This window comes from Hippocampus bargibanti, linkage group LG04 (assembly GCF_051943395.1).
Source record: "Hippocampus bargibanti isolate YZ-2025 linkage group LG04, ASM5194339v1, whole genome shotgun sequence".
In the NCBI taxonomy this organism is placed as follows: Eukaryota; Metazoa; Chordata; class Actinopteri; order Syngnathiformes; family Syngnathidae; genus Hippocampus; species Hippocampus bargibanti.
In genome coordinates, this window is record NC_142737.1 from 32,048,543 (window position 1) to 32,188,108 (window position 139,566).

A 139,566-nucleotide genomic window follows, 5' to 3' on the forward strand; every position below is an offset into this window, starting at 1 on the left:
TGATTCACCGGTGTGTTTGAACATGTTCTCGGTGGGCTCAACCGGGCTACATCACACCACCAGAAATGTTCTTTGAAGATTTGTTAAAAAAAAAAAACATATTTAGCTATTGAAATAACCCTGAAAACGAATATTTAGCTATTGAAATAACCATAAAAACGAATATTAAGCTATTGAAATAAGCCTAAAAAACTAATATTAGCGATTTAAATAACCCTAAAAAGAGAATATTTAGCTATTGAAATAACCATAAAAACGAATATTAAGCTATTGAAATAAGCCTAAAAAAACTAATATTTAGCGATTTAAATAACCCTAAAAAGTGAATATTTAGCTATTGAAATAACTACTCATTTAGGCCATGCAGTATTCCGTGTAGAAATTTTGGTTGCACCCCAGAATGAAAAATTTCCCCTGTATATTTTGCCATATTTTTTAAAAATCACAACAACATACATGTTTGAGCTGATAAAGAGGGTAATGGTCCATAAAAACATATTTAAATATTATTAAGCGTCCCAAATATGCAAAAAGGCTTCACACTTGTCACTTTTTTTATTGAAAGTGCTTGATCAATAAATAGCAAATAACATTAATAATAATGATAAATAAATAACTAAATAAGACAGGACAACAGTCAGTTATCAAGTGCAATCAATGACAAATTCAAGTTTCCGGTAATCAAAGTTCACAGTTTCTGTTCTTTCTTGGACTTCCGAGGCCAAGCGGGGCTCAGACAGGCACCAGGCCGAGCCACGTAGCTCCTTCGCCGGCCGCAGTTGGGCGGGCTGTTCGCCGCTCCGCTCGGCTCGCTTCTCCTTCCGCTTCAGCATGGAAGCACGGGCGAGTCCCGGCTCGGTTTAGTTGTCAGCCCCCAGGCGGTGGTACACGAGCAGGGCCACCACGTAGCTGTTGCCCGCCGGGCCGCCGGAGGTCGAGTCGTCGACCGCGAGCGGAGCTTCGGCTTCGCAGACGGCGTCGGCGTCGGCGGCGGCTGACGGGGAGACGGCGTCGCCGCCGTCGGGGAAGGGCCGGTCGTCGTCCGGGCTTCCGGGCTCCTCGGTGTAGATCTGCCACAGGAGGACCAGGACGAAGAGGAGCAGCCAGCGTTTGACCGCGCTCTTCTCCGGGGGCGGCAGGTGCATGCGGACCTTGGCGGGGTACATGACCCGCGTGCAGCGCTTCTTGGGCCGGGCGGCCGCCTTGCTGGGAGTCGCGGCCGCCGGGATGTGCTCGAACGTGAACACTTCCGGCTGCGTGTTGCGCCGGGCGAGACTTTCGCGTCGGCACAGCAGCGTCGTGGAGGTCGTCGAGTACATTTGGTCGCTTCTTCTTTCTGTGTTTCTCGTTTTCTTTTTAGTTAAAATTGCTTTTGTGTCTTTAAGCGCTTGAAGGCGAGAGACTCCGAGAGGCTTTTATACTTTTGATGGAACGTGACGTCACTGGAGGAGCGAAAGGTCACGCCCCCCTGGCCTACACATTCTTACTCAACTCAAGGAAGGAAAAAAACTCACACATTTGATCAGTTTTCAGGTTAAGGTTCAACTTATGGAAAAAGAAATCAATTATTATTATTGTTTGTATGACTTATTAATTTAAAAAATATAATAATAATACATTTTATTTATCAGCGCCTTTTAAAGTTCTCAAGGACAACTTTACAATCACAAAACAAGCACAATAAAACCACAGATAAAATTATTATTATTATTATTATTATTATTATTATTATGAGTTAAAACTACACATAGAATGCGATTTTGAATAGTTGTGTTTTAAGATGGGATTTAAAGGTGGGAAGAGAATCAATATTACGGATGTTGGGCTGAAGTGAGTTACCCCCAAGCTCGAAGGGTCGATAGCTGGATAGATAGCTAGCTGGCTAGCGAGCTAGATATATACATTTCCCTTTATGAAGGACAGCTAGCTAGCTAGCCAGCCAGATGAATGGATAGTTGGCTAGCTAGCTAGATAGACACATTTCACTTTATGAAGGATGGCTAGCTAGCTAATGAGCTGAATGGATAGCTGGCTAGCTAGCTAGATAGCTAGATACATTTCACTTTATGAAGGATAGCTAGCTAGCTAGCTAGCGAGATGAATTGGATAGCTGGCTGGCCAGCTAGATAGATAAATTTCACTTTATCACAGGTGACTAGCTAGCTAGCTAGTGAGATGAATGGATAGCTGACGAGCTAGCTACCTAGCTACCCCCTAAGGCCTGCTACAAAACCGATACACTGGTTTTTGAATTAATTAATTCGTCAATTATTTAGATGATTAGTCAAACAAACAATGAATTGATCTAATTCATAATTACATATCATATTACAACCAATCACATATTTCCTTATTAATTAATGCTTTGACTATCTAGTAATCACTTAATTATCTAACAGTTTTATGATTTGTTTAATTCTTTATTTTTAATTAATTATTGAATTAATTAACACATTGATGAATGACTGTTCATTCAGAGTTTTGACAGGCCCTTATAAATCCAATTTATTTTGATTATTATTCATTTATTTATGGTTTAAAGTTATGAACTACGACCCACGTTTGCGCGTAACAAGCTAACGAACGACAGCAGTCGAACGGAGGAGGACGCTAACAGGTGTTAGCTAACCGAGGTCACCTATGACACCTCAAGTTTGCCGAAACGTTTTGACAGTTTTAAAGTCATTTTAATATACAGTGATACCTCGGCTTACGAACGCTTTAGCTAACAAACTTTTCGCCTTACAAACATTAAATTCGCGAGAATGTAATCTTGGCATACAGACTCGTTTTCTGGCGGACTAGTATTCCACACCCACTTTCTTTCAGTGCACTCAGTGCAGATGTGGTTTGTTATCAAGTGGATACGTTTGCTTTTTTTGGACCGAAAAATACCCCACCACAGGCTAGTGTTCAGCCAAAGAGAACACAAAAGAAACAGAAGAAGGAGATCATCGAAAAACACGAAACAGGTGTGCGTTTGTATGACTTCGCGTCCTAGTACCAGTATGCTAAGTCCACCATTGTTATGTGTGGCTAAGGGTGTTTCTGTGTTGTCTAAGCAACGGTCTCAGGCATTAGAAAAGTTTGAAAAAAAACTTCTCTTGATTTGGATGAACCAAAAGCAACTAGCAGAGGACAGTGTGAGTGAGGGTATTACAATACAATACAATAGCACATTTATTATACATCAAATAAGGTATATTATGTGTAGTTTTAAGGCTTATTTAATAGAAAATGGTGTTTTATGGGGACCTGGGAACAGATTATTCTCATTTTTTCTTTGAAAGGCGCTTAAAATGTAATGTATTATTATTAATTATTATTATTATTATTATTTTAATGGTTTCTTTTGGGAAATTAATGTTTGGAAGACACACTTTTGGCCTGACACACACTTTCTGGGAACCAATTGAGTTTGTAAGCTGAGGTATCGCTGTATTCCTATTCGCATTGGGTTGAACGTAAAATCTGGATAATTGCGTTTAGTGGAAAGGAGCGAGGCTGGCGTTGACCGTGGAACGGCCGTTTGCTTGTGGCTTTTTCTTTCCGCGCTGACTGGAAGCGAGCGGCTTTGGCGTAGCGGGAAAAAGGGAGCATGCTGTTTTAGTGTTTCACCGTGTCTGCATCCCTCGGGTGACACACGGGCGGCCTTCTACTCATTACGTAACCGGTTCAACCTCCCCCTTAAAATAAGCTGACTATTTGTTTTTGCCTCGCCACGTGGCTGCCCGGTTGCCATGACGATGGCGGCGGCGCATTTGGGTCAGAAGGCGCTCAAAGGCTCTTTTGATAGGCTGAGGCTTGGCCGGTTGCCAATGAAACGGGCCTACGTGCCGAACCGGGCGGCGTCCAGGTGAGGACATGCCAAGATGGCCGTCACGTGTTGCACGCCCACGGTCACGCGTGTTCCGTGAAGTCTCGCCATTACAGGTCGTCCGAAACGGCCAAAAGATTTCCTTTGGAGTTGAAAATAGCGGCCATGTTTATTTTTTGGTTTCTTGCGCAAAGCTGTGGGTCGTCTCTCCGGTCCAAGTTTGTCAACTCGCCGTCGCATTCCGGCGGGGTCAAAGGTCAGAAGCAAAATGATGATGAAGGCGTTGACCCCCTCCCTACCCCCCCAATTTGGATACCAAATTTGTCCCTTCAACAACGTCCAAAGAGTTACCATTTTGAAAGGCGCTTATAAATAAAATGTATTGTTTATTATTGTTATGTATTTGCTATCTATCTAGCTAGCTGGCTATTTAGCTCGCTATATATTAGTTGTCTAGCTAGCTAAATAGATCGCTGGCTATTAGCCGTCTATTAGCTAGCTAGCTAGCTAATTATCTATTTTGGGCTACTTCCGGGTTGAGTGAACGCTGGCGCGCATGGCTGCCGCTGCTCACCCACAGAAAAACTGATCCTGTGACTGTAAGGTGACCTTGAGAACTTTGAAAGGCGCTGAGAAAGGAAATGTACAGTCAAACCTCGGTTTTCGAACGTCTCGGTTCTCATCCCATTCGGTTTTCAACCTAAAATGTCATATTTTTTATGCCCCGGTATACAACCAAAATTTGGTTCTCAACCAAACTGAGTGCATCTGAATGCATCACTCAACTACCTTCCGCTTCCTTATACGTCACGTCTTCCTCATTGTGACCGACGCATTAATATTGTTGTTTTATTTTTGCAAAAATGCAGACATATTTGGTTAAGATCTCCTGAATAGTATGATTTTAAAGCAAGCAGAGGATGGTTTGAAAAGTTAGTGTGCCCTGTGTTTGCCCAAAGAAAGCAGGGATAGGTGCCAACATGCCCCGTGGCAGAAAGAAAATTGGTGAAAATAAGTTTGTTTTTATAGAATTTTACACATGACCTGCTCTATTATTAAGTTTTTATCCGGTTTATGCGATGAAATAGTTAAAAAGTTGTTTTCTAGACTTTGAACGGATTAAGATTTTTTACATTAATTTTAATGGAAAGTGCCGTTTCGGTTTTTGAACAAATCGGTTTTCGAAGAGGTTTCTGAAACGGATTATGGTCGAAAACCGAGGTATCACTCTATTATTATTATTATTATTAAAAGTGGCCTCATTCCTGCTTCAGTACCGCTTTCGTTGATTCTTTGCCGTGATTGGTCCAGTAGGGCCCACGGGGGCAGTCCCAAATTCCGAGCAGTGGTCCTCCCCCGTTTCCAAACCGGCTGCGGGCAGAGTGTCTGACGCTCTGACGCTTTCAGACGATAACTCACAAGCGCACGCAAACGCACTGAGCGAGAGTCATGCGTGAGCTCACTTCCTTTCCCGGAAACTCAGATGGACTCACTCTGACCTGCCGAAAGATCCCGTCCAGATCCCAACCCCCCCCCCGAAACAAAAGGGTTTCCCCAAAACGCCAAAAGACTTCTGCGGGTGTCTGATAAAAGTAGATCTGGCCTCAAAAGTTCTAGTTCCTACATTCGAGGATTCTCCTGTTGTTCCGTAGCCAGATTTCAGCCCCTATCGGCCTTCCAGTCAAAGGTTCCCGGTTCCCATCAGAAGTCCAAAGTTCCATCTTGGTTTTCTGCCCCGGATCTGGACTCTCTCTGTGCGGAGTCTGTCTGGATTTAGGATTCTGACTCATCGTCTGAGTCACAGTGAAAGGTCCACGGTTGAAATCCAGACCGGGAAGCAAATATCGCAGGTGCTAATCAGGACTTGAGGGATCCTTTCCGGCTAGCTAGCTAGAGAGGGGGAAAAAAAAATCACTTTATCACAGATGGCTAGCTAGCTAGTAAGATGAATGGATAACTGGATAGCTAGCTAGATAGATTTCACTTTATGAAGGATGGATAGCTAGCTAGCTATTGAGATGAATTGATAGCTGGCTAGCTAGCTAGCTAGATAAATGTCACTATCACAGGTGGCTAGCTAGCAAGATGGATAGCTAGATAGATACATTTCACTTTATGAAGGATGGCTAGCTCGCTAGCTAGCTAGTGAATTGAATGGATAGCTAGCTAGCTAGCTATTGAGATGAATTGATAGCTGGCTAGCTAGCTATCTAGATAAATGTCACTATCACAGGTGGCTAGCTAGCAAGATGGATAGCTAGATAGATACATTTCACTTTATGAAGGATGGCTAGCTCGCTAGCTAGCTAGTGAATTGAATGGATAGCTAGCTAGCTAGCTATTGAGATGAATTGATAGCTGGCTAGCTAGCTAGCTAGATAAATGTCACTATCACAGGTGGCTAGCTAGCAAGATGGATAGCTAGATATACATTTCACTTTATGAAGGATGGCTAGCTCGCTAGCTAGCTAGTGAATTGAATGGATAGCTGGCCGGCTAGCTGTAGATAAATGCCACTTTATCACAGATGGCTAGCTAGCTAGTGATATGAATGGATAGATGGCTAGCTACCTACCTAGCTACCCCCCAAGGCTTGCAGTAAAACCGATGCACCGGTTTTTAATTGACTCAAATAATCAATTAATTGATCTAATTAATAATTACACATTCATTAGTCAGTTAATCAATACAACCAATCACACATTTTATAATGAATTATTTGACTATCTATGTATTTATTTAATGATGTAACTGCTAGCTTCCTGGTTGGCATTTCGTCACATGGCCCAAATATTTTGGCCCGTGATTGGGCCACGATGGTGGACGGAATTTTTTTTAACGTGAATTCCTTCGTCATGCTAGTTTCCGATTTTCAGGCGAGTCGTGGGAAAACATTTGACGCCATTTTATTGCCCACGTGCATCACAGACGGAATTTCGTTCCTTTCAACCACACAAGAGAAACAAAAAGGACAAAGTGGAAGAAAATCCGGTTAGCCGACACTTTAAATAGAAGCCGATATCAAAAGCACGTCACCATAGCGGCAAGTATGCGGGCGTGCGAGTGATTGACAGACGCGTACAAGACGACTCCGCATAGTCGACGTTCCACGACGGTCGCGTAAGAATGACAAAGCGTCGCCTTCGTTTAACAAATGGAAGAAAAAGGTCAAGTCAAGACGGGTTTTTGGTTGCCTCCGGAGTGACGTCGGGAGCTTAAGATTCGTTAGCGCCATTCGGGGGAGCGTGTATCGGCAGTACAGTGATACCTCGGCTCGTTTTCCACACCCACTTTCTTTGAGTGCAGACATGGTTTGTTATCGAGTGGAGTACTTTTGCTATTATGGGACCGAAAAAGACTCCATCACAGGCTAGTGTTAGGCCTAAGAAGACACTAAGGAAAATGACGGTCGAGCAGAAGAAGATCATCACAAAACACCAACAAGGTGTGCGTTTGTGTGACTTAGCGTCCCAGTATCAGTACGCCAAGTCGACCATTGCTACGTGCGGCTAAGGGTGTTTTTGTGTTGTCTAGGCAACGGTCTCAGGCAATAGAAGAGGTTGAAAAACTTCTGTTCATTTGGATGAACGAAAAGCAGCTAGCAGGGGACAGTGTGAGTGAGGATATTTTCGCCGAGAAAGCACGGCAACTTGTAGCCATCGACGACCATCACAAAGGTAAATAAAACAACTTTATTATACAGTACAGTTTATTTCTTTCATTACAATACAATACCACATTTATTATACATAAAATAAGGTATATTTTGTGCAGTTTTGAAACTCATTTAGTAGAAATTAATGTTTTATGGCACAGGTGTCAAAGTAAAGGCCCGCGGGCCAAATCCGGCCCGCCACATCATTTTTTTCGGCCCGCGAAAGCAAATCAAACTTGTTAAATTCCATGATGATTGCCAAAATCTGAGCCAAAATTTCATATTTTTGGATCAACCACAATACAAGTCATTATTCTTGACTTCAGATTTGAAAACGAGTTATTCATTAATATGCTGTGTGTTCTATATGTAATATTTGAAGGAATTTAAACATTCTAATGGGTTCCTCAAATTCATAACGGCCCTCGAGAGGAAACCATAACTACAATGTGGCCCGCGGCAAAAAATGACTTTGACACCACTGTTTTATGGGGACCCGGGAACAGATTATTCTGATTTGAATGGTTTCTTATGGGAAATAAATATTTGGAAGAAATTTTTTTTCCCCTTACACACTTTCTGGGAACCAATTAAGTTGAGGTATCGGCAGTACATGTTTGCGTTCCCATGCGCATTTTTCCAACACAGGATTCTTTCATTCTGAACACAGCCAGCATTAAACTTAGGGTGTGTACAGTTATGCAACCTATCCCAGATGTTTATTTGGACTTTTCCTCTTGAAAAGTTCTCAAAAGAGCTCATGCGATTCAATAAAAATGGATGACCGCCTCCTCCTTGGAATGCCTTGAAAATTCACTCCTGGCCCCATGCTGGCCCCCTTAACCCCACCCCCTCTCGGCTACCTGAAGCCATTTTGGACTTTTGGAAGGTATCGCAATCACGATGAAGGTCAACCCTGCCTGAGAGGACGCAGTAAGTGGACCGTTTACGTTTGAGGGGTTGGTTTTTAAAACGCTGCCCTCAAAGGCATCTTTAAGTGGGTGGTCCGAGCTGGAATGGCGCCGTCTGTGTTGGGCGGAGCCTCCAAAACCAGGCCACGACGTGATGGGAGCAGAAAATCCGCCGATTGGATTGAGGGACTTGGCCGACTTGACATTTGTTGCAAAGACGCGTCGAAATGCGGCCGCGGGGAATTGACGGAAAGGTTTTCGGGACAGGAAATGACCTTGGCGCTAGCGCTTCCTTCAACGGGGTCAGCTGAGCAGACGGTCTCCCGGTAGGTCCGCAGTCACGGCGCGGGGCTGGACCACCCGTGGCGACTCCGGGGTGAAATCCTGCTCGCACGTCACGGGATAGTCGCCTTCGTCTGCTTCGGCGCTCGCCACATCTTCGGGGAGCCAACAAAGACGGTGTCACGCACGGTTGACTTATTGTCAGAACCACCAGACCTTCCCCTGGGACAAAGGCCACAGGGTCTCTTCTAGAGATTAGAGAATACTAAGTTATCATATTTAAAAGTTTCATGCTGTTGTATGCTTAGTCAACACTTGTGACTCAATACACAATTGAAGCACGGGCAACCTGGGATCAATCAGGTCAACGGACACAGCAAGTTAAACGATCAGCTTCGCAGGAGTAATTTAGGACATGGGGAAGTGTTCATCACAGGGGTAATTTAGGACGTCAAACTCCTTTTCACACGAAGAGGTCACTAGCCAGGATGCAAACGTATCAGTTCATGGGAAACATAATGTTTTATTGCTTACATCTGTTGGTGCTCAGAATGCCCAGAGGCGTGGTATGCTAATCAAGAAAACTATGTTTTACTAATGTATCACTTTAATAAATAGCTTGGCAGAGGGGCGCAGAATTCAGACGTATGTCATTGATGACTGTGTTTCCTGCCGGCAGTAGGGACAATCTTTCTGGTTCCGTGTCTCTGCCCACGGTGTCTGACTGTCATATGTCTGACAGTCTCTCGGGACTTGGATCTCGTCATGGGATATCGGCTAGAGTCTGGACTGAGGACCACAACCCTTGCTGGACGCCGCCCTTCTCGTCAATTGAGATGACCCCACTTAAATTTAGGACTCCAGCCCAATAAACCTCAACCTGGGACGGAAACCTTTGCCCTGGAACTTGGACTTGGGAGCCACACCCTACTTCCTTGGGACCTGAACCGTTTCTCACCCCTTCTCTGGAGACGAAAAACCTTTAGGATTTTGTCTTGAGATCTCGGCTAGAGTTTTGATTGAGCACTAGAACCCTTGCCAGACGCCTCCCTTCTCTTCAATTGAGACGACCCCACTTGAATTCAAGACTCCAGCCTGAGAACCCCCAACTTGGGACAGAGACCTTTTCTCTGGAACTTGGACTTGGGAGCCACACCCTACTTCCTTGGGACCTGAACCGTTTCTCACCCCTTCTCTGGAGATGAAAATCCATGTCGCTGGAAGATGGAAGCCCAATTGACGAAAAGGTTCTCTGAACCAGATTTATCTGGGGACTACAATTTTGTCATTTCATCCGTTCAGCCTAGGAACTTTCAAGACTTGAACGTTGGCTCAGGGACGCAACCCTCGCCTTTGGACTGGAACCCTGTTACTGGCCCAAAACTGTCCCTTCGGACTGCGACTCCCTCTCTCGTTCAAGGAACCTTGTGTCAGGTTGAACATGCACCCTCCTCACCTGGCTGAGGGTCTCTCAGGACTAGGATCTCTTCTTGGGACCTCGGCTGGAGTCTTGACTGAGGACTAGAACCCTTGGCAGACGTCGCCCTTCTCTTCAATTGAGATGACCACACTTGAATTTGGGACTCCAGCCCAAGAAACCTCAACTTGGGACAGAGAACTTTGCTCTGGAACTTGGACTTGGGACCCACACCTACTTCCTTGGGACCTGAACCGTTTCTCACCACTTCTCTTGAGACCTTCTCCCTGGAAGATTAGAAGAACCCTAATCGAATAAAAGGTTCTCTGAACCATAACTTATCTGGGGACTAAGATTTGGCCATTTCATCCATTCAGCCTAGAAACTTTCAAGACTTGAACGGCGGCTCAGGAACGCAACCCTCGCCTTTGGACTGGTACCCTGTTTCTGGCCCAGAACTGTCGCTTGGCCTCTCTCGATCGAGGTACCTCGTATCAGGTTGAACGTGCACCCGCCTCACCTGGCCCAGAGTCCTCGTTGAAGATCTGCAGGAAGAGCAACGCCGCGAGGAGGCGGACCCAGCGGAGGGCCAGGTCCGGGTCTTCCCTGGGGGTCCACCGGCGGCATCGCGACGGCGGGTACAAGACGCGGCAGCGGCGGCGGCGCGCCGGTCGAAGGCCAGGAAGTGCGTCGGCGGAGGAACAGGAAGTCATGTTGAAGTTTGCGCTTCCTTCTTGTCCGCCGAATTCGGGCTGCTTAAGTATGCGCGGCGAGGGCGGAGCTGCCTCGCCGGGGGCTAAGTTTTTCTTGTTGTAGCTTGGAGTTATTTTTAGACGCACGCGAGCGCCGCTGCACTGGCTTGACTCCTTTCATCATCCAACGTTGTCTCATCTTCTCCTTGGCTTCCTTTTCGCAGATTGAGACGACTTTTTGGTTGTCCTCAGTGGCTTTTAGAGCCCTTTTCCGCCCCGTTCTGGCAAATTTCCTCCTTTCTGTCTTTCTTCCTGGTCCCTGTTGGCTTTCTTTTTGACGATTCATCTTCTGATCAGCAAGGTGTCCCCCTTTTCTTGTCTCCACTGAATCTGGTCTCATCTCTTCTTTCCTTTGTCCACCGTGTCTTCCTGGTTGGTCTCTGATGCCGTCCCTGTATTCCATTTCCCTTGCTCGCTACCAACGTCCCCCTGGCAGTATTTATCCATGCCTGTTGTCCTCTTCCGTCCAATATTAGCTCCAAACGTGCGGCGTTGCCTTCGGTTCTTTCTCCTTTCGAATATAGATAGCCAGATAGCCAACAGCGAGTCAGCCAGACAGCTTACAGTCAGCTAGACAGCTAATAGCTAGCAATCTAGCTAAAGGATAGGGAATAAATAGCAAATAGATAGCCAGATAGCCAACAGCTAGCCAGCGAGACAGCTTACAGTCAGCTAGACACGTAATAGCTAGCTAGCTAATGGATAGCAAATAAATAGTAAATATAGATATTCAGATAGCCAACAGCGAGCCAGCCAGAGAGCATACAGTCATTTAGATAGCTAATAGATAGCTAGCTAATTGATAGCAAATAGCAAATATAGATAGCCCGACAGCCACCAGCGAGCCAGCCAGACAGCTTATAGTCAGCTAATAGCTAGCGAGCTAGCTAATGGATAGTGAATAAAAAGCTGATAGCCAACAGCTAGACAGCTTCCAGTCAACTAGACAGCTAATAGCTAGCTAGCTAGCTAATGGATAGCAAATAAATAGTGAATATAGATAGCCAGATAGCCAACAGCTAGCCAGCGAGACAGCTTACAGTCAGCTAGACACGTAATAGCTAGCTAGCTAATTGATAGCAAATAAATAGCAAATATAGATAGCCCGACAGCCACCAGCGAGCCAGCCAGACAGCTTATAGTCAGCTAATAGCTAGTGACTAGCTAATGGATAGTGAATAAATAGCTGATAGCCAACAGCTAGACAGCTTCCAGTCAACTAGACAGCTAATAGCTAGCTAATGGATAGCAAATAAATAGTGAATATAGATAGCCAGATAGCCAACAGCTAGCCAGCCAGTCCTTATCCTTGGTCTCATTTCCTGGTGGTCTTTATCAGAATCAGAATCAGAATCATCTTTATTGCCAAGTATATAGAACACACAAGGAATTTGTTTGGTAAAAGTCTTGCAAAACAGAATCCAGGAAGGCCACAGGTGTGCAAACACCTGGATTTTGATTGGTTTTGGGTCAGCGTGTTTGTCCCATTCCAAAGTTTTGCAAAATTGGACGACGCCCCGGCCCTCCCGACCGCAAAGAGTTCCCGCGGGATTCGTCCGTCTGTCTTTTAATCCTATCAAAGACATTTTTTGGTTGTTTTTTTTTTTTTTTAGCCTAACGACCGCCTGCCCGCTTTCCATTGGCGAGACGCCTTGGAAGCGCAAACACGCTACACTCCGACACGCACGCAAAGGAAACAAAGTGGCAGCCGCAGGCCGGCATTTTTGTGGTGGGCGTAGCTTTTAGCGGTCGGGACGCTTTAACCTTCAACTTACAAGCTAGCGTGTGGAACATGACGCTTGGAAATCCTGAATTCCATCTGCACAAAACATGTCGACCATGCGAGTTGCGCGCGGATGCTAGCGGAGGATAAATGTTGCAGGTAACATCCAAGTTACGACCACCCCTACTTACGACCACGACCGCCAGACTTTTTTTTTTCGACGCCTGGCACCGCAACGCGCAAGCAGCCGGCAACGCGTACTACAATTTTGGCCAGCACTGGCACTCGCACAGCACTCGCACAGCAATCGACTGCGTGACTACACTCAATACAGTAGCTACACAGTGCAGATACCGTCTCGGCAACATCTCCTGTCATACTGTACACTGCTAAAATGACACTAAAATGTATAACATTTATAAATAAACTACAGTAAATACAGTAAATAGTTTGGTATATATTACAGGTACAGTCATAAAATCGATAATACGAAATATAAAATGATACAAAAAACTGAAAAGTGATCAAATTCATAAATGAACTGTAAACAGTTTGGTGTATAATAAAATTCAACGAAAAACAACAGATTGACATCGTATACTATCCTGTCATGTAAACGCCACGTCGGCCATTTTGAATGGATTCCGACTTACGACCGTTTGACTTATGACCGTTTTGTTGGAACGAAACCCGGTCGTAACTCGGATGTTACCAGTACAATTCAGAGTGCACAATTTAGAGTGCACAATAACCAGTTTTCAAATCTGAAGTCACGAATAACGACTGTTATTGTGGTTGACATATGACAAATTGGATTTTTAATTGGGACTTTAGCTAGCACTTAATATGCTTGATTTGCTTACACGGGCAGAATGAAATGATGTGGCGGGCCAGATATCGGCCCTATATATATATATATCCCTAATGTCCAGACATGGTGGCGCCGGACACTGCTATGATAGGTCCCTACTCTCAGCTTGGGGGGAGCAGAGGACCACTCCCTGCAGCCCTACCGATTGTTCCTACATTCCTGACTAACGACTGGCCTGATTGCCCCACTCCCTCCGGTATCCCTCATGTCTGGCAGTCAATGAGTTAACTAATGACTAGTTTTAAATTTAAAATCCAAAATAATCACTGTTATTGTGGTTTACATGCGACAATTTCAAATTTTGGCTCAGACATTAGCTAGCATCCTGGCACTTGACATGCTTGATTTGCTTTCACGGACCGAATAAAATGATGAGGTGGGCCAGATTTGGCCCCCGGGCCTTGACTTAGACACCTGTGCATTAGGGGCTGCCCTCGTACGTCCCAATGCCTTCCACTCTTCGCACCAAAAAACAACAACAAAACACACACTTTGTACTTGCGCATGACTTGGCAATCAAGCGAGCACAAGTCGTGAACCGGCGCACACGCGTGCGTGTTCCTTCATCAAACACAGCGTCACTGTGGCAACCATTCATCACCCCGTTATTCTCCTGTGACCCCGCATGGAGGGTGGGAAGGCAAAGGGCATTGCACCTTGGCACGCGCATGTTACTTCCCATGATGCTTTGCGGTACAGCTAAACTTTGTTTTCCAATTGTAATAATAATAATCCATTTCATTTATAAATGCCTTGCAAAACTCTCAAGGTCACTTTAGTCACAGTAAACTTTTTTTGTGGGTGAGCAGCGGCAGCCACATGCGCCAGCGTTCACTCAACGATAGCAAGCCAGCTATCGAGATAGCAAATAGATATCAAATAGCGAGCTAGCTAGATAAATGAATCAAGAAATATTCACAGATGCAGATTTTTCTCCCCCTTTAGTCATTCATTTAACATCAATTTGAAACAGCAGACGATAGCATAATTGCTAACAAGATTTTAGTGTTAGTTTTGCCGCTAAGGAGTAACAAAAAAAAACTCAAATGAAATACACTCAAAATTCTTTAAATACTTTGGGAAAACAGGCTACAATTGAAGAAATAAAAATGTTAAAAAAACACCTGGCAGTGTGATGATGTCATCAGCGTCCAGTCAAAAGCTTATTGTAATTTATTACTTTTTATTTTTTGAGGAGTAAAACCCCGCCTCCTTCCCACTTCCAACCCCGGTACCTTCGATGACATTTGGGGAGACAATGAAAGTTTATTTTGATTTTTTTTTTTGGGTGGGGGCAGCTCGTAGACTAGCGTGAAGCGTATGGCTGGATAGCTGTATGGCTAGCTACCTATCTAGCTGGCTAGCAGGCTCGCTTTCTATCGTGTCATATTTGTGAGTTTTTTTTTACGTTGTTACTTCCGGGTTGAGTGAACGCTGGCGCGGTTGCCGCTCACCCACAGAAAAACTAATCCTGCGACTGTAAAGTGACGATGAGTTTTGAAAGGCGCTTAGAAATGAAATGTATTATAACACCCCACGAAGCATGCTTTGACAGCGTTTTTGTTTCCGTGAGTGCCACGACATTGCCCCCTGCTGAGCGTTTGGTGTCTTTGCAAGTTGTTGTTTTTTAAGTGGGGGGGGGCAAAAAAAACAAGCTCGTTCAAAAGACATTTATTTAAGTTTAAACAGGGCGGGGAAAAAACAACATGAATAAAAAATATTTCTTTTTAAAACGTATACATTTTAGTCTAAAACGTGAGCAGACAAAAAAAAATGGCGCCGCAGTCGAGGCTCTGTCGGTCACCCCTTTGTTTCGGTCGCCCCTGGGTGACGTCATTTCAGGAAGTCCAAACCCGATGGGTCAGGCACCAGTTCAGCCTCATCTTTGTCGTCATGGAGACGTCCATGTTGGTCGTCATGGTAGCAAGCGTCCTGACAACGGGATTCCGCATCTTCGTCGCCGTGGGAATCGCAGTCAGTGACGACCTCTTTGTCGCCAACGAGTCACCAAGGCGTACGAGTCACCCATGGTGACTCAACAGCACGGTTGCCATGGAAACAACTAACCAGCATCAGAATCTGCGGTTAACCGGCATCAGGTGACTCGGCGGCCATGAGAGCAAGTGAATCAGCATGGCTGCCAGTCGCCACGGAAACCGCGCTGGCCCCCTAGAAAACTTCATGGTGGTCGTACGTCAACAGGAAGACGACGATGCCGGTGATCGCCACGGTGACGGTGAGCAGAAGCGCCAGCAGCACCGCTCGACACGCAGGACGACCCGTCAGGCGGAACAGGGCTGCGCCCGCGCCGCCCGGACCGCCGCTTTCGCCAACGTTGCGCAAGGGCGGGCTGGGCAGGCCCACGTCCAGCGAGCTGACGGAGCGACCCCGTTGACCTTGCGGTAACCTTGCGAATGGACACCAGATACAGTCTTGTCAATTCCACGATGCCGACAGGATGCTTGCCGTTCTTCTACCGTCGTCAGGCAGCGTTTGGTGTCAAGTTTCATTTCTTTTAAAGCACAGGTGTCAAAGTTTAGGCCCGGGGGCCAAATCTGGCCCGGCACATCATTTTATTTGGCCTGCCAAAGCAAATAAAACTTGTGAAATTCATTGCTTGTCTATCAAGCTAGCCAGCAATCGAGCTAGCCAGCGATCGAGCTAGCCAGCAATCGAGCTAGCCAGCAATCGAGCTAGCCAGCTAGCAATCGAGCTAGCCAGCTAGCAACGAGCTAGCCAGCTAGCAACGAGCTAGCCAGCTAGCAATCGAGCTATCTAGCCATCAGGTGAGCTAGATAGCAATCGAACTAACTAGCAAGCTAACAATCGAGCTAACTAGCAAGCTAACAATCGAGCTAGCTAGCTAGCAATCGAGCTAGCTAGCTAGCAATCGAGCTAGCTAGCTAGCAATCGAGCTAGCTAGCTAACGATTGAGCTAGCAAATGAGCTATCTAGCGATCAGGTGAGCTAGCTAGCAATCGAGCTAACTAACCAGCATCAAACTAGCAAGCTAACAATCGAGCTAGCTAGCTAGCGATTGAGCTAGCTAGCAATCGATCTAGCTAGCTAGTGATCGAGCTAACTAACTAGATAGCGATCGATCGAGCTAACTAGCTAGCAATGGATCTGATTAGTTAGCTATCAAGCTAGCTAGCTAGCGATCGAGTGAGCTAACCAGTGATCAAGTGATCTCTTACTATTCAGCTAGCTGGCTCATCCCTTACATCACAGCTATTAAAGTCAAGGCCTGGGGGCCAAAACTGGTCCCTTACATCCTTTTATTCGGCCTGGAAAGCAAATCAAAATTCCAAGCTTATCTATCAAGGTAGCTAGCAATAGAGCTCGCTAGTGATCAAGCTAGCTAGCGATCGAGAGGAAACTCCAATGTGGCCCACCCGTGGCAAAAAAAATGACTTGGACACCCTTGTTCAACCATCTTCAGGCAGCGTTTGGTTTCACGTTTCATTTCTTTCAATTTGCCCCCGAAGCGCCACTCACCTCTTGATCTGCAGCTTGCCTTGGCTGCGCTGGAAGCGAATGCTGCAGACGCGCCGCATGGCGGGCGGCAGGGAGGCCAGCACGTCACCGTCGGTGTCCAGACGGGGGAGGCCCAGGGCAGGCAGCGGCGTCACGCGGCGACACAACGGGCAACGGATGGCGGCGGGCTGCGCCGACTTGACGTTGATGCGGGCCAGGCACTCCAGGCAGAAGGTGTGCCGGCACTCGAGCATCTTGGGGCAGCGGAACGCGTTGTTGAAGTGGCTGTAGCACACCCAACACTCCGGAGGTGGGGCGCCTTCCTCGGGAGGCGCCGGCGGGGACGGGACGCCCGCCGAAACTTGGTACGGCGGCGGGGGAAGCGCGGGCGGCAGCCGAGGAGAAGCCGCGACCGGCGGGGGAGGCTCCGGAGGCCGTCCCGGGTCGTCCGAGTTCAAGCAAGGATTCATGTTTGCGATTGGGGGGTGAGGGGGAAGCTTCACTTTGATGAGTTCACTCCTCACCTGAGGGCGGGGCTTCACCTTTGAACCCTGCAAATAGGCAACATGAATTCTACAATACAACAACAATAATACAGTAAAGTCTCGTTATATCAATATCGGTTATATTGATAATACTGCTTATTACGATACTATTTTCATTTCCCGGCAAATTTCTAGTCTTTTTATGTATAATTAGTTCTGTTTAGTACGATACATGGTTATTACGATAATCCGGTTACTACGGTGCCCTTTTTCATCTCTCGCCGGCCATTTTGCTCTGCTTATATTGATACAAAAGCAGCTTAAGCTGAATCGATATTTTCTACACAGTACCACCATTATCGAAATCTGTATCGGTTACACCGTTGCTCACGTGACCCGCTTTCGTGTCTTGCTCTGTGTAGCAGAGCTGCAATAGCATCTTCGACACCAATTTCAATCACATATTTCATCACTGCTGTAATAGCATGTGAAACATACTGTAGTCTTCTTATATCCAGTACAGAATTTCAACACCAATTTCAACCATGGGGAAACGCAAGAATTGTGATATCAGAACGAAGTACAAGGTAATAGTAGCTGTGAAGGGCAATCAAGGCAACAAGGGCAACAAGAAGCAAATCCTCAATCGTGAAAGAGTGTTTTGTCTGAGAACCGTGTTGCACCCAAAAGCCGCCAGAAGAGGGCATCCAAGCTCCATATAAAGAACTTATCAGCGTCTGCTACACACGAGTTGGCGTCTGAAAATGAAAATGACGTCTGCTACACAGGAGCTGGTCACGTAATCAAGTCACGTGACCACCAAGTCGACCAACGGCGCGACAAATACAGCGACCGATACAGATTTTGATAATGGTGGTACTATATAGAAACCCCTAAAGAAATATCGATTCGCCTTAAGTATATTTTGTATCGATATAAACATGGCAAAATAGCCAGCGGGAGATGAAAAAGAGCACCGCAGTCACCAGATTATCGTAAAAACCACGAATTGTACCAAACGGAACTAATTATACATAAAAAGACTAGAAATGTGCACGGGAAATGAAAATAGTGTCATAATAAGTAGTATTATCAATATAAACGATATCGATATAACGCGACTTTACTGTACTCTAACCGCAACCCCCTAACGAGTCGGCCTTCAAATTTCAGGCAAATAACTAAACGTTGTCGCATGGGTTAGAGTCGTGGTTGATTCGATCGTCAAGTTTGCTCGTAATCATCGTCGTCGATTTAATTGGCATCGCAAAATGTCCACATTTGATAGCAGAGTGGACATCAATTTGATATATTCGCTGTGGCGGTCATTTCGGACGGTACCTTTTAAAATTTGCTGCCGTCTTCTTCTGTGTCACGTTGACGCCAAACTTCACCGGGGGAAAGTCGAATCGCATGTTCGCCGCTGGACTCGTGTTGGGCAAATGGACCGAAGGAGGGGAGGCGGCGGCACATCAGCTCAGCCGCTTTGCAGCCGCGGATACGCACCTGAGTCCGGTCAAGTTGATTACCAAAAGACGTTTTTTTGATTGTCGTTTTTTATTCTTCTTTTGTGTCTGTAACGCCTTCGATTAAAACATAAAAACAACAATGTTATCATGGAGAAAAGAACGTGTGTTCTCTTTTTATTGTCAACCCTGTGTTAGCATTAACTTTTAACATTGAATTCTTAGCAAACTTTAGCAAGTAGGTTATGAACGACAAATTTGGACTTTAACACGCAGATAGCATCCAATCTGTTAGCGTCAAAACCTGTTAGCATGGCGTTGTTAATGTCAAAATTAATTTAGCGTGAAGTTCATGATTATGAACATGGTGATGAAGACCGTGATGACGACATGTATGTTGTCAACGGCTTTGTTGAAACTTTGTAGACCACAATGCATTGCGGCGGCTGTTGAAAGTTTTCTTCTTTCGTGTTCTCGTGAAATATTTTCTGGTTGGTTCATCGTGCGGACACATTTGGCACTATAAAACAGTGATACACTGTCCGAATAACTTTAAACTACACGTACCAATAACCGCACCCTTACCGTAAAAGGTGGGTAAGTATTGTAGAAAGGGTCCGCGCCATATTGTAAGATGATCCTTTCGGTTCATACATGTGATGATTGGTGTGTTCACGGTCACTCCGTGAAGGGTACTCGCCTCAACTTGTTACGCACAGTACCCTAAAACCATCTGACAACGACCGAAATTACCATTTGTGAAGTTCTGAAAACTGAATCCGACCCGGTTGAAGGACAACCGTCGTCACGCTTTTATTTCTTAACTAACATCAGAAAAACGTTTTATAGCTTCTAAAATACCCAAAACACGCAGTATTATATTTTTATTCAAATACAAAACGCCAATAAAAATGACTTTAAAAAGTGTCCAAAATCTGCAAAAAATGAGCTGCGAATTGGGCATTTTCAGAAAGCCCCAGTTCGTGACGTCACGCCAAGACGTCTTACGTTGCTGGAGAATCAAAGCAATGGCTTCAGATTCGGAGAATATGCTTTCTTGTTACACATCCAGTTATGAATATGATTCAAATAGTTCTGAAGAGGAAAGCATACATGTTTGCAATCGATTAAAGAATTTATTCCATGCCATTTTGAGGCAACATTGGGGGTGGGGGGATCGATCACCAGAAGAGGCACAAAATGGCGACCTCCTCTGGCCACCTCCGTTTCCACAGGCTGATAATTCCTTATATGGAGCTTGGGTGCAACACGGTTTTCCGACCAAACATGTACAGCAAAATACAGTGAGACCTCAACTTACAAACACCTTAACTTACAAACTTTTCGTCTTACAAACGTCAAATTTATGAAAATTAAACCTTATAATAAGCACTATTTTCATAATACACATCCACCACGGCTGGCGGTGTGATCTTTGGCGGAAGCACACGACCGAACAGCACCAACAGTCCTGATGGAAGGTGACTCTCCTTCCATAAGCCATCAACGACCATCAAAAAGGTAAATAAAACTTTATTTTACAGCACAGTTTATTTCTTTAATTACAGTCCTCATGCAATTCCCTGTGACCTTCGACCTCCAACGCCATTGCATCAAGCCATAAATGACTATCACAAATGTAAATAAAGTGACTTTATGATACAATGCAGTGTATTTCTTTCATTGCAATACAATAGCACATTTATTATACATAGAATAAGGTTTATTGTGTGTAGTTTTAAGGCTTATTTAGTTGAAAAGTATATTTTATGGAAACCCGGGAATGGATTATTCCCATTTTAATGGTTTCCTATGGGATTTTTTTTTTTTTAGATACACACTTTTCGCCTTACACACTCTGTCTGGGAACCAATTAAGTTCGTAAGTTGAGGTCTCACTGTACATTGACGTGATAGAAGGACTGCTATAATGTATCTTTTTTTCGGTTAGGGGCGTTCCTTTAGTGACGTCACGTACGGACTCGTCACCAACTCAAAAACAAGACTTCCTGAATATTCAGAGCGAGTCTTAAAACGTAAAATATAGCTATATGCGGTGGGATCTTATTAAAATACGCTCAGTAGAAGTCATTTGAAGCCATTTTACAAATTATGGACACAACTTGTCCGGAGACGTCGGTTGTCCTTTAAAGGTCATATTGTTCTGTTGAGTCTCAGTTCCTCTCAATGTTCCATTTTGATGTGGACCATGTCTGATACTTAAAACCGATGAAACGACCCAGAATTTGTTACCGGAAATGACATTTGATGAAGTCGCCATAAAATAAGTCAAGTATGGGTGCGTTATATGTCATTTCTTTCAACCATCTAACCGATAACTGAAAAGTTGCCTGCCCCATTTTTCCCAACTTGAAGCAAAATGAGGCCAATCCCATTAAGAAACATTGTCACAAAGTATAAAGTTTTTTTTAAATCAAGAATGCACCAACTACAAATGCTACCTTGTTTAATTTACGGCAAATGCGCATGGCTGTAAATTTTGCTACAGTAGTCGATTGTCATTGTGGTGCACAATGCAACGTTTGCATTGATTCCTACGAGCCACTAAGCCCCTTTCATAAGTCTCACGTACACTTTACAGTCACGGTTTAATGTAAATTTACGTTTTGTAGCGTCACATATGTTGTTAGCTTCTTTTGAATCTTTCTTCTAGTTTGAGGTTCTGTGCATCTATTTTGGAAAATGACATGCAATTGCACGACTTTGTAACGCTTGCGAAAGTCCGGAAGAAAGAAGCAGGCTTCTGATTGGCTGCCGTGCCGAGTATGCAAATTTCAACTGCAGGTAGTCTATGTTTGTGTGCTCGGCGACGGTACACGTGTTTTGTTAGCGCGTGAAGGCGAGAGCGTCAGTGAGGAGTTTGTTGAGCGCGCGGTCAGGACAAACCATCTATGATTTGGCGGAATTTAACACAAGTAGGTATTATTGAGCTTGAATATTTCGTTGTGTAATAATATGTTTTGAATGTTGAAAGTGATTCCATTTTTCAATAAATGTTGATTTCTTTGCCCCTTCGATGGAAACTTAAAAACAGACGCAATCTTGATAAATCACAGTGCATATGTAATTTTAATCTATTTCCATTTCCTCCTCCAAGTATCTGCGAAATAGTTTGTAAATGCCATATCTTGCATATTCCTTGAGACAAATTTATTAACTGATCAGGGATATTTTTCACATTTGAAAGACAGTTAATAAATTGGGTTGTAGTGTTTTTACTGTGCTATGAGGTTTGTACATACTACATTTAAAGGACAACCGGCACCATTTTTTGTTTTTGTTTCCCACTGACATCAGAAAAACGTTTTATAGCATCTAAAATACCCAAATCAGGCAGGCTGATATTTTTAGTTAAATGAAAAACACCAATAAAAATGACTTCAAAATGAATCCGGAAATGGCCAGTTTCAGAAGGTTGCTCGAGAATCAAAACAATGGCTTCAGATTCGGAGAAGATGTTTTCTTGTTCTTGTTCTTCTGAAGAGGAAAGCATAAATGTTTGCAATTGATTCTAGGAGTCCTCCCATATCAATTCGAGCCGTCAATGACAGCAATGTAGCACCCAGAAAAAGCAGAAGATTGCGCCCAAGCTCCGTTGGAAATGGGCTGATTTGTCAGCTGGGAATTTGTGTCAACGAATATCAAATAGTTGTCTTGGTGCAACACACAACGATTCACCATGGCGTTATTTATGTGTTTTCCTTCTAATTTCGCCATCAACACGGATTAACACGAAGTTTTCAGACTAAACAAAGTACCCAAAATGCATTGTATGTCGCTTTCTCGGTCAGGGCGGTCCAAACGTGACGTCACATGGGGATCGTCATCAACTCGAAAACAAGACTTCATATATTCAGCGCAAGTCTTAAAACGTAAACTATAGCTATATGCTGTGGAATCTTTGTAAAATACGCTCAGTCGAAGTCATTTGAAGTGATTTTATAAATTATGGACATAACTTGTTCGGAGTATTTCCGGCCCAAACACTCCCTCCAAATGCTCCTGGCCCGGCCCCTCTGTCAAATTTTAGAACCCAATGCGGCCCGCGAGTCAAAAAGTTTGCCCACCCCTGATCTAACCATAGAAAATCCCAAAAATACGCTCGTTAGATTTTCCACAACGGACACTTTGACTACTGTCATTTCACACCATCTTTGAACGCAGCACGATTGTCGCCGACGATACATCTCGCGATATTTGATAACGTCCAGTAACGAAACATCGCGATGTCTCTGCGTGTCAGGTCGTCGGCAAACAAAAATGGCCTCACGCTTTTCGTCCATGTGCTTCGCGTGAGCCGAAACGAATCGTCAGTGGAATCATTCGGATGTTTTTGTAATTTTCATTTTATTTGAGAAAAGGGGAGAAGGTTTAAGCGTCCCGGTGAACTGAAAGACAACATGCAACACGACGACGTGAGTAAACTAAAACGAAAGTTAGCATCGCGCTAAAAGCGTACACGATACTCGACGTGTTTTTGCTCATTCCAACTCTTTTTTTTTTTTGTGTATACTGATGACTTGGAGTTGTAATAGCGACGTTTCGTGTGATGTTGACGTTATTGTTGCAAATGTCTCATAACGCGTCACCCTAACGGTTGTGTTTTCCGACCGTGCAGGTGATTTGGGACATTATCGGCAACCGGCAGTTCTGTTCGTACAAAGTCAAGTAAGTTTGATGCAAATGTGTCACAAAACGATCGGGTATATGCTCATAAGATGTCAGTTTGAACACTTTGAATCCGTGTGCTTTCTAACCTCCCCTCGCAGGACTAAAACTCAAACTTTCTGTCGCAATGAGTTCAACATCACCGGCATGTGTAATCGCTCGTCGTGCCCGCTGGCCAACAGTCAATACGCCACCATCCGCGAGGAGAGAGGTGCGCATGCGCATTAGCCGCAATCTGAGACATGGCCGCGTCGTAACGTGAAGACGACAGTGTCCGATAATGTTAAGTTGTTGTTTTGGGATGCAGGCAATTGTTATCTCTACATGAAGTTGATCGAGCGAGCGGCGTTTCCTGCCAAATTGTGGGAGAAGGTAAGCACCACACCGTCCTGTTTCAGGTAGTCCCTTCACACTTCTGATTGAATAGCATATTATGAGTTCCAGTGGCGGTCCGGGCATTTCACACCTCGGCCTTCAGTCCAAGTCCAATCACAGGACGCGTACGTCATGTTCAACGCGAGGCCCTCTAGCTGGCCTTACTGTGCCAACTCGTGATCTGATTGGCTATCGCAACTGTATATCAACTACATGTGCCCGTTCTGTACAGCGCACAGACGCCCTCACTGTTGATTCTGAAGGCGTCGGTTTCATACAGCCTGGCGACACAAACTAGCTGAATTCTGATTGGTTTAAAAAGTCTGACCTAAAACTACAACACTGAAAGGAGCATAACCAAATGGATATAATATAACATCAAGAAAACAGTATGTAGAATAATTATATATATATATATTTAGAAAAAAAAATACTTTTTTAATGAAATTGACTTTTATTATAATTATGATAATGATGTCTGATTATGTTAGGCCAGCAGAGAAGGCCTTGCTGGCCCACCACTAATGAGTTCTAACTCATTCCCTGACAGACTGTGCAAAAATATGTCCACTCCAGTGCCAGAATTTTTATTGTCACTCAAATTGAAGGATCCACAGAATATTGAGTTTTAGGACTTAGGATTTAAAAAATGTTGTGAGAGTCACGCGGTTGATTGTTGGGAAGGGTGGAAAAAAATGGTGCGCGGCGAATGTCAACAACTGTTCCGTTCCGTCCGCACGCAGGTAAAGCTGAGCAAAAACTACGAGAAAGCGCTGGACCAGATCGACGAGAACCTCATCTACTGGCCCCGCTTCATTCGACACAAATGCAAGCAGCGCTTCACCAAGATCACGCAGTACTTGATCCGCATGCGCAAGCTCATCCTCAAGAGGCAGTGAGTACCCCCACCACCCCCATCCCGGTACAGTGATACCTCAGTTTATGAACTTAATTGGTTCCCAGAAAGTGTGTAAGGCGAAAAGTTTGTCTTCCAAACATTTATTTCCCATAAGAAACCATTAAGATGAGAATAATCCGTTTCCAGGTCCCCATAAAAAATAGTTTTCTACTGAATAAGCCTTAAAACTACACAAAATATACCTTATTTTATGTATACTAAATTTACTATTGTATTTTAATTTAAGAAAGAAACTACTGTATAATAAAGTGGTTTTATTGACCTTTGTGATGGCATTTGATGTAGTTAGTTGCCTCTTGATGACATCCGAGGGAAGTTGCTGTGCTTTCTCGGCGATAATACCCTCACTCACACTGTCCCCATGCTAGCTGCTTTTCTTTTATCCAAATCAACACAAGTTTTTCAACCTCTTCTATTGCCTGAGACTGTTGCTTAGACAACACAGAGACACCCTTAGCCACACGTAGCAATGGTCGACTTAGCGTACTTGGACTGGGGAAGTCACACAAACGTAATTTTCTTTTGTGTCCTCTTCGGCTTAACACTAGCCTGTGGTAGGGTCTTTTTGGTGCCATAATAGCAAATGTACTCCACTCGATAACAAACCACGTCTGCACTCCGAAAAGGAGTGTGTGGAAAACGAGTCCGCCAGCCACCGTGTGGTTTGGTTCGTCCGCCGAAAACTAGTTCGTATGCCAAGATTATATTCTCACGAATTTACGTTCCTAAGGTGAAAAGTTTGTTAACTGAAGCGTGCGTAAGCGGAGATATCACTATCTCCAAAGGGAGTCGCAGTCAAGCGGCTTTGCGTTCGATTCCAGTGCCGGTTTGCATCTTCTCCCATAATTTGGTGTTGTGCCCCTATAAACTAAATCAAAGTGCTGGTGGAAAACCTCGAATCTAACGATGTCACCCCCGTTTCCAGGAGGAAGCTGGTTCCTTTGAGCCGGAAGGTCGAGCGTCGGGAGAAGCGCAAGGAGGAAAAAGCTCTGATCGCCGCTCAGTTAGACAACGCCATTGAGAAGGAGCTGCTGGAGAGGCTCAAGCAGGGGACGGTACGTCAACGCCGCGCCGGACGCCATTTTCCTGCCGTCTTTTAATAATAATAGATTTCAATTCTAAGCGCCGGACGGTAGTTGAGTGGTTAGCATAATGGCTTCACAGTGTAGAGGTCGCCGGTTCGTGTCCCGGTCCGGCCTCCCTGTGTGGAGTTTGCATGTTCTCCCCGGACCCGCGTGGGTTTTCTCCGGGTCCTCCGGTTTCCTCCCACACCCCAAAAACATGCATGGCAGGCAAATTGACAACTTCAAATTGTCCCTAGGTGTGAGTGTGACTGTTGTTCGTCTTTGTGTGCCCTGCGATTGGCTGGCAACCAATTCAGGGTGTCCCCCGCCTCGTGCCCAAAGACAGCTGAGATAGGCTCCAGCAACCCCCGCGACCCTAATGAGGAATAAGCGGTACGGAAAATGGATGGATGGATTCTAAGCGCCTTTTAAAACTCTCAAGGTCACACTTGACAGTCACAGGATAAGTTTTTCTGTGGGTGAGCAACGGCAGCCACACGCGCCAGCCCGGAAGTAATGATAATAGATTTCATTTATAAATAATAATAGATTTCATTTACAAGTCTCTCAAATAGATAGAGGGTGAGCTAGCTAAGAGATAGCAAATAGATAACTAGCTAGATGGCTATACGCTATATACCTAACAGGAAGTAACTCAAATAGATAGCTAGATGGCTACACAGCTAAGAGGAAGTAACTCAAATAGATAGAAAGCTAGCTAGCTAAGAGATAGCCAATAGATAGCTAGATAGATCAACCTTCAAGTCCCATCTGAAAACCCACCTATTTAAAATTGCATTTTCCGTGTAGCTCTCTTGTTTCCATGTATAATTGTATTTTATTTATTGCATTCTATTTGTGATTGTATTTTTTTATTATTATTGCTTGCCTGTGACTATAAAGTGTCCTTGGGAGCTTTGAAAGGCGCTGAAAATGTAATGTATTATTATTATAGATAGATGGCAATATAGCTAACAGGAAGTAACTCAAATAGATAGAAAGCTAGCTAGCTAAGAGATAGCCAATAGATAACTAGCTAGATAGATAGCTAGATGGCTATACAGATATATAGCTAACAGGGAGTACCTCAAATAGATAGAAAGCTAGCTAGCTAAGAGAGCCAATAGATTGCTAGCTAGATGGCTACAGAGCTATATAGCTAACAGGAAGTAACTCAAATAGAAAGGATAGGTAGCTAGATAGCCATACAGCTATATAGCTAATGGATAGCCACCCAGATAGCTAGCCAGCTAGATAGCTATAGCATTTTTTTTTTGTTATTTTGCCACGACAACAACAAGATATGCTAATCCAAACATTTTTAAAAAGGCTGTGATGTTTTTGGAGTTCGAGGTCGAGGGAAAAAAAGTAATGTTGACATTGCTTGTCCATGTTTAGATAAAAAAAATAAAAATAAAAAAGGCATTTAAAGGATTGGGGAGATGCGTTGCCTGGAAATTGTAGTTTAACGCCGTCTCGCCGCCCTCGAGCAGTACGGCGACATCTACAACTTCCCCATCATGGCCTTTGAGAAAGCCCTGCAGCAGCAGGACGCCGAGAGCGAGGAGGAAAGCGAGGACGAGGAAGTGGAGGAGGAGCGGGATGACGAGGTGAGCGCGGAGATCATGTGAGGGGCCAAAAAAAGCCGGCGGCCGTTTTGAGTTGACATGGCGGATTTCCACGCAGGACGTCGGCAAGAAGGAGTTTGTCGCCGCCGACGACTTGGAGAGCGATCTCAGTGACTTTGAGGTACGGTAAACGCCGCCGCTGTAAAATCCCGCGTTTGACTGACCGTCGCGATTGGTTGCAGGACATGAACAATTTGAGGACGAGCAGCGACGAGGAGGCCGGGGAGCAAAGCGAGGAGGAAATGTCAACCGAGGACGAGGAGACGCAAGCCGAGAAGAGGACGCGGTCGCGCGACAAAGGCAAATCGCCCGCTAAAGGCTCTGCGGCACGCAAGAAGCGAGCGTACGTGGCCATCGAGTACGAACGCGAAACGGAGCAGCCGGCCGCCAAGAACTTCGCCATGTAGGAGGCGCCTGTCAATCAAGCGTAACTGTCACAATCGTCATCGTTGGGCGTCCAAACCTCGCAGGTCGCTCGTCAACAAAGCTAATGTTTGCTAACGCCGCATCGCCTGACAAAAACTTTAGCGGTCATGAGTCCCTTTGTGGTGATTTTTTTTTATTTCACATTTCCGAAAATATCAGAAAACACAATTTCTCAAACGTTTTGGACATTTCGGGGTGCAAATACTGTCCCAATCATCAAATAAATTAAAATCCTTGAGAAATGACAATTCTTTTACGTGACTTCATTCTCTATATCCATTTTTGGCTCCTTTTTTGTTTTGGTGACTAAATAAGCAAGGGGGCAAAATGGCCGCTGACCCAAAACTTTTATTGTCCCAATCATCAAATGAATTAAAATGGACCCTTGAGAAATGACAATTTTTTTTGTGCGACTTCCTCTATATCCATTTTGGGCTTGTTTTTTTGTTTTGGTGACGAAATAAGCAATGGGGAAAAATAGCTCCTGCCCCAAAACCAAAACGGAGAATACAATTCTTTGTGATCATTTTTTTAAAGTTGATTTTGTTCAGCTTTTGGTCGGATTCAACCGGATTGAGACCAAAGTGATTAGTGGTTCATTCAGATTCGATTCAAATACGATGACAAAAGCGGAGCGACGCTAAAACGGCGTCCATTTTGAGTGCATCCAAGTGTCTCCAAGACGCCATCTTTATTATTATAATTTTTAAAGTCAAATGTCATTTATTTTCCACCAAAAGACCAGAAGTGGCGACGCCGTCGATTGATGGGAAAATGCAAACTATCTTAAGCGTGAAATCGACTGGAAACTATGCTAGTTTAGCGTCAGCCAATGCGCAGGCTTCAACGTAGCCGCGATGTTACATCAGCAATGGAACAGGAAGTGAGTTAGCATGTTTTGGGTCGCTCGAAAATCAGGAATTCACAAATAAACCCCAACAATGTCTTTTTTTTAGTGATCATTTTGTTTGTTTTAAAAAGTGTTTTTCATGATCCTTCAAAAATATTTTGGTCCCTAATTGAACCATATTTGACTTGTGAGGAAAAGTTGGTCTGTGAAAATTCCAAAAAAAGGTGGAGGAACCATTAATTGAAGAAGACGGCATTACGGAAATTCCAGATTCTGGTCTGAGATTTGGTAGAATTCCAACTCTTTTGGGGCCGACTCCGAGCCCAAAGGCTGACTGAGGGTCTTCTTGGTCCAAGTCTGGAAACAAAACTCTAGCTTCTATTTGAGAAGAATCGTTCTTGGTGGTGGACTGTCTGTTATTGGCGTGATTCTTTCTAGCCTGGACTGAAGGCGACTTGCTTTCAGATGGACTTGGTCCACCTTGATGGTCTGAGAATGAGATTCCAGGTGAACTTTGGATACAAAATGCATGCGGCTGCTCCCACTCCAGAAGAACCAACGAAACTTGGTGGTTCGACTGGAGCCTTGGTCCAAATCAGCCATTTTTTGACTTCTTTGTGATCTGGACCAAAGGAGACATGGTTAAAGACTGACATTGGTGGCCTGGGAATGAGAGTACACGGGTCCTAAGGAATCATTCTTGGTGGAACGTCTGTATCCTTGTCCTGCATTGCTATTCTTTGGGTTCTTTCTGACTTGGACTGCAGGGGACATGATTGAGGACCTTGGTTGGACCAGTTCTCTGGTCCGGCACTGAGACTCAAGGTCAACTTTGAACTGGAAATGTGTGCAAGTTATTCCAGTCCGGAAGAAATCTTCCTGATGGACTGTCTGTCAGGACCCTTTGACCGAGTTGGATATCATTCCAGACCCATGCTATTCAAGGTGACATTTCCATTCCAGTTCTTTCTGTTGCGGGCTGAAGAAAACCTGGTATCTGACCTTATGTGGTCTCTGTTTTTGGTCTGGAAATGAGAATCTGGTTGACTGAAACTCGGGTAAGATCTTACAGTCCATCTGGAAGAATACTTTTGACCGTCTGGACACTTCGTCTTGACTCTTAAATCTTTTTGACCCGGATTGAAGGTGTTGGACCCTTTGGAGCTCCAAAAATCCACTGTGGTATGGGAATGAGAGTTGAAGTGGACTTTGAACATCCCCAAAAATTGTTTGGAAGCTCTCTCGGTCTAGAAGAAACCAGATGGAGGACAACAGACACACCAGACTTTAGGAGGTTGGGATGACAGAAAGGACCGCTGATGGTTTTGGAGGTTCTGCGCGAGGACATCCTGGAATGTGAAGGGTCCGATTTCACATCCACGTGTGGGGACAACTTTTATTTGGCTTTTGGGGGAATGATGTGACCACACGATGGAAGAAGACCTTCATCGAAATGCATTTCCAGCTCAACGGTTCAGGAATGAGACGTCGGGGGATGGATTCGAGTGAGTTCAGAAACGCCGCCGACCAGGAGAAGCCGGCAAAGCAAAAAAACAAATCAAAACAAAACAGGCATGAGTCCGTCCGTCCTTTGGTCTGTTGGTCGGTTAGCAGCTGCATCCGTCTTTGGGGGGTTGACTGTCGGCGTTGAGTCGCCCCCCTTGCGGCGCCGATGGTTTGTGCTGCACTCCGGACTCGGCGGCGTTCAGGTCCAAGCTGCCGTCCTGGATGTTCTGATAGATACGCTTGGCCGCCTCCAGGAAGGCCTCCTCCACGTTCTCGCCTCTGCGCCACCACAACATCTCGGGTGTGTTTGTGTTGCGTTATCATGTTAGCGAGTGCGCAAATGAGACGAACTACCGTGAGATAGCGTGAATCTAAGTGTGTGTGTGTACGTGTGTGTACATGTGTGTACTCACGTCTTGGCACTGGCTTCCAAGAAGAGCAAACCTGAAACACAAGAAGTCAAAAGAGACCAATCAAGCAGTCGCATAGGTCACACAAGTTCCTGTCTCCTTAGCCACACCCTCAAAGTGCCCCTCCCCTGGTGGTCACAAACTCACCCATTCAAGACAAAATAGGCTCACGCGGCAACATTTAAAGGACAACCGACATCTCCGGACAAGTTGTGTCCATAATTTGTAAAATGGCTTCAAATGACTTTTACTGAGCGTATTTTCATAAGATTCCACCACACTCACGCTGAACATTCAGGAAGTCTTGTTTTTGAGTTGGTGACGAGTCCGTACGTGACATCACTAAAGGACCGCCCCCTGACCGTAAAAAAAGACACATTGTAGCGTCCTTCCATTACGTCAATGTATTTTGCTGTACTGTTTGGTTTGAAAACCTTGTGTTGCACCCAAAAGCCGCCAGAAGAGGGAGTCCAAGCTCCATGGAAGGAATTTATTAGCCTGTGGAAATGGGCTGATTCATTCCTCACAACAGCCGTGGCCATTTTTGGGTGCGACATTCCCCCCCGCCCGTTTGCCTCAAAATGACACGGAATTCTTTAATCGATGGCAATGTATGTATGCTTTCCTCTTCAGAACTATTTGAATCATTCATAACTGGATGTGTAACAAGAAAGCATATTCTCCAAATCTGAAGCCATTGTTTTTATACTCCAGCAATGCAAGACGTCTAATGAATAACTAGTTTTCAAATCTTAAGTCAAGAATAATGACTGTTATTGTGGTTTACATCCAAAAATATGACATTTTGGTTCGGATTTTAGCAAGCATCATGGAATTTCACAAGTTTGATTTGCTTTCGTGGGCCGAAAAAAATGATGTGACGGGCCGGATTTGGCCCGCGGGCCTTGACTTTGACACCTGTGCTTTAAGTCATTTTTATTGGTGTTTTGCATTTGAATAAAAATATACTGCATGTTTTGGGTATTTTATATGCTATAAAACGTTTTTCTGATGTCAGTTAAAAAACAAAAAAGTGACGTTGGTTGCCCTTTAAAGGCTTTTTTTGTTTTTTTTCACGCAGTATATTTTATTCAAATGCAAAACACCAATAAAAATGACTTAAAGTATCAAAAATCTGCAAAAAAATTGAGCTGCGAATTGGGCATTTTCAGAAAGTCTCGCCCCCTTGTTCGTGACGTCACGCCAAGACGTCTTGCATTGCTGGAGAATCAAACCAATGGCTTCAGATTCGGATAATATGCTTTCTTGTTACACATCCAGTTATGAATATGATTCAAATAGTTCTGAAGAGGAAAGCATACACGTTTGCAATCGATTAAAGAATGTATTCCATGTCATTTTGAGGCAAACGGGCAGGGGGGAATGTCTCACCCTAAAAGAGGCAAGAAAATGGCCACGGAGGTGTGATGAATGAATCAGCCCGTTTCGACAGGGTGATAAATTCGTTCCATGGAGCTTGGACTCCTTCTGCTGGCGGCTTTTGGATGTAACATGCGGTTTTAAAAAAAAACAGCACAGCAAAATACATTGACGTGATGGAAAGACGCTACAATGCATCTTTTTTTACGGTCAGGACGCGGTACTTTTCTGACGTCACGTGAGGACTCGTCACCAACTCAAAACTTCCTGAATGTTCAGCGCGAGTCTTAAAACGTAAAATATAGCCATATGCGGTGGAATCTTATTAAAATACGCCCAGTAGAAGTCATTTGAAGCCATTTTACAAATTATGGACACAACTTGTCCGGAGACGTCGGTTGTCCTTTAAATGTCACACAAACGGACACGACAGTTAAAAGTACAGTGGTACCTCAGCTTACAAACGCTTTAGCTCACGAACCTTTCGCCTCACAAACATTAAATTTGCAAGCATATAGTCTTGGCGGATGAACACCGAAACCACACGGTCGAACAGCGCCACGGTGGCTGGCGGACTAGTTTTCGCAATCCCCTTTTTTTTGAGTGCGGATGTGGTTTCTTATCGAGTGTAGTACGTTTGCTATCATGGGACCAAAAAAGACCCCACCACAGGCTAGTGTTAAGCCGAAGAAGACATTAAAGAAAATGACGGTCGAGCAGAAGAAGGAGATCATCGAAAAACACCAACGAGGTGTGCGTTTGTGTGACTTAGCGTCCCAGCACCAATACACTAAGTCCACCATTGCTACATGTGTCTATGGGCGTTTCTGTGTTGTCTAAGCAACGGTCTCAGCCAATAGAAAAATTCTGTTGATTTAGATGAACAAAAAGCAGCTAGCAGGGGACCGTGTGAGTGAGGGTATTATCGCCGAGAAAGCACGGCAACTTCAAGTCATCAACGACCATCACAAAGGTCAATAAAACGGCTTGATTATACAGTACAGTTTATTTGTTGAATGACAATACAATCACTCATTTATTATACATAAAATAAGGTATATTTTGTGTAGTGTTAAGGCTTATTTAGTAGAAAATTATCTTTTATGGGCACCTGGGAACTGATTATTCTCATTTTAATGGTTTCTCGTGGGAAATAAATGTTTGGCAGACAAACTTTTCGCCTTACACACACTTTCTGGGAACTAATTAAGTTTGTAAGCTGAGGTATCACTGTACCACCTTAAAAAAGGTGCTCACCGTTCTCGTCGGCGAACTGTTTGGCTTCTTCGTACGTGACGTCTCTTTGCGCCTCCAGGTCGCCTTTATTGCCGATCAGGATGATCACCTGCGCATATACGGCAACGCATCGGCTTTCAGATAAGCGAGTGCATGTGGGAAACTAAAAAAGGGTCTAGTTGGCCTCACCGTGTTGGGGTTGGTCAGGTTCCTGGCGTCCGTCAACCAGCTGCTGAGATGATTGTAGGTGCTTCTCCTGCACAAACAGTTTCCCTCCTGTCACGTGACCGTCGGCTGGTGATGTCATCACGCGACGCCCGACCCTACCTTGTGATGTCATACACCATGAGGGCCCCGGCGGCCCCCCTGTAGTATGAGCGGGTGACGGCCCTGAAGCGCTCCTGGCCCGCCGTGTCCCAGATCTGCAGTTTCACCTTCTGTCCGTGGACCTCCATGATCCTGGTGCCGAACTCCACGCCGATGGTGTGAGGGCAGTCGGCCATGACTGTGCATGATGAGGGGTCATTTGGTGAGAAAGCGAACCGCCAGCTGGATTTTGGTTCATGATTTGCGGTCTCACGAGATGGCGGATTTTGTTTCTCATAATTTTTGATGGCAATATACAGTGATACCTTAGCTTCCGAACGCTTTAACTCACGAACTTTTCGCTTCACGAACATTATATTCGAGAGCATTAAGTCTTGGCTAACTAACTAGTTTTTGGTGGACGAACCAAACCACACAGCGCCACGGTAGCTTGCGGACTAGTTTTCTTTGAGTGCAGATGTGGTTTGTTATCAAGTGGAGTACTTTTGCTATTATGGGAGTGAAAAAGACCCCACCACAGGCTACTATTAAGCCGAAGAGGACATGATAGAAAATAACAGTCGAGCAGAAGAAGATCATCGAAAAACACCAACCAGGTGTCGGCAGTTTGTGTAACTTAGTGTCCCAGTACCATTACGCTAAGTCGACCATTGCTACCATCCTTAAGAACAAGGAAGCTATTAAGGGTGTTTCTGTGGTGTCTAAGCAACTGTGAACATTTTCTGTTGATATGGATTAATGAAAAGCAGCTAACAGGGGACAGTGTGAGTGAGGGTATTATCGCCCAGAAAGCACGGCAACTTCCCTCGGATATCATCAAGAGGCAACCTGGAAGTTCGTCATCCATTGAAAACTACCATCATAAAGGTAAATAAAACGACCATTATACAGTACAGTTTATTTCTTTGATTACAATACAATAGCACATTCATTATACATAAAATAAGGTACATTATGTGTAGTCTTATTTCCTAGAAAATTATGTTTTATGGGGACTTGGGGATTTCCTATGAGAAATAAATGTTTGGAAGATGAACTTTTCGCCTTACACACACTTTCTGGGAACCAATTAAGTTCGTAAGATGAGGTATCACTGTACTCACAATTCAGGAATATTAAAAAAAAATATTTAAATAGGTTAAAAGGGGATGTCAGCCCCGTGCTCCTCCGCCGCATGCATATTTTTCTTTGAAATAAATTGCTCAGTGCAACCGCAAACGAGCTAAAAGATAGCATTCCGAACAATATTGCATTGATGGAATTTGAGTTGACGGCAAAATCCAAAAACGTCCACATATCACCGTGTTGCTCGATATGAACGCAAGTATCAACGGTTGTTTATCATACATGTGCGCATTCGTAAATAATAATAATAATAATAATAATAATAATGCAAAGGACCTACATTTCTTCTCTGTGAACTGGTGCAGTAGACACGACTTGCCCACGCCCATGTCACCTTGGAGGATAAGAAAAACAGATCCAAATAAGTCACTTTTACAAGAAAAAAAGGCGAAAATAATCCAATCGATGGTGATGGAGGTTGTTGATGGGGTTTGGGCGGCTCACCGATGATGATGTATTTGAAGATGTACGAGTAGTTGTAAGGCGCGGCGGTCATCTGTGGAGAAAATTCGTGACATGAACTAAATATTCTGACGAAACTGAGACTTTTCTTCAATCTTACGTCCGGCATTAAGAGGTCATTTCAAGTGCCAACAAGCTAGGCGGTCTACACTTAGCTGAAGTGTCACCTCCCATATTTCACTTTTATTGCCCGTTGAACACAAATGTACATTTTTAATACAAACAAACCACATAACAGGGTGGTGGTCCTGGGGGAAGCCATTTTAAGCGTCAAGAATAAAAATAAAGCCAAATTCACTAAGCGGCTAGCCGGCTAACAGCTGGAATTCTATGTAGCGAACGGTTAGGAGAGCAAAATTCACAAAGATAAAAACAACCAAGAAATTAAACATCGCACCTTGTTTCAAATCTGTTTCCTTTACCTTCGTGTCCGGATGTTGGTTTTGGGCGTAAAAAGGTGACAAAGCAGCAGCTACTCGGACGGATAATTAGCTCGGTTTGTTCGCTGTCACGAACAAGTCTCTTCCTCCTTTTTCCGTCACACTTCCTATGGGCCCACCAAAACACGTCACGTATCGCGAGACTTCTTACCAGAATCCCGTGACTGCATTTCGTGAACAAATTAGCATTTTTTTTTAATCGAGAGAAACTTGTTTGTGGCCATTTTTTGGCGTATTAGTTGAAATTCCTCCTTGATTGATTGATTCAAATGTGAATATTTATCTTATCGTTTGTATTTTGGAGCGTGTTGAACAATGTTCGTGCGTGATGAGGTTTTCTGGAAGAAGCTCAGACGTGACGTCACGGAAGTGCCTCCGCCTCTCATCCAACTTGAGAATCAGCAAAGCGGCAAAGCAAGCAAGCACATCACGGAGGATCTCGTCTTCTTCTCGTCTTTTCGTCTTTTCTTCTCGCTCGCACTCTTTTTGTGATTTTTTTTCTCCCCTTCATCATCAGTCATGGGTGTGAGGAGCACCAGCTTCTGAAAGAGATAACATGGAAAAACAGAAAGGTAAGCATTGCTCACTTTAGAAAGCAACACCTATGATGAGAATGATAATTAGTAACCTGTGCATTGGCGAACAGAGAACGTTGTAAAGTCAGTTGTCATGAGAACACAGATTTTTTTTCCTCAACTATATGGGGAATCACTTCTTTCTAATTTGCAGTTACAGTATGTCCTGAGATACAAGTTTAAACATTCTGTGACCAAGAGCATGGTCATTTGTGTCTCAAATCATCTTTTCCTACTGAAATCAATGCAAAGGCAAGTAATCCGTTCCCATCATCATCCAACTGTTTCTCAGTTTGTTTGTTTTTTAATATTTTTAGCTGACTGTCCTGGAAGATGTTTTACTAATTAGGTATAAGGCTGATGAAGTGTCATCTTGTCAGTTCTGAGGTCCTGATAGCCCTTTCAGCCATTTCTGAGACCTTGGATGGATCGTAGAGTCTCTCTGAAATTCTTGGTGGTTTGTAGAAGTGCAACAGTGAAGTCTCCAGCAGGATTTTTAGGTTGAAGAACTGAAACTGAAGAAGTAGCGGTCCACTCTACTAACTAGCTGTTCCAACTCAGTGATGGTGTGGATGGGATTGGTCATTAGTCTCCCTGCCCTGTGAATGACTGGCGACCAGTTCAGGGTGTAGTCGCCCAAAGTCAGCTGGGAAAAATAGAGTGATATCTCATCTTACGAACGCTTTAGCTCACAAACGTTTTGCCTTACGAACATTAAATTTGTGAGAATAGGAATCACACGGAGGGCCACAATGGCTGGCGGATGAGTTTTCATCACCCCCTTTCTTTGTGTGCAGATTTGGTTTGTTCTCGAGTGAAGTACTTTTGCTATTATGGGACCGAAAAAGACCCCACCACAGGCTAGTGTGAAGCTGAAGAGGACACAATAGAAAATGACGGTCGAGCAGAAGAAGGAGATCATCAAAAAACACGAATGAGGTGTGCGTTTGTGTGACTTAGCGTCCCAGTATCAGTATGCTAAGTCGACCATTGCTACGTGTGGCTAAGGGTGTTTCTGTGTTGTCTAAGCAACGGTCTCAGGCAATAGAAGAGGTTGAAAAACTTCTTTTGATTTGGATTAATGAAAAGCAGCTAGCAGGGGAGAGTGTGAGTGAGGGTATTATCGGCGAGAGAGCATGGCAACTTCACTCGGATATCATCAAGAGGCAACTAAATCAACGACCAACACAAAGGCTTATTTTGTAGAAAATTCAGTTTTATGGGGACCTGGAATGTATTATTCTTATTTTAATGTTTTTTTTATGGGAAATAAATGTTTGGAAGATGAACTTTTTGCCTTACACACGTTTTCTGGGATCCAATTAAGTTCGTAAACTGAGGTATCACTGTAGAAGGATGTATCTGAAGGGGGACGTTCCTGACATTTTCAAGACTCCGAAGCCAGATTCTTCGAAAAACCTTCTAAGACCATCGATGTGTGATATTTCCAACGAAATGTCACTTCCACAGAGTGTTCTTTGGTCTTCAAAGTTTGGAAGAACTTTCTTGAGGTTTCTTCAAGGGGCTCACCGCGATGAAACCAAGGAACATGTCAGCTGACGCACGAGCATCCAAATCTTCTTGCCCGCGTTTCAGTGGGCGAAGCTTGATGCTGATTGGATGCTGAAAAAAAACATGAACGCACTTTTATTCTTTCTCCGCCTTTTTTCTTCTTCTTCTTTGCTAAATTTAACAAACGCAGGATGAAAGAGAAAGCTGCTCCACACCCTCCGACACACACACACACACACACACAGACACACACACACACACACACGCGCACACACACGCGCGCGCGCACACACACACACCGTGGACAGTTGTGGACGACTTCTATCTTTGTACTAATTTAAGGCTTTGGTTTTTATGGTAAAGCATCCGAAATCTTCCACATACACACACACACACACACACACACACACACACACACACACACACACACACACACACACACACACACACACACACACACACACACACACACACACACACACACACACACACACGAACTGTATACACACGTTGCATCCAGTTTGGCTTTTGTTTGACTTTTGACATGACTTTTGCATGCTTGCGGCTCTGTTGCATCAAAGCCACAAACAGGAAGTGATGTTGATGTTCAGATAAGCCTGTTTGTGCCCTTGTGTGTCGTCATCGCGATGGTGAAGTGGGCTTCCGTTTGTGTGTGTGTGTGCGTGTGTATGTGTGTGTAAAAGTGGGGATCTCTGCTTAAAGCGGCAACAGATTAGCTGATTAGCAAAATTAGCATCTTCTCCTACTCGGGTCATTCGCGACACAGTCTGTCTGTGTGAGAGAGAGAGAGAGAGAGAGAGAGAGAGCGAGAGACAACAATATGACTGTATGAGAGTGTTTTTGTATGTGCACATGTGTTTGTGTGACTATTCTTGAGGGGCCCACTGTGTGCGAGTGTGTGTTTGTATGAATATTCTTGTGAGGTGGAGGCGTGCGCATGTGTGTGTGTGATGACAATATGTCTGTGCGTTTTTGTATGTGTGTGTTTGTGTGACTATTATTGTGTGTGTGTGTGCGTGGGAAAGCAGCCATACAACCATGGCCGCCTGTCTTGACCCTTTAGGTCGGTCGCTAGCTGTTAGCTAGTTAAGGATTGGATTGGATTAGCCTTTCTGAGTCTCGCAGTGGAGGAATTGACATTTGACAGCAGCAAAGTGATGAAATAAAGAAGTAGAAAATAAAATACAGGAGCTTCCGTAGAGGAAGCCATGCTAGCGGAGCCATGTTGAAGTCAAAACAACAACTAAAAACGAAATTACAAGACACAGACAGTCATTCAATCTGAAGCACTTTCTCTTTGTTGTATGAAGCAGTTCTAGATGAAAGAAGACAGAATGAAAGCCTCCTTTTCACCAGTGGCTCAGGGACATTACGGTGAAACGTGCACGTCTGCTACAAGCTAAATGTTGAAAGCAAACACCAAGCTGTAGCATCCATTACTGACGAGAAAAGACATCTCCCGTCCCACGGAAATCCGCTTTAATTCCGAGCTGCGATTTACAGTTCCACATCCGCATTGGCGCTCAGCCCCGGTGCTCCTTTCTTCTAAAAAAATGCTAAGTTAATTAATAAGTCGATTGTACTTGTCTTTGTTAATTTACACGTGGCTAAAGGCAGTTAGCTAAGATGCCAAAAATGGCGACTGGGGAGCAAAAACAAAGGTTGCTAACTGTTGCTTTCGGATTGTCTCTAATGGTCACTTTTGGTACACATATTGTGCAGTTTTGTCCAAGCTGATGTGGGACCTTCAGTCGTTCCTTTCGGTTCTGGACTCAGAGAACTTGAGCTACATCGCTCAGGCCCAGAAGAAGTCCATCTCAGAGCTGGTGTCCTCGCTGCAGCCGCAAGAAGCTCCAGGTTAGCTCCAGGCTTCGCACACTTTCCTCACCATTTGGTGATTCTCACTTTGTGTTTTTTGTTTGCAGTGGAGGACACCGAGTACGTCATCATGAGCTGTCCGTCATCATCGGCACCGAGCAACCAGGCATTAAGAGACTCCAAGATCTGGACGAGGGATGCGGTGAGTCCAACCGAACAGAGCGAGGTCGCGGAGAAGCGTTCGAAACGGTCGGTAATCTATCAGAATCTTCATGAAAGTCACGTTGGAGGCCATTACCTAACTGTTGAGCTACTACCCGCTACCTATTTAGCTGCTAAATGCTCCACATTTGCCCTCTTTTAACTGCTAGCGAACCTTTCGATGTTACCAATGAACCTTTTACATGTTACCGTTGCTATCTGTTAGCTGGTAACTGCCACTTGCAGCCTCCTAACGGCAAATAAGAGAAAACCTGACTGACACAGTTGTGTTTCTGTATTTCTGTCGCGTTGCTAACTGCTAACAAGCTGCTAAACACTCCGCTATCATTGCCTGTTAGCTGCCGACTGCTCAATATTTAGCGGCTTGTTTATAAATCGTAAACTGTCAACTGTCCTCTTTCATAAGTGGAATTTGTGACCAGTTGCTAACTGCTAACAACCTGCTAAATACTCTGCTAGCTATCATCACCTGTTAGCTGCTGACTGCTCAATATTTAGCGGCTTGTTTATAAATCGTAAACTGTCAACCACCATAAGTGGTGTTTGTGACCTAACTGCTAACAACCTGCTAATTAGCCGACTGCGTTCAACCCGGCTACCAAGCATCTATTTTGAGAGCCGAGAGAGTCAAAGCCCGAGCAAAGTCAACAAAGGACAATTGTGCTGAGAAAGATCTAACGCGAAGGGTTCATATTTGAGGTTCTGGTGCGCCGACTAAGTTCTTGTCAGACGACGGACATCAGTGTAGAAAACAGGACCAGAACCGCAACCATTTTTATTTCTCTCTCTGCTAGCCGAGAAGCACAGCAGTTCTGCTCTGTCATGTGGTTTGCTAATGACAGAGTCCTCCTGAGGTTTGGGAGGAGACCGTGTGTGTGTGTGTGTGTGTGTGTGTGTGTGTGTGTGTGTGTGTGTGTGTGTGTGTGTGTGTGTGTGTGTGTGTGTGTGTGTGTGTGTGTGTGTGTGTGTGTGTGTGTGTGTGTGTGTGTGTGTGTGTGTGTGTGTGTGTGTGGATGTGTATTTGTGTGTCAGACAGGATGTTTATATATGAGGCCATTTCTCATCTATCTGCCTATCTGCCTTCCTATTGGCTGAAAGCTTTCCTATGACAGGAAGTGGTCATTGATGGCGGGTGATTAGCGTCTGGGCTACGTGATGGACACAAACACACACGCACAAGCACACACACGCATACTAATCATCTTGTGATCACCCAGCCAACTTGTTTTTTTCTCAACTGTAGCGGCAACTTAGCCCTTGTCGCTACTTCAGATTTCAGATGTGTTCCTTTGCTTTCTCATGAATGACAACACAATGACGAGGTTGTCATCGTTGATCCAAAAACGTTTGCTTTATTTTCTTGAACAAGAACCAAGGATCATCCAACCATATGTTGAGAGTAAAAATTAAAAAAGGGAGTAAACATCATTTCGACAACTGGCCTTTTATACTAATGGCAAACGCATGCTAACATGCTCTTAACACATTCTGATCACGTTCATAACACTTATCACGTGACTTCACATGTGACTTCACACGTGACTTCAGGCGATCTGTCAATCTGATCAGGTGAATTTAGACGATCCGATCAGGTGACTGCAGACGGCCTGATCAGGTGAATTCAAACGATCCGATTAGGCGAATTCAGACGTGACTTCAGGCGATCTGTCAATCTGATCAGGTGAATTTAGACGATCCGATCAGGTGACTGCAGACGGCCTGATCAGGTGAATTCAAACGATCTGATTAGGCGAATTCAGACGTGACTTCAGGCGATCTGTCAATCTGATCAGGTGAATTTAGATGATTGGATCAGGTGAATTCAAACAATCCGATCAGGTGAATTCAGACGTGACTTTAGGCGATCTGTCAGTTTGATCAGGTGAATTTAGACGATCCGATCAGGTGACTGCAGACGGCCTGATCAGGTGAATTCAAACGATCTGATTAGGCGAATTCAGACGTGACTTCAGGCGATCTGTCAATCTGATCAGGTGAATTTAGACGATTGGATCAGGTGAATTCAAACAATCCGATCAGGTGAATTCAGACGTGACTTTAGGCGATCTGTCAGTTTGATCAGGTGAATTTAGACGATCCGATCAGGTGACCTTAGACGATCCGATCAGGTGACTGCAGACGGCCTGATCAGGTGAATTCAAACGATCCGATTAGGCGAATTCAGACGTGACTTCAGGCGATCTGTCAATCTGATCAGGTGAATTTAGACGATCGGATCAAGTGAATTCAAACAATCCGATCAGGTGAATTCAGACGTGACTTTAGTCGATCTGTCAGTTTGATCAGGTGAATTTAGACGATCCGATCAGGTGACCTTAGACGATCCGATCAGGTCAATTCAGACGTGACCTCGGGTTATTTGTCAATCTGATCAGGTGAATTCAAATGATCCGATCAGGTCAATTCAGATGTGACTTCGGGTTATTTGTCAATCTGATCAGGTGAATTCAAATGATCCGATCAGGTCAATTCAGACGTGACTTCGGGTGATTTGTCAGTCTGATCAGGTGCCCAGATAAGAGCTGTGGTATTGCATGTGACCAGGTTGGATTGGATCAGGAATGAGTACATTAGAGGGACAACTCATATTAGAGGCTTTGGAGAGAAAGTCAGAAAGGCCAGACTGAGATGGTTTGGACATGTCCAGAGGAGAGAGAGTGACTATATCGAGAGAAGGATGCTGAGCCTTGAACTGCCAGGCAGGAGACCGAGAGGAAGACCGAAGAGGAGGTTTATGGATGTGGTCAAAGAGGACATGACGGTAGCTGGTGTGAGACAAGAGGATGCAAAAAAACGGGTTAGATGGATGACATTGATTCGCTGCGGCGACCCCTGAAGGGAAAAGCCGAAAGGAAAAGAAGAAGATCAGGTGACTTTAGACGATCCGATCAGGTGAATTCAGACGTGACTACCGGCAATCTGTCAGTCTGACCAGGTGACTTTAGACGAACTGATCAGGTACATTCAGATGTGACTTCAGGTGATCTGTCAATCTGATCAGGTGACTTCAGACGATCCGATCGGGTGAATTCAGACGATCCGATTAGGCGAATTCAGAGGTGACTTCAGGCATTCTGTCAGTCTGATCACGTGACTTTAGACAATCCAATCAGGTGAATTCAGACAATCCGATGAGGTGAATTCAGATGAACTGATCTGAAAAGTTGTTGCTCCAAGCTTTACTGTCTTCCGCATGCTGCTTACGACAACATCTCATGTCAGGATGACTAATGGAGCCTAGATACCTCAATCTTGCTAATAGATTAACATGAAGTAAAACAACAATAAAATGAAAGCTATTTTACCTATTTTTAAACTTAACAAAAATCAATTCGAACCAACATTTCCTCATGGCTCTAATAATCCAAAATCAAGGTCCCTGGGTCACTGGAATGCCCACCTGTGGGTTCTCAAGCTCCTGGCGATGGTGATGAAGACGAAGATGAAGATACCTACGAAGAGGCGCAACCATACGTAGCCGATAGCAACAGTCACATTGGTATGTGCACCAACACACACGTAAACACACGTAAACACACGACAATGACAAGTGAGCGACGCCCCAGAACAAGCCGAGTCGGAGAACAGCTACTACGAGTCTTACGGCGAAGATGGCGAGGACGACAACGACGACGACGAAGAGCACACCAAGGACAGAGCTCACTACATCCAGTGGAGTTCCTCTCAGCCTTGTCTCAGGACCCCTCCGGAATCTCGCCTGTGCGGGTACCTGTGGAGGAGGAAATGGTTGGGACAATGGACCAAGCAGCTCTTCATCATCAGGAATCACCTCCTGTTGGTGCGTCACGTCTTGGCTTTGTTTGTTTTTTTCAAATTTTTAATCAGCATCTTTTTAGATGTCTGTGTTGGCTCGCCGTCGTACAAGAGCACTCCACCGAGGAACCGTTTTTTTCAGCTGTCATCTGTACTCACGACCAGGTTCCGTTCCGACAAAATGGTCGAAGGTCAAACGGTCGTAAGTCAAAATCCATTCAAAATGGCAGATGTGACGTTTACAAGAATATACAGGTAACATCCGAGTTACGACCTGGTTCCATTTTGACAAAACAGTCGTAAGTCAAACAGTCATAAGTTGAAATCCATTCAAAATGGCCGATGTGACGTTTAAAATATACAGGTAACATCCGAGTTACGACCGGGTTCCGTTCTGACAAAATGGTTGTCAGTCAAACGATCGTAAGTCGAAATCAATTCAAAATGGCCGATGCGACGTGTACACAACAGGATAGTATACGATGTCAATCTGTTGTTTTGAAGCAACATTTTCTATTGAATACGATGATATACCAAACTGTTTATAGTTCATTTATAAATTTGATAACTTTTAGTGTCATTTTTATCATTTTTGTATTTCATATTATCGATTTTTATTACTGTTGAACGCGCTGTTGAAAAATTGCTTTCCCTGCTAACGGCCAGAAGAGGTCGCCCGACACACATGGTCGGACTCAGGCGGTGTCACATTTTGCAAGGTGGTGATGGCGGGTGCGGATCCCAAAAAGCAGGCAGGAGGGAGCAGTAGGTTGTGTTTGACAAATTGTATTAAAATAAAGTCAGCAGAAACAAAATCTAAAACATCAAAATTATCTGAACGGAAAAAATACAAAGTATCAAAAGAAAACCAAGATTTAAAGTCTGCCAAGGTTAAACAAACACGCACCGCATACAATTGCATACAATGCGTTCAACAATTACCCGACACAGAATGGTCGTGCCGAGGGTCCTTTTGAGTGTCACTGATTGGAAACGACCAGCACCTGTGCAGGTGCAGGCGAGGCTGACAGCGCCACCCACAAGGAAAAAAGCAGTGTACAGTACTACAGGAGATGTAGCCGAGACGGTATCTGCACTGTATAACTACTGTATTAAGTGTAGTCACGCAATAGTCACGTAGTATTGCTGTGCGAGTGTGTGACACGCTGGCTGGCCAAAATTGTAGTATGTGTTGAAGGCTGCGTGTGCGTTACGGTGCCAGGCCTAGAATTAAAAAAAGGGAGTCTGACGGTCGTGGTCGTAACTCGCACGGATTGAAACTCGGATGTTACCTCTATGTCCCTAATGGACAGAGGTGCAACAGCCAAACCCTTCACTAAATTGCCAAGGTGGTTGAAGGTTTAATTTAGACCGTGCTTTTTAGGCCTATACCACGTCGGCTTAGTCATGCTAATGAGGTGAAACCAGTGCCAGGGATAGAGGAATAGAGGTAATCAGATTGGCTTCAAGGAGTGGTCCACTGCTCCTCCAACTTAAGTCCCTAGTGCAGGGACTTATCAGAGCAGATAGGCCACCAGTGTCCTTTAGTTCGCTGATGAAGCTCGTCGGATGAGGAGTAAAATGTCCGACACCTTCAAAAAAGTACAGATGACGGCTGAAGAAACCTTTTCCTCCATCTTTTTTGATGTTTCTTTCTTCATTTTAACTTATTCATGAATTTATTCGGGAACTGAAAATATGACGTACAGCACCATTACTCAATTTGTTCGGGTTTTGTTTTTTTCATGCCTGGGTGCCGATCAAGCGCTGGCCATGGCCTCTGGTGATGCTGTTATTTTCCACAAGGGGGCATCATTTGCCTTTTTTTCCATGTTAGCACTTTGTCAAAGTCAAAGTCAGCTTTATTGTCAAATATGCTAATATGCATGACATACAGCACATATTGTCACGGTTTGCGAGGTGGTGATGGCGGGTTCGGATCCCAAAAAGCAGGCAGGAGGGAGCAGGAGGTTGTTTGACAAATTGTATTAAAATAAAGTCAGCAGGAACAAAATGTAAAACATCAAAATGATCTGAATGGAAAAAATACAAAGTAGCAAAAGAAGACCAAAAGTAAAAGCCCGCCAAGGTTAAACAAACCCGTACACGATGCATGCTGCAACCAAGCAGCAAACAAACAATGAATCGGCACCGGATGGTCGTGCCGGGTGTTCTTTTAAATGTCAATGATTAAACGACCAACACCTGCGAGGCTGCAGGCAGGGCTGACGTCGCTACCCGCTGGTCGCCAATCTGATCAGGACGACCAGCACCTGTGAGGTGTAGGCGGGGGCGACAGCGCCCCCCGTTGGTCGTCAACCAGATCATGACACATATGAAATTACTGTCCTGTCGGACCCAGCATGCAAGGCACTTATAATGACTTTAACAAACATAATAAACATGAAAACGCCAATTTGCCGGGAGAGCTGTTGTTAAAGTGCTATATCAACCAATATGCATATACGTATTGCATTATATTTTGGACAGCTGCCCCCATTTCAAGCTCATATAACTCCAGACCCATATCATTTAAGAATTAGCTCATTTCTTCCAATGAAAGAAGAGAGTCTAATGTTTCTTACGCCGAATTGAATGTTTATGTCATCCTAACACTCAATATTCAGTGGGTCCTGGAATTCGAGTGACAATGACAATAACCCTGGCACTGGAGTGGTCACATTTCTTATTTTATAAATGTGACATCTACCGACTCAACAACTCACTATATATTCATTATTATTAATTACCGGTATTCATTAATACCTGTGGAATTCTTGACATTTTCTGTTTCAGTGCTACAAGTGCGCACGGGACCTCCTCCCCCATCTGCAGTTGAGTCTGCGTGGCTGCCAGCTGGTCTACAAGCTGAAGAGCAACCGGAAGATTCCGCACCAACTCAAGCTTCTCCTGCTCGGGGCCGACACCCTGGTGCTGGGCTACAGCAGCTTCCAGCAGGCCGACGAGTGGCGCCGGGTCGGTGCCCGATTAGAAACGCATCACACATACTGAGTTAGCTTAAAGCTAACATGCAATGCAAAACACCATAGACAGGCTAAGAAAACTTGTATCCATGTTGCATTCTTATCACACTTCCGCTAGCTTAAAGGACGACCGACATCTGCGGACAAGTTGTGTCCATAATTTGTAAAATGGCTTCAAATGACTTCTACTGAGCGTATTTTACAAAGATTCCACCGCATATAGCTATATTTTACGTTTAAAGACTCGTACTGAATATTCCGGAACTCTTGTTTTTGAGTTGGTGACGAGTCCTCACGTGACGTCACTGAAGGAACGCCCCTGGCCGAAAAAGGACACATTGTAGCAGTCCTTCCATCACGTCAATGCATTTTGCTGTACTTGTTTGGTCTGAAAACTTCGGGTTGCACCAAAAAGAGGCAGAAGAGGGCAACAAAGCTCCGTGTAAGGAATTAATCAGACTGTGGAAACGGGCTGATTAATTCCTTACACGCTTTGTCGCCATTTTCTGCCTCTTTTGGTGCTACATTTCCCCTCCCTATTGCCTCAAATTGGCACGGAACAAATTATTTAATCGATTGCAAACATGTATGCTTTCCTCTTCAGAACTATTTGAATCATATTCATAACTGGATGAGTAACAAGAAAGCATATTCCCCGAATCTGAAGCCATTGTTTTGATTCTCTAGCAAGGCAACACGTCTTGGGGTGACACCACGAACAAGGGGGGCGGGACCTTCTGAAACTGGCCACTTCCAGGTTCATTTTTTTGCAGATTTTGGACACTAAGTCATTTTTATTGGAGTTTAGCATTTGACTAAATATATCATACTGAGTGTTTTGGGTATTTTAGATCCTATAAAACGTTTTTCTGATGTCAGTTAGGAAACAAAAAAGTGATGTCGGTTGTCCTTTAATGCTAACACATAATGCAAAACACTATAGAAAGTCTAACAAAACTAGCATCCATGTTGCAATCTTATCACTCTTTATGCAACTGATATTCGAACACCAACTACTTGGTGTGTGTGTGTAGCATCTACATCCGCTAGCTTAATGCTAACACATAATGCAAAACACTCTAGAAAGGCTAACAAAACTAGCATCTATGTTGCAATCTTATCACTCTTTATGCAACGGTTATTCGAACACCAACTAATTGCTGTATGTGTGTGTGTAGCCTCTACATCTGCTAGCTTAATGCTAACACACAATGCAAAACACCATGGAAAGGTTAATAATACTAGCGTCCATGTTGCAGTCTTATCACCCTTTATGCAACGGATATTCGAACACCAACTAATTGGTGTGTGTGTGTGTAGACTCTACATCCGCTAGCATAATGCTAACACACAATGCAAAACACCATATAAAGGCTAACAAAACTAGCATCAATGTTGCAGTCTTATCACACTTTACACAACTGATATTCGAATACCAACTAATTGGTGTGTGTGTGTGTGTATATATGTGTGTGTCTCGACTCTACATCCGCTAGCTTAATGCTAACACTCAATGCAAAACAATAGAGAAAGGCTAACAAACCTAGCATCCATGTTGCAGTCTTATCACTCTTCACGCAACGGTTATTCGAAAACCAACTCATGGATGTGTGTGTGTGTGTGTGTGTGTGTGTGTGTGTGTGTGTGTGTGTGTGTGTGTGTGTGCGTGCGTGTGTGTGTGTGTGTGTGTGTGTGTGTGTGTGTCTGTGTGTGTGTCTGTGTTTCCGTGCATGCGTGCAGGTGATCGAGGAGCTAAGCGTCGACGAGGAAGATAAAACCACTAGCTCACAAATTTCTCTATGGTCTCGTCGGGTGAGGAACACAAAGCGCAGACACACACACACACACACACACACACACACACACACACACACACACACACACACACACACACACACAGATTCACGTTTCAATGGTTTTGTGAGGTCCAGATAACTACAAATAAGAAGTGAGGACCACCGTTGCTGATAAGTTTATAGATAAAAAATAAATAAAAAGTGGACTTGAAACTGAAATAACAGCAGGAGTGAGGTTTCTGAATGGGTACATTCAAAGTCCTCACAGCTGTTGTGAATTTAGTTAAAATATCGTTTTACTTTATGTGATATGAACTTTTTCCTCTCATTAACCACGCACAAACACACAAAAACACACACAGTGAGGAAAAAGTGTGTGTATCCGAGTGAAATTAAATACACACCAAAAAAATCATTTTGGGTGAATTTGTGAGGACCTCTCTGAAACTTTAACAGATGCATATATAAACCCTCTACAAGCCTTTAGAATGAAAAACTTGTGAGGATCGGCCAAAAGGTACTCACTTGTCAAAAATGTCCTCACTACGTATGGTATAAAATGTTAGTGGTCCTCACAAGACTAGTCATACAAACACACATACACACACGCACACACACGCACACACACACACACACACACACACACACACACACACACACACACACACACACACACACACACACACACACACACACACACACACACACACAATGTTGTGTACTTGGTATGGAGTGTTTGTTGGCTTGTGTGTCCAGTCCAGTGGTCTTGTGACACCCCTCCACCAGCCGGATCCTTCATGTCAACGACACGAGAATAAAGGTACATTTTTGTGTAGTGTCACGTCATGACAACAGATGATTTTTACTTTGCTATTCACTTGTTTGTTGTTTTATTTTGGAAAAAAATATTTCATTCATTCTTTCAATGGCATCTTTTTTTTCTCTTTTTTCTTTTTTTCCTAATTTGCCATTTATTTATTTAAACGTTTTCGCTTGGTTCGCTTGATCATGATTAAAAAAAAATCAATGAAAAACAGACATTGATTACATTTAGCTATCCAGTCATCTTTGAAGCCGATCGTTTTTTTAAAACTGTGCTGTGTGTTTGTCAGCCGTGCTGAGCGTGCTGATGAACTGTCAGTGGCAGAGTCTCCTGTGCCAGGTGGAGGTGGGACATCTCAACATGTTCGCCGAAGAGGACGAAACCCGTCGGGACGGGCGGTCCCGCTCTCCTCAGTACACGCTGCGGCTGCGAGGCTGCCGCGTCAAAGCCGCGCCCGACGGCGAGCGCCCGCACAGGATCACGCTGAGTGCGCTCGGCGAGCAGTTAGCCGTGCTGGAGGTGAGTGGCGGCGAAGGAGGGACAGGAAGTGAGGCGGCGGCGGTGACACTTGCCCCCCCCCGATGTTACTCGCAGGTGAATTCGGTGGACGAGAAGCATCGATGGACGCGCCTCTTGACGGCTGCGGCCGACTGTGGCAGCAAGACTGGTCAAGATGCTCAAATCAGGTACGTCGCTCAGATCTTAGTGGTTTAAGTACGCATTTACGGATTCTGTAGATTTTGGCGTGCAAATGTTGAAACGGCGAATGAAAGTTGATGGACAAAATCCGACTTCAGCGGACAGTTAGGACAGCGGGAAAAAAATCATTGGCACCACCCTATGCATTCTCAAGAACTTGCACTGGACCCTCTGCACCCTGCCCACCACCTTTTCGAGCTGTAAATCATACTGGACCCTTTGCGTCCTGCCCTCCACTTTTTCCAGCAGAAAACATACTGGCCACTTCGCACTCTGCCCACCACCTTTTCCACAGAAAAATCATACTGGACCCTCTGCACCCTGCCCACCACGTTTTCCAGTAAAAAAATCATACTGCATCCTCCGCACCCTACCCACCACCTTTTCCAGCAAAAAATCCTAGTGGACCTTTCGCACCCTTCCCACCACCTTTTCAGCAGAAAATCCTAGGGGACCTTTCGCACCATGCCCACCACCTTTTCCAGCAGAAACATCAACTGGACCCTTCACACCCTGTCCACCACTATTTCCAGTGGAAAAGCATACTGGACCCTTCGCACCCTGACCACCACTTTTTCCAGCAGAAAATCATACTGGACCCTTCACACCCTGACCGCCACTTTTTCCAGCAGAAAATCATACTGGACCCTGCGCACCCTGCCCACCACCTTTTCCAGCAGAAAATCATACTGGACTCTTCGCACCCTGTCCACCACTATTTCCAGTGGAAAATCATACTGGACCCTTTGCACCGTGCACGCCACTTTTTCCAGCAGAAAATCATACTGGACCCGCCGCACCCTGCCCACCACCTTTTCCAGCAGAAAATCATACTGGACTCTTCGCACCCTGTCCACCACTATTTCCATTGGAAAATCATACTGGTCCCTTCGCACCGTGCACGCCACTTTTTCCAGCAGAAAATCATACTGGACCCTCCGCACCCTGCCCACCACCTTTTCCAGCAGAAAATCATACTGGACTCTTCGCACCCTGGCCGCCACTTTTTCCAGCAGAAAATCCTAATGGACCTTTCGCACCCTGCCCACCACCTTTTCCAGCAGAAAAATCAAACTGGACCCTTCGCACCCTGTCCACCACTATTTCCAGTGGAAAATCATACTGGACCCTTTGCACCCTGCCCACCACCTTTTCCAGCATCAAATCATACTGGACCCTGCGCACCCTACACACCACCTTTTCCAGCAGAAAATCATACTGGACTCTTCGCACCCTGTCCACCACTATTTCCAGTGGAAAATCATACTGGACCCTTCGCACCCTGCCCAGCACCTTTTCCAGCAGAAAATCATACTGGACCCTGCGCACCCTGCCCACCACCTTTTCCAGCAGAAAATCATACTGGACTCTTCGCACCCTATCCACCACTATTTCCAGTGGAAAAATCATACTGGACCCTTTGCACCCTGCCCACCACCTTTTCCAGCATCAAATCATACTGGACCCTCCGCACCCTGCCCACCACCTTTTCCAGCAGAAAATCATACTGGACTCTTCGCACCCTGGCCGCCACTTTTTCCAGCAGAAAATCCTAATGGACCTTTCGCAACCTACCCACCACCTTTTCCAGCAGAAAATCATACTGGACTCTTCGCACTCTGGCCGCCACTTTTTTCAGCAGAAAATCCTCGTGGACCTTTCGCACCATGCCCACCACCTTTTCCAGCAGAAAAATCAAACTGGACCCTTCGCACCCTGACCACCACTATTTCCAGTGGAAAATCATACTGGACCCTTTGCACCGTGCATGCCACTTTTTCCAGCAGAAAATCATACTGGACCCTTCGCACCATGTCCACCACTATTTCCAGTGGAAAATCATACTGGACCCTTTGCACCGTGCATGCCACTTTTTCCAGCAGAAAATCATACTGCACCATGCCCACCACCTTTTCCAGCAGAAAAATCCAACTGGACCCTTCGCACCCTGACCACCACTATTTCCAGTGGAAAATCATACTGGACCCTTTGCACCGTGCATGCCACTTTTTCCAGCAGAAAATCATACTGGACCCTCCGCACCATGCCCACCACCTTTTCCAGCAGAAAAATCAAACTGGACCCTTCGCACCCTGTCCACCACTATTTCCAGTGGAAAATCATACTGGACCCTTCGCACCGTGCACGCCACTTTTTCCAGCAGAAAATCATACTGGACCCTCCGCACCCTGCCCACCACCTTTTCCAGCAGAAAAATCAAACTGGACCCTTCGCACCCTGTCCACCACTATTTCCAGTGGAAAATCATACTGGACCCTTTGCACCGTGCATGCCACTTTTTCCAGCAGAAAATCATACTGGACCCTCCGCACCCTGCCCACCACCTTTTCCAGCAGAAAATCATACTGGACTCTTCTCACCCTGGCCGCCACTTTTTCCAGCAGAAAATCCTAATGGACCTTTCGCACCCTGCCCACCACCTTTTCAAGTGGAAAATATTACTGGACCCTCCGCACCCTGCCCACCACCTTTTCCAGCAGAAAATCATACTGGACCCTCCGCACCCTGCCACCTTTTCCAGCGACTCCCCTCAGGCAGGCGCAAGTGTTCCAAATCCAGCAGACGTTTAAACAGCTTCTTCCCCCCGTCGCCATTAACTCTTGCTCAGTAACCCAAATCTAAGTGCACTTTGCCATTTTTTTCATGATACTAGTTCAGCTTTTTCTTTGGATGATACTAGTGCAGCGTGTTCAACCACAGACAAATTCCTTGTGTGTTCGACATACTTGTCCAATCAAGACGATTCTGATGATGATGATCTTGATATTTGCGTCCTCAGCGGGCAGACCCTGAACACCTACATGGACCAGCCGTTCCACTCCAACTCCGCCGCTGAACCCACGCAGCCCGTCTATTCCAACACCCCCATGCTGGAGCACATAGTACGTAAGACCCGCCCCCCATCTCCGCATTCAGACAGACATGTGTCACCTCACCCACTGACGTCTTTTCTCGTGTCATGTGACAGCTTCGAAGTTCTCAGGACACCGCCGCGACCTACACCAACGCCACCTTCAACGGCAGCAGTGAGTTAGCACGCGAGTAGCGTAGCATCGGCCAGGAGCTACTAACACAGTTGATCGATCTAGAATTTTATAGTTTAACTTCAAGTTGGAACGTCGGTTGTTAACTATACTTGTCACTAGCCTTATCTTAGCATCAGTTGCTAGCTGCAAATTATTGTGGCTCTAACTGCCCAGAAGTCAAGATTAGCTGTATAGTTAGCATGAACTGAACGAGCATGCCTATGCATGCTCATGCGACTGTGACCTATACTGACAACCACATTGAGTGAGCGCGAGGGTCTTTCGGCATCGAACACTCGTTTAGCATTGTTGGCATTTGCCTCCATATAGTTAGCGTGAGCTGCTAGCATAGCAAAGGTATCGCAAATTGTCAAGGTTTTCATGAACGCAAAGTGAATTTACCCACTTAGCCGCAATTTAGCTCACAAGCCCGCGTACGTGTATGTGATGTGTTTCAGACAGGAAGTGGTCCGACGTAGCACCACGCGGCGTTCAGAAGTTGGAACTGACGAGCAGGAAAAGCGTGCCTGCGAGGGCAGGCTCGGAGGCTAACCTGGTGTCGGCAACCAATAAGAATAAACGCTCCTCCTTCCGACAATCGCTCACTGTGTGCAGCGAGCGGGCGCAGGTGATTGCCGACCAATCGCTCAACATCTTTTGTTGAGGCCTTCCAACATGGTCATTTGATGCTTCCAAAGTTCTCATCAGCGGTCATGGAGCTAGCTAGCTAAATGTCTGATGAGAAATCATCAGCTAGCTAGCTATCTACCTAGCTAGCGAGCCAGCCCTAATCGTGTAATCCTCTTTTAAAATTTTTGGATGATTTCTCATCAGCTGTCATGGAGCTAGCTTGCTAGCTAGCAAAAATTCTGATGAGAAATCATCAGCTAGCTAGCTATCTACCTAGCTAGCGAGCCAGCCCTAATCGTCTAAGCCTCTTTTTAACTTTTCTGATGATTTCTCATCAGCTGTCATGGCGCTAGCTTGCTAGCTATCAAAAATTCTGATGAGAAATCATCAGCTAGCTAGCTATCTACCTAGCTAGCGAGCCGGCCCTAATCGTCTAAGCCTCTTTTTAAATTTTTGGATGATTTCTCATCAGCTGTCATGGCGCTAGCTTGCTAGCTAGCAAAAATTCTGATGAGAAATCATCAGCTAGCTAGCTAGCTACCTAGCTAGCGAGCCAGCCCTAATCGTCTAAGCCTCTTTTTAACTTTTCTGATGATTTCTCATCAGCTGTCATGGCGCTAGCTTGCTAGCTAGCAAAAATTCTGATGAGAAATCATCAGCTAGCTAGCTATCTACCTAGCTAGCGAGCCAGCCCTAATCGTCTAAGTCTCTTTTTACATTTTTGGTTGATTTCTCATCAGCTGTCATGGAGCTAGCTTGCTAGCTAGCAAAAATTCTGATGAGAAATCATCAGCTAGCTAGCTATCTACCTAGCTAGCGAGCCAGCCCTAATCGTCTAAGCCTCTTTTTACATTTTTGGTTGATTTCTCATCAGCTGTCATGGAGCTAGCTTGCTAGCTAGCAAAAATTCTGATGAGAAATCATCAGCTAGCTAGCTACCTAGCTAGCTAGTGAGCCAGGCCTGATCGTCTAAGCCTCTTTTTAAATTTTTGGATGATTTCTCATCAGCTGTCATGGCGCTAGCTTGCTAGCTAGCAAAAATTCTGATGAGAAATCATCAGCTAGCTAGCTACCTAGCTAGCTAGTGAGCCAGGCCTGATCGTCTACGCCTCTTTTCAACTCTTCTGATGATTTCTCATCAGCTGCCAAGGAGCTAGCAAGCTATATAGCTAAATTTCTGAGGAGAAATCATCAGCTAGCGAGCCACCTAGCTAGCTAGCGAGCCAGCCCTGATCACCGAAGCCTCTTTTCAACTCTTCTATTGATTTCTCATCAGCTGCCAAGGAGCTAGCAAGCTATATAGCTAAATTTCTGAGGAGAAATCATCAGCTAGCGAGCCAGCTAGCTAGCTAGCGAGCCAGCCCTGATCACCGAAGCCTCTTTTTTACTCTTCTGATAATTTCTCATCAGATGTCATGTAGCTGGCTAGCTATCTCGCTACATTTCTGATGAGAAATCATCAGCTAGCTAGCTAGCTAGCTAACGAACCAGCCCTGATCGCCTAAGCCTCTTTTCAACGCTTCTTATGATTTCTCATCAGCTGTCATGTAGCTAGCTAGCTAGCTACATTTCTGATAAGAAATCATCAGCTAGCTAGCTACCTCGCTAGCGAGCCAGCCCTGAGCACGAGTCTCTGCTGGTCTTTCTTGGTCCCCGTTGGTTTGTGATGATGTTTCCCCCCGGTTGGTGGCGGTCTAGGCCAGTCTGCTGAACCCTCTCCTGCGTCGTACGGCATCTGTGAAGACTTCGCTGAGACGAGCGCCGTCCGCCCTCTTCATCGAGCACGGGAAGGTTTTCCAGAGGAGGAAGGTTAGCGTCACTTTCCTCGTGTTAACATTATACAATGATCGTCATTAACTCATTCACTGCCAGACGTGCAAAAAATGTGTCCAGTCCAGTGCCAGGGTTTTTGTCATTGTCACTCAAAATGCAGGACCCATAGAATATTGAGTTTTAGGACGACATTAACATTCAATGCAACGTAGGAAACCTTAGACACTCTTCTTACACCAGAAAAAAGCGTTAATTCCTAAGTTATATGGATCTGGAGTTATCTCAGCTTGAAATGGGGCAGATGTACAAAATACAATGCAATACATCCATATTGGTTTATATAGCGCTTTACATTATGTTGCTCACTTGAGCTATCTATCTGGCCATCTAGCTAGCGATCTAGCTGGCTACCTAGCTAGCTATCTATTTGCTAACTCTTAGCTAGCTAGCTGGCAACCTAGCTAGCTATATATTTGCTATCTATTTCCTATCTATAAGCTGGCTAGCTAGCTATTAGTTATCTATTAGCTAGCTAGCTAGCTAACTTTCTATCTATTTGAGTTTTTCCAGGTTAAGTGAACGCTAGCGCGCGTGGCTGCCGCTGCTCACCCACAGACAAACTGATCCTGTGTGTAAATTGACCTTGAGAGTTTTGAAAGATGCTAAGAAATGAAATGGATTATTATTATTATAATTATTCATATTATTATTATTATTATTATTATTATTATTATTAACAACAGCTGAACCTGGAACATAGCGCTAACATGGAAAAAGGCAAATGCTGCCCACTTGTGGAAAAGAAAAAAACATTGCCAGAGGTCTGACCAGCGCTTTATCGACACCAAAGCATGAAAAAAAACCCGAACAAATTCGGTAATGTTACTCTACGTTATATTTTCAATTCCCGAAAAAAATCATGAATGGGAGTGAATGAGTTAAGTTCCAAGTGCGTCGCCACGGTGACGAGGCGTTTGCGGTCTCCGACAGGAATGGGAAACCAAAGCTGCTGCCTGAGGCGGGCCGACGCTAGCATGTGACAAAGTGAGGACACGTGAGACCGGGTGGCCGAGTCATGTGACCATGTGACCTCCTGATGGCTATTATTACATTTTACATATGTTATGACATGTGTTATGACATTTTTCCATCACGACTGTGACACCAATGCACCCTTTAATTTATGACAGTGATACCTCAGCTTACGAACTTAATTGGTTCCGAGAAAGTGGGTGTAAGGTGAAAAGGTTGTCTGCCAAACATTTATTTCCCATAAGAAACCATTAAAATGAGAATAATCCGTTCCCAGGTCCCCACAAAACATAATTTTCTACTTTCTAATTTTTTAAGCCTTAAAACTACACAAAAGATACCTTATTTATGTATAATAAATGTGCTATTGTATTGTAATTAAAGAAATAAACTGTACTGTTTAATAAAGTCGTTTTATTGACTTTTGTGACAGTCGTTGATGTCGTTGCCTCTTGATGATATCCGAGTGAAGTTGCCGTGCTTTCTGGGCGATAATACCCTCACTCACACTGTCCCCTGCGAGCTGCTTTTCGTTCATCCAAATCAACAGACAATTTTCAACCTCTTCTATCGGCTGACACCGTTGCTTAGACAACACAGAAACACCCTTAGCCACACGTAGCAATGGTCGACTTAGCGTACTGCTACTGGGACGCTAAGTCACACAAACACACACCTGGTTGGTGTTTTTCGATGAGCTCCTTCTTCTGCTCGACCATCATTTTCTTTTGTGTCCTCTTTGACTTAACGTTAGCCTGTGGTGGGGTCTTTTTCGGGCCCAAAAAAAGCAAAAATACTCCACTCAATAACAAACTACGTTTGCACTGAGTGCACTCAAAGAAAGTGGGTGTGGAAAACTAGTCTGCCAGCCACCGAGGCGCTGTGTGGTTTGGTTCGTCCGCCGAAAACCAGTTTGTATGCCAAGATTATATTCTCGCGAATATAATGTTCGTAAGGCGAAAGGTTCGTGAGCTAAAGCGTTCGTAAGCCGATGTATCACTGGATTTTGTTTTGCCACACAAGCTAACAATGGCAGTTGTCGTGGCTAGCGTTTGTGCACGAGTCAGCACTTTTTTTTTGTTCATTAATTTTATTATTTTGAATCTAAATGTATTTTAGAGTAAGAATTTGAGGAATATAAAGTTTATTGTTGTCATCGTTCACATCACATTCATCACCCACAGGAGCAAAAACGGATTCTCTGAAATTGCCTCATCGTCAATGAAATTGATCAGAATAGAAATGCTAATGAGCTGAGAGCACATTAGCATTCGCGATTCGCCTCAGATCACGCATGTTACGCCAACGTCATCAAAAACATCCAACGGATAGAAAGAAAAAAAAACAACAAAGATGTCGTTAGTGGCGTTACTGCAAAACTGTCAAAACAAAGCGCTGATGTCCTTTTGTTTGCATTTGACGTCATATCAAAATGGCGGCAACGACTCCCTTTCGGCAAAGGGGGTTCAAAATGGCCGACGTCAGGTGAAGGATGATGTCATTAGTCCGCGCCCGCAGAAGCCTAAAACAAGCTGACCCGTTCATCGTGTTGTTTTAAATGGTCTTCTTCCACATTTGCGGCATGCTAAGCTACAATAGCTTCCATGCTAATATTTTTGATATCGAGGTTCTATCGGTCAAAAAAGGCATTTTTATTCATTTTGATTTGATGATTGAGAATTTGTATCCAAGTTAAGGTTTCGAATTAAAATGTTTTACATCAAATAAGTTGCGCCATGTTCTATTTTTTGGAAAATCTTGCGAGTGGGTATAAAAAAGGACAAAAAAATGGTTGTGAGTCATCGATCGTGTTTTAGCGATCACAGCTGTTATTATCTTTCGCCCCAAAGCTTTCAGCAATGTGGCTAGTAGCGTTCACATGCTAACACTAAAATTAGCTCCCCTCCTAGCTTAAGAGTTGAAAGTCACAACGTTAGCGTTAACTTGTCAACATACATCGGTGGCAGCTCCTTTTTCCCCCCAAGTTGAAACTGCCCGACATGTTTTTAGCCATTTTGTTTCATGCTAATGTTAGCATTTCTCTCTCTCGGCGGTTGTGTAGCGCGGGCGTGGCAATCAAAAGAGACACGCCCTTTTCTTGAGGTGGTTTTGCCTCCAGAGAGAAAGCTCCTCAAACTCTTCGGGCATCATGGCGAAGACGCTGGCGAACTCTTCCCGCGACAGATGTCTCTGCGTGCGCACACAACACTTCGGATGAGCGTTAGCTACGTAGTAGCGTTTTAGCCACCGTCACCAGACTCGGGCAATATGATTGATTTGATTAGCATATGTTTATTTGTAAGCATTTGGTCAAATAAGATCCACGGAAGCGTGTATTAGCATCAGTGGTGGACCGACAAGGCCTGCAAAGCCTTCTCTGCTGGCCTAAAAATATCTGAATCTAGGAGTGATGTAAATTATATTTTGTCAATGAATTCTTATGAAATAATTCCGAATTTGGGTTTCCTTTCATTGCTTTTTTTTCCCTTGTTGCGCAGCTAGCTAGCTTTCTATCTTTTTGAGTTACTTCTTGTTAACTATATAGCTGTACAGCTATCTAGCGAGCTGAGTTACTCCCTGTTAGCTATATAGCTGTATAGCCATCTGGCTAGCTATCTATTGGGTGTCTCTTAGCTAGCTAGATTTTTATCTATTTGAGTTACTTCCGGGTTGAGTGAACGCTGGCGCATGTGGCTGCCGCTACTCACCCACAGAAAAACTTATCCTGTGACCGTAAAGTGTGGCCTTGAGAGTTTTGAAAGGCGCTTATAAATTAAATGTATTATTATTATTATTATTATTATTATTATTATTATTATTATTATTATTATTATTATTATTATTATTATTATTATTATTCCAGACGTATGTTTTCGTATTTACACATTTAACCAATCACATTTCTGCCATCATTTGTTACCGGGGTCAGAAATCGACCTGGAAGCCTTCACAATCAGTTGTGCAGGCCCAGTAACATCAAATGCTATCTATTTGCTATCTGTTTGCTATTTATTTGCTATCCTATTCATTTGTTATCTAATAGCTATCTGGCTGGCTATCTATTTGCTATTTATTTGCTATCTATTTGCTATCTATTTGAGTTACTTCCGTGTTGAGTGAACGCTGGCGCGTGTGGCTGGAGCTGCTCACCCACGGATTTTTTTTTTCTGTGACTGTAAAGTGACGTTGAGAGTTTTAAAGGCACTTAGAAATGAAATGTATTATTATTATTATTATTATTATTATTATTATTATAATTATTAATATAAATAAGTGCAGATCAAATGGCCGATCAACGTCAGTTTTCGCAAACTATGATTGGCTGGTCACTAGATTGATTAAGACATAGCACTACTGAAGGCCTAGCGATGAAATCCACAGTTAGCATCTTTAATTTTGTCACGTGCGAGCTGACAGATGGGGCGGGGCCGCCGCTCCCAACCTCCGCCAGCTGCTGTCAATCCCCTAATCACCTACTCCGGGACATTTTAACTAGTCGTTGACACTTCACCAGCGTCAGATGATACGGCGCCTCGCCCGTATCGCGGACAAATTGCTCGCATCGATTAGCATCAGTTGTTAGCATCGATCGCGTTTACCTCCAATCGTGTTCTGTCGACGCCAGGAGGAACTTTATTCCGTCCTCTGCGGTCGACCACCAGCGTCTCGTACGGGTAAATCTAACGAAGCAGAGTGTCGTTATGGTTACCGCCCAAACCCGTGTGACCTCATCAACGGGTGACGTATTTACCTTGAGCTCCAACACGCTAGGCAGCGAGCGACCTCGGTCCAGGGCGCCGTCTCCGTTCTGACACACAAACACTGACATCACCACAAGATGGCCGACACCACTTTGCGCAGTGAAGAAGACAAACTCTACCTGAACACCTGTGGAAGACAAACATACACACAAAAATTAAGGTTTTTGAACCTGGCACATGGTCCTGGAATCATCCTGGAATGTACCTGGAGAGGGATTCTCCGCCGGGCGGAATTCCGTCGACTGCAACTGGAATTGACAAGCAACAACAACAGCCCAATTCTCAGCACCTGAGTGCATCATGGAAGCGCGTCTCACACACACGCGCAAACTCACTCTGGCTAGGCCTGCACCAGAGGATGCTGGGAAATAAAGCACGCGGGAAGCGGCGGCGCCTGCGTAGGAAACAGGAAGTGACGACACGACTTCAGGTTCATGGCTGACGGAGCAAAGTCAACCTCACCAGCGACAATTCAAACAATCAAGTAAATAAATAATATTAAATAAATATGCAAATAAATAAATACGTAAATAAATAAATAAATACATAATCAAGTAAGTAAATAAATAATATAAAAATAATGAATAAATACTTAAAAAAATATGTAAAAAATAAATATGTAAATAACGACATAAATAATCAAGTCAGTAAATAAATAACCAAATAAAAAAATGGACAAAAAAACAATCAAGTAAATAAATAATATAAAAAATATAAGTAAATAAATAAATAAATAAATAAATAAAAATAATTAATTAATTAATTAATTAACAATCAAATAAATAAATAAATAAATACATAATCAAGTAAGTAAATAAATAATATAAAAATAATGAATACTTAAAATAAATATGTAAAAAATAAATGTAAATAACTACATAAATAATCAAGTCAGTAAATAAATAACCAAATAAATAAAAAAATGGACAAAAAAACAATCAAGTAAATAAATAATATAAAAAATATAAGTAAATAAATAAATAAATAAATAAATAAATAAACAATCAAATAAATAAATAAATAAATACATAATCAAGTAAGTAAATAAATAATATAAAAATAATGAATACTTAAAATAAATATGTAAAAAATAAATGTAAATAACTACATAAATAATCAAGTCAGTAAATAAATAAATGAACAAACTAAATAATCAAATAAATAAACAAATGGACGAACAAACAATCAAGTAAATAAATAATAGAAAAAATAAAAATAAATAAATAAATAAATAAATAAAGTAATTAATTAATTAATTAACAATCAAGTAAATGAATAATATTACATAAATAAATATGTAAATAGATAAATATGTAAATAAATAAATAACTACACACATAAATAAATACACAAATGAACAAACAATCAAGTAAATATATATTAAATAAATATGTCAATAAATAAATATGTAAATAACTACATAAATAATCAAGTCAGTAAATAAATAACCAAATAAATAAACAAATGGACAAAAAAACAATCAAGTAAATAAATAATATAAAAAAATATAAATAAATACATAAATAAATACATAAAAAACAAATTAATTAATTAATTAATTAATTGACAATCAAGTAAATAAATAAATACGTAAATAAATAAATACATAATCAAGTAAGTAAATAAATAATATAAAAATAATGAATAAATACTTAAAATAAATATGTAAAAAATAAATATGTAAATAACTACATAAATAATCAAGTCAGTAAATAAATAAACAAATGGACAAACAAACAATCAAGTAAATAAATAATATAAAAAATATAAATTAATAAATAAATAAAAAACAAATAAATTATGTAATTAATTAATTAATTAACAATCAAGTAAATAAATAATATTAAAAACAACAAATAATCAAGTAAGTAAATAAATAAAATAAAAATACTGAATAAATACGTAAAATAAATATGTAAAAAAATAAATATGTAAATAACTACATAAATAATCAAGTCAGTAAATAAATAAATGAACAAACTAAATAATCAAATAAATAAACAAATGGACGAACAAACAATCAAGTAAATAAATAATAGAAAAAATAAAAATAAATAAATAAATAAATAAAGTAATTAATTAATTAATTAACAATCAAGTAAATGAATAATATTACATAAATAAATATGTAAATAGATAAATATGTAAATAAATAAATAACTACACACATAAATAAATACACAAATGAACAAACAATCAAGTAAATATATATTAAATAAATATGTCAATAAATAAATTTGTAAATAAATAATTGATATGTAAATCTTCTTATGTATATGTATGTATACGTATGTATTCACACAAATGAAGATTATAAATAAATAAATATTTATACAAATAAACGAATGAATAAATAAACAAATAAATAAATACCTAAATAAATAAATAAATACATACGTAAATAAATGAATAAATAAATACACACATAATTTAATAAATATGTAAATATTTACAGAAATAAATGAATGAATAAATAAATAAATAACTAAATAAATAAATAAATCTTAAAGTTTCTAGCATGACTATTTGTCCATTTCAAATTGCACCCAAAGGTTAAAAAGGTGACTTTTTATTTATATTGGATAATAAAAAAAGGGGTTAGGGGATATATCTGATGCGTGGGGGCGGGGAACACAGCGGAAGTTCCCATGTTCAAAGTTTTCACCAAGTTACTCATGTACAGGAAGTTATCCCTATGACATCATCAATAGGCGCCGCTGAGGTTACCTGCGTGCTGGGTGGCGTCCGGTAGAGAGCGAGTTTTCCGTCTGAGCGGAACGGAAGCCGACTTGCCCAGTTCTTCCTTCAGGATGATCCTTCCCATGTTGGACTGAATCTGAAAGGCAAAAAAGACGCCATGATCAAGGCAGCTGGTGACGTCGTCATGGCAACAAGCCCCGCCCCTTCCCACCTTGTCCAGTTCCTGCCTGTGAAGTGCTCGCAACCTCCAAAGGTGATCATCTTCCTCGCCGTCCTCCTTCTCTTCTTCTTGTCTGCCTGCACTCCTGCGACACGCCTTCTCCTTCTCTGGGGGGGTCGGCGGGGGTGACAGGACAGCCAAAAAGAAGAATTTGATAATTTTGCGAAATTAAATTCATGTTCTGGAAATGAGTCTTTTTTTTGGGAGCTTTGGATCGTACCAAAGACGGCGCAGGAGGGGGGGCAAGGCCAATGTTCCGTCTCGATCTTGGAGGGAACGTTGGGATCCGGAGGTTCGGCGGCGGGAAACTTTGACGACTCAATGATGAGATCCTCCAAGTGCTTCTCGGCAGGGAGCACCGATGACGAGGTGCCTACAGAAAGCGGTTTATTGCGCGGCGGCGTCCCGTTAGCATGATGCTCATGGAAAGAAATGATTGAGGGGTGAGTGACGGACCTCTTCTGTAGATGGGAGGCTTCTTGTAGATGTTGTTTCCATTGTCTGGAAAAATGACATTTCTCATCAATCACAGTTATTTATTTATACACATATTTATTTATTTATTTATTTATTTATTTATTTATTTATTTATTATCTTCAGATAATGTATTCACTGACATGATTATTTATTTATTTATTCTTCATTAATTCAGGCAAATGTTTACATATTTATGTATTTATTTATTTGGGTATTTATTTACTTATTTATTTATTTGCATATTTAGTTAAGTAATATCATTTATTTACTTGATTGTTTGTTTGTCCATGTGTTTATATATTTGATTATTCATTTGGTTATTTATTTATACACGTATTTATTTATTTATTTATTTATTTATTTATTTATTTATTTTCAGATAATGTATTCACTTACATGATTATTTATTTATTTATTTATTTATTTATTCTTCATTAATTCAGGCAAATGTTTACATATTTATGTATTTATTTATTTGGGTATTTATTTACTTATTTATTTATTTGCATATTTAATTATGTAATATCATTTATTTACTTGATAGTTTGTTTGTCCATTTGTTTATTTATTTGATTATTCATTTGGTTATTTATTTATACACGTATTTATTTATTTATTTATTTATTTATTTATTTATTTATTTATTTTCATACAATGTATTCACTTACTTGATTATTTATTTATTTATTTGTGTATTTATTTACGTACTTATTTATTTAATATTATTTATTTACTTGAATGTTCGTTCATGTATTTATTTATTTATTTACCTGGTTGTTTGTCCATTTGTTTATTTATTTGCTTAGTTATTTATTTACATATTTATCCATTTATTATTTTATATTATTTATTTACTTACTTGATTATTTATCTGTTTAGTTGTTTTGATTATTTACCTTCAAGTAGGTAAACAATAAACAACTTGGTTGTTTGTTTGTCCATGTGTTGAGTTGTTTGTTTATTTATTTGGTTATTTTTTTATTTTTTTTATGATTTTTATATTATTTATTTTTTTGATTGTTTGTTTGTTTGTCCATTCATGTAGTTATTTATTTATTTATTTATTCTTCATTAATTCAGGTAAATGTTTACATATTTATTTATTTATTTATTTATTTATTTATTTATTTATTTATTTATTTATTTGGTTATTTATTAACGTATTTATTTATTTGCATATTTAAATATGTAATATTATTTATTTACTTGATTGTTTGTCCATTTGTTTATTTGATTATTCATTTGGTTATTTATTTATACACGTATTTATTTATTTATTTATTTATTATTTTCAGATAATGTATTCACTTACGTGATTATTTATTTATTTATTTATTTATTTATTCTTCATTAATTCAGGTAAATGTTTACATATTCATTTATTTATTTGGTTATTTATTTACGTATTTATTTATTTGCATATTTAATTATGTAATATCATTTATTTACTTGATTGTTTGTTTGTCCATTTGTTTATTTATTTGATTATTCATTTGGTTATTTATTTATACACGTATTTATTTATTTATTTATTTTCATACAATGTATTCACTTACTTGATTATTTATTTATTTATTTGTGTATTTATTTACGTACTTATTTATTTATTCTTATTTTCAGGTTTTTATATTTATTTATTTATTTGAATGTTTTATTTATTTATTTATTTATTTATTCACTTACTTGATTTATTTACCTGAATGTTTGTCCATTTGTTTATTTATTTGTTTAGTTATTTATTTACATATTTATCCATTTATTATTTTATATTATTTATTTACTTTGATTATTTATCTGTTTAGTTGATTATTTACCTTCAAGTAGGTAAATTATAAACAATAAACAACTTGGTTGTTTGTTTGTCCATGTGTTGAGTTGTTTGTTTATTTATTTGGTTATTTTTTAATGATTTTTATATTTATTTTATTTTTTGATTGTTTGTTTGTTTGTCCATTTATTTATTTATTTATTTATTTATTTATTTATTTCTGTTTTATGTCATTTTTATTATTTTTTTATTTTTATGTCATGTAATATATGGGCCATTAAGAAGATTTTTTTAATCTAATTTGAAACGTTAAAAAAATAGATGAATCAGATTCATTATTTATTGATTATCATTTAAAATAAAAATGACGGAATGAATGAATGAATACCAATACATTTTGGGGGTCATTTTTATTATTATTAAAATATAAATATTAAAAGTTTTTTTCCTCCTAAAGGCGAGTGGCGAGTCTTTACCAGGCCTGTGGAAGTGTTGCAGGCTCTTGGGAGGTTGCGTGTTTTGCGCCTCTGGCGAATTTTTCACCCGTGGCGAAGGCGTGATGTCACCGCTGAGGCGTTTCCGGCCGGCGGAAGCCGGCGAGTAGCCGGCCGGGGAGCTTTTCTCCAGCCACAACCTGGACTCCTGGAACGATTTCCAGGGATCAAGAGCAAGCGGAAAACACGCTTGGTCAACTTTGATCAGAGACTGACCTGTGGACAGGTCGCAGGGGAGTAGGACCCGGGTGACGGCGACCTCTGCCCCCACAGACGACAATCCCGCGGTTGAGCGTTACAATAAAAATGAAACATTCATAACACGCCAATTCCGAAAAACAATGCAGGAAACAAATGTCCCAAAAAGAGCCGCTTGACTCACCGCTGCCTCCAGTGGACCATAGCTGTAGTGCAGCTCATACGTCATCAGATCTGGTCTCTCGATGTCCAGGATGGCTTTGTCCCTCGGGAGAGCCGCCAGGTCCTTGTAAACCATCACGCCGTCGTCCACCCGGGCCTGCGAGGGGGTGCGGGCAGGGAGCAGAGTTGAAGCGGTATGGGGCCGAGAGACTGAGGATGGCGATAACCTATATTTCCTCTTTTCACATTTTATTTTATTTATCTAGCTATCTGGCTAGCTACCTAGCTATCTAGCTATTTTCTATCTATTAACTATCTTTCTAGCTGGCTAGCTATCTAGGTCGCTATCTATTAGCTATATGGCTGTCTGGCTATCTAGCTAGCTACATAGCTAGCTAGCTATTTGCTCTCTATTAGCTATCTTTCTGGCTGGCTAGCTATCTAGGTCGCTATCTATTAGCTATATGGCTGTCTGGCTATCTAGCTAGCTACCTAGCTAGCTAGCTATTTGCTCTCTATTAGCTATCTTTCTGGCTGGCTAGCTATATAGGTCGCTATTTACTAGCTATATGTATTTCTGGCTATCTAGCTAGCTATCTATTAGCTATATGGCTATCTGGCTGGCTGTGTATTGGCTACCTAGCTAGCTAGCTAGCTATTTGCGATCTATTGGCTATCTCGCTGGCTGGCTGGCTATCTATTAGCTATATGGCTATATGGCTATCGTGCTAGCTATCTATTGGCTATCTATCTTGTTGGCTGGCTAGCTATCTAGGTCGCTATCTATTACCTATATGGCTGTCTGGCTATCTAGCTAGCTACCTAGTTAGCTAGCTATTTGCTCTCTATTAGCTATCTTTCTGGCTGGCTAGCTATCTAGGTCGCTATCTATTAGCTATATGGCTGTCTGGCTATCTAGCTAGCTACCTAGCTAGCTGGCTATTTGCTCTCTATTAGCTATCTTTCTGGCTGGCGAGCTATCTAGGTCGCTATTTACTAGCTATATGTATTTCTGGCTATCTAGCTAGCTATCTATTAGCTATATGGCTATCTGGCTGGCTGTGTATTGGCTACCTAGCTAGCTAGCTAGCTATTCGCGATCTATTGGCTATCTTGCTGGCTGGCTGGCTATCTATTAGCTATATGGCTATCTGGCTATCGTGCTCGCTATCTATTGGCTATCTATCTTGCTGGCTGGCTAGCTATCTAGGTCGCTATCTATTAGATATATGGCTGTCTGGCTATCTAGCTAGCTACCTAGATAGCTAGCTATTTGCTCTCTATTAGCTATCTTCCTGGATGGCTAGCTATCTAGGTCACTATTTACTAGCTATATGTATTTCTGGCTATATAGCTAGCTCGCTATTAGCTATATGGCTATCTGGCTATCTGGCTGGCTGTGTATTGGCTACCTAGCTAGCTACCTATTTGCGATCTATTGGCTATCTTGCTGGCTGGCTGGCTATCTATTAGCTATATGGCTATCTGGCTATCGTGCTAGCTATCTATTGGCTATTTATCTTGCTGGCTGGCTATCTATTAGCTATATGGCTATCTGGCTATCGTGCTAGCTATCTATTGGCTATCTATCAGCTAGTTAGCCAGCTTTCTATCTATTTGAGTTACTTCCGGTTTGAGCGAACGCTGGCACATGTGGCTGCCGCTGCTCACCCACAGAAAAACTCATCCTGTGACTGTAAAGTGACCTTGAGAGTTTTGAAAGGTGCTTAGAAATGAAATGTATTATTATAATATTATTATTCAAATCTGGTGGCTCACCACGATGGTGGCGGCGGGGGATCCCGGCACGTTGGCGCCACCTCGCAGGGAGAGGACGCTGCCCGGGGACGTCTGAGGCCTCTGCAAGGGAACATAAACGTCCCGTTAGCCGTGCTAGCCTTTCAAGCTAACCCTTCAAGTAATTTCATCTGTGCTGTATGTCATGCATATTAGCATATTTGACAATTAAGCTGACTTTGACTTTAAGCTAACCCTTCAAGCTAATTCCTATATTTGTTTACCTTTGGCATCATCATCGTGGTTGCGGCTGACTGGTCACAACCTGGAACACATACAATAGAGAAGACAAAAAAACAAAGCTAAGCATGTTAGCATACACACACACACACACACACACACACACACACACACACACACACACACACACACACACACACAATATAACAATGGTGGGGGGGCTCAGCCCTGGATGCTTCCATGGAAAATAAAGAGCTCATTCGGGAATGTTATCATGCCACAATCGAACAAATGAAAGCATCACACATACACACAAGCATAAATACACACACAAATACACTCACACACACCATTGAGTGACAATGCGTCTGTGAGTTTTTTGATTGACGCCTGCCACTTGTCTTCATGATCTCTCGAATGCCGTATCGTTCTGTGCTCTCAGGTTGTTAATTATTCATGAGTCATCAGTCATCCTGGTAAAGGGGGTGGGGCTTAAATCATTTCCTCAAACTTGATTTTGAGATCGTAAAGACGAGATTGTCAACCGCTAGCTAACGTTAGCATGTCTGTGTTAACTTTAAAGTGTCCTTGAGAGTTGTGAAAGGTGATTATAAATGACATGGATTATTATTATTATTATTATTATTATTATTATTATTATTATTGTTATTATTATTAACAACAGCTGAACCTGGAACATAGCGCTAACATGGAAAAAGGCAAATGCTGCCCACTTGTGGAAAAGAAAAAAATATTGCCAGAGGTCTGACCAGCGCTTTATCGACACCAAAGCATGAAAAAAAAAATAATAATAATTATTATTATTATTATTATTATTATTATTATTAAACAAAGCAATGCGACAAAGAAAAGACGATGCCGTGTAATATTCGCATTAGCATTTGCTAACTCATTCACTGACATTCCAAAATGTATTCAGGAATTGAAAATATGACATAGAGTGACATTTCCCAATTTGTTCAAGTTTTTGGTTTTTCATGCTTGGGTGCTGATAAAGCCTGTTTTTTTTCTTTTCCACAAGGTGGCAGCATTTGCCTTTTTTTCCATTTTAGCTCTTTGTTCCAGCTTCAGCTGTTGTGAAAGTGCTATAAAAAAACAATCTGTATGTCTTCTTCTTCTTTTCCTTTCGGCTTTTCCTTTCAAGGGGTCGCCTCAGCGAATCAGTGACCTCCATCTTCAGAGGTATGATCTGCATGTTTGTTTTGGCCAGGATGCCTTTGCTGACACAACCCTCTGTATTTATCCGGGCTTGGGACCAGCACAAGAATCTGTATGTATTGCATTGTATTTTGTACATCCGCCCCCATTTCAAGCTCAGATAACTCCAGACACATATCATTTAGGAATTCACTTTTTTATGAACTTTAATTTTGTGAAAGAAGAGAGTCAAAGGTTTCGAACGCTGTATTGGATGTTTATGTTGTCTTAAAACTCAATATTCTGTGGGCCCTGGAATTGAAGTGACAATGACAAAAACCCTGGCACTGGAGTGGACACATTGATGAATAGGACTCATTATTTATTGATTATCGTTTAAAATAAAAATGATGGAATCATCTGGCAGTCAATGAGTTAAAAATGGATGAATAATTGTTTTGTTTTTAATGAGTAAAAGAGATGAAAATGATCCAGTTATGTTCGTCAAAAGGCGTCTTGCAAAACAATTGGGGGTTAATAATCATGAGTTAAAGAGTTAATAGATTAATAATAATAATAATTAATAATAATAATAATAATAATACATGTTCTTTATAAGTGCCTTTCATGGAGGCATGATATCCGGACTGATCGGGTTCCAAATGCTCAAGGATAGCCGGATGCTCAAGTGGGTATGAGTTCAAGGTCACAGAAAACGTTGCTACTTTCTGCCAGTCTCAAGAGAGATTTCACTATCAATCAATCAATACGAGAATCAATTAACCCCTCTGAGGTCTGTCACCAACATCCTGTAAGATCACGAACCCGGTCTGTGGCCGTATTTTGCCGATAGGAATCATTGCGAAGCGATCAGGGCCGGTTCATGCCAAATTTCTCTTTTGTCCGTCAGGCCATGAACGCACCACCATGAAACGAAAGTCACAAAAGGTCAAATTTGGACCCCCCACTCTGTGTGTGTGTGTGTGTGTGTGTGTGTGTGTGTGTGTGTGTGTGTGTGTGTGTGTGTGTGTGTGTGTGTGTGTGTGTGTGTGTGTGTGTGTGTGTGTGTGAATATAAAGGTGTAAATCAGTGAAAAAGGTCGATGGGCTCCCAGGCCCCGAGGATGAAGACGATCAGTGACCTCCGCTAACAAGCTAACGCGCTAATTTACATGCAAACAAAGAAGGAAAGACAAAAGGGACAAGGATGACAATGACAACCGAGAAAGGGAAATGTCACGGATTGTTCCAAAAATGTAAAAAAAAGAACAAAAAAATAAATAAAACAGCAGCGCCATTCCCCAATTTTTTCAGGTTTTGTTTTTTCATGCTTGGGTGCCGATAAAGCACTGGCCAGACCTTTGAAGATGTTTTTTCCCTTCCATGAGGGGGCAGCATTTCCCTTTTTTCCATGTTAGCGCTTTATTCCAGCTTCAGCTGTTGTACAATCGCTATATAAATCAATATGGATTGTAATTTGTACATCCGCCCCCATTTCAAGCTCATAGAACTCCAGACCCATATAACTATGAATTAACTCTGTTTTTCTAATGAAAGAAGATACTCTAAGGTTTCTAATGTTGTATTGAAGGTTTATGTAGTCAATGTCCAGTATATGTATTGTATTGTATTTTGGACAGCCACCCCCATTTCAAGCTCATATAACTGCAGACCCATATAATTTAGGAATTAACTGTTTTTTTCTGATGAAAGATGATAATCTAAGGTTTCTAACGCTGTATTGAATGTTTATGCATACTTAATGTATGTATTGTATTGTATTTCGTACTTCCGCCCCCATTTCATGCTCATATAACTCCAGACTCATATCATTTAGGAATTAACTACAGTTTTTTTTTTTTGGAATGAAAGAAGAGATTCTAAGGTTTTTAACGGCACATTGAATGTTTATGTAGTCCTAAAACTGAATATTCTGTGGGTCCTGGAATTGGAGTGACAATGACAAAAACCCTGGCACTGAAATGGACACATTTTTGCACATTGTCTGGCAGTGAATGAGTTAATAACCCATCCATCCATTTTCCAGACCGCTTATTCCTCATTAGGGTCGCAGGGGCGTGCTGTAGCCTATCCCAGCTGTCTTCGGGCACTAGGCGGGGGACACCCTGAACCGGTTGCCAGCTAATTGTAGAGCACACAGAGACAAACAACCACTCTCTCAAACTGATTGGACAATTTCGAGTGTCCAATCAACCTCTCCGTGCATGTTTTTGGAATGTGGGAGGAAGCTGGAATACCCGGAGAAAACCCACGCGGCCTTGGGGACAACATGCAAACTCCACACAGGGAGGCTGGAGCACATCAAATGGTTTGTATGAAGGGGGGTCGTCTATTTTAGGTTAGCATCACCTCCAGCACGTCAGCGTCGCCTGATTGGTTGAGGGCGGCTGGCCATCGCCTAGCAACCAACGACTATCTGCCTGCATTCCGCGGATATTTGCCGGACAAGCGGCAGGAACGCAACGGCGACGCGCCAGAACATCTTCAACTGTGTGTGTGTGTGTGTGTGTGTGTGTGTGTGTGTGTGTGTGTGTGTGTGTGTGTGTGTGTGTGTGTGTGTGTGTGTGTGTGTGTGTGTGTGTGTGTGTGTGTGTGTATTTTGCCCCCAACGTCCCCCCTCGTTGCTTATCTGGGGCGCACACACACATGTGACCACACCCACATGCCATCTTGAGTGCTAACGGCTCCTGTCAGCGCTCGTCACGGACTCAAGTAGCATTTTGATTGACAGGATGGGAATCATCTCAAACTTTTTAAATTAACTCCTACACTGCCAGACGGCGTGCAAAAATTATAATAATCATCATAATCCATTTCATTTCCAAGTGCCTTTCAAAACTCTACAGGACACTTTCCAGGCACAGGATCCGTTTACCTGCGGGTGAGCGGTGGCAACCACACGCGCCAGCGTTCTCTCAACCCGGAAGTAACACACACACACATAGATAACTGGTAACTGGTTGCCATGACAACAAAACAACAACAAAAAATTGGGCTTGTTGTTTTGTAAAGTTGTTGCCGTGTCCACTCCAGGGCCAGGGTTATTGTCATTGTCACTCTAATTCCAGGACCCACAGAATACAGGTAACATCCGACTTACGACCGAGTTCCGTTCCGACTAAACGGTCGTAAGTCAAAATGGCTGTAAGTGGAAATCCATTGAAAAGGTTGAATAGAGACGCAAACTCCCCCCTCTGGTGCCATCACACGGTCGATTGCTGTGCGAGAGTGAGATGCTGGCTGGCTGGCCAAAATTGTCATACACGTTGCCGACCTGCTAGCACGTTGCGGTGCCAGGCGTAGAATTTAAATTTTAAAAATAGGGTCTGCAGGACATGGTCGTAAGTACGGGTGGTCGTAAGTCGAGCTGGTCGTAAGTCAGATGTTACCTGGATTGAGTTTTAGGATCACATCAACATTCAATACAGCGTCAGAAACCTTAGACCATCTTCTTTCATCAGAAAAAAAAGAGTTAATTCCTAAATGATATGGGCCTGGAGTCATATGAGCTTGAAATGGGGGCAGATGTATAAAATACAATACATATTGATTCATGTAGCACTTTAACAACAAGTGAAGCTAGAACAAAGCACTAACATGGACAAAAGGCAAATGCTGCCCCCTTGTGGAAAAGAAAAAAACTCCAGAGGTCTAACCAGTACTTTATCGGCACCCAAGTATGAAAAAACAAAACCAGAATGAATTCGGAAACGGCAGTGAATGACTTTTGTTTCAGAAGACAACACATTAAAAAAAAAAAAAAAAAAAAAACTCCCACCTGAACAACAAACGCGAGATTACTCATAGCGCTGTCGTCATGACAACAGTGTGTGCGTGAGTATGCGTGTGTGTGTGTGTGTGTGTGTGTGTGTGTGTGTGTGTGTGTGTTGTCCATCTGTCAATTGAGTCATCGACTTCATGTTGCAGCACTTGAACCATTTCATGCATCTGCACTTCAGTCCTGTTCTGACGTCACAACTCTGACGTCACAACTCTCACTTCATCACTTTCACTTGAGTGGGGGTCTCAATCGTGCCTTCCACCTGTGTCTTCGTGCGTGTGCGTGTGCGTGTGCGTGTGCGTGTGCGTGAGCGCGTTACATAAAACCGTTCTCCGCTTCGTAATCCCTCCTCCGATGCCTCCCCTCTTACGTCACGACATGATCATCCGTCAATCAATCCATCACGACGACGACGATGCAGATTAAAAATGAAAAGTGAGCATTTCCTGCCTCAAAATCGCGCTCACTTTTTTTTTTTGGGGGGGGGGCAAAGGGGGAGCATCGACTTTCTCATCAAGTTGACTTCGCGCGACCTCACGCACGCGCACAAGTCGGCGATACGCGTCGGTTGGGTTCCATTCACTCTGGTCACGTGACCGGCTGAAAGAAAGGTGCTTCTGCTTACCTGCGTGCGCGCGTCCGTGCGTGCGCGTTCCCGACTTGTGAGCAGCAGCATCCGGCCAGCGAGCGAGCGAACAAGCGACTGAACCTCGCTCTCGCTCTTTCCCTCCCCTGTCATCTCCCTCCCCCACGCCCCCTCGCCGCCTCCCTCCTCTTCATTTGGCGCGCGGGGCCGTGGTTGCGTGTGCGCGGAGCAGTCCATTAACTCCAGCCTCGGGGTTGTCGTGGAGCTCTTCAAAACATCATGAAATACACAAACGCACACACATACACAAACACATACACACACAAACGCACACACACCCAGATACACACACGCAAACTCACATTCGAAGGCACAATTACACACAAAACACACACATGCACACACAAACACATACACCTGCACACACAAACATTAACTCACACACACTCACACGCAGACACACACACAAACTCACCTATACAACCACACAAACACACGCATACACACACAAACTCACATATAACACACAAGTACACATGCAGACACACACACGCACTCACACACAAATGCACAATCACACAAAAAAATCACACACATGCACACACAAACATTAACTCACACACTCACACGCAGACACACACACGCACACATACAACACACAAGTACACACGCAGAAACACACACACAAACTCACACACAAACGCTCACTCACACCCAGATACACACACGCAAACTCACATTCGAAGGCACAATTACACACAAAACACACACATGCACACACAAACACATACACCTGCACACACAAACATTAACTCACACACTCACACGCAGACACACACACGCACACATACAACACACAAGTACACACGCATACACACACAAACTCACATACAACACACAAGTACACATGCAGACACACACACGCACTCACACACAAATGCACAATCACACAAAAAAATCACACACATGCACACACAAACATTAACTCACACACTCACACGCAGACACACACACGCACACATACAACACACAAGTACACACGCAGAAACACACACACAAACTCACACACAAACGCTCACTCACACGCAGACACACACGCAAACTCACACACAAATGCACAATCACACAAACACACTCACACGTACACACAAACACATACACGTGCGGTCACACACACACACACATTAACTCACACACTCATACGCAGACACACACACAGACACACACACACACGCACTCACCCACAACCACACACAAACTCACACACTACACACACGTATATGCACAGAAACACACGCACTCACATTCAAATGCACACACAAACGCACACACATGCACATTCATACACACACACACAAACTCCCCTACAATCACACACAAGTTCGTGTGTACACACACATACACATGCACACACAAGCATTAACTCACACACACTCACACGCAGACACGCACACATACAACACACAAGTACACATACAGACACACACACGCACTCACACACAAATGCACAATCACGCAAACACACTCACACGTACACACAAACACATACACGTGCAGTCACACACACACACACATTAACTCACACACTCATACACACACACACACACACACACTCACCCACAACCACACACAAACTCACACACTACACACACGTATATGCACAGAAACACACGCACTCACATTCAAATGCACACACAAACGCACACACATGCACATTCATACACACACACAAAACTCCCCTACAATCACACACAAGTTCGTGTGTACGTGTGTTGTCACACACGTACACACATATGCACACACACATACACATGCAAACACACGTTAACTCATACACACAACCCACACATACACACAACTCACATACAATCACATACAGGCACACACACGCATACAGGTGAATGTATTTCTCAGCGTGCGATGACTAATTTGAATGTTTGCATTTCAAATCGCTAATTTAACAAAGCAGAAAATTTAGTCTGTTTGTGTATTTATTTATTATTATTATTAGAATTTGTTTGCAATGAAAGAAACGCGGCAAGAGCGTCGCTGACCTTAATCCGCGCGTCCATTCAATTTAGCAGGTCAATCGCACAAAGTCCATTCGGGCTAATTGAACATGTGGCCGAGAGGGGAGGGGCGTGGAGGGTAGCCCCGCCCCCCACTCGCTCACGGCGTCCAGGTGACCACATTGACGGCGGTGCGGGCGGCGCGCCGAATGTCGGCGTCGTCCTCGGGGGGCTCGCTCCTCGCCACCAGCAGGGGGAGCTGCAGCAGCAGGCGGCGACGCCCCTCGGGCGCCTCGGCCAAAGACGTGAGCGCTCGCAGGGAGTACAGGACCAGCGCCTTCCTCTTCTGCTCCTCTTCCGCGTCGCGCTTGCGTTGCGACAGCAGGTCCAGCAGCACCGGAAGGACGTCCAGCTCCAGACATTGATGCTTCCCTGTGTGTTTAAAGGTGTAAATCAGTGAAAAAGGTCGATGGGCGCGCGCACACACACACACACACACACACACACACACACACACACACACACGCGCAAAGAAGAAGACGATCAGTGACTTCCGCTAACAAGCTAATTTACATGAAAACAAAGAAGAATTGAAAGACAGAAGGACAACAAGGACAACCAAAGGAAATGTCACAGATTATTCCAAAATGTTACAAAAAAAAGAACAAAAAAATAAAACAGCAGTTAGTTTTTTTTGATTGGCTCATTGGACAAGTGGTTATTGCATGGACCGCACGGTGTGAGGGTTGTGGGTTCAATCCTGGCTGTGGCCTCCCAGGATGGAGTTTGTAAGTTCAATTAACTCATTTACGATTATATTCAGGAATTGGAAATATGACATAAAACGCCATTCATGAATTTTTTTTTCTCATGCTTGGGTGCTGATAAAGCGCTGGCCAGACCTCTGACAATGTTTTTTTCCATTCTACAAGGGGGAAGCATTTCCTTTTTGTCCATGTTAGCGATTTGTTGCAGCTTCATGTGTGGTTCAAGCGCAATATAAATCAATATGTATTGTATTGTATTTTGTACAGCCACCCCCAATTCAGGCTCAGATAACTCCAGACCCATATCATTTAGGAATTAACTTTTTTCTGATGAAAGAACAGTCTAAATTTTCTTACGTGTGATCATAAATTTACACATTTATTTGGGAATTGAAAATATGACGTAGAGCGCCATTCCCCAATTTTTTCAGGTTTTGTTTTTTCATGCTTGGGTGCCGATAAAGCACTGGCCAGACCTCTGACAATGTTTTTTTCCGTTCCTCGAGGGGTCAACATTTCCCTTTTGTCCATGTTAGCGCTTTGTTTCAGCTTCAGCTGTTAAAGCGCTCTATCAACCAATATGGATTGTATTTTGGTACATCCGCCCTCATTTCAAGCTCATATAACTCCAGACCCATATCATTTAGGAATTACCTTTTTTTCTGATGAAAGAACAGAGTCTAAATTTTCTTACGTGTGACCATAAATTTACAAATTTATTCGGGAATTGAAAATATGACGTAGAGCGCCATTCCCGAATTTGTTCGAGTTTTGTTGTTACACGCTTGGGTGCCGATAAAGCGCTGGCCAGACCTTTGAAGATGTTTTTTCCCTTCCATGATGGGACAGCATTGCCATTTTTTCCATGTTAGCGCTTTGTTCCAGCTTTAGCTGTTGTTAAAGCGCTATATAAATCAATATGGATTGTATTTTGTACATCCGTCCCCATTTCAAGCTCAGATAACTCCAGACCCATATCATTTAGGGATTAACTTTTTTTCTGATGAAAGAACAATGTCTAAATTTTCTTACGCGTGATCATAAATTCACAAATTTATTCGGGAATTGAAAATATGACGTAGAGCGCCGTTCCCGAATTTCTTCGGGGGTTTTTGTTTCATGCTTGGGTGCCAATAAAGCGTTGGCCATGGCCGCTGGCAATGTTTTTTCCCTTCCACGAGGGGGCAGCATTTCCCTTTTTTCCATGTTAACGCTTTTTTCCCCACTTCAGCTGTTGTTAAAGCGATATATCAACCAATATGCTTTGTATTTTGTACATCCGCCCTCATTTTAAGCTCATATAACTCCAGACCCATATCATTTAGGAATTAACTTTTTTTCCCAGACAAAATAAGACCCTAAATTTTCTTACGCTGCATTGAATGTTGATGTAGACCTAAAACTCAATACAGGTAACATCCGACTTACGGCCAGCTTGACTTACGACCACCCGTTCTTACGACCATGACCTCCAGACCCTATTTTTTAAATTTAATTCTACGCCTGGCACCGCAACGTGTACGACAATTCAGCCAGCCAGCATCTCACTCTCGCACAGCAATTGACCACGTGATGGCACCTGGGGGGGGGGGGGGGGGTGCAAGTCATTTAGCCTGCGAGTCTCTATTCAACATTTTGAATGGATTTCGACTTACGACCATTTCAACTTACGGCCGTTTGGTCGGAACAGAATTCGGTCGTAAGTTGGATGTTCCTTGTATTCTGTGGGTCCGGGAATTGGAGTGACAATGACAAAAACCCTGGCACTGGAGTGGACACATTTTGGCACATCGTCTCGGAGTGAATGAGTTCAAGTCACCTGTGGTGATGACCACCGTGTTCATGATGGCGCCGGCGGCGTTCGCCTGCACATCCACATCCTGGTCACGTAGGAGGTCCGCCAGAACGGGAAGCACCGCCGCCTCGCACACCTGCCGCTTGCCCTCCACCGGGACGCTATTGTCGGTAAGGGACGGGGTCGAAGGTCAACGACCTCCAGAGCGCCGCAAAAGACACGCGAGGGTCCCCAACCTGAGCGCCATCATGGCTCCCGCCGCCTCCCTGCGGATGTTGGAGCAGGCGTGCGACAGCTTGCGTCCGATGAGCGTGACGCCGCGGTGGGAGAGCGCCGGGGCGGCGTCCAATTGCGAGCAGCAGCTGAGGGTGGACAGCAGCAGGGCCTGCACCTCCTCCTCCTTCTCCTCCTGCTCCTCCTGCAGCTTCAGCATCAGCTTGGGAACCAGAGCCTGCAAGGCGTCGGCACCTGTCGGACAAGCACCGGCGTGGTCGGTGCGCTCGGCGACGGCGCGGCGGTGCCCGCCTACCTGCGGGCAGCAGCGCCAGGCTGTTCATCACGCGGTGGGCGCGCGTCCTGCACACCGGGGATGGGTCGTCCAGTAGCTGGGAGAGGCGAGCCAGGAGGGGCGAGGATAGGAGGGCTTGCCTAGAGAGCAACAGCGACTCGCTTAGCTTGTTAGCGCGCTTGCATGTTAGCATGTTACATGTTAAAATTAAATTAAAAATTGCTTTGTTGCGTTATCAAAACGAAACGAGAAAAGAGTGAGTGCCTTGGTTTTATCTGATCATAAGCGGCCCTTTGACGCCCCCTTGTGGTACCCCTTGTCCATTATTGTCACGTTTTGCGAGGTGGTGATGGCGGGTGCCCAAAAAGCAGGCAGGAGGGAGCAGGAGGTTGTTTGACAAATTGTATTAAAATAAAGGTCAGCAGGAACAAAATGTAAAACATCAAAATGATCTGAACAGAAAAAAGTATCAAAATAAAACCAAGTGTAAAAGTCTGCCAAGGTTAAACAAACACATGCACAGCATACAATGCATGCAACAAACAATGAACCGACACCGGATGGTCGTGCCGGGAGTCATTTTAAGTGTCACTGATTAAAACGACCAGCACCTGCGAGGCTGCAGGCAGGGCTGACGTCGCTACCCGTTGGTCGCCAATCCGAACGGGGCAGTCCGCCACTGATCGGGACGACCAGCACCTGTGCAGGTGCAGGCAGGGCCGACAGCGCCACCCGTTGGTCGCCAACCAGATCATGACAGGAGTGACATACGCCTGGGACGTCACACGAAGTTATTGTGAATAGTCAAACTTGTGTTCGACCATAACACATTGCAGAATCCTCTTCAAAAACCGATTTGGTCGAAAACGGAAACATTTTCCATTATTAGCAATGTAATCAATGTCTGCCTTTTTTTATCGTGATTGAACAATAAAAACAAGCCGACTCACAATGGAACACCACAAGACGATAATGTGTCGGTCACAATGAGACGTGACACCAGTGACATATGAGAAAGCGGCGGGCATTTGAGTGGTGCATTCGGGTGTGCTCAGTTTAAGCGACCACCCATTTTCGCTTGTAAACATAGGCATAAAACCAGATTTTTTTTGGGTCGAAAACCGAATTGGTCGATAAGCAAAATGTTCGAAAACCCAGGTTTGATTATAATTTGTTATTTTTTTTTAACTTTTAAAATGGACGTTTACCGGGCAATGTTGTGGCTGGTGACAAGATGCAGCAGCTCGCAGGTTCGGGTCCTCACTGCAGCATCGCCATCCTTCAACAGAACCTCCAACTGGTCCAGAAAACCTGCAGAGTAAGTCCAGTGTCAACCTTGTTGGCATTTCCTTGGAAAATAATTTAAAAATCTCCATTTAGAGCAACAAACTGTCTCACCAAAAGACATTGAAGATTGAAGATTTCATTTTTTTATACTTAACGTCATCGAATCTTAAAAAAAAATCGTCTTTTGGGACCCATCGCAGATTTCAAAAACTGGTTCTGATCGCCAGACGTCATATTTCACGAGTTTTTCAATCTTTATCGTGACGGCCGCGGTGTTACAAACAACAATGTTTTGTAATCACCATATCAAACGTCGATTTGCGTTCTCGCGATTCCCAAATGTGGATGTCGGCGTGGGACGAGACGCCTTTCAATTGACGTTAATTGTAACGCGACTCCATTTTCAGTCGACGGGCCGGTGACACATCCAAAATGGCGGAAACGCTGACGTGCCGCTACTACGCCCGAGGTGGAAGCGACTTCCGCGTACCTTCACTGACCACCTGGTAAAGTCGCTCCGGGTCGTGCGTGAGGTCGCAGAGGGACGCGAGCGCCTGCAACCTCCTAACGGCATTGGGCTCCTCCAGCTGGGCGAACAACTCCGGGATGGCCAGCCGTCCGAAGGCGACCGGGGCCCGGCTCGGGTCGATGTGAACGCCCGTCATTTCCCAGATTTCCACAGTCGTGCGACCGGTCGACGGCTTCTGGGTAGAGCTGGGTGGTGACGTCACTCGACCGGCTTTGGTGCGAATTTGTTTACCGCTGCTGGCGGGGTAACCGTTGCCTAGCCACGGGTGTCAACGTCGCCGCGAGACTCTCAGCAACGGCACAATCCGTGTTCGTCAAAAGAAAAGTGAACATGACGCATTTTGGAGAAATACCCGGATTGTTTGACGAAATATACAAACCATCGTTACCAAAATTTGGGTGCTTGTGTTTCGATCATCTTGAAAGGATTTTTGAATCATAAATGGATGCCGTTAATTTGGATGAATGATAATAATACATTTATTTATAAGCGCCTTTCAAAACTCTGAAGGGCACTTTGCAGTCGCAGGATAAGTTTTTCTGTGTGTGAGGAGCGGCAGCCACACGGGCCAGCGCTCACTCAACCCGGAACAACTCAAATAGATAGAAAGCTAGCTAGCTAATACATATTGGTGTATGTATTAGCACATATATTTAGCACATTTAGTAGATAGCACAATAATTGGTACTATCTAATCAACTGTTAATCACGTGCACATCCATGGAGAAGCTAACGAGAAGCTAATTTTAGCCCCAATAGTTTGGATAGCATTAGCCTTTGTGTCGCAGTGGAGAAATGTACATTTCACAGCAGCAAAGTTATTAAAAGAAGAAGAAAGGAAAGAAAGAAGTAGAAAAACTAAATACAAGAGCTGACGGAAAGGCAGCCACTCTCGCGGCACCATCTTGAAGTAAAAAGAAAAAACTAAATTACAACAGAAAGACACAGAGTAATTCATTCTTCAGCAGTTGCTGTACCATTTTTGTGACATGAAGTAGTTCTCGATGAAAGAGGAGAGCTAAATGTTGAGAGCAAACACGCAGCTGCAACATCCCTCATCACTTTGCTGCTGTGAAATGTAAATTTCTCCACTGCAAGACTAATAAAGGCAAATCCAATCCTTTGACCAAAAAAGTGTCTCACATCTCCTGACCCACATGAAGCTAGCTAGCTATTAAGCTATCTATGTAGCTAGTTATCTATTAGCTATGTCCTTGAGAGTTTTGAAAGGCGCTTACAAATACAATGTATTATTATTATTATTAGTAGTAGTAGCTATCTATTAGCTGGGTAGCCAGCTTTCTATTTATTTGAGTTACTTCCGGGTTGAGTGAACGCTGGCGTGTGTGGCTGCCGCTGCTCACCCACAGAAAAACTTATCCCGTGACTGTAAAGTGACCTTGATAGTTTTGAAAGGCGCTTAGAAATGAAATGTATTATTGTTGTTATTATTATTAGCTATCTATGAGCTGGGTAGCTATCTTTCTATCTATTTGAGTTACTTCCGGGGTGAGTGAACGCTGGCGCGTGTGGCTCATCCACAGAAAACATCCTGTGACTGTAAAGTGACCTTGAGAGTTTTGAAAGGTGCTTCTAAATAAAATACTGTATATTATTATATAAACGATGACTGACCTGATATAAATGGTTCCATCCAGTTGGAATGTTTAAGAAATGTTGCGGAGAGAGCAATTCTATCTATTAGCTAGCTATGAGTGGTCTATCTGGCTTGCTAGCTACCTAGCTAATAGCTAGCTATGAAGCTCCCTACCTATTTGTAATATGTTAGTATCTATTAGCTATCTATTAGTTGTCTAGATGGCTGGCTAGCTATCAAGCAGCCTACCTATTTATTTGCTATATGTTAGTAGCTATTAGCTATTTGTTAGTGGTTAGCTAGCTGGGTTGCTAGCTATCTAGCTATTTGCTACCTACCCAACTATCTATTTGCTATGTGTTAGTATCTATTAGCTAGCTATTAGTTGGTCTAGCTGGCTGGCTATCTAGCTAGCTATCTATTAGCTAGATATCAAGCTACCTCCTTAGCTATCTATTTGCTGTATGTCAGTATCTATTAGCTATCTGTTAGTGGTCTAGCTGGCTGGCTAGCTATCAAGCAGCCTACCTATTTATTTGCTATTAGCTAGCTATAGTGGTTAGCTAGCTGGGTTGCTAGCTATCTAGCTCCTACCCAAGTATTTGCTATGTGTTAGTATCTATTTAGCTGTTGGTCTATGGCTGGCTAGCTATCTATTAGCTAGCTATCAAGCTACCTCCTTAGCTATCTATTTGCTGTATGTCAGTATCTATTAGCTATCTGTTAGTGGTCTAGCTGGCTGGCTAGCTATCTTATAGTTAGCTTTTTATCTATTTGAGTTACTTCCGGGTAGAGTGAACGCCGGCGCGTGTGGCTGCCGCTGCTCACCCACAGAAAAACTGATCCTCTGACTGTAAAGTGACCTTGAGAGTTTTGAAATGCACTTATAAATGAATAAATGAAATGTATTATTATTATTATTGTTATAATTCATTCATGCGATTGACCGAGACTTTTTAATGTTGAACCAATTAAAACATTCATTGAATTAAAGTCGTCCTCATTGAAAATCTGAAGAGACACTCTTCTGTTTGAAAGCAAAGCAAAGTTCTGAGGTGGGAAGCGATGTGGCGCTTGGCGGCTTTGGCAAAAAAAGTTTCCAAAATACAACAAAGTATGCGAGGAGTTCCGTGATGAACCATCAATCCATGCCATCCACAAAAAGGAATCCAAACTTGGAGGCGGCTTCACTTCTTCTTCTTCTTGGTCTTTTTTCCACCGTCGCTCTGCTGTGAGCCGCTTTCACCCCCGCCACCTTTCTGCGCGCGACTCTTCAGCTTGGGGATCATCTCGGACACGTACAGCATCACCTCCTTGCCTGAAACGCCCACAAACAAGTCGTTATTCCGATTCCGTTGACAGGCACCCGCCTGTCCGATTCCCGCCCGGCCGACTTACGCGAGGGGAACTTATTGTGACACAAGCTGCCATCCGCCTCCCTCAGCTGAACTCTGACTCGACCTTTAAATTGGACGTCGCGGTTCCACTCCCTGGGATGCATTTTGTTCTGGATGCAAAAAAAATAAAACTAAATTAAGAGTCAAGCGGTGACATCCTGTCCGAAAAGCATCGCAATAAGGAGCCAAGTCCTCACCTCCACCAGGACGTTCACGCCGGCGGCTGTCAGGACATCGCGGATCTCCACGCACGAAGGGTTCTCCACCGCCTGCATGCAGACATCCATCCGTTTTAGATCAGATCATGAAATAAACAAGTAAAAATTTACGACTGGTGTCGCTATGATTCATAATTAATCATGTTTATTTATAGGAAAAGACAATATGAATAGTTCTTGATTTATTTATCTAGCTATCCAGCTGGCTATCTTGCTAGCTAGCTATTTGCTACGGTGTCTAGCTAGCTATCTATTAGCTATATAGCTATCTGGCTGGCTGGCTAGCTATCTAGATACTAGCTCTTATTGGTAAGCTATCTTATAATGCTCATTTTTTTCTGCACTACTAGTATCACCCACCCCCCTAAAAAGGTAATGTTTTTTTTTCTACCTGTGACTTAAAAATATGAAATTCATATGTTTAAGGTTTATATAAGTATGTAGTAAGTAACCTGTATTTGTTTGTACTGAAAAAAAAACATTTAATAAAATATATGCTCTATTAAGATGTGTACATGTACAACTGGCTACCTAGCTAGCTATCTATTTGCTATATATTAGCATTCTGGCTGGCTAGCTGGCTACCTAGCTAGCTATATATATTTGGCTGGCTAGCTAGCTATTTATTAGTTATCTATTAGCTAGCTGGCTAGCTAACTTTCAATCTGAGTTATTCCGGGCTGAGTGAATGCTGGCGCATGTCAAGTCAAAGTCAGCATGTGGCTGCCGCTGCTCACCCACAGAAAAACTTATCCAGTGACTACAGCGACCTTGAGAGTTTTGAAAGGTGCTTAGAAATCAAATGTATTATTATTATTACTATTATCTATTGGCTAGCTAGCTAGCTAGCTTTCTATCTATTTGAGTGTGTGGCTATTTGCGCGTGTGGCTGCCGCTGCTCAAAAAAACTGATCCTCTGACTGTAAAGCAACCTTGGCGCTTATAAATGAAATGTATTATTATTACAGTAAAGTCTCGTTATATCGATATCTGTTATATCGATAGTACCGCTTATTACGATACTATTTCTATGAACGCAAGGAGAAAATTACATGCGCGCAGGGTCGGATATATCGATAGTCCCGGTTATATCGATATTTTTCGGACTCGATATAACGAGACTTTACTGTATTATTATTATTACTATTACAGTAAAGTCTCGTTATATCGATATGTTATATCGATAGTACCGCTTATTACGATACTATTTCTATGAACGCAAGGAGAAAATTACATGCGCGCAGGGTCGGATATATCGATAGTCCCGGTTATATCGATATTTTTCGGACTCGATATAACGAGACTTTACTGTATTATTATTATTATTATTACAGTAAAGTCTCGTTATATCGATATCTGTTATATCGATAGTACCGCTTATTACGATACTATTTCTATGAACGCAAGGAGAAAATTACATGTGCGCAGGGTCGGATATATCGATAGTCCCGGTTATATCGATATTTTTCGGACTCGATATAACGAGACTTTACTGTATTATTATTATTATTATTACAGTAAAGTCTCGTTATATCGATATCTGTTATATCGATAGTACCGCTTATTACGATACTATTTCTATGAACGCAAGGAGAAAATTACATGCGCGCAGGGTCGGATATATCGATAGTCCCGGTTATATCGATATTTTTCGGACTTGATTTAACGAGACTTTACTGTATTATTATTATTATTATTACAGTAAAGTCTCGTTATATCGATATCGGTTATATCGATAGTACCGCTTATTACGATACTATTTCTATGAACACAAGGAGAAAATTACATGTGCGCAGGGTCGGATATATCGATAGTCCCGGTTATATCGATATTTTTCGGACTCGATATAACGAGACTTTACTGTATTATTATTATTATTATTCTTTTCCTTTCGGCTTTTCCCTTCAGGGGTCGCCACAGCGAATCTATGTCCTCCATCTATCCCGGTTTTGATCATCCTCTTCTCTCACACCAGCTACCTTCATGTCCTCTTTGACCCATCCATCGGTTCAAGGCTCAGCGTGCTTCTCCCGATATAGTCGCTCTCTCTCCTCTGGATATGTCCAAACCATCTCAGTCTGGCCTCTCCGACTTTCTCTGCAAAGCCTCTAATATGAGTTGTCCCTCTAATGTACTCATTCCTGATCCTATCCAACCTGGTCACTCCCAAAGAAAACCTCAACATCTTCAGCTCTGCTACGACCAGCTCTGCTTCCTGTCTTTTCTTCAGTGGAACTGTCTCCAGTCCAAACATCATGGCTGGTCTCACCACGGTTTTATACACTTTTCCTTTCATCCTAGCTGAAACCCTTCTATCACACATCACACCTGACATTTTTCTCCAGCCGCTCCAGCCTGCCTGGACACGCTTCTTCACCTCTTTTCCACACTCTCCATTGCTCTGGACAGTTGACCCCAAATACTTAAAATCCTCCACCTTCTTTATCTCTTCTTCCTGTAGCATCACTCTTGCACTTGGATCCCTCTCATTCACACACATATATTCCGTCTTGCTGCGACTGATCTTCATTCCTCTCCTTTCCAGGGCATATCTCCACATCTCTAGTTTCTTCGCCACCTGTTCCCCGTTCTCGCTACAGATCACAATATCATCTGCAAACATCATGGTCCAATGAGATTCTTGTCTAACATCGTCTGTCAGCCTTTCCATCCCCATAGCAAACAAGAAGGGGCTCAGAGCTGACCCCTGGTGGAGTCCCACCTCCACCTTGAATTCCTCAGTCACACCGACAGCACATCTCACAACTGTCTTACAGTCATGATACATGTCTTGCACCGCTCTGACATACTTTTCCGTCACTCCAGACTTCCTCATGCAATACCACAGCTCTTCTCTGGGCACCCTGTCATACGCTTTCTCCAGATCTAGAAAGACACAATGCAATTCCTTCTGACCTTCTCTGTACTTCTCTATCAGCATTCTTAAAGCAAACACTGCATCTGTGGTACTCTTTTTGGCATGAAGCCATACTGCTGCTCACAAATATTCACTTCTGCTCTTAGTCTAGCTTCAACTACTCTGTCCCAGAGTTTCATTGTATGGCTCATCAACTTTATTCCTCTGTAGTTAGTACAACTCTGCACATCTCCTTTGTTCTTAAAAATGGGCACGAGTACACTTCGTCTCCATTCTTCAGGCATCTGTTCACCATCTAAGATCTTGTTGAATAGCCCAGTCAGGAACACAACCGCCACCTTTCCAAGGCACTTCCATACCTCAATTGGTAAATCATCAGGCCCGAGTGCCTTTCCCCCCTTCATCCTCTTCAGTGCCCTCCTCACTTCATCCTTGCAAATTATTATTATTATTAATTTGTCACCTTCTCAGCGGGGATTCTTCGTCCTCCAGCCAGAGTCTTTTTACTATTGATGTAGACGGGATAAACGCAGATGAACCTGGCCAAAAGATATTCCAAACTGTTAAAATCTCAATTCAACAAAAAGTGACAAAAGTACAGTTCATGTCAATTGAGTCCAAATGTCGACTGAGTAACTTCTCATCTCCGGAAAACAATTAAACAAGTTTAAGCCATCGCACAGTGTCATGTAGAATAAACGATTTCTTATTTCATTGCATTTTACATGCATCTCGGTTTCCAGTAATTACTCAAAAATCATCAGTTCAACAAGAGGCCCCTTGACCACGTCATGTCTAACAGTTCCACTCTACGGGAAGCAAAGAGGCACAAACTTCATTCCAGCGCCATTTTAATTCACGATTGATAGGATTGACATTAATAACGTTTGACTGTCCCAACATAACTTTAATGCGATACGTTCAATTGTGTTATTCTCTTGCAAGCATTACATTCATGCTGGGTTAATTGCATTAGCCTCAACAACGCTAGGTATAGCACTAGGTACAACCCACCGTTCCTTGTCGGCAGGGTTCTTCGTTAAATGGGCCATGTTTGTCAATCGTGTTGGCGCCTCCACTGGTTCTGGATGTCCGCAAAAAGTATGTCAATACGCCCGATCTTTCACCGAATATGTGCGGGTGTCCTGAGCTTCGATTTCAGCATTACCAGTACGGTTCCGGCAGGAAGTGATTGATTCATTCTTCTTCGTATGAAGTTTCGTGGTGGAATGCCGCCACCTATTGGTAAAGGGGTGTGAATTACTCATCTGTACTCCCCCTTCAGAATTGTATTTTCCCAACCAAATCCAAATGGCGTAGGGACGGAGAGAACATGCAAGCTCGTTCGTAGCCGGGATCGAACTCTACGCCTCTGCGCTGTGAGGCAGAATAGCTCATTCGTTGTCCACTCGACCCGCGTTTGATTCCAAACATCAAAAAATGGCCACTCGCAAAAGCATTGCAGTTCACCATCCTGCCGCCCAATGTCGCTTATGCGCCGCCCACGGCCGCTGGTCAAATGCCCGGATGTTATTGTAGCTAACCCTTTTAGCGCATCGCTTAGCCGCCGCCTTCTGCCGCTCCGGTCTGCCGCAACGGGGACTTGCTGACCTCTTCACACCCCCCGGGCGATAAAAGTCTCGTTTCGCCTGTAATTCATCCTTGGTATCTTATCATGATCAAATTTGACCGGACGGCTCGTTAGTTGTTGGTGGAATCGTCGGATTTGTGACCGTTTGGCGGGACTGGGTCGGGTTAACAATACGGCAAGCTAAAGGCTAATTCAGCTAACCTCGAAACAGGCCTCTTTTTTTTCAAGGGAGCTAAACGCAGCTAGTTTAGCGGAGCTACCGCGGCTGTCATGGAAGACAAATCTTTTACCAAGGAGTTAGACCAATGGATCGAACAGCTAAATGAGTGCAAGCAGCTTTCAGAAAACCAAGTGAGGACACTCTGCGAGAAGGTGAGTTTGGCTCGGGAATTCTGTACATTTCAATGAACATTACACCGGCCAAGGGTTTGGCCTACGTTGCGAAATTGGCTCTGGCTAATTTCTGGTTGCCATTGCTTGGTCGCGGTAATTCCCGCCGGGCTGCGGTCGGCTACCCGACGCAGAACCGCGTAAAACATGGAGATTTTTGTTTGAAATGCATTATAAGCCACCGGCTGTCCTAATTAATCGTCGTGTCGTAATATCTGATGCTCCCAAATTGTCATCGTTTTCTCCCGGATCCACTCAATAGACGGAGCCGGTTTTACTACTCGTCCCATTCCCCTTTCATGTCGCGCGACCCGAGAAATGTTTCACGCTTTTCAAATGTCATTCGGTGTATTCTACACACCAGCGATACATTTGACGGCTTTGCGTCCACCATGCGATCATTTGTGGTCTTTTGCGCCGCGCCCCGCCGATATCGATCATCTGATTGATTGCATCAAGCTGACAAGGCTCGCGAAAAGAGACGCTAAAACGAACGATAAGGCGCACAAACGTCAAGTCTGGTTGATTTTAATACAAAGTGTGATGCAGAATTAAAAAAATCCGTTGTAGTGACGCAGCCGTTCGCGTTGTTGGCGTTGACGTATGTCGAATCACAGTCATCTTGCTTCTTCTATTCATCATTTTTATGGAGACGTCTTTGACTGTGATTTATTAAAAGTCTTTCGTTTATCATATTGGAAGAAAATATAACCAAGGTTGTCCTCAATACCGCACTTTCCGGGGACAAAGCCAGGCACTGGTTTAGATATGTGGACGACACTTTTGTGATAATTCAAAAACAAGAAATGCATACCTTCACAGATCACCTCAACTCTGTAGACATCAATATTAAATTTACTCGCGAGGACATGAAAGAGAACCAACTTGCCTTTTTGGATTGTAAAGTATTATAAAAGAGGACATAGTGCTAAAAAACAGAACCCTTTAGGAAGGCCACGCACACTGACCAATACTTACTTTTTGACTCTAACCATCCTCTCCAACACAAACTAGGAGGTATCAGAACCCTCCAGCGTAGGGCTAAACTAATACCAACAAGCGTCGAAGGAGAAAAGGAGTCAAAACATGTCAGGAGAGCACTCACAAACTGGTTACCCTCAGTGGTCTTTTAACAAATGTCAAAAGAGAACGAATAGGGAATTAAAACAAAAAAGTGACGATACTAAAAGGAGAGGAGTACAAAATTCCTACTTATTTCAAACCGATAAACACTTTAAGACAAAAATTATCGCATCCAAAAGATAGGCTGCCAAATGGAAAGCAAAGTAATGTAGTGTACATTGTAAAAATGAATATATATATATATATGGTAGATATATATACCAGCAAAATTTTAGTTCACTGACGAAGCCTCTTGGATGAGAAGCAAAACATCCAACACCTTCAAAGAAGTACAGATGACGTCTGAAGAAACCTTTTCATCGAACACAAAATGACGCCCCCTTCGATTGCAAAATTTCTGCTCAGCATTTGGCAAATCGTCGTTTATGAATAATCAGCGCAGGAAATTGGAAAGAAAAGTTCAGCTAGGTCTGTGAGAGGCTTGGAGATCACATGACCACTCACATTACAGCCTGCCTATTTATGACTTTACAGCACTTCTGTTTTTTTATGAGGAGGGGGCTATAGTATGTCTGTCTCATGTGGATGAAATCTGATTTAAAAAATTCTGCCTTTTTGATCTACGCGGCATTAGCTATCTAGCTAGCTGGCTATCTAGCTAGCTACCTATTTGCTATCTGTTTACTTACTATCAGCTATCGAGCTGACTGGCGAGCTATTTCGCTGGCTATCTATTAGCTATCTTAGCTAGTTAGCTCGCGTTCTATCTTTTTGAAAATGGCATCTGAGTGACAAGTACAAAGTCCCAGAATATTAACTGGTTCACTGCCGTTTATTCGGGAATTGAAAATATGACGTAGAGCGCCATTCCCGAATTTGTTCGCGTTTTGATATTTCATCCGACGATGCCTTTTCACTTCCACGAGGTAAAGCACTTGCATTTTGTCCAGGTTAGCACTTTGTTCCAGCTTCCGCTGTTGTTAAAGCACTATATCAATCAATTGCTAGCTAGCTATTTGCTGTCTATTAGCTGTCTAGCTGGCTGGCTATCTGGCTGACTAGCTATTTGGCTATTTAGCTGGCTGGCTATCTATTAGCTACCTAGCTTTCCATCTATTTGAGTTACTTCCGTGTTGAGTGAACGCTGGCGCGTGTGGCTGCCGCTGCTCACCCAAAGAAAAACTTTTCCTGTGACTGTGAAGTGACCATGAAAGTTTTTAATGGAGCTTATAAATGAAATGTATTATTATTATTTCTTTTTGTTATTATTGTTATGCCTACTTTCTTCTCATTGTCACCCATCAGGCTAAGGAGATTCTAACCAAGGAGTCAAACGTCCAAGAGGTGAGTGAAGCTTCTAGTCACGGCTTTGTTTAACTTTTGGAACGGCTAACGTGACTTGATTGACGGCGCGCCGTGTTGCCATCAGGTACGATGCCCGGTGACGGTGTGCGGCGACGTGCACGGCCAGTTTCACGACCTGATGGAGCTTTTTAAGATTGGCGGCAAGTCCCCCGACACCAACTACCTGTTCATGGGGGACTACGTGGACAGAGGCTACTATTCAGTGGAGACGGTCACGCTGCTCGTCACGCTAAAGGTCCGCCCACAGATTTTTACTAATTGATTGGCATGCTACCGCGTATACTTTATCAGAATCAGAATAATCTTCATTGCCAAGTATGTACAGTGATACCTCGACTGACGAACGCTTTAGCTAACAAACTTTTCGCCTTACGAACGTTAAATTTGCGAGAATATAATCTTGGCATACAAACTATTTTTCGGGAAACACACGGAGCGCCACAACACTTAGAAAATAAGGTATATTGTGTGTAGTTTTAATAGACAACCGACGGCTCCGGACAAGTTGTGTCCATAATTTGTAAAATCACTCCAAATGACTTCTACTGAGCGTATTTTACAAAGATTCCACGGCATATAGCTATATTTTACGTTTTAAGACTCGCGCTGAATATTCATGAAGTCATGTTTTCGAGTTGATGATGATGCCTGACGTGACGTCACGTCTAGAACGCCCCTGACCGAGAAAATTACACACAATGCATTTTGGGTACTTTGATCCGTGTTGATGGCGAAATTAGAAGCAAAACACAAATAACGCGATGGTGCATTTTTGTGTTTCACCAAGACAACTATCTGATACTAGTTAACACAAATTCCTAGCAAACAAATCAGCCCATTTCCAACAGAGCTTGGGCGCCATCTTGTGCATTTTCGGGCAGCTACATTGGAGTCCAGACGCCTCAAAATGATACAGGAAGACCTTCTTTAATCGATTGCAAACATTTATGCCTTCCTGTTCAGAACTATTTGAATCATATTCATAACTGGATGAGTTACAAGAAAGCATCTTCTCCGAATCTGAAGCCATTGTTTTGATTCCAAAAGCAATGCAAGACGTTGTGGCGTGACGTCACGAACAAGGGGGCGGGACCTTCTGAAACTGCGTTTCCTGGGTCATTTTGAAGTACAGTAAAGTCTCGTTATATCGATATTCAAGGGAGTCCGAAAAAATATCGATATAACCGGGACTATCGATATATCCGACCCTGTTTGCATGTAATTTTCTCTGTGCGTGCATAGAAATAGTATCGATATAACCTGGACTATCGATATATCCGATATCGATATATCCGATATCGATATAACGAGACTTTACTGTAGTTTTGGGACAGTTTAAGTCATTTTTATTAGTGTTTTGCATTTGACTAAAAATATCATCCTGTGTGTTTTGGGTATTTTAGATGCTAGAAAATGTTTTTCTGATGTCAGTTAGGAAACAAAAAATGGTGTTGGTTGTCCTTTAAGGCTTATTTAGTTGAAAATTATGTTTTATTTTGACCCGGGAACGTATTAGTCTCATTTTAATGGTTTCCTATGGGAAATTAATGTTTGGAATACCGGCTTTTCGCCTTAGAGACACTTTCTGGGAAGCAATTAAGTTAGTCAGCCAAGGTATCACTGTAGAACACACAAGGAATTAGTCTCCGGTAGAACATGCTGCACTAGTATCATCAAAAAATTGAGAAAAATGGAGGCACTATACGGTTCTATTTGGGTTACTGTTTCGAGAGTTAATGGCGACGGGGGAAGAAGCTGTTTAAATGTCAGCTGGATTTCGTGCGCATGGATCGGTAGCGCCTGCCTGTGGGAAGTAGCTGGATAAGGTGGTGTGCAGGGTGAGGAGGGTCCAGGAGGATTTTCCGCACCCTTGTTGGGACCTTGTTTCAACAACCTTGTTTATTTTTCTTTTTTTAATCGCCATTTTGAGATAAAAATGGGGTAGATTTAATGGTGAGATGTTAGAAGTGATCATAAAATGTTGCTCTTTGAACAGGAATGCGGCGTCTTTCCATATCACTGTCGATGGGGAAGTTATGAAGGCGAATTGACGTTGTCACAGCAATAATATTTGAACAAGAGCAGGATTGGCTGTGGAAGGAAAAGAAATTGAAAATGTAATCTTAATGACAAGTACAAAGTCGCAGAATATTAAGTCATTCCCTGCCATTTATTCAGGAATTGAAAATATGACGTAGATTCCTGAATTTGTTCGGGTTTTGGATTTCATGCTTGGGTGCAGATAAAGCGCTGGTCAGACTTCTCAATTTTTATTTTTTTTTTCCACTTCCGCGCTCTTATTAGCTGTTTAGCTTGCTGGCTAGCTATATAGCTATTTAGCTGGATGGCTGGATAGATAGCTGACATCTATTAGCGCTCTATTAGCTAACTAGCTACCTTTCCATCTATTTGAGTTACTTGCGGGTCGAGTGAACGCTGGCGCGTGTGGCTGCCACTGCTCACCTACAGAAAAACTTATCCTGTCAAGTGACCTTGAGAGTTTTGAAAGGCGCTTATAATGAAATGTATTATTATTATATGTATGTATTGTATTTTGGCCAGCTGCCCTCATTTTAAACACTGATAACTCCAAACCCATATAATTTAGGAATGAACCGTTTTTATGATTAAAGAAGATACTTTAAGGTTTCTAACGCTGAATTTAATGTTTATGTCGTCCTAAAACTCCATATTCTGTGGGTCCTGGAATTGGAGTGACAATGACAAAAACCCTGGCACTGGAGTGGACACATTTTGGTACTTTTTCTAGGAGTGAATGAGTTCAAGTCACCTGTGGTGATCACCACCATCTTCATGATGGCGGCGTTGGACACAATTTTGCACATTGTCTGGCAGTCGAGGAGTTAACACGGTGGAGATGTGATTGGATTAGCCTTCATTCATCTTGCAGTGGAGAAATTTACATTTCACAGCAGCAAAGTTATGAAAGGAAAGAAAGAAGTAGAAAAACAAATGTGATTTTTGTGTGTTCTCTGCCCAAAATGACACAGGCTATTATTTTAGTGAAAGGAGGATCTGTGAAAAAAAATACATTTAATTTCTAAGCACCTTTCAAAACTCTCAAGGTCACTTTACAGTCACAGAATGAGTTTTTCAGTGGGTTAGCAGCGGCAGCCTCACGCGCCAGCGTTCACTCAACCCGCAAGTAACTCAAATAGATGGAAAGCTAGCCAGCTAGCTTTTAGATAGCTAACAGATAGCCAGCTATCCAGCAGGCCAGCTAAATAGCCAAATAGTTAGCTAGCTAGCTAGAGTGCCAGTCAGCTAGACAGCTAATAGATAGCAAATAGCTAGCTAGCCAGTCAGATAACCAGCCAGCTAGACAGCTAATAGAGGCCCTCTATTATTGATGGCCAGTGGTATGTCCTGCTGAATTTGATTGGCATCCTAGTTTTCTGACGACAAACGTGGTTTTCAGGTGCGTTTCCAGGAGCGGATCACCATCCTGCGAGGGAACCACGAGTCCCGGCAGATCACGCAGGTCTACGGCTTCTACGACGAGTGCCTGAGGAAGTACGGCAACGCCAACGTGTGGAAGTACTTCACCGACCTGTTTGACTACCTGCCGCTCACCGCGCTGGTCGACGGGCAGGTGGGCGTGGCCTCGGAGCGGGTTTGGGTGGGTGGCGTTCATGCGAGTCAAGATCTGGCTGATTTTCTTGCAGATCTTCTGTCTCCACGGAGGCTTGTCGCCCTCCATCGACACCCTGGACCACATACGGGCTCTGGACCGCCTGCAGGAGGTCCCGCACGAGGTGGGCTTTTTCCCGTGTGAATTGCCGCGAATGTCAAAGGTGAAAGTAACCCTGGCGCCTCACTCCCTGGCAGGGCCCCATGTGCGACCTGCTGTGGTCGGACCCCGACGACCGCGGCGGCTGGGGCATCTCCCCCCGAGGGGCGGGCTACACTTTTGGCCAGGACATCTCGGAAACCTTCAACCACGCCAACGGCCTGACGCTGGTGTCTCGCGCGCATCAGCTGGTCATGGAGGTAAGCCGTTTAAACCTCCATTTTCCAGCGACTGTCTTCTGTTTCCATGGTGATGGAGGGTCGCAACGCGTTACGCTCGCCTTTTGTGCTTTCCCAGGGCTACAACTGGGGCCACGACAAGAACGTGGTGACCATCTTCAGCGCGCCCAACTACTGCTACCGCTGCGGGAACCAGGCGGCCATCATGGAACTGGATGACACCCTCAAGTACTCTTTGTAAGTCCGTCTGTGCGACGCCGCCCGCCATTTTGATCACTTGATCGGTCCTTAAAGGCCAAGGACAAGTTGCGTCCGTAATTTCTAAAATCACTTCAAATGACTTCTACTGAGCGCATTTTACAAAGATCCCACCGCATTTTGCTATATATTACGTTTTAAGACTTGTTCCGATGCCCTAAGTGATGTCACGGAGGACACGCCCCTGACCGAGAAAGCAACACACAATGCATTTTGGGTACTTTTTTTCATCTGAAAACACCGCGTTGATCACGAAATTAGAAGGAAAACTACATAAATAACGCGATGGTGAATCGTTGTGCGTCGCAGCCAATTGCGGTCACACACATAAAGAAAGGTGTAAGTTTACACAAATTCCCAGCGGACAAATCTGCCCATTTCCAACGGAGCTTGTGTTGATGGCGAAATTAGAAGGAAAACACATAAATAACGCGATGGTGCATTGTTGTGTGTTTCACCAAGACGACTATCTGATACTAGTTGACACAAATTCCCAGCAAAAAAATCAGCCCATTTCCAACAGGGCTTGGGCGCCATCTTGTGCATTTTCGGGGAGCTACATTGGAGTCCAGACGCCGCAAAATGATACAGGAAGGACTTCTTTAATCGATTGCAAACATTTATGCTTTCCTCTTTAGAACTATTTGAATCATATTCATAACTGGATGAGTAACAAGAAAGCGTCTTCTCTGAATCTGAAATCTCTGAAGCCATTGTTTTGATTCTGGAGCAAGGCAGTTTGTGAAGGAGTATCCTGGCGTGACGTCACGAACAAGGGGGCGAGACTTTCGGAATCTCCCCAGTTCCAAGCTCATTTTTTGGCAGTTTTGGGACACTAAGTCATTTTTATTGGTGTTTTGCATTTGACTAAAAATATCAGCCTGCATGTTTTGGGTATTTTAGATGCTATAAAACGTTTTTCTGAAAAGTGACGTCGGTTGTCCTTTAACACGCTTCGCTCTCTTTTCTCGTCAGCCTTCAGTTTGACCCCGCCCCTCGCCGCGGCGAGCCCCACGTGACCAGACGCACTCCCGACTACTTCCTGTGAACATCGGACGCCGTCCCCCTTGTTGGTGGCACACCTTCAACCTTCATTACTGTACCGAGAAAAGAAGCGATTGGTCCCCAATTAAAAGCTACCCCGTTACCCCTCCCCCCATCCTGTTCTCAGCTTGACCCCGCCCCCTTCCCAAACACTTGTTTCCACTCTGCTGTCTTTAACGCTGTGCTACACGTGCAACTAAGATGTCACCTTTTTTTCTTTCTGTTGATGAAATGTTTTTAAGACATAATAAAACTTCTGAGGTGGACCAAATGTGCCATATTCTTCCCCCCCATCACTGCTCCCCCCTTTTTTTTTAATCCCCATCTGATCACATCTCACCACACTTGCTCACATTTGTGCTTTTTTTCTGTTTGGAACATGAGGACGCCGAAGAAGAAAACTAGCATTTGCTTGAAGTAGTCCCGCTGTGAGTTGTAGCTGCCATCAAGTCAGCAACTATATTCCTGTCATTTGAGACCACTCTACTATCGAATAAAATGTCCTGTTGACAAAACAGTCTCCGCGTCCTTGTTGACTGTTCTCGCACTTCGTATGTCGCTTTTCTTCTGTGAATTGTAGGTTTCTCCTTTGTGAGACCAATCATGAACCTGACACGCATTCAAAGATGGTTTATAAGGTGAATAAATAAATGAAAAGGTTTCTTCAGCCGTCATCTGTACTTCTTTCCTGTACGACAGTGCTTACACAGACGTAAGGTGAATAAATAATACATTTCATTTATAAGCGCCACAGGATCAGTTTTTCTATGGGTGAGCAGCGTTCACTCAAAACCGGAAGTAACGCATGGCATAGTAACTGAAGTACAACTTCTTGTCAATCATTCGGCAGGGTGACCGGTCCCGTGACAAGCGGCATACTTTACAAACATAAGCAGCGGCCATTTAAGAACTAAATTGAGGATATTTCTTCACTAAAAACACAGGTCAAATGTTGAGTTTACGTTCATGTGTAATTACGTCGTTTGAAACTCAAGTTTCAATCCAAATATTCCAGTCAAGGTGCAATCCGAGACGCTGTCGTTTTGTGGTTGAACGGCCATTTTAAGTCGATACGTTTTCTGTGTATTTAATCAATTATATTTTTAATTGGTCGCATTTTGTGAACACGTTAGGCTATTATCTTCGGTACGTGACGACTAAGAACCCCCCCCCAATTCAACATTTACATATTTCGATGCTTTGCTCGGCGACCGAGTTAGCCCAAGCGAAAATCTCGCTGCGGGCCGATTAAAGTATCGCGAGAAACTCTTCCAAGATGGCGAACAACAGCCAGCTTCACGACGTCCAAAGTGAAGGTATTGTGTGATGTTTCTGCCTTACTGTCAGAATCGAGCTAAATGTACGTCCACGTTTAACCGTTGGCCTCTGCCATTTGAATATTGACCGTCCAGTATTGACGCTGAGTTTATTTCGAAGCTTTGCTCGGCGACCGAGTTAGCCCAAGCGAAAATCTCGTTGCGGTCCGATTAAAGTATCGCGAGAGACTCTCCCAAGATGGCGAACAACAGCCAGCTTCACGACATCCAAAGTGAAGGTGATGTTTCTGTCTTATTGTCTTAATCGAGCTAAATTTTCGCCGTCATTTAACCGTTAGCTTCTTCAATTTGAATATTGACCGTTCAGAAATGACGATAAATTTGCAACGGTGTAGAAAATCGATGTTTTGTATCGGTGGTCTCGAAACTTGTATAAGCTTTTGTTAACTTGTTATCTTTTTTACGTTTAACCATTATATTTTTATGTTAATGTTATGCAATTTATATCCCGTTTATAATTGCTTGAAAAAATGTTTCTGTGATAGTGTTCGATTGGTTGAAGGAAATCAGGAAGTGTTTTCCGGAAGACGGAAGTGAATTTGAGTGAGTTCGCGTTACGAAACGAAACGGGGAGAATCATAAAAAGTCTGCTTTCAGACTAAGTCCACCTCCCCCATTGTCCATAATTCATAGTTGTGGAACCATCCAGTGCCAAAACTATGAATCTGTCCACTGACACTTACACTTGCTATGTGATAGTAGTTGTGGCGTTGAGAAGTGAAACGATTTTCACCGTTTGATGCATTTCGTTTTTTCAGCATGGATGTGATGATGATGATGGACAATGTGGTACTTCACCACCGTCTGGAAGGATCTGACGGGCTGAGCGATTTAATCACAACCACAGAAAAGCTCCTGGAACCTTTCACCTGCCGTCCTCCTCCCGTCTTCACGCCGTGGTTCTCAAACTCGTCAGTGCGACGGCCTCCTCCCATCAGACCAGCCAAACGCGCTCCCGTCATCAATGTCAAATGGCCACAGGAAGCTTTCAAAGAAGCCATTTGCGGAACCCTAAAACCACCCTCCGTTGTTGACATGAGGAGCGCGTCTGTCGCGGTGGTCAAACGATCCTGGAGCGTGTTGGCTTCCAAAAGTGTTTGCCACCGCTCACCATCGCTCTCAAAAGGCTTCCGGCGGACCTTGTCCACATATGCTCTTCACCCGCGGCAGAGGTCCAAGTGGGTCATCGGTCAGCAAAACTGTGGAGCCGCACGAGATATCGAACAGGTACAAACATGGCAGCCGATGACAATAATAATAATAATAGGATTGGATTGGATTTGCCTGTATTAGTCTCACAGTAATAATAATAATAATAATAATAAGAGAGGTTGAGGTAGTGTGTGACGACGTCTATACTACAGTTTCATTCCGACACTGAGGACAATTACTAGGATGGCTTCAGTTCGAAGGAGGACGATTAACATGGTTTACCGCGATTTTCACCAGTATGTTCTTTCTTTTACCAGACCTGTTATACTGTGTTGCTAGCGTGTTGTTACCATGTTGCTACCGTTTCACAGGCATTAAAACATTGAAAACGCTCTCTGTGTGCCGTCTAAAAATGTAGTGGGTGAGGCTTATAATCAGGTGCGCTCTATAGTCCGGAAATTACAGTAATAATAATAATAATCCATTTCATTTCTAAGTGCCTTTCAAAACTCTCAAGGTCAGTTTTTCTGTGGGTGAGCAGCGGCAGCCACATGCGCCAGCGTTCACTCAACCCGGAATAACTCAAATAGATAGAAAGCTAGCTCGTTAGCTAATAGATAATTTGAACCTATTTGATACTCTTTTTTTTTTTATTTTATTTTTGATTTTTAATTGTCATCATGCTTGTTTCTTACATATCCCGACATAACGTTTGCCCACTCGCCCGCAGGTGTGGCAAACTCTGAGCAGAGCCGCCCGGCGCTCTGGCTTGCCCACATGCAACGCCAACATCCAACGCGAGCGTGGCGAGATCTGGGTGTTCTGCGACGTGGTCTACTCGGAGCAGATTGGCCATTTTCTGAAGGAGCATCTGCAGCTTGAGGGCAACATCAGGCTGCACGTGCACAAACTCGGAGATGTCATTCACTTGTAGCGTTTTGATACGCAACAAGCGCATTTTTAAACGCAGGGAGAGGAACATAGCGTGATCCCATATGTTGTTAAAGCGCACAAAGGCATCGGACATGAAGATGGCAGCCGGGTGGAGTACCGCCTCGATGGTAACCTCTTCAACATCAGACGGCTCCAGGCCCACACAAAGACAAATATCTGCCACATCTGCGAACTTCAGTATGCTGATGACTGTGCTGTACTATAGCTCACAGCTCACAATCTATGCAGCATGCTCTCAACACCCTTTCTCGCTTGTACCAGTCTTTTGGCCTCCAGATCAACATAAAAAAACAGAGCTCATGTTCCAACCTGTGTCTCCAACTCCCACACCATCCAGCCTTCACATCAATGGCAATACACTAAATATAGTGGATCATTTTACCTACCTTGGCTTCACTTTGTCTTCCAATTGCTCCCTTGACATTGAAGTACACAAATGTATAAATAAAGCCTCGTCATCGTTTGGTCGTTTACGCAGCAGTCTTTACGAACCGAAACCTGAGAATTGGAACCAAGATTGCCGTATACAACGCAGTATGTCTGTCCACTCTCCTATACTATCCTTAAGAACAAGGAAGATATTAAGGGTGTTTCCATGATGTGTAAGCAACGGTCTCGGGCAATAGAAGAGGTTGAAAATCTTCTGTTTCAGATTAATGAAAAGCAGCTAGCAGGGGACAGTGTGAGTGAGGGTATTATCACCGAGAAAGCACAGCAACTTCACTTGGCTATCATCAAGAGGCAACTGCATCAACGACCATCACAATGGTCAATAAAAAATGACTTTATTATACGGTACGGTTTATTTCTTTCATTACAATCCAATAGCACATTTATTATACATAAAATAAGGTATATTTTGTGTTGTTTTAAGGCTTATTTAGTAGAAAATTATGTTTTATGGGGACCTGGAAACGGATTATTCTCATTTTAATGGTTTCCTATGGGAAATTAATGTTTGTAAGACACACCTTTCGCCTTACACTTTCTGGGAACCAATTAAATTCGTAACCTGAGGTATCACTGTACTCCAAATGTCATGAATTAAAATAAGCCATTTGAATGTGGAAGTCAAGGAGATGAGCTCCGTTGTCAACAAATGTTTTTTAAACAATAAAGAAGACTGTAAAGTCTTTTTCTCGCCATTGAAAAAAAAAATTCAATTTTGAGGTGTTCTATCGAACCTGGTATGCCCCAATTATCAAAAAAAAAAAAAAACTTTTATTACAAGAGCGTGGAAAATAAGTCACTTGTACATTTTTGGCCAATCCTGAAATTTCACCGCCATTTTTTTTCTCCTGTAGTGTAATAATCAGAAGCCAATCCTAGTAACGCTTTGTTAGCTAACAATGCAGCCCTGCTTACATTACGAGCTCAACGTAATTGACCACACTGGTGGTTATTTTCGCTCGAGAACTTTGACCGGGTTTCCCGCCACACCATGTTTCATGGTAATTATCCTCACTCTTATGTAACAGTGGGACTGACTGCACTTTTATGAAGTGTTATTCCGTTTGGATCATTTCATATGTCTGTGTCGAGAAAGGTTTTATTGAATGAAATAAACATTTTGCTCCGGAGAAGGGTCCCAGCGGCATGATCTCGTGACCGCGGCCTCTTCGTGAGTCGTCCTTTGTTGCGACGAGGCCTCAAGCTTGACAGGAGAGATCTAGGTTAGCGGATGTGACGTCAAACCCCCACACAAAACGACTCACGAGACTGATGAGAAGTTGAAACACGGGGAGAATACCCAACACATCGTTGATAAATGACATTTATTGACGTGTTTTTTTGCTACATTTGAAAATAATACGTGATTGGTTGATGGAGCCTCAGGCCTCCCACATGTGCGTGTTTATGATTACAAGTCACAAAAGATGAAAGGCAAACAAATGTATTTATTAAATGTACATGGATAGTATATATATTATACATGTTGTTACAAAGTTCTGTTACGTATCTAACACGTATATTTTATCTTTCTGTTGGTGACACGCGCTTGTATTGTGAAAGTCCCAACCGGATGTACTTGACATTTGTGCTGGAGCGATTCCAATCGCCGTCTTCCAAAATCAGTCGTGACGACCACGAGCGAGCAGTTTTCAAGTGAAAATAAACCAAATTGCCGGACTTTTACACCCCTTTCGGTCACTTTCTGTCGTGTTCCGCGCTCCTCGTCATGTCATGAAGTCCACAGTGTGTCCTGCTCGACGCTAGCTGGCAAACTAAAAAAAGGTGAGGAAGGAGAACAGTGGCAGCAGCTAGCAGGCTAAGCTAACAGAGGCTGCCATTGTGGTTTCCTGTTTCCAATTTCGTCTCCGTTCACGCTCCTCGCCGCTGGTTTTGCGTCGTTTTTTTTCTCTCGAAATATTGAAGTTCGACGTTCCAACGGTCTAACTCGCTGGGCTGCTAGACGCGCAGCGCTCCGAAAGTTAAGACAGTTAATCATTTGTTCGATGGCGTGCACGTCAAAGTAGGTCAGCTGACGAGTGACGTCGAAACCAAACAAAGAATCATTTGAAAGTCGGAGTTATTACAACTAACAATTCAGTCTTATCCGTAGCAAAATCAACCTTATAAATGATGGTGAAGTTGCTATGTTCTTCAACTCCTTAAAAAACGGTCTTCTGATTAAAAAAAGAAGAAAAAAAACCGTCGAGTACACCCCAGTCAACGTGAAGGCCCGGGGGCCCGAATCTGGCCCGCCACTTCATTTTATTCGGCCCGCGAAAGCAAATCAACCATGTCAAGTTCGATGATACTAGCTAAAATCCGAACTAAAATTTGAAATTGTTCCATGTCAACAGTAATTCCATGTCAACAGTGTCACTGTGAGACTAATAAAGGCAAATCCAATCCAGTTATTTTTGATTTAAGATTTGAACTAGTTATTCATTCTTTTGTTGTGTGCACGCTATTATGTAATGTGTGGAGGGGATTCAACATTCTAATGCAGGGGTCCGGAACCTTTTTGACTAAGAGAGCCATAAAAGTAAAATATTTAGAAATGTTTTTCAGTGAGAGCCACACGCACGCGCACATACACACGCTCGTGTGCGCGCGTGTGTGTGTGTGTGTGCGCGGCCACTTTTCAACAAAATATCAGAATGTATTATTTAAAATAACTGTGATAGTACTCACCGTTAACATGAATGGTTTTCCGTTCCTCGTGTTTGGTAAAAATCCAGCCAAACGATCGGAATGAAATTCAATTTGCCGGTCCAGAGGCGAAGTTACTGCTAGCGAGCCTGCACACGGCTCATAAGCTTCCACACTTTCTATCTGCAATCTACTTCTCGCAGAAGTATGTTGATGCTAACGTTAACATGGGGCTTGTGAAAATGTCACTTGACATTCGACTGTTTCATCGATGGTATTGTTTCATTGCAAATTAGAATCAGAACATTTTCTCTTCTCTAATGCTCCGGTGCATTCACGCTGAAGTGCACTAGTTGGGCTCATTTAAAGGGGCGTTTATCTTTTTCAACATGACGGCCAGTATCATCCAATCAAAATGGCGCTTTCGGCCATTCTAGGTCAGTGTCATCCAATCAAAAGTGTGCTTTCCGCCAACTGCAGCCCCAACGGGAAATGAACGGCGAGAAAAACCACAATATGTATTTAGTTTTATCGGCGAGCCATATGCAATCATCAAAAGAGCCATATATGGCTCGCGAGCCATAGGTTCCCGACCCCTGTTCTAATGGCGTCTCCAAACCGTCACTACAATGTGGGCCTGTGGAAAAAAACTTTGACACCCTTGCTCCAATAACTGACAACTGTGTAAAAAATAAAAATGGAAGACATTCGGATACCATTGCTGAAAAGTATTAGATTTATTTTAGGGATTTTGGGACACCCTGATGAATCATAAGACATTCAAAAAGGCGCTCATCTGGTTCCTTTAAATGGAGGGAAGGCATTAATATAGTACAGGTAACATCCGAGTTACGACGGTTGTAAAACGGTTGTAGGTCAAAATCCATTCCAAATGGCCGACGTGACGTTTACAAGATAGGATAGTATACCATGTCAATCTGTTGTTTTTAAGCAACATTTTCTATTGAATACTATTATATAGCAATCTGTTTACAGTTCATGTATAAATTTGATAACTTTTACCGTCATTTTTATCATTTTATATTTCGTATTGTCGATTTTTATTACTCTGTACCTGTAATGTAAACAAAACTGTTTATTTACAAATGTTATACTTACCTTTTAGTGTCATTTTTATCATTTTATATTTCATATTATTGTTTTTTATGACTGTTTAACTGGACCTGTAATGTATAAAAAATATTTTACTGTGCTGTACTATAAATTTTAAACTTACCTTGTAGTGTCGGTGCACATACCTTCTACTGACCTAAATACACACGGGTTCCCACGCATGCGCGCTGTTGAAAAATCACTATCCCTGCTAATGGAGAAGCCAGAAGAGGTCGGCCGACACACACGCGCTGACTCAGGCGGACGGCGAAGGAAAAAAGCACAGTACTACAGGAGACGCTATCTGTACTGTATAACTACTGTACTGACTGTCGTCACGCTGTCGATTGCTGTGCGAGTGTGTGACATGCTGGCTGGCCAAAATTGTAGAACGCGTTGCCGGCTGCAGTGCCAGGCGTAGAATTAATAATAAAAAAAGGTTCTGGCGGTCGTGATCGTAAGTACGGGTGGTCGGAAGTCGTGCCGCTCGTACCTCGGATGTTACCTGTAGTTTATTTTTACCATCGAAGGGGAACCTGAGTGTTACAAGTGTCCCAATTGAGGAATTTTATGATTGTTTCATCATTATCGTTCTGAGCCTCAATATATTTTTGGAATCTCTGTGTGCTATGCATTCAATTGGCGTATTGATCAGTCATCAGACTCTTACTCTGCTGAATTTGAAACGGGCCTTAAAAAAAATCTCCGATTTGTCATTGTATTGTATTGTCCATTAGCTGACCGTCTTGACCCGACGTCCTGTCCTGTTGCAGGTGTAGCAGATGTGGCCTCCACCCCAGCTGAGACTCCTGTTCATGAACGGAGGCGGAGCTCGCTATCTGGCGGCGCTCAACGGATGACACCACACTGAGCCGACATGGAGACGGGGGAGACGCCATATTTGCTCCCGCGCCGTTCTCCGCGCTAAAGTCTTCCTCTCAGGCGAAAACTTTTCTTGTCATTGGATTCAGGGACTTCTTTTTTTTGCCCCCCCTCCTTCTCTCGCTTCGCTAAGCCTTAGCGCCCTCCCGCTGCCATCATGGCGTCGGAAGGCTTTCAGTACCGCGCACTGTACGACTACAAGAAAGAACGCGAGGAGGACATCGACCTGCGCGTGGGCGACATGCTGCTGGTCAGCAAGGGGGCGTTGTTGGCGCTGGGCTGCGGCGCCGGAACAGAGGAGCGACCCTCCGACATCGGATGGCTGCCCGGCTTCAACGAAACCACGCAGGTAGGGTGGCCGGCGCCATAGTAGTAGCCACGGAGCCCACACAAAGCGTATGTGAGAGCCAAAATGGACGAACGGGTGAGCCATTTGGGGCCATTATCAATTTGGGGAAGCCATTTTATCAATTCGGGGAAACCATTTTGTGAATTTAGGGAAGCCATTTAATCCAGTGGTCCTCAACCTTTTTTGTGCCACGGACCGGTTTAATGTCAGACAATATTTTCACGGACCGGCGGATAAATACAACAAAATAAAATGATACGACAGGCTAGGTTACGGTGGGCTAATTTTAGCGGTATGTATCACGTGACCTAGACAAGCGTTTTGACATGCATCTAGAGTAAATCATAGACGGATGTAATCTGGTAATTTTTCATTTTTCAAAATAAAACATAGGCCGAACTCAGATAATAAATAACACGGAAATTATGTAAATCACAGGTGTCAAAGTCAAGGCCCGCGGGCTAAATCCGGTCCGCCACATCATTTTTTTCGGCCCGCGAAAGCAAATCAAACAAACAAAAATCTGAGCCAAAATTTCATATTTTTGGATGTCAACCACAATAAAAGTCATTATTCTTGATTTCAGATTTGAAAACGAGTTATTCATTAATTTGCTATGTGCTCTATATGTAATATTTGAAGGGATTTAAACATTCTAATGGGTTCTCCAAATTCATAACGGCCCTCGAGAGGAAACCATAACTTCAATGTGGCCCGCGGCAAAAAATGACTTTGACACCCCTGATGTAAATTATTAATTCTTTCTGCGCGGCCCGGTACCAAATGACCCACGGACCGGTATCGGTCCGTGGCCCGGGGAATGGGGACGTCTGATTTAATCAATTTGCGAAAGCCATTTTATCAATTTGGGGAAGCCATTTTATCAATTTGGGGAAGCCATAAGAATTTTATCAATTTGGGAAAGCCATAAGAATGTTTCATCCCCTCCTCATATTACATACTGAACACAAATTAACTCATTCACTGGCATTCACAAATTTATTCGAGAATTGAAACTATGACATAGAGTGTCGGGTTTTTTTGTGTTTGGGTGCCAATAAAGCGCTGGCCTCTAGCAATGTTTTTTCTTCAAACAAGAGGGCATCATTTATCTTTTTTTTTCCATGTTAGCGCTTTGTTCCAGCTTCAGGTATTGCTAAAGCGCTATCGAAATCAATATGTATTGTATTGCTCCATTAACTGTTTATGTCTTCCTAAAATTCAATATTCTGTGGTTCCTGGAATTCAAGAGACAATGACAAAAACCCTGGCACTGGTTTGGACACATTTTTGCACATTGTCCGGCAGTGAATGAGTTAATGAATAATTAGTTTTCAAATTTTAAGTCCAAAATAATGACTGCTATTGTAGTTTACATACGACAATTTGAAATTTGGCTTGGGACTTTAGGAAGCATCATGGAAATTCACAAGTTTGATTTTCTTTGGCAGGCCGAATAAAATAATTTGGCCGGCCAGATTTGGCCTCGACTTGGACACCAGTGCGATAGAGCAAGTCAGAGGCCGGGCGCCATGTTTTCAAGTCAAATGAGCTCAAAGTCAACATTGGATGGCGCGCCAAGGCTGAAACGACAATAATAGCTGCACCTCACCCGCCCCTTTTGTTGTTTGATGAGCAAAAATCAATTTTTAGGCCGATTAAACAACGACCAATATTGAGAAACGGCTTTATGCGCTGTGCAGGAAAAGGGCGACTTCCCAGGCACCTACGTGGAATTCGTCGGCAGGAAGAGGATGTCGCCACCCACGCCTAAGCCCCGCCCACCAAGGCCGCCGTCGGCCGCGTCCATGAGGACCGACTCGGAGTCCGAAGGTGAGGGGCGCTGTCGCATGCGGTCTTTCCCACGCTGGGCGGGGGTCTGCCCACGACGCTGACCCTGTGCTTGCTTTGCTGACTTGCAGGGGTCGCGCTGCCGGATCTTCCGGAACACTTTGGACCACCTGACACGGCCCCGCCCCTGCTGAGTCGACTGATGGAGGCCGTGGAGTGCAAAGGTGCGTAGCTTCTCCTTCCTGGAGTCCCGCCAGGATGACGTCACCTTGGGACGGGCGACTTTTCTCCGTTGTTTTCATGCTGCCAAATGATTGCGCCATTGAAGGTGTCAATGAGTTCAGTGTCCAGTAATGCTAACAGTCACCCCCAAAAGGCCCAAACGCCATCGTACGCATCTGTTTGAGAACCAAACGGTGAGATGAGATGTCATGCTCATCAACCGCATGCTAACAATTTCATATACAGTGATACCTCAGCTTACAAACGCTTTAGCTCATGAACTTTTCGCCCCTACGAAGATTAAATTCATGAGCATATAGTCTCGGTTGATGAACTAGTTTTCGGCGGATGAACACCAAACCACACGGTCGAACAGCGCCACGGTGGCTAGCGGAGTACTTTTCGTCACCCTCTTTCTTTGAGTGCAGACGTGATTTCTTACCAAGTGGAGTACTTTTGCTATTATAGGACCGAAAAATACCTCACCACAGGCTAGTGTTAAGCCGAAGAGGACACAAATAAATGACGGTCGAGCAGAAGAAGGAGAGCATCGAAAAACACAAACGAGGTGTGTGTTTGTGTGACTTCCGAGTACCAGTACCAGACCATTGATACGTGTGGCTAAGGGTGGTGTTTCTGTGTTGTCTAAGCAACGGCAATAGAAGAGGTTGAAAAACTTCAGTGGATTTGGATAAATGAAAAGCAGCTAGCAGAGACAGTGTGAGTGAGGGTATTATCGCAGAAAAAGCACGGCAACTTCACTCGGATATCATCAAGAGGCAACGACATCAGCGACCATCACAAAGGTCAATAAAACGACTTGATCATACAGTACAGTTTAATACAATAGCACATTTATTATACATAAAATAAGGTATATTTTGTGTAGTTTTAAGGCTTATTTAGTACGAAATTGTGTTTTCTGGGGACCTGGGAATGGATTAGTCTCATTTTTAAATGGTCCTTATGGAAAATAAATGTTTGGCAGACTTAACTTTTTGCTTTACACACATTTTCTGGGAACCAATTAAGTTTGTGAGCTGAGGTATCACTGTACAGGTAACATCCGGCCGGCGCGGGTTACGACGACCTGTACTTACGACCACGACCGTCAGACCCTCTTTTTTTTTATTCTACGCCTGGCACGCCCAAGCAGCCGGCAACGCGTACTACAATTGTGGCCAGCCAGCATGTCACACACTCGCACAGCAATCTACTGCGTGACGACACTCAATACAGTAGTTATACAGTGCAGATTCCGTCTCGGTAACATCTCCTGTAGTACTGTACACCGCTTTTTTTCCGAGCGTGTTTGTCGGGCGACCTCTTCTGGCCGTTAGCAATTTTGTATACATTACAGGTACAGTTATACAGTAATAAAAATCGATAATATGAAATATAAAATGATAAAAATGACACTAAAAGTGATAAAATGTATAAATGAACTGTAAACAGTTTGGTATATAATAGTATTCAATAGAAAAACAACAGATTGACATCGTATACTATCCTGTCGTGTTAACCTCGCGTCGGCCATTTTGAATGGATTTTTGACTTACGACCGTTTTGTCGGTACGGAATCCAGGCGTAACTCAGATGTAACCTGTATTTATCCGGTGTCGTCTGGAAAAGCTCGCCAACGTCCCATTTTAGTCATCAAGCTCGTTGGCGCCAAATCCGTTGGTCGTCCAAAACAAGATGGCGTGGGGAGGTAGGAAATCCTGAGCCCATGTTGTCGCCCGCAGGCGCGGACACTCCTGGCTTGTACTGCGGCGGAGGAGGGAGTTTGGACCTGAGGCAACTGGCCCAGGCCGGTGAGGAAGCGGAGAGCCCGGAGCTTTGATAGCCATCTTTCTTTGCCAATTTTGCACCATTTTTTTTTGTATTTCTCAGACCTGGAGCAGATGGAGGTGTCCAGCCTTTGTGACGGGGTGGTCCGCTTCCTGCAGGAGCTTCCTGGGCCCGTCCTGCCGTCTTCGCTGCAGGACGACATGATCCGCGCCGTGCAAGGTGTGTGCACGCTCGGCAAGGCTACAATATGATACAATGATTCGTCATTACAAAATACCTACTCTAAAATACGCTCAGTACAAGTCATTTGAAGCCATTTTACAAATTATGGACACAACTTGCCCGGAGACGTCGGTTGTCCTTTAACTTTATTTTTTTCTCCCAATTCTGTTTGCCTGGTCTTGTGTCTGCCCGTCTACTGACGCCACGGCTGTTGTCCACCCCCAGAGGTCCGAGACCCAGAGGAATGCTCCCGTGTTCTGCTGGGCGTGGCCAGATCCCCGACGTGCCCCTCCCAGTACGGCCTAACGCTCCTCAGCGTGGTGCGACACCTGGCTCGACTCGCCGCGCACGCCGCCCGCAACCAGCTCGGCGTTAAAGGCCTCGCCGAGACCTTCAGCCCGCTGCTTTTCAGGCACACCGTGGCCGGGTTCGTCCGTAAAACGCACGCGGGCGCACTTTGGTTTTTGACAGCCATTTTTTGCGGCCGTCGTGACGGTTTAATCATTTTACATACAGAGCGCACAACAAATTAACTCATTGACTGCCAGATCATGTGGGAAAATGTGTCCACTGCAGTGCCAGGATTTTTGTCATTGTCACTCCAATTCCAGGACCCAGATAATATTGACTTTTAGGACTACATAAACATTCAATACAGCGTTAGAACCCTAAGCCTCTCTTCTTTCATCAGAAAAAGATAAGTTAATTCCTAAATGAGATGGGTCAGGAGTTATCTGAGCTTGAAATGGGGGCAGCTGTACAAAATACAATACATCGTGTATATAGCGCTTGAACAACAGCTGAAGCTGTAACTGGGCGCTAACATGGACAAAAAGGGAAATGCTGCCCCCTCGTGGAAGGGAAAAATCATTGCCAGAGGTCTGACCAGCGCTTTATCAGCAGTCCCAACCAAGAAAATGGTTTGAAAAGTTAGTGTGCCCATTGATTGGTGAGCAACTGGTCCAGGGTGTCCCCCAAAGACAGCTGAGATAGGGGCCAACACACCACGTGGCAGAGAGATGTTTTTATATTCCAATCTTGATGTTGATGTTAAAATTGGTGAAAATTAAACATATTACAGTTTGTTTTCATAGTATTTTACAAGTGACCTGCTCTATTATTATATATTTATCCACTTTTATGCTGTAAAATAGTTTAGCGGTGCTTTCAGGGAGTTGTTTTCTAGACTTGGAACAGATAATATTTTTTTTAAATTGATTATAATGCAAAGTGCTGTTTTGGTTTTCGAACAATTCGGTTTTCGAAGCGGTCTCTGGAACGTATTATGGTCAAAAATAGATATCACTGTACATCAACTGTAAAGTGAACTTCGGAGTTTTGAAAGGCGCGTATAAATGAAATGTATGCTGATATGATGATATGATGAAGAAAAACAAAAACCCGAACAAATTTGGGTATGGTGCTGCACGTCACATTTTTTCAATTTCCGAATAAGAAAATCGGGGAATGGCACCGAACGAGTTAAATAAATAACTGCTTTTCAAATTAAAAGTCAAGAGTAACGACTGTTATTGTGGTTTACGTGGGACCATTTGAAATTTAAGTTTGGGACATTAGCGAGCATCATCGTACTTGACATGCTTCATTTGCTACCATGGACGAATAAAATAATGTGGCGGGCCAGATTTGGCCCCCAGGCCTCGACTTGTACACCTGTGATCAAAATGCTGAAACGTGACTTTGCTTTTTCCTTTTTTTTGCCAGGTGTGAGTCCGGTCCAGACCTTCTGACTCAGGTGCTGGAGCTTCTGATCAGTAGCGAGCTGAATGTCAATCAGGCTGCTCCAGGTAACATTCGCTCCTCCCCCTTCCTCCCACTCCGCCCCTTAAAGGACAACCGACACCATTTTTTTGTTTCCTAACTGACATCAGAAACGTTTTATAGCATCTAAAATACCCAAAACACAGAGGCTGATCTTTTTAGTCAATTGCAAAACACCAATAAAAATGAGTTAAAGTGTCCCAAAGCTACTTCAGAATGACCTCCGAGATGCAGTTTCAGAAAGTCCCGCCCCCTTGTCACGCCAGGACGTCTTGCCTTGCTCAAGAATCAAAACAATGGCTTCAGATTCGGAGAAGATGCTTTCTTGTTACTCATCCAGTTATGAATATGATTCAAATAGTTCTGAAGAAGAAAAAAACAATTCAAGCTGTCAGGACTCTAATGTAGCGTCCCAGAAATTGCACTAGATGGCGCCCAAGCTCCATTGGAAATGGGCTGATTTGTCTGCTGGGAATTTATGTCAACGAGTGGTGCAACACACATCGATTCACCATCACGTTATTTATGTGTTTTCCTTCTAATTTCACCATCAACACGAAGTTTTCAGACCAAACAAAATACCCAAAATGCATTGTGTGTCGCTTTCTCGGTCAGGGGCTGTTTTATGAGAAATTGCCTTATTACAGGTTCGGAGAGATCGACTCTAACCGGTATTGAGGAAGAGCCCCCATCTTATAGATCCACTCTCGCGAGAACAAGTGGCCAGTTTGCCCTCACTCGAGATGAGTCATTTCTCCCCCCCCCCTCTCCCTCAGCCCTCCCTTAGTCCTGGGACTTGGTGTTTCAAAGAAACATTCTTCTGTAAGATACATTGTCAGGCGTATGAGAAAATGAGCAGTTCATGCAGGAAAATACAAAACATAGATAAGTGTGGAACAAGCGATAAAACAAGTGGTATCAGTCTTGGGACCAGATGTTCATGATCAGTGTGAGAGAATACAGAAAGTGGCAAACAAATTATGGACACAACTTGTCCGGAGGCCTCGGTTGTCCTTTAAACGACATCACTTTTTTGTTTCCTAACTGACATCAGAAAAACATTTTAGAGCATCTAAAATACCCAAAACACGCAGTATGATATTTCTAGTCAAATGCAAAACACCAATAAAAATGACTTGTGTGTGCTGAAACTGCAAAAAAATTGAAACCGGAAGTGGCCTGTTTCAGAAGGTCCCGCCCCCTTGTTCGTGGCGTCACGCCAAGACGCCTTGGCTTGCTGGAGAATCAAAACAATGGCTTCAGATTCGGGGAACATGCTTTCTTGTTACTCATCCAGTTATGAATATGATTCAAATAGTTCTGAAGAGGAAAGCATACATGTTTGCAATCGATTAAAGAATTTATTCCGTGTCATTTTGACGTATCTGGGTGAAGGGAAAATGTAGCACCAAAAAGAGAGGGAAGATGGCGACGAAGCTCAGTGGAAACCGGCTGATTTGTTTCCTTAGAATGCTTGTCAGCAAATATAAAATAGATGCTTGGTGCAACACACAACGTTTCACCATCTTGTTATTTATGTGTTTTCCTTCTAATTTTGCCATCAACATGGATCAACACTAAGTTTTCAGACCAAACAAAGTACCGCAAAATGCATTGACGTGATACAATGTGTCCTTTCTCGGTCAGGGGCGTTCCTTCAGTGACGTGGCTTGAGGACTCGTCACCAACTCAAGAACAGACTTCCGGAATATTCAGCCTTAAAGCGTCTTAAAACGTAAAATATAGCTATATGCGGTGGAATCCTTGTAAAATACGCTCAGTAGAAGTCATTTGAAGCGATTTTACAAATATGGACACAACTTGTCCGGAGGCGTCGGTTGTCCTTCAAGGTGTCAATCAGTCCGAAGTTCGAAACGGCAAGCTGAGTCACTCAATGGCCGCTCGTGAAACGCTTACCTCATTGCTTGGGCGCTGTTGCCCTGGTGATATCACGGATGCCAGAGATTGGTTCGGGGGGGGCTTGATTCTTTTAACATGAAGAGTCCAGTTGGGGGCGGGGCAAAGTTGAGTAACCGGAAGATGGGCGGGCGTGCATTTTCCGGCGTCCACGGCAAGCACACTGGAATATAATGTAACGTGGACTATAACAGAATTTGATTACAGATTTTTTTTTTAGTTTTTTTTTAACACTAGCGACAAAAGAATTTTTCTGGCCCTAAAAAAACTCACATTTATTATCAGAATCATCTTTATTGCCAAGTATGTAGAACACACAAGGAATTCGTTTCCAGTTGAAGACGCTGCACTAGTATCATCATCAAAAAAATGCAAAGAGGCACTATACAGTTCCATTTGGGCTACTGTTCAAAGAGTTAATGGCTTGGGGGAAGAAGCTGTTTCAAGGACAACAGACGTCTCCGGACAAGTTGTGTCCATAATTTGTAAAATGGCTTCAAATGACTTCTACTGAGCGTATTTTACAAAGATTCCAGCGCATATAGCTATATTTTACGTTTTAAGACTCGCGCTGAATATTCCGGAAGTCTTGTTTTTGAGTTGGTGACGAGTCCGTACGTGACGTACCTGAAGGAACGCCCCTGACCGAAAAAAGGACACATTGTAGCAGTCCTTCCATCACGTCAATGCATTTTGGTGTACTTGTTTGGTCTGAAAACGTTGTGAGGCACCAAAAACAGCCAGAAGAGGGTGACCAAGCTCCATGTAAGGAATTTATCAGCCTGTGGAAATGGGATGATTAATTCCTCACACGAGCTTGGTCGCCATTTTCTGCCTCTTTTTTGGTGATACATTTCCCCCCAATGTTGCCTCAAAATGGCACGGAATAAGTTAATCGATTGCATACATGTATGCTTTCCTCTTCAGAACTATTTGAATCATATTCATAACTGGATGTGTAACAAGAAAGCATATTCTCCGAATCTGAAGCCATTGTTTTGATTTTCGAGCAATGCAAGACGTCTTGGCATGACGTCACGAACTGGGGGCGGAACTTTCTGAAAATGCCCAATTCGCAGCTCAATTTTTTGCAGATTTTGGACACTTTAAGTCATTTGTATTGGTGTTTTGCATTTGTATAAAAATATCATACTGCATGTTTTGGGTATTTTAGATGCTATAAAACGTTTTTCTGATGTCAGTTAGGAAACAAAAAAGTGATGTTGGTTGTCCTTTAAATGTCTGCTGGATTTGGTGCGCATGGATCAGTAGCGCCTGCCTGAGGGGAGTCGCTGGAAAAGGTGGTGGGCAGGGTGCGGAGGGTCTATTTGGATTTTTCCGCGCCCTAGTTTGGATTCTTGTAGTGTACAAGTCCTCGAGAGTGGGTAGGGCGGTGCCAATGATTTTTTTTCCGCCATCCTAACTGTCCGTTGAAGTTGGATTTTGTCCATTTTTTAAGGCGGCCCCGAACCAAACGGTGATGGAAGAACATGGGATGGATTCGATGACAGCCGTGTAGAAATGTTGCAGCACCTCCTGTGGCAGGCCATGCTTCTTTAGCAACCTCAGGAAGTACATTCTCTGTTGGGCCAAGATAGTTGGTGTCATGTCCTGGGAGACTGTGATTCCCAGGAACTTGAATGTCTCAACGGTTGACACGAGGCAGTTGGATAGTGTGAGGGGTAGCTGTGGTGATGGATGTTTCCTGAAGTCCACGATCATCTCTACTGTCTTGAGCATGTTCAGCTCCAGGTTGTGACGGCTGCACCAGAGCTCCAGCTGCTCCACTTGTTGTCGGTACGCAGACTCGTCGCCGTCTTTGATGAGACCTATGACCGTGGTGTCGTCTGCGAACTTTATGAATTTGACAGCTGGGTGCGTTGAGGTGCAGTCGTTCGTGTAGAGAGAGAAGAGCAATGAAGAGAGGACGCATCCCTGCGGGGCTCCAGTGCTCGTGGTTCGTGTGGAGGATGATATTTTTCCGAGTCTGACCTGTTGTGTCCGTTCTGTCAGGAAGCTGAGGATCCACTGGCAGATCGTAGGGCACACACCAAGCTGGAGAAGTTTGGGGATGATGGTATTGAACGCAGAGCTGTAGTCCACAAACAGGATCCTTGCGTAGGTTCCTGTGTTGTCGAGGTGGTCGAGGATGTGGTGCAGTCCGATGTTGACTGCATCCTCCACAGACCTGTTTGCCCGGTAGGCAAACTGAAGAGGATCTATCTATTAGCTATCTAGTGGCTATCTAGCTATCTATCCAGCTAGTTAGCTATCTATTAGCTAGCTATCTAGTTAGCTATCTATTAGCTAGCTATCTAGTTAGCTGACTATCTATTAGCTACCTGGCTATCTGTTGGCTATCTAGTGGCTAGCTAGGTAGCTGGCTATCTATTGGCTATTTAATAGCTAGCTAGCTTTTTATTTATTTGAGTTATTCCGGGTGGAGTGAACGCTGGCGCGTGTGGCTGCCGCTGCTCACCCACAAGAAAACGTATCCAGTCCCTGTCAAGTGACCTTGAGAGTTTTGAAAGGCGCTTATAAATGAAATGTATTATTATTATTATTAATATTTTCTCTGTCTTTCTTTCAGCTTTACCTCCTAAACCTGCCAAGCCGTCGGCGTCCGCCGGCGCCGCCGCCTGCACCCTCAACAACGGTGTGGCGCTTCACGACGCCGAGTGGTACTGGGGCGACATCTCCAGGTAAGGCGCGGGGGCGTGGGAGCCTTATCCGCCTCCTGCCCAACGTCCGTCGCTCGCCCTTGCAGGGAGGAAGTGAACGAGAAGCTGCGCGACACGGCCGACGGAACCTTCCTGGTGCGCGACGCCTCCACCAAGATGCACGGCGATTACACGCTCACGCTCAGGTACGTAGCGCCGGCGGCGGTTTGGGCGCGGGGGAGCACAGGCTGACGCTGATCATGTGCAGGAAGGGGGGAAACAACAAGCTGATCAAGATCTTCCACCGCGAGGGCAAATACGGCTTCTCGGACCCGCTGACCTTTGGTTCGGTGGTGGAGCTAATCAACCACTACCGGCACGAGTCGCTGGCGCAGTACAACCCCAAGCTGGACGTCAAGCTGCTCTACCCGGTTTCCAAGCACCAGCAGGTACGGCCCAAATCTCCACCCCGCCGTCCCTTCTGGACTTCACGTCTGGCCATGTTTTCTTTCAGGACCAGGTGGTCAAGGAGGACAACATCGAGGCGGCGGGGAAGAAGCTCCATGAGTACCACCTGCAGTTCCATGAGAAGAACCGCGAATATGACCGCCTCTACGAGGAGTACACCAGAACGTCTCAGGTACACACGCGCCCGGGTAGGACTTCCTGTTCCTGGCTATCTATCCAGCTAGCTAGCTAGCTAGCTATAGATAGCTGGCTAACTAGCTAACTAAGCGATATAATAATAATAATTTACATTTCTAACATTTCCTTTCAAAACACTTCTAATAATAATAGCTAGCTAGCTAGCTGGATAGATAGCTAATAGATAGCCAGCCAACTAGCTAGCTAATAGATATCTAATAGATAGCTAGCTAACTGTATCGATTGCTAATAGACAGCCAGCTAGCTAGATAGCCACTAGATAGCGACTAGATAGCTAATAGATAGCCAGCTAACTAGCAAGGTAATAGATCTAATAGATAGCTAGCTCGCTGGATAGATAGCTAGCTAGATAGCTAATAAATAGCCAACAGATAGCCAGCTAGCTAGCTAATAGATAGCTAATAGAAGGCCCGGACGGTGATGCCGCCACCTTCTTCCCCCTCGCCAGGAGATCCAGATGAAGCGCACGGCCATCGAGGCCTTCAACGAGACCATCAAGATCTTCGAGGAGCAGTGCCAGACTCAGGATCGCTTCAGCAAGGAGTACATCGACAAATTCCGCCGCGAGGGCAACGACAAGGAAATCCAGAGGTGAGCGTGACCACCGGTTCTGTTGTCATAGAAACCTGCGTCACCTCCCGCTGCGCCTTCAGGATCATGGAGAACTACGACAAGTTGCGCTCGCGCATCAGCGAGATCGTGGACAGCAAGCGCCACCTGGAGGTGGACCTGAAGAAGCAGGCGGCCGACTACCGCGAGATCGACAAGAAGATGAATAGCATCAAGCCGGACCTTATCCAACTCCGTAAAACCCGAGACCTGTACCTCATGTGCGCCAGCCGACCCGGACCAACACGGACGCCGCTACGAGGCGCTAAGGCTAACGCTAACCTACGTCGTTCTCCGCAGGTGGTTGACTCAGAAGGGCGTCCGCCAAAGGAAACTCAACGAGTGGCTTGGAATGAAGAACGAGACCACTGAGGAGTAAGTTTGCTCGCACGACACACCAGGAGACACTTGACACGACGCAAATTTCAAGTCAAGAAAAATGACTTATTGCGGTTTACGTTTAAAAAGTTGCCCTTTGACACCTTAGCTTAGCATGATGGAATTTCATCTGTTTTATGTGTTTTTGTGGGCCGAATCAAATGAGGTGGCGGGCCAGATTTGGACCCCGGGCCTTGACTTGGACACTGGTGATGTAAGGAATTAGCTGAATAGAAAGAGACCAAGCTTGCTCGGTCACTAGCTTGATCGCTAGCTCGCTCGGTCGCTAGCTAGCTTGATCATTACCTAGGTCGATTGCTAGCTAGCTCGGTCACTAGCTAGCTCAATCGCTAGCTAGCTAGATTGCTAGCTAGCTTGGTCACTAGCTAGGTCAATTGGTAGTGAGCTCTGTCGCTAGCTAGCTCTATCGCTAGCTAGCTTGGTAGAAGAGCATGGAATTTAACAAGTTTCGTCGACTTTCACTGGCCGAATAAAATGATCGTTTGCTAGCTATCTCGCTAGCTATCTCCCTAGATCGCTCGATAGATGAGCATGGAATTTCAAAAGTAGGATTTGCTTTTTGCGGGCCGAATAAAATGATTGGCCCACGGGCCTCGACTTTGACACCTGCAATGTCGGGGGATTAGCCAGCTAGCTGAATGTAAAGTAAGCTACCTTACTCGCTTGCTAGCTAGCTGGATCGCTAACTTGATAGATGAGCATGGAATTTGATTTGTTTTATTCCGGTCAAATGAGGTCCCGGCAGACTGCTAAACCATACGCTACCCTGTCTCTATCCTGTGGCCCGCCCCCACAGAGAGTACAGCACGGTGGAGGACGAGGAGGACCTCCCCCACAACGACGAGCGTCTGTGGCGCCTGGGCAACATCAACCGCGGGCAAGCCGAGTCGCTGCTGAGAGGCAAGAAGGACGGGACCTTCCTGGTCCGAGACAGCAGCAAGCCCGGATGCTACGCCTGCTCCGTCATGTACGTGCGCCGCCATATACTCCCCCCTCCCACACCCCCCAATCTCTTGACGTTTCCTTTGTGTCCATCCAGGGTGGAAGGCGAAGTGAAGCACTGCGTGATCAACAAGACGCAGACGGGCTTCGGTTTTGCCGAGCCATACAACCTGTACGCTTCGCTCAAGGACCTGGTGCTGCACTACCAGCACACGTCGCTGGTGCAGCACAACGACTCGCTCAACGTCACGCTGGCCTTTCCCGTCTACGGCCAGCAGAGGCGCTGATACCCCCCCCCCCCCAGCCCACCCCCCACCCTCCGTCGCTTCGCCATCGAAAAGCTCTTTTCGCTCAACTCCCGGACGCTGATTCAAGAACGGGTGCTTCGGGGACCTTAGTAGTCCTTCCTCTCGCGGATGACTTTCAAAATAAAGGTACTAAAATGGCAAAGCTGCTTTGTGACGCCCCCAACGGCAGCATTCCAAAGACTTTCCTACAGGACTCAGGTGCTCAAACTCCCACCCCATGCTGGGGAGGATATTACATTTCAACTTAACTTCAGTATTTTCCTTTACCCTCTTATTTTGAAATGCTATGAAACACTTTCAACGTTTCCGCACTTGGGATTAATAAAAAATAATTTTGTCTATGAGTTTAACTTTGTGGCCTGTTTAATTTTTTTTATTTCCGCACTTGACGTTTTATTTTGGCATCCATTTCCGTTTGTTTGCATTTTTCATGCCGGTCTAATGCTTCCTGTTATTTGCTGTCTACTTCCTGTTGGCCAGTTTTTTGGGCCGTTCTTTTACTTAGATTAGCGTTTATTTGTCTCACAGTGGAGAAATTGACATTTCACAGCATCAAAAACAAAATACAGGAGCCGCTGTAAAGGCAGCCACTCTCGCGGCGCCATCTTGAAGTCAAAAGCAAACAAAATAACAAATGTGACACAAGAACTGACACTTCCTTCTCAATCACATTGATTTCCTTTTTTATTTTGTATTCCATTTTTGAAGTTCAGTAGTCATCCCCCATATCACAATTGTTCACTTCCGGTTCTGACTTTCAAAATAAAGCTACTGAAATGTCAGCTCCTTTGTGACGCCCCTTACGGCAGCATTGCAAAGACAGGACTCAGATGCTCAAACCTCCTCCCCATGCTGGGGATGATATTACATTTCAACTTAACTTCAGTATTTTCCTTGCCTTCACCCTCTTATTTTGAAATGCTACCAAAGACTTTCAACATTTCCACACTTGGGATGAATAAAAAGTAATTTTGTCCATAAGTTTGTCAAATTTGTGGCGTGTTCAATTTTTGTCACCCTTATTTTTTCATTTCCACACATGACGTTTTATTTTGGCATCCAGTTCCATTGTTTGCATTTATCTTTTTTCATGTCGGTTTAATGCTTCCTGTTATTTTGCATCTACTTCCTGTTGGATTATTTTTAGAATAATAACACATTTCTTGTGCCTTTCAAAACTCTCACGGTCACTTTACAGTCCCAGGATCAGTTATTCTGCGGGTGAGCAGCGCCAGCGTTCACTCAACCCAGACCATCTACTTCCTCTTGGACTGTTTTTGGGCCATCTACTTCCTGTTGGACAATGTCTGTGTAAGCCTTCAGTCGTACAGGAGTGGTCCATCGATGAGAAGGTTTCTTCAGCCGTCATCTGTACTTCTTTTAAGGTGTCGGACGTTTCGCTTCTGATCCGCTAACTAAATCAGATAACTAAAATTTGCTGGTAGTTTTGTCTCTCTCTCGAATTTTGTGTTGCCAAGGGACTCTGTAGTTTTTCAGAAACCCCTGCAATGTAAGGTACTGCTACTTTTAGTATCTGCAGAAGTGTTGGTTTCATTCCCTATTCTTTTCTTTTGACATTTGGCTACATTGTATGTCGAGGAGTCAATGATACAAACAATTATTCTGATTCTTTGTGTATTTTTGACAGTCCATAGATACATGGCGTAGCCTCTCGGGTATAATCTAAAATACATGTTTATCTATTAGTTTTCCTTTCTCTAACTTTTGGAGACAGTCTATAATTTCTTTCTTGTATCTATTGGAAGGGTCCCATTTTAGTTGCTCATAAGTGTTAGAATCACTGATGAACCTATTTATTTTGTCTTCATAATCCAATGTGTTGAGAAGCCATGTACACCTGCCCTTGTCTGCTAGCAAAATACAGTGAGACCTCATCTTACGAACTTTTCGTCTTACGAACGTCAAATTTATGAAAATTAAACCTTGAAATACGCACTATTTTCATGATACACACCCACCACGGCTGGTGGAGTAATTGTCAGCGGAAGAACACCAAAGCACACGACCTTCGGATCTGGCGAAGTGATCTTCGGCGGAAGCACATGACCGAACAGCGCTCCAGCCGGCCCACCTTTCCACAACCCCTCATTGAATGCACATGTCGATCGCCTCCTTGGAGCTTTTTGCTGATAATTTTACTATTATGGGACCAAAAAAAACCCACCACAGGCTCGTGTTCAGCCCAAGAAGACACAAAATAAAATCACTGTCGCTGAGAAGAAGGAAATACAGTAAAGTCTCGTTATATCGATAAACTCGGGAGTTAGAAAAAATTTCGATATAACCGTACTGTCCATATATCCGTCCTGCGCCGAACTGCATTAAAGGGGACGGGGGGATCTTTGAAACAGGGGATCGTTGATATGGCGCGTCATTTTATCATTGGGTTCATGGATTGCGTATCTAACATGCTTTTTCTACAGTAGTGAAGTGAATAATAAATTTGTGCATAAAATAAAAATGTCTTTACACTTTTTTAATGACTACTGTATTTCCTTTCAAAAATGCAACCAATGCAATATCCTCACGTTCTATTCACACGAAACCACGAAAAAAAACAGTCATTGTTGCAAGCGATAAAGATATCTGAATGCTACACAATTAAATACATGGATGAAAAACCAAAACTGCAATGTTTACATTACATTACGTTGATGAAGTATGTTTGGTCTGAGAACCGTGTTGCGTCCAAAAGCCGCCAGAAGAGGGCATCCAAGCGCTATATAAGAAACGGAGGTGGCCATAGAAGCTCGCCATTTTGTGCCTCTTTTTTGGGTGAGAGATGTTCCCCCAATGTTGCCTCAAAATGGCACATATAATTCTTTAATCGATTGCAAACATTATGCCATTGTTGTCGCCATTGTTGAAGACGGTAGAAAATGTCATCTGCTACACACGAGCTGGCGTCTGAAAATGAAAATGGCATCTGCTACACGGGAGCTGGTCACGTAACAAACTCACGTGACTCACGTGAGTTTGTTAATCGACCAATGGCGCGACCGATACAGATTTCGATAATGCTGGTACTGTATAGAAACCTCTAAGCAAATATCGATTCACCGTAAGTATCTTTTGTATCGTAATAAATATAGCAAAATGGGCGGCGGGAGATGAAAAAGAGCACCGTAGTAACCGGATTATCGTAAAAACCATGAATCATACTAAACGGAACTAATTATACATAAAAAGACTAGAAATGTGCACGGGAAATGAAAATAGTGTTGTAATAAGCAGTATTATCAATATAAACAATATCGATATAACGAGACTTTACTGTAATTGAAAAACACGAACGAGGTGTGCGTTTGTGTGATTTAATGGCCGAGCACGGCTATGCTAAGTCAACCATTGCTACCATATCTATCCGGAACAAAGGTGTTTCCGTGCTCTCAAAGCGACGGTCTCGGGCAATCGAAGAAGTTTAAAAACTTCTGTTAATTTGGATTAACGAAAAGCAGCTATCTGGCGACAGCGTGAGTAAAGCTATTTTATGCGAGAAAGCACGGCTAATTCACGCCGATATCGCCATGCGCCAACCTAGACGTTTGCCGCTTATTGAGGATTTTAAAGCCAGCAACGGATGGTTCGAGAACGAATGGAATGATGTGCACGCTTTTACCGAACAGTTCCATCGAGAAGACTGTGACTATGACAATCATCAACATGATGAACGATAATGTGATGCCTCAGCTTCGTAAGACCTTACGAGTCAGAAAGCAACAGGTGTCAATTAAGAGGTTTTTAATCAGCAAAAATGATGAGGAGTCTCCAAAGAAGAGAAGCCACACCAGAGGTTAAGTTAGGTTATGGAAGGTGACTCTCCTTCCATAAGCCATAACGACCATAGAAAAGGTAAATAAAACTTTATTTTACAGCACAGTTTATTTCTTTAATTACAGTCCTCATGTAATGTGCCTCTCTTTCCAAACAGCTATTCCCTTTGACCTCGGACCTCCAACGCCATTCCGTCAAGCCATCAATGACCATCACAATTGTAAATAAAGTGACTTTATTATACAGTGCAGTGTATTTCTTTCATTACAATACAATAGCACATTTATTATACATAGAATAAGGTATGTTGTGTGTAGTTTTAAGGTTTATTTAGTTGAAAAGTATATTTTATGGGAACCCGGGAACGGATTATTCCCATTTTAATGGTTTTCTACGGGGGGAAAAAATTGTGATACACACTCTTTTGCTTACACTCCGTCTGGGAACCAATTAAGTTCGTAAGCTGAGGTCTCAGTGCAGTAATATTTTTATCTTTTTGTAGAGTAGTTAACGCCTCTCTCTCTTCTAATGTTATGTTGGACGGAGGTGGTTTGGCACTACTGAGAAGGGCTGATATTTTTATGCGTAGATCCTCTGCATCCGAACATTTGTTGTTTCTAATGGCCAATTAGGAGTTATCAGAACACTCCAGCATAGGGCTAAACTAATACCGACAAGTGTCGAAGGTAGAGAAAAGGAGTCAAAAAATGTCAGGAGAGCACTCACAAACTGTGGGTACCCTCAGTGGTCATTCAACAAATGTCAGAAAGAAAGAATAGGGAATGAAACCAACAATTCTGAGGATACTAAAAGGAGAGGAGTAGCAGTACCTTACATTGCAGGAGTTTCTGAAAAACTACAAAGAGTCCTTTGGCAACACAAAATTCCTACTTATTTCAAACTGATAAACACTTTCAGGCAAAAATTAGTGTATCCAAAAGATAGGCTGCCAAATGAAAAACAAAGTAACGTAGTTTATTCAATACATTGTAAAAATGAAAATTGTAAAGAGCAATACATTGGGGAGACTAAACAAATTCTCAAAAAAGACGTTATCAACATCGTAGGGATAATACTAGTGGGCCTCAATCTGCAGTACAGATGCACCGAAAAGCTAGCAACCACCCATTTGACGACAATGAGGTCAAAATCTTAGCGAAAGAAAAGAGATGGTTTGAAAGGAGAGTAAAAGTTATTTTCATATAACAGCAAAACCCTTCACTAAATCACCATGGTGGGGTGAGGTTCAATTTGGATTGTTCCTGTTGGGACTGTTTTTGGGCCATCTACTTACTGTTGGACTGTTTTTGGGCCATCTACTTCCTGTTGGACTGTTTTTGGCCCATCCACTTCCTGTTGGACTAGTGTTGTACCTGCGATGGCCAATCGGTGCGCCCACTTTGAAAAGACACCGGCGAATTGCGGGAACCAAACATTTATTGACTTTCTTCAATGGAATCATCTTGAAAATGATATTGGCACAGTCTCAAAGGGACAGACGCACGCACGCAAAACCAAACGGACGACATTTTGTTCCCGACACATGAAAGCAAAAGGCACTTAAAAAAAATCAATCTAGAAAAACACGAAAGTACAAACATGCACACAGTGAAAGTACACCAAGAACCGACAATGCCTTCTCTAGCAACATCGGGTCCAAGAAACCCGAGTGCATGTTCGACAAGACCGTCCAAGAACTGGAGCTGAGAACCTTGGAGAACACCCAGGAACATTCTGGTAGGTCTTCCAAGAACATAGTGAGCAAGACCATCTGTTGTAGAAGATCAGTCACTCACCAGACGAATGGAGAAGTCATCAGAACATGTTGGAGAAGGTCCACTTCAAGAGCAGGAAAAATGCCAAAAGGGGAATATTCGGCGCCAAGGAATCAATCGGATGACGTCTGGTTGTTGACGTCGGTCTTCTGAGTAGCGCTTGCAAACGTGCTACAACGTCCAAACCAGACCGGGTCTGGTTCTTCAGACGGCAAGAGAGAACGTTGCTGGCGGCTAACGATACGGCGGCTAATGATACGGACAAAGTCCTGCGAGATCCTTCAAAGTCGCCAAGGTTCTCCGTCGAGCCCGCCCAACAATGGTCCACAAAGGTCCAGTCAAGAACTGTCAACTTCTCAAAAAGAAGTAGGGGTGGGGAGGGCGGCCTTAGGCGGTCTTGACCAGGTCATAGACGTAAATGTGGAAGTCGTCGTCAAACTTGATGAAGTAGACGGAAGGTTTGGCCTCCACCTGATGGATGACCATCCCCGAGCGCTTGCCTCCATCTTCTTTGGCGTACTCCACCTGCTTGCCCACCAGGCTGTCCACCACCTCGCCCGGCTCGCGATCCGACGACGCGCTCTCACCTGGGGAGCAACGGTGGGGTCAGACATAAGAGACCAGGAAGCCATTTCGGCCTTCCCGCTGGACACTCACTGGCGTCAGGCATGATGCGCAGATCACCCTCCTTGTAGTCGTCCAGCAGCTGGTACATGTAGAGCACCGGGTCCTTCTCGTAGGTGATGAAGAACCAGGACGTCATGATGGGCGCCCGGGCCAGAACCATCCCACGCCACTCCTCCTTGGGACCGTCCTCTGTTTCAAACATGTGCTCCACCGCTTTGCCAATCATGGCATCCGCCAGCAGCGCGTCCGTCGCACGGGCCGGTGCTGAAGTCAAAAGGCCACAACATTTTTTAGAGCTGGTTCTGGAACTAGGGGAAAAAGTCCAAGCGCCAGAAGGAATCGACATGTTCTCTGCTATGAGAGCCATTTTTTCAAATTGAATGTGGAACTAGGGGAAAAAGTCCAAGAACCAGAAGGAGTGGACATCTTCTCTACTACCTACGAGCACAGTTCTTTTGAACTGTTTGTGGAACGAGGAGAAAAAGTCCAAAAACCAGAAGGAGTGGACATGTTCTCTGCTACGAGAGCCGTTCTTTCGAACTGGTACTGGGACTTGGGGAAAAAGTCCAAGAACCAGAAGGAGTGGACATCTTCTCTACTACCTACGAGCGCAGTTCTTTTGAACTGGTTGTGGAACGAGGAGAAAAAGTCCAAAAACCAGAAGGAGTGGACATGTTCTCTGCTACGAGAGCCGTTCTTTCGAACTGGTACTGGGACTTGGGGAAAAAGTTCAAGAACCAGAAGGAGTGGACATCCTCTCTGCTACCTACGTGAGCCGTTCTTTAGGTCGTAATCGGGACATGGGGAGGAAAAGATCCAAGAACCGGAAGGAATCAATATTCTCTCTGCTACGAGAGCCGTTCTTTCAAACCGGTTGTGGAACTAGGGGAAAAGGTTCAAGAACCGAGAGGAGTCAACATCCTCTCTGCTACCTACGAGAGCCGTTCTTTCGAACTGGTACTGGAACTAGGGGAAAAAAGTCCAAGAACCGGTAAGAGTGGACTTCCTATGTGCTACCTACGTGAGCTGTTCCTTTAGTCGCAATGGGGACTTGCTTACCCACTCTGTCGGGCAGCACCTGGAGTCCCAGGACCCGCCGGTCGCTATGCAGTTCCAGGCCATAGATACAGTCGAAGCCGTCGTACTTGATCAGGTAGAGGGAGGGGTTGACGGGGACCTGGACCAAAACCGTCCCCTGCCACTGGGACGACTTAGCGCCTTCCTTCCACACGTGCTGGATCCGGCAGCCCACAATGTCCGTCTCAGCCGGCGACAAAGTCCCGCTGGGTCCCACGTCACTCTTGTGCTTCCTGCCAAAAAGGGACCACCACCACCACACATTTCACAAGCTCTTCCTCCTCTGTCTTGGTCTCCGTCTTACTTGTGAGGATTCCTCCTCTTCATCATGTTGACTGACGCACCAGAATGTCCTGCAACACAAAGCCCCCCACCCCACCGGAACCCGCCTGGTCGGTGCGGGCCACTTGGAGAAACCGGCGAAGCGATGGCGGACACTCACCTCCGTCCGCTGGGAACCGCGAGGCCTCTGGGCTTTTGAACGGTGTCTTCATTCATCCACCTGGGCTGCCCCGGGTGGGGGTGTGCACACTTCTACATGAGGTGAGACCAGTACTAAATTCAGGCTTGGACCAAAGCACAATTTGGCAGGAGCAACACCAAGAAGGGGTCATTGAAACCAGAACCAAAGAACACTTGAAGAAAAACAAGCTTGTACAGTGATACCTCGGCTTACGAACGCTTTAGCTAACGAACTTTTCACCTTACGAACGTTAAATTTGCAGTGTGCGGGGGGAGCGGTAACAGAAACACACACACACGAAAGGGAAACGACAGCGCTTGAAACAAAAAAACAAAGGTGAAAAAAACAAAAAACAAAACAAGTGAAATTGTGAGAATATGGATTGAAAACAGTGAAATTTGAACTTGTTTCAACTTTATTGATAGATCAAAGGCAGAGTGTAGACTGCAAGGTTAAAATATCCCATCAATCAGGCTCCACAAATAATCCGCACAGGCCATCTGTACAATTTTAAGAGAACCTACAAGCAAGGGAACCAGCTATTAATGAAGTTTCTAGTGTGTCTGCCTGCGTCTGTTGCAATATCACAACTTCTAAGATTTACTGACTTTATTATAGAGTACAGTTTATTTCTTTAATTACAATACCATAGCACATTTATTACACAGTGGGGTCTCAGTTTACAAACACATTGCCTTTCGAAATTTTCGGTTTACGAACGTTAAATTTATGAAAATTAAACCTTGGCAGAATCACTACTTTTTCGGGATACACATGGAGTGCCGCCCCAACCGCGGCTGGCGGCGTAATCTTCGGCGGAAGAACACCAAAGCACATGACCGAACAGCGCCCCAGCCGGCCTACCTTTCTACACACCCTTTATGTGAATGCACATGTCGATCGTCTTCAACGATTTTTTTACGGATATTTTTGTTGTTATGGGACCGAAAAAGTCCCCACTACAGGCTCGAGTTCAGCCAAAGAAGACACAAAACAAAATTACAGTCGAGGAGAAGAAGATCATTGAGAAACACGAACGAGGTGTGCGTTTGTCTGATTTAGCGGCCCAGTACCGAAATGCTAAATCCACCATTGCTACAATCCTTCGCAACAAAGCTTGACACAAAGGCTTTATTTACTCGATGCTTTCACGTGACTAATGACACAGAACTCTCCCTTAGGGATTATTGGAAGGACCATTTCAATGTGTATCATTGTGTTCAGCTGATAGAAAAGGCTTGGCATGATGTTACCCTTCGATCCTTGAAAGCAGCATGGAAGAATTTGTGGCCCGCATGCATCCTTGAGAGGGACTTTGAAGGATTTGATCCTCATGACTCCCATTGGACAGAACATGGGACTCGAAGTGGGTACAGATGACATCGAGCTTGTTGCTGACCATAATGAGGTCCTCAACACAGAGGATTTGATTTGCTTCCAAGAGGACAAGCAGAAGCAAGCCATTCAGGAGTTGTCATCTGAGGGCGAGGAGGAGATGGCGCAGCATTGGATTGGATTTGCCTTTATTAGTCTCGCAGTGGAGAAATTTACATGTCATCAAGGCAATGTTGGCTAAGTGGAATGATGTGCAGGCTTTTTTATTGAACAGTTCCATCCAGAAAAGGCTATGAGAATCATCAACATGATGAATGATAATGTGATGCCTCAGTTTCGTAAGACCTTAAAAGTCAGAAAGCAACAGGTGTCAATTAAGAGCCATCAACGACCATCACAAATGTAAATAAAGTGACTTTATTATATAGTGCAGTGTATTTCTTTCATTACAATACAATAGCACATTTATTACACATAGAATAAGGTATATTGTGTGTAGTTTTAAGGCTTATTTAGTTGAAAATTATATCCTATGGAGACCTGGGAACGCATTATTCTCATTTTAATGGTTTCCTATGGGAAATAAATTTTTGGGATAAACACTTTTCACCTTACACACTCTGTCTGGGAACCAATTAAGTTCGTAAGCCAAGGCCCCACTGACCATAAAATAAGGTATATTATGTGTAGTTTTAAGTCTTACTTGGGTCTGTGTAAGCTCTCAGTCGTACAGGAGTGGTCCATCGATGAAAAGGTTTCTTCAGCCGTCATCTCAAATCGTCATTGCAAAGGAGTCCAAGATGGCACTCGAGTAGGCAGCTGTCAGCAAGCGCTCTCATGAGCCTTGCTTTTTTTGTTTTTTTGTCTTGTTTTGTTTTTCTTGTGTCACTCTGCGTTGTTGGGCGTCGTGTGGAATGTATACGGATTGTTTTTCAGCATTTTTGACCACGACAATTATCAAGGAGGAGACTGTGCTGAGCGCTTGCGCCTTTTCGGCAGCATGAATATGCCAGTACTGTTTTTGAATGGGAGGAATGTCGGTGCCATTCGACTGCCATCGCTGGACACCAAAGGGGCCATTGTGCTTTTTTGCGCCTGTAATGGGCAGCATCTTCACAGCGGAAAGGTTGGTGCTGTTGGACAGTCTGCGGCTGGATGGATGCATGGCTTGAGGAGCCCGCGATTAGAAGAAAGGAGCGTCAGCGCAGAGCACCGATGCGGATGTGCAACTGTTGCGGCTTGGAATTGAAGCAGATTTATGTGGGACAGAAAATGTGAGACAATCTCTTTTTGTCAATGGATGCTACAGCTGCGTGTTTGCTCTCAACATTTAGCTTGTAGTCAACGTGCACGTTCCACCATGATGTCCCTGATCCACTGGTGAAAAGATGCTTTGATCCTCTCCTCTTTCTCGAGAACTGCTTTATGTAAGAAAGAGGGTATAGAAAGTGCTCAAGAATGAATGAATCTCTGTCTTTGTTTTGTAATATTGTCTTTGTGTTGTCATATTATGTTTTTTTCTGTTCTTTTGACTTCAAGACGGCGCCGCGAGAGTGGCTGCCTTTCCAGCAGCTCATGTATTTAGTTTTCCTACTTTCATTCCTTTTATCACTTTGCTGCTGTGAAATATGAATTTCTCCACTGCGAGACTAATACCCCCTCCTTTCACCACATCACCCCTGTCCTCCAGCAACTCCACTGGCTACCTGTTAAACGTGCCCTGTGCCCGTCTCACCACGATGGGATGCAGAGCTTTCAGCCGCTCTGCTCCCAAACTCTGGAATTCTCTTCCACCAAGGCAAATCCAATCCAATCTGTACTTCTTTGAAGGTGTCGGACGTTTCGACTCTTATCCAAGATCCTTCTTCAGCGAACTAAAGTCTTGCTGGTAGTTTCGGCCCTATATATATATATATATATATATATATATATATCTCCCTACTGTCCAGACGTGGCGGTGCCGGACTCTGCTATGATTGGTCCCTGCTCTCAGGACCAAAAAGGAGAGGAGTAGCAGTACCTTACATTGCAGGAGTTTCTGAAAAACTAGAGTCCTTTGGGAACACAAAATGTTTACTTATTTAAAACCGATAAACACTTTAGGCAAAAATTAGTGCATCCAAAAGATAGGCTGCCAAATGAAAAACAAAGTAATGTAGTTTATTTAATACATTGTAAAAATGAAAATTGTAAAGAGCAATACATTGGGGAGACCACACAAATGATCCAAAAAAGACTATCAACATCGCAGGGATAATACTAGTGGGCCTCAATCGGCAGTACATATGCACCTAAAAGCTAGCAACCACTCATTTGACGACAATGAGGTTAAAATCTTAGCGAAAGAAAATTGATGGTTTGAAACGGGAGTAAAAGAAGCTATTTTCATAAAACAGCAAAATCCTAAACCGACATGGTGGTGTGAGGTTCAATTTAGATCGTTCGTACAATAGACTGCCTAGGCAACATAGGCTTAGTTATGCTGATGAGGTGATACCAGTGCAAATAGGGCAATCAGGCCAGTCGTCAGTCAGAACAATAAAAGTAATGAGTGGAGCCGCAGGGAATAGTCCTCTGTTGCCCCCAACCTGAGAACAGGGACCAATCATAGCAGAGTCCGTCACCGCCACGTCTGGACGGTAGGGATATATAATGGGCTGAAACTACCAGAAAGACATTAGTTCGCTGAAGAACCATCTTGGATAAGAAGCGAAATGTCCGACACCTTCAAAGAAGTACAGATGACGGCTGAAGAAACCTTTTCATCAAGTCTTATTTAGTTGAAAATTATGTTTTATGGGGACCTGGGAACAGATTATTTTCATTTTAATGGTTTCCGATGGGAAATTAATGTTTGGAATACACACTTTTCACCTTACACACACTTTCTGGGAACCAATTAAGTTCGTAAGCCGATGTATCACTGTACTGAAAAAAGAAAGAAGACTTGGACCAGGACCGACGCAGACTCGGATGTTTTGACTACACTCGAACTTCGTCACAAAACAAAGGACATTTGGACTACCCAATCAGAACCAAACCCACATGGATAGCAGGACACAAAAACCCTGGACCGGAACCAATGTCCTCTTGAACTAAGAACAACAGAACCAAAATTATCTTGCTAGCTATATAACGAGCTATTTAGCTGGCTATCTCACAAGCTATGTAGCTAGAAACTTATTTGCTATCTATTAGCTATCTAGCTAGCTATCGATTAGCTATCTATTAGCTATGTCCTTGAGAGTTTTGAAAGGCGCTTATAAATACAATGTATTTATTATTAGCAATATCTTCGCTAGCTAGCTAATTGCTAGCTAATTGCTAATAGCTATTTGAGTTACTCTGGGTTGAGTGAACGCTGGCGCATGTGGCTGCCGCTGCTCACCCACAGACAAACTTTTCCTTTGACTGTAAAGTGACCTTGAGCGTTTTGAAAGGCGCTTATAAATGAAACGTATTATTGTTATTAATAATTTATCTAGCTATCCAGCTATCTCACTAGCTAGCTATTTGCTATCTAGCTCCCTGGCCAGCAATCTAGCTAGCTATGGTAGTAGCTAGCTATTAGCTATATGGCTATCCAGCTATCGATTGTCTAGCTGGCTTTCTATCTATTCAAGTTACTTCCGGGTTGAGTGAACGCTGGCGCGTGTGGCTGCCGCAGCTCACCCACAGTAAACTTATCCTGTGACTGTAAAATGACCTTGAGTGTTTAGAAAGGCTCTTATAGATGAAACGTATTATTATTATTATAAAACGCACATTGACCGGCGTCATTAACATATGAACTAATTTAACAAACGTCATTTTCCTGCGGCAACCGAGTTTTCGCTTGATTTAGAGTGACGTCACTGTGTCCCCTCGTGTCGCAAATGCGAATCCTACGAACACACATCCAAGGGGGGCAACGTGTTTTTATTTATTTTTCAGCCGAAAGCTAATGATGCTATTGGCGTTAGCCAGCGCACACGCGTGGAATGTGGCTTACCCGCGCAATCCCACTGCGGAAAACATTTCGAACCGAAATGCGCATCGCGTGTGCGCCGAACAAAGAAGGCGTCGGGCTGACAAGACGCCACACGCCGTCGCGCCGAATGAGCCACCGAACTTTGCAAGCCAAGCCCGGAAAGGAGCCGACGGTTCCGTTTTCTTACCGACTTGACGTTCTGCGTCGGTGTTCAACCGCGGTCGAGCTTCGGGTTCCTATTAATCAGTTTTCTTTTCTCCCACTCAGCCAACGTTGCCCGCCGCCACGCCAAGCTAGCGCGCCGACAACGGAAGCGCGGGGGAAAGCGGGAGGCGATGCCTTTCAAAGTTAAACATCACCGCGAACGAGGAGGCGGAAATCGCAGTCGAGGTCGCTTCTGTGGCCTCGCACGTAGAACGGACGGCATTTAGAATCTTTCTGGTGGAGGCCGCGTGACGTTTAAACCGACTATCCAAATCACTCGCCCAAATATTGACTTTTATGTGCAAATTTGACCGGAACTAAATTGTGGAAAATCGTCGCCGCCCCCACCTTTTATACTTTGTTAAATCGTGAGCGGCAGAATTCATGACGCGTCTTCTCATTTGTCTTCTTTTTAGTTTTGCGCATCAGATTGACGACCATAAAAGTGTGATTCTGGAAAAAAAATGTTCAACAAAATCTTGAATCCACAGAAAAGTCGTTCGGGTATGACGATATCAGTGTTGAAGTCTGTACAATGCCGCCGCAAAAGGGCAGCCGAGTTTTCAAGTGTCCGCTCGCTTGCAGCGAAATCAACGAAGAAGAAAAAGGCGGAAGTGAACCCTGGAACATAAACAAAGGAAAAGGGAGGCCAGCGAGCAGGTGAAATCAAGTCGAACTTGTTGGCCCTACGGTAGCAAATTGCGACGCGTTTTCCGCTTTCAACGGAACAATGGCGTCGTGTCATCGGCGAAGAAAACTACCGGAAGCCTTTGGCGAGAATGTCTTGTTGTCCAGCCAAGGTATGTCCCCGGGTCCGCTGCTCATCTTCTGCCTCTCGCATTCGCGACCGGGCCTCAAATAAAGCGATACGCCTCTTGGCGAGAAACCCTCATGTGACCCTTTTCATTGCTCCGTTTGTGACTTGGAGCTTGGGCTTTGCTCTCCGTCGCGGGGGGGGGGGGGGGGGGGGGGGGGGGAGATGGAAGCGGAAGAGGGTCTCCCTCGCGCGGAGGAGGAAATCCAGGAGGCCAACGTCAGCACATTGCCACCCACTGTAGGCTCCGTGAAGACCGAAGACCGGCCAAAGGGGTCGACGGGAGGCCACATGGCCGGACGCGGAAGAGCCTTTGAGCAGCGATGCCCAACGCTCAAAATGTTCGGATGAGGTGAAGACGCTCGGTCATCTTGAAGTGGAGAAGGAGGAAGCGGCGGAGGCCCACGTTAGCGCGTCACCGCTGCTGGTTGTCTCTGTGAAAAGCGAAGGCGAGGAAGACGAGGCTCCCTGTTGGTGGTCTCGGCCTCATCTGGGCAGCCCTAGGTAGCCAAGGAAGACCGGCGCCGGATGACGCGCTAGCACCTCTGTCCGACAGCTGCACTGTGGAAGACCCTCAGCGGGGCGGCGTGACCATCCCTCCACGTGCTCCCAGGCGGAGGAGGCAACTTCGCAAATGCATTTTGGCGGTGCGAGGACGCAGGCGGTGGAGAAATCCTTCAGTTGCTCAGTGTGCGGCACCACCTGCTCTCGGAAAGGAAGTCTGGAAAAGCACATGCGAACGCACTCTGGGGAAAAGCCCTTTTTGTGCTCCGCTTGCGGTCAGACATTCTCGCGAAAGGAAAACATGGTGGCGCACGCCAAACTGCACACAGGAGAGAAGCCCTTCGCTTGCTCGACTTGCGCTCGGACTTTTTCCCCGCAAATCAAACTTGGAGAGACACGCGAGGTCGCACAAAATGCAAGTGGGCACGGAGAAACCTTTTGACTGCGCCACTTGCGGCAAACTCTTCTCCCAAAAACGCCAGCTGGTGGCGCACCAGACGGCGCACACGGGGAGAGACCCTTCGGCTGCTTGGCTTGTGGGTAAACCTCCCGAAAGACAAACCGGGTGAGGCACATGAAATCGCACAGGGGGAGAAACCCTTCGGCTGTTCTGCTTGTCCCAAAAGGGTCCCGCGCAACGTGGAGCGCCACATGCTGTCGCACACAGGAGAAAAACCTTTCGGTTGCCCCACTCGCGGCAAAAAACTCGGGAGGCCGAGTCTGCTGACGCACATGGTCGCATGCCGGGGCGAAACCCTTCGGCTGCTCAAAAAGTATAACAAGTATTGCATGAACAAAAAAAGTTGATCTCTTTAACTCTTAAAAAAAATCGATCCCTTTATTAAAAAAATTATTGATAGTACCATTATTTGTCTCACAGTGGAGAAATTTACATTTCACAGCAGCAAAGTTATGAAAGGAAGAGGAAAGGAAAGAAGTAGCAAATAAAATACAGGAGCTGCTGAAAAGGCATCCACTCTCACGATATGATGTATATCATTTCAATTTTGTCTGGTGGCGGACTTTCAGAGAGTCCATTCTTCACCCCCCTCCCAGTAGCCCCCATTTCCCTTTCAAAGGCGACCCCCCCCCCCGCTGTTGTAATACTACTACTACTACTACTACTAACAACAATAATAATAATAATAATAATACATTTTATTCATAAGCCTTTCAAATCACTCGAAGACACTTTACAATCACAAAACAGGAACATAAATAAAATCGCCGATAAAATTATAAATAAAAAACGAGATAAAATTTGACGGAGAATGCGATTTCTTCACCCCTGACAAAAACCATCAGTGAGAACTTTAGGTCCTCCTGCCTGGCAGGGGGCGCTGTGGAGTGCGCGTATTTCTTCCTCGTTGTTGTCGCGGCGTCAAAAGGCGCCAAAACAACGAAGAAAAAAAGGCGGAAGTTGGCATCACGGCTCCCACTTTGGCGACCGAGGACCGAACGTGACGTACGCCGATTGTACCTTAGACGACAAGCAAAATGTTGAAAGATTTGGTGAGGGAGCAACTGATTACGGCGAAATGTTCGTCCTTTTTGAGAAAACCGTCGCCGCCGACGAGGAGCAGCTGCGTCGAGCCGGCGACGAGGCGGAGCTACAACGGCGACGACTGGAAGCGCTTTGTAGTCCGGAGATCGTCGGACGCGTCCAAGGTGGGACTGAGCAATCCGCGTCAGCTCGATATTTACTCCCGCTCATTGCCTCTTTTTTTGCCGAAGGTTTGAACTTTGTCTGTCCGCCATCTTGCCTTACCCAGATGGGATTGGATGAGCCTTTTCACCTTTCACAGCAGCAAAGTTATGAAAGTAAGATGAAAGAAATGAAAGAAGTAGAAAAACCAAATACAGGAGCTGCTGGAAAGGCAGTCACTCTCGCGGCGCCATCTTGAAGTCAAAAGAACGTTTCGGTGCGTTCCAAAGTAAATGCAGTTTACCGCGCATGCGCACATGCTTTCATAATCGAACTGTACGCAGCAAAAAATATATATACATATGATCGGGTATTACTTTTGCTCCCCTTATTAATAATCGCAATTCCCATTAAGCGAGACTCTCCCATTCTTTTTGGTGGCGACCCGATCCTAGAGTTTTTTTCTCTTCTTACTTGGCGGCTCTCCCATGCTTACTTCTACGTTATAACGAGTTGATTCCTCGATTGCAACACAAATGCCGGACTTCAAATACGGAAATACAAAATCAAACGAACACAATGTGACGCACATGCACATATGCTTCATAGACAAAGACTATATACTTATCATATAAAAGTTGTTATACGGCGTACACAATTCAAAATGATGAAAAAACGTATACGTTGACAGATTTTTTTTCCAAATGGCGCCCGAGTAGGCAGCCCTCAGCAAGTGCTCTCACGAGCCTTGCTTTTTTTGTTGTTTTTGTCTTGTTATTGTGTTTTCTTTTGTCACTTTATGTTGTTGTGCGTCACGTGGAACGGATACAGATTGTTTTTCAGCATTTTTGGCCACCACAATCATCAAGGAGGAGACTGTGCTGAGCGGTTGCGCCTTTCGGCAGCATGAATATGCCAGTACTGTTTTTGAATGGGAGGAATGTCGGAGCCATTTGACTGCCATCGCTGGTCAGCTCTGGGGCCATTGTGCTTTTTTGCGCCTGTAATGGGCAGCATCTTCACAGCCCAGCTTTGTTCAGCGGAAAGGTCAGTGCTGTTGGACAGTCTGCGATTCGATGGATGCATCACTTGAGGAGCCCGCGATAAGAAGAAAGCAGCGTCAGCGCAGAGCGCCGATGCGTTTGTGGAACTGTCGCGGCTTGGAATTGAAGCAGATTTATGTGGGACAGAAAATGTGAGACAATCTCTTTTCATCAATGGATGCTACAGCTGCGCGTTTGCTTTCAACATTTAGCTTGTAGTCGACGCGCACGTTCCACCATGATGTCCCTGATCCACTGGTGGAAAGACGCTTTGATCCTCTCCTCTTTCATCTAGAACTGCTTCATGTCATCACAAAGAGGGTACAGCAAGTCCTGAAGAATGAATGACTCTGTGTCTTTGTTTTATCATGTTGGCTTTGTGTTGTCATAGTTTATTTGTTTTTTTTTTTTTTTTTGTTCTTTTGACTTCAAGACGGCGCCGCGAGAGTGGCTGCCTTTCCAGCAGTTAATGTATTTTTTTTCTACTTTCATTCCTTTCATCACTTTGCTGCTGTGAAATGTAAATTTCTCCACTGTGACACTAATAAAGGCAAATCCAATATCAAAACGGCCTCCCACGAGCTGAGCAAACCAACCGGGCAGATCCGCCACTTGCAATATGGCGGAGCCTCACACGTGTTACGGAGCGGTGAGGCGGATCAGGGCGCTCTCGGGGATTCTCGCGCGTTTCCATGTGACGTCACCAATACGAGAGGAGTTAGGCGACCAGACGCCGCTTCCAGTCCAAAACCAGAAAGAACATCGAATCGTCAACATGTTGAAAGTGTTGGTGAGGGAACGTCTGCTTGCGGCCGCCGACGAAATCTTCGGACTGTTCCAAACGACCGTGGCTTCGTACGAGGAGCAACTTTGTCGAGCGAGGGAGGAGAGCGAGCGACACCGACGACAACTGGAGGCGGTTTGCAAGGCCCGACTTGTGAAACGTGTCCAAGGTTTGTCCGCATTACTTGGAATCGGCATTCGTGGCGCTCGATTCGACGGGAAAGGCGTCGCCAACGCTCTATTTTGTTGAAACTGAGCCCCACGGGCTTCTGGTTAGATTTTGGCCTATCCGCGCACATTACCGGGCCGCACGAAACACTGAACGCCTGAATATGAATCGAAAGACGTGATTCGCCGCGCTTTGTTTTGGACGGACAAACAACACCGTTGGGCGGCCGACATCTTGGATTTAGCTTTCAACCAATTGGAACACCGCTTTTCCGTCACGTGGCAGTGACGTTCGCCGTACGAGCGTTGAGGTCGGACGTTGCCTGCGTGTTACGTGCCAGGTCGTTGTTGTTGTTGTTGTTGTTGTCTCTGCGGGCCTCGTTGAAGTAGACTACCACCCATCACCAGTGTCTGATCATAAAATAATCACACTTAAGGTAACCTTGACACCAGTTATGAATATTCCTAAGGCTTTACGTTGGAATCTGAACAATAGTTTGTTAGCCCATGATGAGGTAAAGGAAAATATAAACAGGTTAATAAAGTCTCATTGTGGCACAGCCCTTCTTCAAAACTCCTTCAGCCCCCAGTGGGAACTTCTAAAGTACGAAATCTGTAAATACATGAGGAAATATAGCAGCAACTTAGCGAAACACAGAAGAGCGGAAGAGGACGACTTGTGTGCTCAAATAATATCTCTTTCCAGTCAATCAACAACCCTATCTGAGGATGATCACACCAAGTTAGCAGACTACCAAAATAAACTTATAATATATATAGACGAAAAGCACAGGGTTCAATCAGATCCAGGAGGCGTTGGCTTGAAGAAGGGGAAAAATGCTCATCGTACTTCTTTAACTTGGAAAACTCAATCTAAAAAACAAACCATTGACATATTAAAAATTGATAACAAAATGGTTTCAGACTACCACAAAATCTCTTTCTGCTCAAAGTTCTAAGGTAACCGATACACTTCTAACCATATGCAAGCAGAGCCGGTGTCAATTTGAGAATCCATTACGTCCAATAAAACTATTAACATTAATGAGAAAAAACGATGTGATCAACCAATCAGTCTAATTGAAGTGCAGGATGCAATTAAGCAGCTCAAGATGAATAAATCTCCTGGAAACGATGGGCTTACTTCTGAATTGTATAAAACTTTTTCTGACCCTTTGGCTCCTTTCCTGTTCAATCTTTTCTGAAAGCATCTCAAAAGGCTCCCTCCCCTGTTCACTTTCTCAGGGTCTTATAGCTCTCATTCCAAAACCAAAAAAAGACACATCATCTCTGGAAAACTGGCGCCCTATATAAAGTCCTTACCGCATATAATTAGTGAAACACAGTCATAGATGTTCTTGTGCGCTGAGTATGTAGGCTGGAGCGGCTGGAGAAAAATGTCAGGTGTGATGTGTGATAGAAGGGTTTCAGCTAGGATGAAAGGAAAAGTGTATAAAACAGTGGTGAGACCAGCCATGATGTTTGACTGGAGACAGTGCCACTGAAGAAAAGACAGGAAGCAGAGCTGGAGGTAGCAGAGCTGAAGATGTTGAGGTTTTCTTTGGGAGTGACCAGGTTGGATAGGATCAGGAATGAGTACATTAGAGGGACAACTCATATTAGAGGCTTTGGAGAGAAAGTCGGAGAGGCCAGACTGAGATGGTTTGGACAGATCCAGAGGAGAGACCGTGACTATATCGGGACAAGAATGCTGAGCCTTGAACTGCCAGGCAGGAGACCGAGAGGAAGACCGAAGAGGAGGTTTATGGATGTGGTCAAAGAGGACATGAAGGTAGCTGGTGTGAGAGAAGAGGATGCACAAAACCGGGATAGATGGAGGACATTGATTCGCTGTGGCGACCCCTGAGGGGAAAAGAAGATGATCTTTCAGGAACTCTTATTTCCTGTGCGATCAGATATTGTCTCTTATGCGATTATGTCACCTAAAGTATGTTGCCAACTGTTCAGAAAATGTTAACTATGCCGAAAGGTTTGTTGAGACGCACCTCTGATTTACTTCTAGAAGCTCCCCGAGCTATTCAAAACCAGTGGTTTTGTTTGCTTTTGTTGTGTTTTGTTTGCAGTGTTCTTTGTTTTTTACTTTGTTTGTTAGCATGCCACTTAAAAAAAAAGAGCGTTGCTGTCTTGTTATGAACATATCAACATTTTTTTTTCTTTTCAGCCGAGAGAAACATGTCGAACTCTGCCCCGCTTGTACCTCCATCATTTTCTAAATGCGTGAATGAATTCCTGCTTTTGTCCTCGCAGACGTTAATCTGATCGGTCGTAGGGAAGAAGGTCCTGACGTGAAATCGAGGAGATCCGTTTTGGAGGAGCAGGGGTATTCACAAGCCCCCCACGTAAAAGAGGAAGAGAAGGAGGCCGATGTCAGCAGTTTGCTGCAAGATGGCGTCTCCGGGGAGTGCGACGACGACCGACATCCACCACCCGAGGGATCGCAGCTACATCCCGGCGGTGTGAGCGAAGATCGCCGCGAGATGCCCCCCTCGGGGCATCACACAGAAGAAGCTTTGGGGAGCGCCGCCGATTGTGAAGGTAACGACACATACGCCAAAAATGGCGGCTGTGACGTCGCAGGCGCAAAAAAAAAACATTTCCCGACACTCAATTCTGGCCACGTTTTAAGATCAGACAAATGGGAAAAAAAAACATTTCATTTCACATTTTTGATTTGGATTTAATAATAGAAGCGCCTTTCAAAACTCTCAAGGACACTTTA

At 43.9% G+C, this 139,566-nt stretch overlaps 13 protein-coding genes and 1 non-coding gene across 20 annotated transcripts in view; 7 read left to right on the forward strand and 7 right to left on the reverse strand.

Moving 5' to 3' along the window:
• Positions 1-536: 536 nt before the first annotated feature.
• On the reverse strand, positions 537-1,395 carry ier3 (immediate early response 3). The gene has a single exon (XM_088995575.1). It carries the CDS (start codon positions 1,317-1,319, stop codon positions 861-863), a length of 459 nt encoding a protein of 152 aa, XP_088851701.1. The 5' UTR covers positions 1,320-1,395; the 3' UTR covers positions 537-860.
• A 7,038-nt stretch (positions 1,396-8,433) lies between these two features.
• On the reverse strand, positions 8,434-19,500 carry LOC148899733 (RING finger protein 223). 2 transcript variants are annotated; one of them, XM_088995196.1, is made up of 4 exons: positions 19,442-19,500; positions 18,732-18,973; positions 16,927-17,456; positions 8,434-8,820 (listed from the first exon to the last, which is right to left on the reverse strand). In XM_088995196.1, exons 3-4 carry the CDS (start codon positions 17,373-17,375, stop codon positions 8,466-8,468), a joined length of 804 nt encoding a protein of 267 aa, XP_088851322.1. In that variant the 5' UTR covers positions 17,376-17,456; positions 18,732-18,973; positions 19,442-19,500; the 3' UTR covers positions 8,434-8,465. The 2 variants fall into 2 exon arrangements, with proteins under 2 accessions (XP_088851322.1, XP_088851323.1); XM_088995197.1 differs by lacking the exon at positions 8,434-8,820 and adding an exon at positions 15,104-15,835.
• LOC148899734 (small nucleolar RNA U13) lies at positions 19,494-19,595 on the forward strand. The gene has a single exon (XR_016114892.1). It is a non-coding gene; the product is annotated as a small nucleolar RNA U13 (small nucleolar RNA).
• A 3,504-nt stretch (positions 19,596-23,099) lies between these two features.
• mak16 (MAK16 homolog (S. cerevisiae)) lies at positions 23,100-28,204 on the forward strand. Its single transcript, XM_088995198.1, has 9 exons — positions 23,100-23,291; positions 23,495-23,544; positions 23,646-23,755; positions 23,852-23,916; positions 24,663-24,814; positions 25,764-25,893; positions 27,396-27,512; positions 27,589-27,651; positions 27,713-28,204. Exons 1-9 carry the CDS (start codon positions 23,277-23,279, stop codon positions 27,935-27,937), a joined length of 927 nt encoding a protein of 308 aa, XP_088851324.1. The 5' UTR covers positions 23,100-23,276; the 3' UTR covers positions 27,938-28,204.
• Positions 28,069-35,823, reverse strand: LOC148899736 (ras-related protein Rab-14-like). 2 transcript variants are annotated; one of them, XM_088995200.1, is made up of 8 exons: positions 35,675-35,823; positions 35,235-35,286; positions 35,071-35,124; positions 33,666-33,843; positions 33,528-33,594; positions 33,360-33,447; positions 30,726-30,756; positions 28,069-30,591 (listed from the first exon to the last, which is right to left on the reverse strand). In XM_088995200.1, exons 2-8 carry the CDS (start codon positions 35,284-35,286, stop codon positions 30,414-30,416), a joined length of 648 nt encoding a protein of 215 aa, XP_088851326.1. In that variant the 5' UTR covers positions 35,675-35,823; the 3' UTR covers positions 28,069-30,413. The 2 variants fall into 2 exon arrangements, with proteins under 2 accessions (XP_088851326.1, XP_088851327.1); XM_088995201.1 differs by having other exon boundaries at positions 35,650-35,804.
• A 275-nt stretch (positions 35,824-36,098) lies between these two features.
• On the forward strand, positions 36,099-57,403 carry LOC148899737 (actin filament-associated protein 1-like 2). 2 transcript variants are annotated; one of them, XM_088995203.1, is made up of 15 exons: positions 36,099-36,264; positions 39,523-39,657; positions 39,726-39,820; positions 43,237-43,360; positions 43,428-43,660; positions 46,432-46,611; positions 48,360-48,431; positions 49,172-49,235; positions 49,528-49,757; positions 49,833-49,924; positions 52,738-52,840; positions 52,927-52,984; positions 53,443-53,612; positions 55,313-55,423; positions 56,378-57,403. In XM_088995203.1, exons 1-15 carry the CDS (start codon positions 36,249-36,251, stop codon positions 56,402-56,404), a joined length of 1,710 nt encoding a protein of 569 aa, XP_088851329.1. In that variant the 5' UTR covers positions 36,099-36,248; the 3' UTR covers positions 56,405-57,403. The 2 variants fall into 2 exon arrangements, with proteins under 2 accessions (XP_088851329.1, XP_088851328.1); XM_088995202.1 differs by lacking the exon at positions 56,378-57,403 and having other exon boundaries at positions 55,313-56,061.
• A 143-nt stretch (positions 57,404-57,546) lies between these two features.
• On the reverse strand, positions 57,547-73,881 carry LOC148899738 (dematin-like). 2 transcript variants are annotated; one of them, XM_088995205.1, is made up of 15 exons: positions 73,762-73,879; positions 68,222-68,262; positions 67,980-68,060; positions 66,223-66,357; positions 66,057-66,101; positions 65,823-65,988; positions 63,557-63,601; positions 63,321-63,473; positions 63,092-63,207; positions 62,908-63,016; positions 60,516-60,574; positions 60,386-60,428; positions 60,171-60,307; positions 60,019-60,099; positions 57,547-58,609 (listed from the first exon to the last, which is right to left on the reverse strand). In XM_088995205.1, the coding sequence occupies exons 2-15, from the start codon at positions 68,234-68,236 to the stop codon at positions 58,496-58,498; spliced, it is 1,299 nt and encodes a 432-aa protein (XP_088851331.1). In that variant the 5' UTR covers positions 68,237-68,262; positions 73,762-73,879; the 3' UTR covers positions 57,547-58,495. The 2 variants fall into 2 exon arrangements, with proteins under 2 accessions (XP_088851331.1, XP_088851330.1); XM_088995204.1 differs by lacking the exon at positions 66,057-66,101 and having other exon boundaries at positions 73,762-73,881.
• A 1,842-nt stretch (positions 73,882-75,723) lies between these two features.
• On the reverse strand, positions 75,724-81,497 carry rsph14 (radial spoke head 14 homolog). The gene is made up of 6 exons (XM_088995576.1): positions 80,579-81,497; positions 80,010-80,112; positions 78,823-78,941; positions 78,530-78,761; positions 78,318-78,454; positions 75,724-76,163 (listed from the first exon to the last, which is right to left on the reverse strand). The coding sequence occupies exons 1-6, from the start codon at positions 80,751-80,753 to the stop codon at positions 75,892-75,894; spliced, it is 1,038 nt and encodes a 345-aa protein (XP_088851702.1). The 5' UTR covers positions 80,754-81,497; the 3' UTR covers positions 75,724-75,891.
• Positions 81,498-83,151: 1,654 nt separating this feature from the next.
• On the reverse strand, positions 83,152-88,116 carry srp19 (signal recognition particle 19). The gene is made up of 5 exons (XM_088995331.1): positions 87,722-88,116; positions 87,171-87,246; positions 83,809-83,880; positions 83,613-83,721; positions 83,152-83,532 (listed from the first exon to the last, which is right to left on the reverse strand). Exons 1-5 carry the CDS (start codon positions 87,757-87,759, stop codon positions 83,402-83,404), a joined length of 426 nt encoding a protein of 141 aa, XP_088851457.1. The 5' UTR covers positions 87,760-88,116; the 3' UTR covers positions 83,152-83,401.
• A 139-nt stretch (positions 88,117-88,255) lies between these two features.
• On the forward strand, positions 88,256-96,945 carry LOC148899741 (serine/threonine-protein phosphatase 2A catalytic subunit beta isoform). The gene is made up of 8 exons (XM_088995319.1): positions 88,256-88,670; positions 91,077-91,115; positions 91,201-91,371; positions 94,576-94,749; positions 94,823-94,912; positions 94,986-95,147; positions 95,245-95,363; positions 96,360-96,945. The coding sequence occupies exons 1-8, from the start codon at positions 88,569-88,571 to the stop codon at positions 96,430-96,432; spliced, it is 930 nt and encodes a 309-aa protein (XP_088851445.1). The 5' UTR covers positions 88,256-88,568; the 3' UTR covers positions 96,433-96,945.
• A 415-nt stretch (positions 96,946-97,360) lies between these two features.
• Positions 97,361-100,334, forward strand: shld3 (shieldin complex subunit 3). Of its 2 annotated transcripts, none has more exons than XM_088995329.1 (3): positions 97,361-97,744; positions 98,524-98,992; positions 99,648-100,334. In XM_088995329.1, the coding sequence occupies exons 2-3, from the start codon at positions 98,525-98,527 to the stop codon at positions 99,849-99,851; spliced, it is 672 nt and encodes a 223-aa protein (XP_088851455.1). In that variant the 5' UTR covers positions 97,361-97,744; position 98,524; the 3' UTR covers positions 99,852-100,334. The 2 variants fall into 2 exon arrangements, with proteins under 2 accessions (XP_088851455.1, XP_088851454.1); XM_088995328.1 differs by lacking the exon at positions 97,361-97,744 and adding an exon at positions 97,825-97,983.
• A 1,485-nt stretch (positions 100,335-101,819) lies between these two features.
• LOC148899743 (phosphatidylinositol 3-kinase regulatory subunit alpha-like) lies at positions 101,820-118,973 on the forward strand. The gene is made up of 17 exons (XM_088995223.1): positions 101,820-102,106; positions 104,857-105,314; positions 107,018-107,147; positions 107,237-107,329; positions 109,073-109,141; positions 109,221-109,337; positions 109,566-109,767; positions 111,066-111,148; positions 115,630-115,741; positions 115,807-115,905; positions 115,968-116,148; positions 116,214-116,339; positions 116,814-116,956; positions 117,019-117,195; positions 117,275-117,349; positions 118,170-118,340; positions 118,413-118,973. The coding sequence occupies exons 2-17, from the start codon at positions 105,123-105,125 to the stop codon at positions 118,600-118,602; spliced, it is 2,160 nt and encodes a 719-aa protein (XP_088851349.1). The 5' UTR covers positions 101,820-102,106; positions 104,857-105,122; the 3' UTR covers positions 118,603-118,973.
• Positions 118,974-123,372: 4,399 nt separating this feature from the next.
• spinb (spindlin b) lies at positions 123,373-131,993 on the reverse strand. Of its 2 annotated transcripts, none has more exons than XM_088995324.1 (6): positions 131,853-131,993; positions 126,340-126,431; positions 126,202-126,250; positions 125,880-126,130; positions 124,851-125,084; positions 123,373-124,780 (listed from the first exon to the last, which is right to left on the reverse strand). In XM_088995324.1, the coding sequence occupies exons 2-6, from the start codon at positions 126,389-126,391 to the stop codon at positions 124,581-124,583; spliced, it is 786 nt and encodes a 261-aa protein (XP_088851450.1). In that variant the 5' UTR covers positions 126,392-126,431; positions 131,853-131,993; the 3' UTR covers positions 123,373-124,580. The 2 variants fall into 2 exon arrangements, with proteins under 2 accessions (XP_088851450.1, XP_088851451.1); XM_088995325.1 differs by having other exon boundaries at positions 126,340-126,463; positions 131,853-131,969.
• A 2,322-nt stretch (positions 131,994-134,315) lies between these two features.
• LOC148899745 (uncharacterized) overlaps positions 134,316-139,566 on the forward strand; it is a 7,211-nt gene continuing 1,960 nt past the window's right edge. Inside the window, exons 1-3 of the mRNA XM_088995275.1 lie at positions 134,316-134,855; positions 134,922-136,828; positions 139,095-139,382. Coding sequence (XP_088851401.1) covers positions 136,495-136,828; positions 139,095-139,382 — 622 coding nt within the window. The 5' untranslated portion in view covers positions 134,316-134,855; positions 134,922-136,494. The remainder of the gene's footprint in view (positions 134,856-134,921; positions 136,829-139,094; positions 139,383-139,566) is intronic.

What these genes read in the sequence shown, in the direction of transcription:
- ier3 (XM_088995575.1), bottom strand. Translation starts at nt 1,319, where the DNA reads ATGTACTCGACGACCTCCACGACGCTGCTGTGCCGACGCGAAAGTCTC.
- LOC148899733 (XM_088995196.1), bottom strand. Translation starts at nt 17,375, where the DNA reads ATGAATCCTTGCTTGAACTCGGACGACCCGGGACGGCCTCCGGAGCCT. An exon ending in GGCAAGCTGCAGATCAAGAG is followed by an intron (nt 8,821 to 16,926) that starts GTGAGTGGCGCT and finishes GGCTCCCCGAAG; the next exon opens with ATGTGGCGAGCGCCGAAGCA.
- mak16 (XM_088995198.1), top strand. An exon ending in TTCTGTTCGTACAAAGTCAA is followed by an intron (nt 23,545 to 23,645) that starts GTAAGTTTGATG and finishes CTCCCCTCGCAG; the next exon opens with GACTAAAACTCAAACTTTCT. An exon ending in GCGATCTCAGTGACTTTGAG is followed by an intron (nt 27,652 to 27,712) that starts GTACGGTAAACG and finishes GATTGGTTGCAG; the next exon opens with GACATGAACAATTTGAGGAC.
- LOC148899736 (XM_088995200.1), bottom strand. Translation starts at nt 35,286, where the DNA reads ATGACCGCCGCGCCTTACAACTACTCGTACATCTTCAAATACATCATC. An exon ending in CCAGTTCACAGAGAAGAAAT is followed by an intron (nt 33,844 to 35,070) that starts GTAGGTCCTTTG and finishes CATCATGCACAG; the next exon opens with TCATGGCCGACTGCCCTCAC. An exon ending in ACAGTTCGCCGACGAGAACG is followed by an intron (nt 30,757 to 33,359) that starts GTGAGCACCTTT and finishes CTTGTGTTTCAG; the next exon opens with GTTTGCTCTTCTTGGAAGCC.
- LOC148899737 (XM_088995202.1), top strand. An exon ending in TTTCTCTATGGTCTCGTCGG is followed by an intron (nt 48,432 to 49,171) that starts GTGAGGAACACA and finishes TTGTGTGTCCAG; the next exon opens with TCCAGTGGTCTTGTGACACC. An exon ending in CGCCACCTTCAACGGCAGCA is followed by an intron (nt 52,985 to 53,442) that starts GTGAGTTAGCAC and finishes GATGTGTTTCAG; the next exon opens with ACAGGAAGTGGTCCGACGTA.
- LOC148899738 (XM_088995205.1), bottom strand. An exon ending in ATGGTCCACTGGAGGCAGCG is followed by an intron (nt 66,102 to 66,222) that starts GTGAGTCAAGCG and finishes CTGTGGGGGCAG; the next exon opens with AGGTCGCCGTCACCCGGGTC. An exon ending in CCCCTCCTGCGCCGTCTTTG is followed by an intron (nt 63,208 to 63,320) that starts GTACGATCCAAA and finishes CGACCCCCCCAG; the next exon opens with AGAAGGAGAAGGCGTGTCGC.
- rsph14 (XM_088995576.1), bottom strand. Translation starts at nt 80,753, where the DNA reads ATGACGGGCGTTCACATCGACCCGAGCCGGGCCCCGGTCGCCTTCGGA. An exon ending in TTACCAGGTGGTCAGTGAAG is followed by an intron (nt 80,113 to 80,578) that starts GTACGCGGAAGT and finishes CTTACTCTGCAG; the next exon opens with GTTTTCTGGACCAGTTGGAG. An exon ending in GGAGCCATGATGGCGCTCAG is followed by an intron (nt 78,455 to 78,529) that starts GTTGGGGACCCT and finishes TACCGACAATAG; the next exon opens with CGTCCCGGTGGAGGGCAAGC.
- srp19 (XM_088995331.1), bottom strand. Translation starts at nt 87,759, where the DNA reads ATGGCCCATTTAACGAAGAACCCTGCCGACAAGGAACG. An exon ending in GAAGAATCCCCGCTGAGAAG is followed by an intron (nt 83,881 to 87,170) that starts GTGACAAATTAA and finishes GTCTGCATGCAG; the next exon opens with GCGGTGGAGAACCCTTCGTG. An exon ending in GCGTGAACGTCCTGGTGGAG is followed by an intron (nt 83,722 to 83,808) that starts GTGAGGACTTGG and finishes TTTTGCATCCAG; the next exon opens with AACAAAATGCATCCCAGGGA.
- LOC148899741 (XM_088995319.1), top strand. Translation starts at nt 88,569, where the DNA reads ATGGAAGACAAATCTTTTACCAAGGAGTTAGACCAATGGATCGAACAG. An exon ending in AGGAGTCAAACGTCCAAGAG is followed by an intron (nt 91,116 to 91,200) that starts GTGAGTGAAGCT and finishes TGTTGCCATCAG; the next exon opens with GTACGATGCCCGGTGACGGT. An exon ending in CCGCGCTGGTCGACGGGCAG is followed by an intron (nt 94,750 to 94,822) that starts GTGGGCGTGGCC and finishes ATTTTCTTGCAG; the next exon opens with ATCTTCTGTCTCCACGGAGG.
- shld3 (XM_088995329.1), top strand. Translation starts at nt 98,525, where the DNA reads ATGGATGTGATGATGATGATGGACAATGTGGTACTTCACCACCGTCTG. An exon ending in CCGCACGAGATATCGAACAG is followed by an intron (nt 98,993 to 99,647) that starts GTACAAACATGG and finishes ACTCGCCCGCAG; the next exon opens with GTGTGGCAAACTCTGAGCAG.
- LOC148899743 (XM_088995223.1), top strand. Translation starts at nt 105,123, where the DNA reads ATGGCGTCGGAAGGCTTTCAGTACCGCGCACTGTACGACTACAAGAAA. An exon ending in GCTTCAACGAAACCACGCAG is followed by an intron (nt 105,315 to 107,017) that starts GTAGGGTGGCCG and finishes TGCGCTGTGCAG; the next exon opens with GAAAAGGGCGACTTCCCAGG. An exon ending in GAGGCAACTGGCCCAGGCCG is followed by an intron (nt 109,142 to 109,220) that starts GTGAGGAAGCGG and finishes TGTATTTCTCAG; the next exon opens with ACCTGGAGCAGATGGAGGTG.
- spinb (XM_088995324.1), bottom strand. Translation starts at nt 126,391, where the DNA reads ATGAAGACACCGTTCAAAAGCCCAGAGGCCTCGCGGTTCCCAGCGGAC. An exon ending in AAGAGGAGGAATCCTCACAA is followed by an intron (nt 126,131 to 126,201) that starts GTAAGACGGAGA and finishes CCTTTTTGGCAG; the next exon opens with GAAGCACAAGAGTGACGTGG. An exon ending in GCGCATCATGCCTGACGCCA is followed by an intron (nt 124,781 to 124,850) that starts GTGAGTGTCCAG and finishes GTTGCTCCCCAG; the next exon opens with GTGAGAGCGCGTCGTCGGAT.